A 144,179-nucleotide genomic window follows, 5' to 3' on the forward strand; every position below is an offset into this window, starting at 1 on the left:
TGTTTTATTTTGTCTAATGTGGTTCTGAACAGCACAAGGCCAAAGCTGGAGAATTTGATTTCCTGTCGTGGTGGTGGAAATGGGATCAAGTAGCCCCATTAAATGACAGACTATTAATTCTCACCTAAAACAGCCAGCTCGAGGCTCTCCTTTTCTTCCAGGTGGTCCCAATCACAGAAAACAGGGCTCTTGGCAGCCTTGCCAGCCTGAGAGGACAGGAATGATTCAAACAGCTGTATGTTTCTTTAGCTCAAAGATGCATAATTTCTTTAGTAAGAGGGAAACAAATACATCATAGATAAGGTCACACTGTGACAGTGAAATAGTTATCATAGGTTCACAACTGTGGGACACAATGGGAAAAATTAGTTTATAGCCTGACAGCTAAAGACCAGGCTCTCTAACTATTCTGAGAGTTGGCAGCAGAATTCAGCGAGATGGCGGAACAATAGTCAAGTAATAGTAACATACAATCGTTCTGAAGCTAATAGAGTCATGTATCACTTAATGAGGGGGATACTTTCTGAGAAATATATCAATAGCTGACTTCATACATAGAATTTACATAAACCTAGATGATACAACAAACCTAGCTTCTATGAATGGCCTATTGCTGCTCAGTTACAAACCTGTGCAGCATGTCCTGCACTGCATGCTACAGACAACTGTAACACAATGTTAAGTATCTGTGTATCTAAACACAGAAAGAGACTAAGTACAGTAAAGAGACTAAGTAAAAGACATTTTTCAGCTCCATTATAAGCTTATGTATGGGTTACCATCACACAAATGACCTATAACAGACCTTTGGATCTGGCTGATCACTGAATGTACAGTGCCTGTCATTCCTGAAGTCTTGGGGAATGCAGGAAAAAGGGTGGGATGAGATATGGAGGAAGAAGAGCAAACCCAGAAAGACACAGATGAGAGAAATCCTGCTGGCCAGGGGGCAGGAGCAGGGAAACAGGAAGATGGGAATAGACACCCTTGGTGATGCTGTATGGAAAGGGGGTTCTAAGTGGTAAATATCTGAGTTTAATGAATATTTTCTCAAGACAACTGTGATGATAATTCATGTACTTTCTGATATTCTGACTTTTTTGAAAAATATCTCCGTTCTGTTAGCAACAGATATCTTTTTTTTTTTTTTTATCGATACCAAGAATTGAACTCACGGCTGCCTGCTTGCAAGGCAAGCGCTTGAGGAATGGATAAAAAAGATGTGGTACTTTTATACCATGGAGTACTACTCAGCTATAAAGAATAATCACATTGAGACTTTTATAGGTAAATGGATGCAACTTGAGACCATACTCATAAGTGAAATAAATCAAACTCAATGTGTAAATACCATATTGTCTCCCTAGTGTAAGAAATGGTAACAGTATATAAGATCCAAAATCCTCAATAAATACTGTGAAAAGATAAGAATCTGCTCAAAGGGGAAAAATAATAACTCAGGGAAAAGAAGATAAAAATGAAGGTGACAGAAAAAAATACCTAATTTGTATAAACACACTTAAGGCTATTGATTTTGAGTGCTGACTTTTTATCCAGTTATGCTACAGGTTTTGATTATTAAAGAAAGAAGTCTTTTGTTGGAGTCTTTGGGATCTTCTGTGCTGTATCATGTCATCCAAAAATGGTGATAACTTCTTTCTTTCCTATCCTTATTCCTTTGATTTATTTCTCTTCTCTACTTGCTCCAGCTAATATTTACAGAACTACATTGAATAGCAGAGGTGATAGTGGACATACTTGTCTTGTACCTGATTTCAGAGTGAAAGCTTTTAGTTTTCCACCCTTTATATGATATTGGCGGTTAGTTTCTCATACATGGCTTTTATTGGATTGAGATAAAGACTTTTTATTATAAATGGGTGTTGGACTTTATCAAACACATTTTCTGCATCTCTTCAGATGATCATATAATTTTTGCCCTTGGTTCTGTTAATATGGTGCATTATTTTTATTGATTCACATATGTTGAGCCATCCTTGCATCCCTAGGGTGAAACCTGCTTGATCATGATGTATAATCTTCTTGATGATTTGCTGTGTTGTGTTAGCCAGAATCTTATTGAGGAATTTTGTGTCTATGTTTATTAGGGAGATTGGCCTATTACTCTCTTTTTTTGGTTGCATCCTTCTCTGGTTTTGGTAGCAGGGTACTACTTGCTTCTGGGAATGAATTTGGGAGTATTGTTTCCTTTTCAATTTCATTAAAGGGTTTGAGAAGTAGTGGCAGTAGATCTGTAAATTTTTTATAGAACTCAGCAGTGAATCAGCTAGGGTTTAAGTTTCCTTTGTTGGGAGGTTTTTAATTTCATCTTCAATTTAACTGACTGATACTGGTTCATTTAGAATTTTTGTATTCTTAAATCAGCTTTAGTAATTCATATGTATCTAAAAATCTGTCCATTTCTTCTGTATTTTCCATCTTATTAGAATACAAACTCACAAAGTAGTTAGGGATGATCTTCTAGACTTCTGCAGAATCTTTTGTAATTTTAACTTTTTCATTCCTAATTACACGGATTTGAGTCTTTACTTTCCTTTTTGATAAGGTTGGCTAAAGATTTGTCAGTTTTATTTAATCTTTCAAAGAGCCAAGTCTTTAATTCATTGCTTCTGTGTATTGTTCTCTTAGTCTCCATTGCATTAATTTCTATTCTGAAATTCTTTGTAATTTCCTCTCTTATTTGGTCTTAACTTGTTCTTCTTTTTCTAGAAGCTGGAGATTCAACATTAGGTTGTTTATTTGAGCCCATTCTATTTTCTGATAGGGGTATTCACTGCTATACATTTTCCTGCTATGATTGCTTTCATTGTATCCCATAAATTCTAGTATGTTACATTGGCATTGTTATTTAATTATAGAAACTGTCTAATTTCTTTAATTTCATCCATGACCCATTGGTTGTTCAGGAGCATGTTATTTAATTTTCACATGTTTATGAAGTTCTTGTGTTTTCTTTTGACATTGATTTCCAATTTCATTGCACTATCATCTGATAATATCTGATAATATACACGAGATGCTTTCAATTCTTTTGCATTGACTTAATCATGTTCTATGAGCTAGTACATGGTCTGTTTTGGGGACTGTTCCATGTGCAGCTGACAAAATTGTTTATTCTGATGTTGTGGGGTAGAACACTCTGTAGATGTCTACTAAGTCCATTTGTTTAAAAGTCTGGTTCAATTCTGATATTTCTTTGTTGACTTTTCTCCCAAGTTGTTCTATCTATGACAGAAGAGTATTGAGATCCCCCATTACAACTGTATTAGTGTTTATTTTATTTTTTAATGTCCATTATTTTTTGTTTTATTTAGTTGAGTACATCGGTATTTGGTGCATATATATTTATGATTGTTATTCTCTTGGATTGTTCCCTTTATAAGAATGTAGTAACCTTCTTTATCTCTTTTAATCAGTCTTGGCTTAAATCCAGTTTCTCTGCAAATAAAACAGGTGTCACTGCTTTTTTCTGGCTTCTTATTGCATGGGGTATTGTTTTTCATTCCTTGACATTTAGTGTATGAATTTCTTTTGTTAAGTGTATTTCTTGTATGCAGCATATTGCTGGATCTTGCTTTTTGGTCTTTTTTTTTAAAATCTTGCTTCTTGATCCATTCTGCCCATCTGTTTCTTTTGATTGGTGAAGTGAGACCATTAGCGACACTAGTGATAATGATATATATTGACTTATCCTTGTCATATTATTTTCCTATTGTTGGCTCTCTTTCCCTCCTCTCTGTTTAGTTGCTTGCTTTGTCTGGTGGATTCACTTACCATCTCTGTCCCTAACCCTAACCTTATTTCTGATTTGTTTTTTTTCTAAAGCCTCAATAATCTGCTTTGTTACTTCCTCTGTACCACTTTAGACAGTCCAGGTAGCTTTCAGATTGTTCCATCTCATTGGCCCATAGGTTTGCCTTTGGTAAGATGGAAGTCTGAGTTGCATCTTGTTTAAGTGTCTCCTCATTTTCTATTTTTTTATTTTAATTCCTGGGTTGATGCTTGTAAATTGCTTATGGCATGTAGTTTTATTGCTAGTATTTAGAACCCTTAGGAAATGCCTGTTTGGAGGCATTTTCCAGGTGTATCTGGATTTTGGGTTTTGAGTCTGTTGTAAGATTGTACCTCTTCAATGTATTGGAAATGAGAAGTTGATGCCTCCTTGACCCAGCCCTTGGTCCTTTGGCTCTAGTCCATATATTTTATAACCCTTAGGCAATCTCAGTCTTAGTATACCAGGAAAAGAACTGACTAGAACAACTATATCACCTTGGCTAAAGTGGTACAATCAAACAGCTAGAAGATGGCAAATTGTGGTAACTATTAGTTTGCTACTTTCAACCATATGAACTAAATTTCTGGTTATAAAACAAAATCTAAAACACACTAGAAAATTATATGGTGTAAATAATCCCTCAATTTGGTTTTACTATCAGAGGAGAAGATTTAAAACAGTTGGGAAAAAATAGATAAATAGAAGAAGACTTTAGAAACAAGGATGAAGGACAAAAGAAGATCATATAACTAATAGACAACTAATGTAGACAGGAGAGAAACAGAGAAGGAAGATATAAAAATAAGAACAGAACACAACAACAACACAAAAAACTGGAAACCATGTTCACACTCATATAAAAGCAATCAAGAAAAAAAAACAGAAAAAGAACAAAGCAAGAGAAAACAGAAAAGGGTGGAAAAAAAGAAAAAAGAAAAAGAATCCACTTCAAGGCATCTCTCTGTTGTCGCTGGTAAACATGGGCAGACAGAGTCCAGATCCGCGCTGATTAATCCCAGAAAGCCTACACCTTTAGTTCTACTGAAGTTCAGGCTGTTTTATGGCTGACAGGCTGGAACCAGATTTGTTCAGCCTGTAACTGTCTGTGTACCTCCTGCTAGCCTGATCTTGGCTCCTGACCTCCCACAAAGTTGAACTTGGCAGCCTGACCCTATCACAGAGAGGTACTAGATGTAAGTCACTGTTCTGAGTTCTGAGCTCAGTTGGCCCCTCTCCAAGATGGCTACTGACCAATCATCCTCTCCTAGTGGACATCTGGATCCAAATAACTTACCAGCCACTGCAGGTCACTGAATCTACTGCTCCATTCCTCTAGTACGTTTCTCTGTGAAGGCCTCTGGGGTCACCAGTAGTCATTGTGCATCTGAAAGTTCAAGATGCTGCTCCCACACAGTAAATCCAGAGTCAGAGAGAAAACACCACCCACTAGCTCCTCCTCCTCCTTCTTCATTGAAATTTCCCTCTGCTCTCCCCATGGACTTCAATTCTTACTTCAGATCCTGCCTGCATCCTAGGAACACACTTCCTTCCTTCTCTTCCTCATGTTGCTATATTCTATTTTCTGGACACCAAATCTTGGACAGGCTCTTCCTCTGCTGCTCAACCCAGCCATTTTTTCAGAAATTCAGTCAACTTTTGGGAGCAGCTGAGGCTTGAGATTGAACACACATGCAGGGCTAGGTCAGAGCTGGTCATGAAAAGGAGGGCCTGAGGCAAGCCACATGGCCAGGGTGCTCCAGTGCCCTGAGGTTGCCATGCAGACAGATTGCTAGGCAATGGTGTGTTAGGTGACATTAACTTCCTAAGTGTATAAAATAAACGTACTGCATTGGTTGAATAGTTCCTTTCCTCCCATCTGGAGAGAGGGCTGCACCTGATCTCAGCTTTCTGTGTGTTGTCTCTTATCTTTATTCTCCATCCTTTGGCCATCCTTCCTCCTGGGAACTTTGACAGCTGTGCTAGACATGGCAGATTGGTGCCTGAATAAGGACCAGGGTAAGAAAAAAATAGTGGATACAGGGACACTTCTCACCATGCATGCAAAAGGGGGGAAGTGCACTGATAGCATCAATATTAACTTACAGAGGTATACTGATATTAATATTATCAGGTATAAAACTTTGGAAAAGAGAAAAATGGGCCCATTTGGGCTAAAGAGAAAAATGGGCTCACTAGGACAAAGAGAAAAATGGGCTCACAGGAAACAAAACAGGGAGAGGTGTACTGATTTTATCAGGCATTAAAAATGGGGCAAATAGATTCTCAAGAACCACAAATGCATATGGAACTGTGTATTTTTGATTCCTATGCTTATGTTAATTTTGTGGATTTGCATTAGGGAGTACTTTAATGGTCATAAGTTTGTTGAGATCTCAACCATAAAAGATTTGGCTCCCAGCACTATTTTAAAATCAAGTCCCAAATGGGAAAAAGATGGTGGAGCAACAGTAACCCCGATAGAATTTCAGCCTCTATCTTTGCTCAGTTAGATAAGGAAGGAGCTATGGGATCAGAAAGGACTCTTCCCCACTAGAGGCATGTTTCATTCCAAATTCCATTTCCCAACACCCAATAACTTTAACTGAGCCACAAACAGCAATTTCCACCTTCCTAGCTCAGAGAAAATGTTACTGCATCACAGGTTGAAACTTGGCCTCTCAGGGGGTAGAGTCACATCCCTTGCAATTGGTATTAAAAGAAGCTAGACAGGCAGGGGATTCCATGGAGGGTTTTCAACATAACTACCCAGTTACTGAAATTCAAGTTTTCAATAATCTTGGACAAATTATGTGTATTCATGAAGCTATATCCTTTAAGACCCTAAAAGAATTCAAGCAAGCTATCACTACCTATTGCCCTGTAGTCCCTTTTACTTTGGGTTGATATAGCCTCTAGGACAACAGGTTATGGCTGGAAAGGAACAGCTAGCACATGTTTAAGTCCAGGGGATTACTTATTGTGGAAAGGAAATTTTTTTGAATTGTATGCAGATCAGGCTGCTCACAATGTGGCTCACCATGTAGCCATTATAAAAGACATGTTAATCAGGAAAGGTGCCTTTGCTGCCACAAACAACCAATTTTTGAATTTCAAGTATATAAGCAAATTAAAATAACTGCCACAAAGTGTTGGAGGGAACTTCCTTCAAAGGCTGAGGCATTCCTTGATTTGACTTCATTCATCAGCGTCCCAATGAACATTTTCAAGATTTTGCAGCATGTTTATTGCAGTTTATTGAAAAGATTAAAGTGGCATAGAGGCTAGCAAGTTTACGGTTCAACAATTGGCTTTTGAAAATGCAAGTAAATACTGTAAAGAGGCTTTAGGAGTCCATAAGGAACCATCTACACTGTCTGAGATGATTTGGATTTGTGCAGATATTGGCCCCTCATATGTACAGGGGGCTGACTTGGGAGCAGCTATCACTCAGGTTATTCATCCACAGCCTAGAGAAGAGGAGGAAGAGGTTACTTGTTTCATTTGTGGGTACAAGGAACATTTTGCCCGAAATTGCTCTGATGCAACTGTAGGGACAACACAGACACTGTCTGTCCCTCCAATGAAACCTACTATCTGTCCAAAATGTAGACAAGGGTATCATTGGGCCATTAAGTGTAGATCTAAAACTAATGCGGAAGGCTGGTCCACTTCAGGAAACTTCCATTGGGGCCACCTTCAGCCCCACCAAACAATGAGAGTACTTTCCTTAATTCCTCCCTGGCCCTACCCTCAACCACCAAGCATGTTATTTACAAAAGACAGCAGAGGTTTGGACCTCACCCCCTCCCCCAAATTAGGACGAACTCCTAAAATGGAACCCCAAATTATTCCTGCTGGATTCTAAGGACTTTTGCCTCCAGGACCAGTGGGACTCCTTGCAGGAAACAGGAGTCTCATTTTAAAAAGTCTCCAGGTTTTGCCTGGTGTCGTCAATGCTGATTATACAGGGATAAGGTTATGGTTTGATTTATTCAAAACACTGTTCAAGTCATCCTAGACTCTCATGTTACTCTATTGGTCATTTTCCCATTGACAAAAATTGGAAAATCTGTAAGGAAAGGGGATCCAAGGGTCTTGGGTCTACTGATACTTATTGGATTCAACAGATTAAACAGGATCATCCTGTGACAGGATTATTGAAGGAAAAACATTCAAAGGGATTTCAGACACAGGTACAGATGTTTTAGTTATTGCTCAATTCCATTAGCCTACGGCATGGCTTTGGGTGTAGGAACTACAAATCTACAGGTGGTGGGCAGTGTTTCCAACCCTGGTAGAGGTGCTGAATTGTTAACCTGGAGGGATGCAGAAGGCCATTCTGAACATTTCTCACCTTATGCAAATAAATCTATGGGGTCATCACATATTACAAGATTAGGGATGTTTTTGTTAGTCTTAACTCCTTGGGGACTTGTCAGGTATTACAGCAAAGTTTTCTCCCCACTCAAGGGCTTAGTAAGAACAATCAAGAAAGGACAGAACCCCTTCCAGTTATTCCTGAAAAGGACCATTTGGGTACAGGCTATTTGCCTTTACATTTTTAGGAGGGGATTTCATATCTTCTCTGATCCCACAGATGGTGTCCAAAAGAGCTTAGATGTATGGGTCTCTGTCTGGGCTGATCAATGGCCCCTCAGTCAGGAGAAGCTAATAGCAGCTCATATACTGGTTAAGGAACAGAGGACAGTGAGATACCTAGAATCCTCCAAGCTACAGGATTAGTGAGCAATGAATTTGAACCATGGAACCTATGAGAGCACTTCAACCAGGATTGCCCAGTCCTGAAGCTATCCTTTTACATTCATCCCTCACAGTGATTCATTTAAAAGACTGTTTTTTTTACAATCCTTTTCCATCCTCAAGATAAGAAACACTTTGCCTTTTATGTATCCTTATTAACCATCAGACCCCAATGTGCCAATGCTACAGGGAATGTCAAATAGGCCAACCCTATGTTTATGGCTGCAGCATTTTATCAGTCCAATAGGCTCATACATTTTCTTTTTCTATTCATTACATGGGTGAAATTCTTTTAGCATATGAATCCTGATCCACTTTGCACCAAGTATTCAGTTAGATAATGCCCTTCTTAATGTTGGTCTACTGGTGGCCTATCAGAGTTCTGGCCAGGATCCCCAACAGCCTGTAAAAGGAGTGCAGAAAAAGAATGAAATAAGACTCAGACACAAATTTAGTAATGCATAATGGGGATGTGGAAGGCCAATGCCTCAGGATGGGCAGAGACCAAGATACCCCAAACCAGCCATGATTTATTGGATGTATACAGTGTAGGAGGGCTAGCAGAAGGTTTTAAATTTATGGAAGATTCAGGGATCAATGACTCGGCAAACAACAGATAATCCTTGGATGACTCAAGAGGACAGAGATGATCTTATGCTAAAGAGGATATTACCCTGAAGTGTCCTTTTTAATCTTAGTAGTTTTAGATGAGTCTTAAAGTAGGAGATGGCCTATCCTAAAATAATTAATGAGAAGTCTCAAAAGGGTGGTACCATAATCACAAGCTTCCATTTATTCTTTAGAGGAGTGTATAAAATTAGCCATTGTGAATTTGTGGTCCTCAATAATAGCCCCTGAAAAAGTGCAAACTATGTCTTCTTTTTCATACTTGTGTCCTTTTATCCAGTACAGATGTAATGTGCCCCCAAACTGTTCAAATCTGGGTTAAACATCTTGCAATCCTAACTGATTTTCAGATTTTACGTGGTAATATTAATTGACTCTGCCAAGCTCTTAACCTAACAACTCATGATTTAGGCCCCTCTTTGACATTCTCAAGGGGGACCTGGCCTCCATGTCTCTAAGGACACTTACGTCAGAGGCTAAAAATGCCTTGGACAAAGTTAATCTGGCTCTTTCTAATGCCCAGCTCTCCAGAGGTGACCTGTCTTTGCCAATGCTTTTCATTATCTTCCCAACTCAGCATTTGCCCATTCAGGCCCTTTGGCAGTTTCAGGGCCCTTTACAATGGCCACACATGACCCATGCTCCACCTAAAACCGTCACCCACTTTTGTGATGCTGTGGCAGGACTGACTGCATGTGGACAAACGTATGCTATTCAGCTTTTTAGTCATGAGGTGCAAACTATCATTGTTCCCTTTTCTTCTGTTCAACAATAACTGTGGCAATTTTCATCCTCTTGGCAATCTTTATTGGCTAACATCTCTGGCGTTACTGATTTTCATTATCCTTCAGATAAATTAACTCAATTTGCTTTCCTCATACCCCTTGTCTTTTCTTCAAAAATAAGTTCTGTCCCCATAGCAGGGGGTGTCTCCATTTTCACAGACAGGACATCTTTGGGGCAAGAAGGTTATCTAATAGCTTCCTTTCCCCATAGACAGAATACAAGTTTCTCTTCTGCACAAAATACTGAATTACAAGCTGTTGCATGAGTCTTGAAAGATTATTCATGTACTCCAATTAACCTCTTTTCAGACAGCACTCGTATCTGTGGTGTGATGTGCCACACTGAAATTGCACTATATATACTGGTCAAAAATACCTTTTTATTTACTTCATACTCTCTAATTTGTTATTTGGTCATATCATGCTCATTCTCTATGGAGGTTTAATCTGCAAGGGTTACACACCTATCATCTCTGGCAGATGGATGTCACTCACATTCCGAGTTTGGCTCTTTACACTGGGTCCATGTTTCAATGGATAGTTCCTCGGTATTTGTTTTTGTTTCTGCCCACACTGGCAAAGTGGTAAATATGTCTTTGCTCATTGTTTGGATGCTTTTAGTACCCTTGGCTTCCCACAGGCACTTAAAACTGACAATGACCCAGCCTATACAAGTGCTGCATTCCAAATGTTTTACACAACTTTTCATAGTTTCCTTACCACTGAAATTCCTCAAGATCAAGGAATTGTTGAACATACTCGTGATACACTCAAAATTCAATTGCAAAAGCAAGAGGGGGAATCCTTTCCTTCAAAAATTTACACCTCATAATAGACTTCACTTGACAGTATATGCTCTTAACTTTTAAAATGTTATCAGGAATAGAACTACAAGCAACAGAAAGACAATTCAATCAGTTAAAGGAAAAGAAACTAGGAAAGGCCTTAGCCCACCACACACTGGGGTGGAGGTTGTGCTTGTGTTTTTCCAGAGAATGTTGACTGGCTTATCTGGGTGCCAGTGCCTGTTGTCTGGCTATATCAGGGCCCCAGACCCAGAAATGGAGTTGATTCTACCTTTCAAGAAGCTGATGCTCAGTCCTATGACAGTGATGCTCGGAGACCACACCACTGCCAATAGATAAGGATGAGGCTAGGACTGACCTGGGGACAATTAAGGAAATTGGCCCAGGATGCCCAGGAAGTAAAAACCAAAACTAGGAATCAAAGGTCTGAGTAGGTGACTGAGCATGTAGTGATAACTAAGCTGAAAACTATGTGAAAAAGGGGACATGAAAGTTTCCAGAATTCTTAAGACAAAATAAAATACAGAAATATATAGATTATAAATAAAAGATTTTATTCCTTCCAGATTCTTAAGAGATCTCTGCTAATTGACCTACAACAAAATCTGACTAGTCTATTTAATTATAAATTCTAAAATTATGCACAGGTATTATAATTCAATTTGATCAAAATTGATCTAAAATATTTTTATTTTACTGGGCTTTGATTTTGTAAGACATTTGTCTGTTTGTCCAGTTTATTAATCTGTATACTTGTTTCTTTGTTATATCCATGAACAGCTATTTTTTATCTGTGCTCAACAATTTTCCTCTTCTCCCTTTTCTTTTGCAGTTAGATCATTTGTTCAAAATTTAATTTGGTTTATAGATTTAAAAAGCATGTTTACACCTGGGCTGCCAGCTGGTCGAAATGATAATGAGATGGGTTTTCTCAGAGGTTATCAGAAATTTGCTAAGGTAATTAAGGGGACCTTTCAGGCTTGGGCAATTATTGGTCAAGATTCCCTTTGGTGAACAAAAGAGCAATTACCTCGGAAGTTATCCCAGCAGTTTTTTCATTACCAGCAAGTCCCAGAGCCTTTTTTTCATTAATAGGAAGTTAACATAGTCTTATGGAAAACACCCAATTGTTGTTAAAAATATATTATTGTGGTATGTTTACAATGCAATCATCAAAAGGATTGTTTTTCAGAAATAAGTTTTTTGATTCAAAGATGTTCTTGTATAAATGTTTTCATATAGCTGTACCAATTGACTGTTATTATTTTTGTAGTATATTAAATGTATTCATGCCTCCAGATGCACAGATCTTCCAAAATGTAGAACAGGGATTATTTATAGTGATACATTTTTCTTTCAGATCAGATCTCTCTACCTTTAACACTAAACTTAGGAAGTGTACATCCCACTAAAGCTCAACAAGTTAGGTAAAATGTTCTTATGTTTTAGATAATGATAATTGACTAAAGGGGATATTTTATGTCAAAATGAAAATTCAGATGTGTTACAAAAATGTCATCATGACTGCCATGCTACAATATTATGTATAGTTTTGATTTCTAATTTTTGGTATAAAATATATAGCTGTCAACATTCTACAGGCATTTAAATACTAGGACACCCATGTTTGTTAGAAAATAATGGTTCATTTTATGTTCTAAAGAGCTTGATATTCAGATAGGATAGTAATATTAAGCGTACTGCCTCTATTGCACTGTAACATTATCAGTCTTTTCTTCTGGATGTTCAATAACTAAGATTTGGAGACCAAATGTTAGATAAATCGATGGGCTAGCCAATATTTTGGCCCCAGTCCTCCAAAGTCAGTGAGGACCTAGGATATAAGATAACCTCTACTTCAATTCCTGAGTTAAATCCTATAACTCAGTGAGTCCCTGGTCTTCTGACCAGGAGATTGTGGGGCTTCAGAGGAAAGTGATCAATGATATGTGCCTAAGGAGAGTCACTAGGAGGGAAAAGTCTCCCCTTTTTCATAGAAAGCAACTTGGTCAAGCAATGGTTGTGAGTCATCCAGACAAAAGTCCTAAGAGGTGATGTGCATCGAAGGCAATTCCTGAGGAAACTTAACAGATCTTGATAAATAGCAAAAAATTAATTTTAATTAATACACTTCTCATTTTAACTTGGTCTTGAATATCCAGCAGAAAAGCATGATCACAAAGAAAGAGAATCATCTGCAAAATCCTTCAAACAGAACTCCAGCTTCATTTGAACACCGTTGATTACAGCTACAAAAACAGGAAAGGGGCCCAAGTTGGGAATGACTGAAGCTGGCGACGGATTTCATGTGAGGGGCTTGAGTGGGGCTGGTCTCAAGAATGAGGAGTGCCTGAGGCAAGCCCCGTGGGTAGGCTGCTCCATTCCAGAGAACACCAAGCCGTTGTGTTGCCATGAAGGAAGATTGCTAGGCAATGGGATGTCAGACGACATTAACTTATTAAATGCATAAATAAACACACCGCATTGGTTGAGCAATCCCTTTCCTCCCATCTTGAGAGAGGGCTCCACTTGACCTCAGCTTTCTGTATGGACTCTTATCTTTATTTCTCCATCCTCTCATCATCAAGGATTATTTATAGTGATACATTTTTCTTTCAGATCAGATCTCTACCTTTAACACTATGGGAACAGTATGGGAACAGTATGTTCTGTGCTGGACATGGAAGCCAGTAGGCGTATGTACTTATCGCTAAGTAATCTATAATGTCAATTTTAGTTCTTCAACAAAATAAAAATTTGGAATATGTTTTTGCTACTATGCAAGGACATAGATTTTAAATATGTTTGTATGTACGTACTTACAGTTATTGTAATTAGGGAACGTGTCTACTCTGGAGAATTTGTTGAGTTACTTGTGATCAAATAAATGGCCAGTTTTTAAAATACATTCTAAAAATGGTCAAAAACAATGAGTACTTTCTGTTGAAAATAAAGTTTCACTCATATGTGTGTTTGGTCGGTCTTAATTCTTTTTCTAACATAATACATGCCCTTATTTATTTTTAACCTACTTGACCTTTTAAATGATGTTAATTCTCCTTCTATGAATGTTAATTTGACAAGTATCTTTGTAGCTCCAGTGCATCTTCTTTTATATATTTTGAGATAATTTTTGGTTTATTATCTACATACTTTATGCTCGCAATAAAGCCTTTTCTCCTAAGGTTTCTCCTTTCATTTCACGCTAGATCTAGTTGCTTTAAGGCAGAAAGTCACCTACAGAAAGTAGGTTGAGGGGTCATCATCAAAGTTAAAAGCAGAGAGTGGCATATATCTGGGTTTTAAGGACTTAATTCAGGATGTGTAAGAGGTGTTAGGGGAGGACAATTGGCTAGTAGTTTTTACTACCTCAAACTAAATACAATATATGATCTGGCTAGGATCAAGAGACTGGGAAAGATTGATAGAGTTGGGTACTTGGCTGTCTCCTTGAGAAACTCACTACCCTCTCACCCTGTCTCTCACTATGGTTAGGAAACTGTATGGTTTAGAACTAAAATAGCCCCTAAAATCTCAATTATACAGAGGTGGAGCTTCTAGAAGGTGATTAGAAGATGGTATATTACACTCATCAGTGGGTCAGTCCATCAATGAGTTTATAGTTGATCATGCTGTTAAGAGGTAGAACCTGGCTGAAGCCAGGTCACTGGGGATGTGACCCGAAAGAGCATATCATTGTCCACATCTCCTCCCAGCTCTCTCTGCTTCCTGTTTTTCATTCCCTGAACAGCTTTCTTGCTCAGGCCCTTCCACTGTGCCAGTTCAAGTTTGAAATCAGCCAACCATGGACTGAACCCTCTGAAATTTTGAGACAAAGTAAACCTTCCTCCTCTAAATTATGAGTGTCAGATAAGTTTTCCCAGCAAGAAGAATGTAACTAACACAAGGACACACTAAAAATTCCAGGAGGGATGGAAAGATCCAATATCAGAGAGATCTCCATGTTGCTTTCTGAGTGACACTTAAGGGAGAGTGGAAAATACTCAGATTCTCCATCATGAAACATAGCATGGGAGCACTGGCACACAGATAGATGCATTGGCATATATTTCACATAGTATTGTAGATTGTTATAAAATTTCTCAAGAAAAACACAGAAATAACCAAGAAGCGATGAACCTACAGTCATTAAAGTAAATGTCAGAAGGATACTGCCCCAATGGTTTTCCTGAACCAAGAATTAGAGAGCTGTCAGAAACAACCACTCAGCCAATGCTAGAATAAACTCAAAGTGATGGCTCCTATATCACAAATTCAGCTGCAAGAGTTTGGCAGGTAACATGAATTAAATGTAAAAACTCTGAATTAAGAATAATCTGAACTGAATGAAATTATGTTTCTGTCGCTGCACAACATGAAGACTTGATAGAAAATAGGTTTACTCACAGGAAAAAATTTGAAGTTATTTAGATTTTTATGCTTGAGTTTATAAAAATGCAATACCTATTTCAAAATTAATTTGACTCCTCTATATAGTTGATGACTGTAACATCTTAATTGTTGTACCAATAGAAAATAGTTTCGTACTTAATATTTTTAACCTTGAATTCAGTTTTATCTATTGTTAATATATCTTCTTTCTCATAATAATTTATGAAGAACATTTTTACTCCTTTTATTTTTTAATTTTTATCTTCATTAGTATATGTTTATAGTACATTCATCCCTTTGATGTTAAACTTCCTTGTGGCATTTTATTCTTGGTGTGTCCTTTGAAATAGTTGAATTTCCGTTATGATTTTTTTGCCCTTTAATTTATTATGATGAATGATACTTTGTATCTATTTCAGTTGTGTTTTTTGTTTTCCACTTAGGACAGTGGTTTCTTGTTTTATATTATTTTTCAATTCTTTTGCTCTGTTACTTAAATTCTTTTGTTCACTTGATTTAAAGCCCTGTATTACTCTCACCATCTGGTTTTTAACTGATGTTCCCCTATTCTGTTTTGCTGGATAGTATCAGGTTTGAAAGTGAAGATAATGAGATTCATTATAACGCCCATTTTCGTTGACTTTTATCTACTTTTGAAGACCTACAATGTCTCCAATGTTTTGGTTTTGTCGGTTTTATTCTTTACTGTTTTGTTCAATTGTATTATAACTAACGATATAGGCAATTCTATTAGAGATAGCGGGAGGCATTATGGTAACCATTGTTGATCACCTTGTATTATGTTTTTACAGTATCTATTATGTCCACCCTTTTGACTTGACCGATTCTGTTCTATTATGTCACATTTGGTTTTACTCTCTTCCAAAAAAGTAATAAGAACCGTGGGAGCAATGAAACCCAAAATGTGTAATAGTCATGGTACAAAAGAGAGGAAAAGAAAGTGCTCTAAACTATATAACTGCATGTATATTTAAGTGTATAAGATAGAAAATGATATCACAGAGTTTTATTGGATCATTGAACAGAACTGTTTGCAGTATCATTGTTGGAATGTCCACTTTACAAGCTTTAATTTTGTGACTTGAACAATTATTTCTAAGATGACAATATGTAATCCATTAACTAGTGATTTCCTACTGTTCATTTTTTTCTGTAAATCTGTATAACTTGTACCCTTTCCCTGCTTTTTTTTCTTTTCTCCTTAAATAAAATTAAAAAAATAAAAATAAAAAAATAAAAAAAATTCTTTTGTTCATTTTATGTCTCACTAAACCTTTTAAAAGTTATCTCATAGTTATCTTTCATTGGCAGACAAAATCAGATGAAGAGATGCAATTTCCTCAACTCTCTCTCCTCCTCTCCAGTTCCTGGGAATTTCTCCACCCCAATCTCCTTCTACTTCACACTGGAAAAGGAAGAAGGATGAGAGAAAACAGAAAAGCAGAGTAGGAATTAGAGAAAAGATTTTAAAAAATCAGAAGAAGGTCCATGTCCTCTGTAGCACCCTATCATTTGCCCTACTACTCCGAGTTTGAGTGTATTTGACATAATAACCAGAGTTGAGAAAGTGAAAGAATTTTTTTACAGTAGAGTTGGAAACTGGAGGCTCTGGGAAATTGTCTGAACTTGCAGATTCTACCCCTTTTAAGAGTGGCATTTTTCTGTCTTAGGACTTTTGCCTGTTCTACTAAATGTAGGCCTTGGGTATGTGTTTCCTCTAATACTTCCATGAACTTGGTTTCTCCACTTAACACTGAGATTTTCTTCAATGAAAAAGGAAAGGAGCAGTTCCTTCAAAGTAATTTATATCAGGCCATCAGTGCTAAATCAAGAAAGATTCAGGCATAGAACTTGATTAGGACAGTAGAGCCTTGTAGAAATAAAAAAGCTTCTCAGTTCTAACAATCTTAAAGTATTGTGAGTTAGGGTGAAGAGAAAAAAACTGAATTTCCTCTACCCAAGCAATTATTTAAGCTTATGTGTCTGACTTATTTTACTTAATATTATGATTTCAAAGTGCATTCCATTTTCCCATAGATGATTCACGTTTATCTTTCTTTATGGCAGAATGATACTCAATTGTGTGTATAGATACCACATTTTCTTTATTCATGTGTTGATGACTATCCAGGCTGCTTCCAAGATTAGCTATTATAAATCATGCTGCTATAAACACATATCACTGTAATATGATGCCCTTAACTCTCTCAAGAAGATACCTAGGAGAATTGCAATTGCAAGCAGAAGCACCAAAACAACACAAGGTATATTTATTTTACATTGATGGGCACTGTTTGGATCATTCTCAAAATATCAAGCCCCAATCTCTGGTGGTCTAGGTCTTACATGAGATAATCAAGAAGGAAGTACAAAGACTGAATTGCTTGTCACTTGGAGACTGGTTTAAGCAATGTGCATCTTAGTGATCAGCTGTACATCACAATGACTAGCTGTTTTTAAGAGACAGGACCAAGTGGAACTGTGACAGGAGCTAATACCTGGGCAACTAAGAAACTGAAGTCCACTGCAGGGGTGGGCATTTACTGCTACATTTCAAGTGACTCAAATGAAATCTCTAGTTTTAGTTTTTTTGAGGGATCGCCATACTGGTTTCCATAGTGATTGTGTTACAAGCAGCTGAGTTAGTTTGAAATATTATAGGCAGTCAGACAGGGCTGAGCCCTCAAAGTAGCCAGAGCAGAAGTTCAGGTATCTTGCAGCCTTGGAAGAGAGATCACCTCCTGTTGCTGACCAGATCTCAAGACAAAAGGCAAAGCAAATACAACCACATCCTAAGGCTCCACAGTCCAAATAGTTCTCTACCACCCTGAGGAAGTCAGGAGTCAGCATCCCATCCCTTACAGGAAGAGTTACTTCTGTTAAGCATGACCCCTTAAAATGTAACTCGCTCCCCCACTGGCTTCTAACTTAATCAGCTTTACCTGAACAATTAATCTTATTGGTTGACTATAGTTCTGTCCCACCTTATGACCACCTTGCGAGTTTCCATAGTTCCCCACAGTGGACCCATGTAACCTCATGATTTTACTCTATAAATTTCCCTAGAAAAAACAGAGTCTTTGGCAGCCCACTTGGGACCCCTTCTGTCTCTCTCCCAGCTTTCTTTCTCTTATAAATATATTCTGCTTTTAACCTCTGTTGTTTCTAAAATCCATTCTTTGATTTTAGAGAACATGAACTCATACTGGACATATAGTAGGTTGGGAGTTTCATTTCCCTATATCAATTGTACTAACTTACATTCCCATCAACCATGTGAAAGGGTTCCTTTTCCCCTGCAGCCTATAGAATGAATCTATAGATCAACTTTGGAGAAGAGGGTCATCTCTATAATCCTTTAATTTGCAATCTGCAAGCATTACATTTTCTTCCATTTACACATTCCTTAATTTCTTTCATGAATGACATAGCATTGGTAAGGACATGGATGGATACACTCTTATTTACTGCTGATGGAAATATAAAATTGATATGACCACTTTGGAAAGTTCTTTGGCATCATCTTTCAAAGCTAAAAATTAACTCAGTAATTTTATTCTTTTATACTTCCCAAAGGAAATGCAAGCACGTGTACACCAACAAAAGAAACAATGTCCATAGCAGCAATTTGAATGTCCATCAATAGGAATATAAATTCAAAAATTGTGATATAGTTATACAGTGCAACAATATATGGCAATGAAAAGGAAAATCTGCTCAATATAGTTGAATCTCACTAATGCTTTGGAATAAAACAAGCCAGATGCCTTTAAAGAAATGTTTACTAAATAATTCCATTAATATAAAAATAAATTTGTGGTGTGTAAGGATAGTGGTTACCCTCTGGGTTTTACAAACTGAAAGACATTATAACCAGGATGTCTATAATGCTGTTTAAGTGGTACAGATTCTAAATGTATATTAATTTTAATAAAATTAATTAATTAAACAAAACAAGAAAATAGAATAACCTGAGGGGAGTCAGGGCTGTCAGTGAGAGGGTGAGGAACCCTTGTCGTAGACTCAGGAGGAAAAGCAGCCAATGAAAAATTCATAGTGTTTTGGAAGAGAGTATTTAATGCTCCTTGCTAAGTTGATTGCTGTGTTGCAGTTTTCTCTAATCTCTTAATGACCCCATCCTCAACCCAATTTTATTGCTCTAAAACCATTAGTAAAGTTTACAACATCATTTGAAAAGAAGCAAAGCAAGGGTAGGAAACAGGGATGGACTTTGGTGAACGTAGGGAATGTCACCAGAGGACAGGAACACGGAGGATTGCCTCTGAAGAGCTGGCACTGGATAGAGGCAGAAGTGAAGAAAAGAAGTTCATTGCTGAGTTTGTAGTTAAATGTGATGATGGAAGGTGAAACCAGGTCGGAGGAGGGGTCACTGGAGGCTTGGCCTGGAAGGGCCTGTCTGTCTCCCTCCTTTGATTTCCCCCATGTGTGCAGACTGAGAGGAAAAAAGGAAAAGACCACAAAGCAGGATGTGCTGAGTGTATGTGAATATTAGCAAAGAAATCAGCAGGTATTGTACCTAAAAAGGTTCCAGGAGTTGAGGTCAGGGAGTGGCTGGTCAGGGAATAGCTGGGCACACCTGGTGTTGGGCTATATGAGCTGTGGATTTACAGGATCTATCGTGTGAACTAGGAAGTCATTATAAATGCAGCATCTTGAGCCAAGAAATGATCTAATGCAAGAGAACAGCCAAGGCAGAGATGATGCTGGTGTGGACAGGACTGGTAGTGGTAGAGGTGAAGGAAAGAGGTTAATTCAACGGGACTTGAAGGTGGGTTTCGGGATTCATGTAGCAGAATTAAGGGCCGCATTGCTGGGTGTATCTGGGTGTGTCATAAGGTATGGCCTAGGTTTCTGACCCACTTCTGCTTAGGTGAGGCTCCCTTGTGCTGCTTCCTGGCTGCCAAAACTAAGCATTTCTGCTCCTCCACACCTTTCTGCCCTGATGTTTCTGACTTGCAGCCAGCCAACAATGGACTAAATCTTTTGAAACCATGAGCCGTACTGAACCTCTCCTACTTTAAATTGTAGTTGTTGGCTATTGTATCCTAGTGACCGGAAAGCTGAATAGTACAGATGCCACATGAAAGAACTTTCTAACCAAAAGAGCTGCCTGAAAATTGAATGCTTCTTTTTTATGCAGTTAATTCCAGCAAAAGCAGTAAGTCCTGTGGAGCTACAAGAGTATCATCTCTCTGATTTACCTGCCAAATAAGCAACTACAAGATTATGGTTTATACCTAAATATCCCCCCAAAACTTCATGTACTCATGGGGGAACTTTGGGAAGGTGATTGAATCATGGGGGCATTATATTCATCAGTGAATAAGTCCTGGAATTATTTAATTTCTTCTCTCCTCCCTTGTTCTCTCTGATTTCTGCCACCAAGCCATGAACTGTTTCTCCTCTGACATGCCCTTCTGCCATATCACCCTGCCTTGGAGCCAGCTGACTGTGGGCTGAAACCTCTACAAACTGTGATCCAAAATAAAGTCCTCCTGTAATTTGTGGATGTCACATATCATATCCCAGAGAGAAGAAATAGAGCGACTTTTGTTTTTAGTAGTCAAGGGTTGTGTATGTCTAGGAAAAACCAAGGATCTTTTTTTCCCTTTGGTTGCACATCACAATCAACATAGAAAACTGCTCTAACCCTAAAAGACCCTAAAAGATATGGGGATTTCTCTTCACCAGCAAACAAGCAGGTTTGCAGCCGCCATTAGCTGGGTGATCCCTAATTCATTCTGATACTCTCCACCTAGAGATAATTTCAGACCTCACAAGTTGAGGACTCAGTCCCCAAGAACGTCAATTGCAAGCACCATGTTGAATCTTTTAGTAACCTGTTAAAGCATACAAGTGTCACAATGGTATGGACATCACTCAAAGATTGCTGGGAGCTCTCCTTTGGGACTTGTTCTTAATGGGTGGTAATGCAATTTATCCCAAAATCTGTCTTTCCAGAGGTCAGGTCCCTGAGAAGCTCTGCTGTCATCAGATTCTTCTGGTCAACTGGAACTTTAAAGCTGCTTGGTCATAACATTAAGTTCCTATGGCATTATTTCTAAGCAGCAGGCACCAATTCTCTGCTTGAAGCCTGGAGGGACTTCCCCTTCTTTGGCAATTTCCTGGACAGCCTAGGTTGTTAGAAAGTTCCCATCCATCCCATTCATCGCCCCTTCAATACCTTAGTCTTACTGGAACATGGGGCAGTACTCCCCAAATTTCAAACAGCACTGATCCTACCAGCTGTCTTACATCTTTTTTTCTTCAATTATCTATTTCTACTACTTAGGTAAATTCACCTCAAATGGAAGCTTCATCACCTCATTAGTGAGTGACAAAGCTGTATCAACTAGAAATTAACAGTATAAGGGATAATAGGAGACGGAAGGGAATGGGAGGATATTAAATTCTACTTAGGAGCTGTTGCCTAGCAAAGACTCTGAGGCGAGGCAAGCTCACTGTTAAAACCGGAGATTAGCAGAGGTTAGAGAAGTGGAGGGACAAATACCAAAAAAATTATACTTCTTCCTTGACATAATCCATGAGAGCAAGCGAACTGAAAAGGGCATGTTTTTTTTTTCCACCTTGAAATCTGCTTTTACTGTCGCTGTCCGCCTGCCACCCAAAACCATCTCCCAAGGAAGATGTTCACACTGTGTGCCACACACTGACATCATGCCTAGGTGTGAGATGGCCACTGAAGGTTATCAGAATGCCTCACCATTTAGCCTTTGGGACTGATGAAGGTGTGCTTGGCATCAACTAAGCCCTCTAAGGTATTTTGATAATTGCTGCTATCAAGCTAAATCACTCACTGGGCACTTGTATTGTTGGGTATTTGGACCCCAGAAAGACTGGCATTTATTCTTCTTAGCCAGATTGTCCCCTGTGCCCTAGCCCGTGGCCTGAGTATGTGCTCATCTTCCTCCCCTACTTTGCATGTGAGAGGAAGGAAGCCATCTGGGCAGACCTGGGCCATGATGAGGATGCATTTGACACTGACTGTGAGCTTAGGTTCCTGTGAAGAAAGGAAATGGAAACTTTCTGCCTGAGAATTCACTGTGCATCAGGCATTTGTCTTAAATATCTCATTTAAGTCATCAAGGACTCCATAGAATGAACAGGTGTTTGTCCACAAGTTTACAGAGAAAAATCTGCATTTTCACTTGAAGTTTTTAACCACGATTACTATGCAATTTTCCACTTGTTCGAATTTTGTTTCTCATTATTATTTTGTAAATACTTTGTTATGTTCTTATTCTCTTCTCCCCTCCTTCCCCTTATAAATAAATATCTCCTCACTCTAAAAAGAATTTGAGGCACTTTTGTCTCAAAGGGTTACAGAGTACACTATTAAGTCATTCCATCATAATTTATTTAATCAATTTCCTACTTGTGACAGTTTGGCTTGGTTTGCTTTTCGTGATTTTTAATGTTAGTATTCTATGTCATATATAATCTTGCCCATACATCTGTGCCTGAGCATTATTTTGTTCTGGAAATAACTTCAAGCACGGAATCTGGAGGGGGATATTTGAGGGGTAGGCTAGCACATCTTCATGGGGACTAGCAAATATCCTACCTAAAGGAACAAACAGGCTTTGAATGAGAAAAGGCAAACACAGAGTTTCTGCCAAAGAAATTCCATTTCCCATTTCTTGAGTGAATATAAACACCCGATGGGTGGTGGGCGCTGGGCCAGGTCCCGGGATGACACTGGCCCTGGGGAGCGCGTGCGGGTAGGGTCGAGGCCGCGAGGCTGGAGGCTCCGCCGGGCCCGCGGCCAGCAAGAGACGCGCAGGCACCCGCGGCTGCGGAGCGGCAGAGGAGCTGAGCGTGAGCGGCCGTGCAAGCAACGCGCGCGGTCTCGCAGAGCACGAGCTGTGGCCCGAGGCTGCACGCCTTACACCGCGACTCTCCGGCCTCGTACTGGGGCGCAGGTGTCCCAGCCGTGGCGCGGCGGTGGGCGGTGGCCTGGTGGGCCCCCGGCGCCCTAAGCCTCGCTCCCTCTCCAGGGAGGAGGCGGGAAGCAGTGGCGCCGGCTGCGGGAAGAGGGTCTGCGGATCTGCTCACTCGATGCCCGGGAAGCCTGGAGCCGCGCCCCGGACCGACGGCAGCGCCGCACCCGACGGGGGCCCGGGGGCTGAAGCAGCGCCCAGCGCGCCCGCCCGGCCAGAGGCGCCCGCCCGGCTGCAGCGCCTCGGAAGCCGGTGAGCGAGCCGCGCCGGGGGGCGGCGGGGGCGGAGCTCGGGGCGCCGGGCGCGGGGCTGCGGCGGCCGGCCGGCTGGGGGCGGGCGCCGGGAGCGCCAGGTAGGACGCGGCGCGGCCGTCCGGAGCTCAGCCCGGGACCGCGCTCGGGGACGCCGCGGACGGAGCTGCCCCCGTGCGGGGGAGCCGGACAGGGCCAGGTAGGACCGAGGGCGCGGGCGATGGCGGGAAGCGGCCCCGCCATCGGGTGGGTGGGCCCCGGCGGGGGCCGGGCGGGGGGCTCAGTCCCGGGCGCCCGGGTGCAAGGCGAGGAGCCGGGGAAGCCGGGGCTCCCTCCGGGGGGCGGCGGGGAGCTCGCCCGCGCGTGCCAACGGAGGTGCGCGCTAGTGCGCGTCGGTGCGCTGGGTCCTGCGCCTCCGCCTTATTTTGAACCGCTTTTCTGTGTGTGGACCAGGGGATGAGCAGCTCTCTAAAAGGTAGAGCGGGATACGAAAGGGCGATCACAGCGTCAGCGCCCAGCGTCCAGGTCATAAGTCCTCCCGCAGGGCTCCTGGTCCAGGCCGCCTTTGAATCTGTGCCTCAGTGGCAACAAATCTGGGTGTTGGTCCCCGGGCCTGGTCATCAGCCTGCTTGAGGAGAGGGAAAAAGAAAAAATACAGCGCCAGGTTAACGGGTTATATTATAGTTTTCAACTGCTATGATTTAAAAAACCAATACAAGTCTTTGCCGTCTGGAGATTGCAATTTGCATCTATTTATTGCCCCCTTTCTTTCCCCATCTACACGTCCCTTCTCTGCGCCTTCCCTTCTGATTCTCTATCCACCTCCTGCATACTGAAACTACCAGAAGCAACTGATGCCACCACCACGAACCCCCTCCCTTATCTTCAGTGTGCCTCCTCGCAACACCTCTGCTGTCCCCGTGTCTTCGGGTGGGAGCCTACTAATGACATGTGTCCCATTTGCTTGTCTTCAGTCTCCCAGCGAAAGGCACTCTGGAAAAGAGTCCCTGACAGGTTCAGTGCCTAGCTGTTCTTAAACTGGACTTTCCAAGGTCTGGCATTGAGGGCAATTAATAAAGGATATTACCTGAAATGCTCCAAATGTCCTATTCTCCTAGTCTCATGGTGGGGGGGGGATGGTGCCAGCATTCATTTAATTTTATGTGAACATATCATTTGAGGCTGAAGCAAATCTGACTGGTTTTCAGTATGCAAATCCAATATAAAAACTGCCCTTGGAGTTATTTCCCAGAAAAACTTGTCTCTGATCCTAATGTAACAAAACTGATGATTAGGAAGAAGTTTAGAACAAGTTGTCTCAAGATAAACACGGCTCATAAGCTGTATCGGGGTAGTTCTAAAGCAAGCGAGAATTAAGCAGCACTTTCCCTGCCACTTACACAGATTTCTATCGCCTTTCTGGTCCCAGCCCGGGCTCCTCAGGGCCATGGCTCCGGTTTTCACTCTGCAGGGCTCTGGGCTTGAGAGAGGCTCTCTAGGGGACTGAGGGACATAACTAAGCAGACAGGTGGGAGAGGACCATGCAGAAGAGGGAATTGGAGGGAACGGTAGCATAGTGAGGAGGAGCAGGCAAAGACTCTTCACTGGAGAAAAATTCTGGAGCAGGTCCCCATCACTGAAGCACAGCCTTGGGATAATTTTGCTAAGAGACCACGTATGTGCTTGCTGCATGTAGTAATCAACACAATCTGCTCTTTCCAGGCATCTTTCCCCAGACCAAAAACTCTTAAGTAAAACAATAAAATAAAAATAAAATAATCAAGCCATCCATATTTGTATGGTACAACAGACTGGTTAGAATTATTAATATTTTTACCAAACTATCAGTCAGGGTGGTTGGTTGTTTTTTAGGAGCTGTGTAACCTATATTTTAAAAACCTCATAACATTCTTCTTTATTTTGTGCATTTTTCTATGCATTTGTGCATTTTCTACTCAACCACCTTGAGTTGAGTGCCAGACATTCTTCTTTAAAGACTTTGTGAGTGGGACAGGGAGGAGAGAATTAGAAAATAAAAATTGGTCTTTGTGATAAGCTAGGGCAGAGATGGCAAACCTTTTTTTTTTTTTTTGTCTTTTTCCTTTTTATCGGTACCGAGGATCGAACTCACGACTGCCTGCTTGCAAGGCAGGTGCTTATGCTGCTGAGCTAAATCCCCAGCCCCAAGATGGCAAATCTTTTAGACAAGTGCCCAAACTGCAGCCCAGCACACACTTATTTATGACCAAGTGCAACGCTGCAAATAAACTTGGACAGTGAGATTTTAGTTCAGGACAAACAATTTATACATTAACATCCTGTATTTTGAAAAAAATAAAAACCAATAACAGCTTTCAGTGAAACCAACAGCTTTTTATTGAGAAGTAAAAGTTTGCATTTGGTGTGCTTTTGTGTGTGCTGTTATCGATGCCCAGCTGCTGGGTGATGCTGGGGTGACTTGGCTTGCATGCTGACAGAGAGGGCTCTGGGTGGCACTTGTGCCATAGGTTCGTCATCACTGGGCTAGTGGAATAACAAAAAAGCATGGGGTGAGTATGAGTTCAAGACTGATAAAGTCATGTATAATTCTTTAAAATACGTTTTTTAACATAATACAAGCGGTTATTAAATAATATTAAAACACTTACATGAAAAACTAAAACAAAAATTCATAATAAAATAATTAGAGAACAACAGTGGTTAACATACTATCATTACCTTAAAAGAATCTTGTTTGTGACTTATACTTTGAGTTATGTATAATTCTTAAGTGAACAGGGCAATGAATAGGTAAGAGGTGAGAAAGATTATCATTCACTAAAACTATTTATAGAGTGCCTATTTATGTGCCAGTTGGTGGAAACAAAACAATGAATAAAACCAAGCAATGTCCTTTCCTCACTGGTACATACAGATGCTCTGGGGAGGCAGCTGTTAGTAAAACAGCCAAGCTTATAATGTGAAAGCAAACTAAAAACCTCTTCACGGGACAGGCACAAAGTCCCTTGCAAGTGAATGTAAACTGGACTGTAAGGCCAGAAAAGGCTTTCTCAAGTAGATACTCCTCCAGCTGAGGCTTGAGGATAGGTGGGTGTGTTGAAGATGTATTCAATGTGAGGTAAGGCTAGAGTGTATCAATCAGAAATTGTATTAGGCTGCTGATCACAAAGAAGACTGGTGTCATATAGCACTTGCCACACTTCCTATGCACACATGCAGAGCCTGGCTTCCTGGCCTTGTGGCGGTGGGGGATGCTTTGTTACCATGCATGTGTTGCCTTAAGTTGGTCGTGGTTCTCCCTGACTGTATTCTTGATTTTAAATTAAAGCTTTAGAGACACTTAATTCTTATCAATTCAACTTATTATATACAATAAAGTATACACAATTGCAGTTCAGTTGTGAATTATCCATACTCCCACCGTAAGATAAACATCATATTTCCCTCAAAGTAAACTGGGCCTTCTATTAATTTATGTTCAAAAACATACAATAGGGCTTATTTTCAGGGGATGTCTTATTTTCTCATGTACAACAATCTATATTTACTCAGAGTCATGTCATCTTCTTCTGAACATCATCATAACTCTCTTAACTCCAAATTTGGGCCTAAATTTCTTGTGACTCCAGTTCCTTTAGAACCATGGGCCCCAATCTCTTGTATCCCGCAACAGAGATTTATGTAAATAAGTACTTCTTGTCCATGTATATGTATATGTATATGTACATTGAAATTCTGGATATTGAATTCAGGGCCTCACACTTGCAAAGCATGCAGTCTATCATTGAGCTACATACACAGCCTTTGTACTGGAGGGAGAGATATCAAAAATTTTAGGTACTCTACATTTTAGGTACTCTACATGTACTTCTTTAAAGCTTTTTGCACTGATGTGGCAAATAAAATATAAATCTCACAATGTAGTGTATGGGATGTACTTCAGGTTCAAACAAATACTTTCATTTTTTCAATGATATTTGTAATAAACTTTCTATGTGTGAGTGTTATACTAAATACTACAGATAAAATGAATAGGCATGAAGTCTCAGCTTTTAAGGAGTTCACTGAAGGCTGACAGGGGAGCTGCACTTACCCAGCAAGGATGGTATTTGCTGTAATGGAAGCATTATTGAAATGCACACGTCAGGAGAGTGAGTGTTCAGCTCTACCAACCAAGGAAGGAGGTGAAGAAAAGGTTTATGGAGGAAGTAACATTGAGCTGAATCTTGACGATGAGGTGTTACTTTAAATATATAAAAGAGAGAGACTTTAGGAAAGAGATTTATGTGCAAAAATGAAAAACATCAAAATCCCAGAGGCATGAAATAGAATGGCAAGTTCTAGACCTGGAAGTGGTTCAAGGAGCTGAAGCATAAAGAGCAGAGAGGGGCTCACTGGGAGGTGAGGCTGGAGAGGGGAGCAGGCCAGCAAGGAGGTGGGAGCATGCACTGAGGGTCCTACACCCCCAGGTTGGAGTCACGGGTCTTTCGATGCCTCGCTGAAGCACATCAGTCACATGATGTAGCTTCAGCAGTATTGCTTCGAAGGTTGAGATAAGACAGGCCATACCTGACATAAAGTATGCACACAGTTGTTATTAGTTATTAATTTATTATTGTTCCTAGGCGTAGGGCAAAGGAAGTTGCTGGAGGCTCTTCCACAGAGGAGTAAACTAGTGAGCAACTTGTTTAGTGAGCAGTTACCCTGGTTACACGTGGGTAGAAAGCAGTACATTTTGGAGCATTTAAGGGTGTTACATCCAGTCAGATGATGGTGATAGTGGCCTGAATCATGGTGACAATCGCAGTGACCGTGGAGCAAAAGAGTTGCATGCTTCTTTGACTCCAATTTTGCCACAGAACTTGACCATTATGTGTGGACAAGTAAAGAGGTGACATCTGGATTCTGACCTGACATCTGTTGATTCTTCATACCAGCAATATAGGGATCAACAAAAGAAAGGTAGATAGATATTCACCAGCCCTTGGAATCAGGAGTCAGATAAGTGCTCATGTGCATGGAACTTTGTGACTGATACTAAAAAATTGTCCCTCTGATGCAGAAAACCTTTTCTGGACAAATTCTGTGCCCTAATATGACATAGGATCCTGAAGGTCTAATTGATCCATACCAAATCCACCGCCTCTAACTTTTAGTTCAGAATGAATAAACGTGGGACTTTGTTCATTTATCATTTCCAGGAGGGGGAACATAACATACAACCTTTGCCTGACAGCAACCAACCTGTTTGACCTTTTCTTTCCTTTTTTTTTTTTCTGAAGTGTCCTCAGAATCCAGTAAGCACTAACTGATGTGCTCACATGAACTTGTTAGGATTAGTGAGAATTAGAGGGCTTTGGTGATCCCTATTTCGTAATGTAGTGTACTCTTGGGAATCACATCATTCATTCAAAGGCAGAGAGTAGTCCAAATATGTGAGGGTATTTGTTTAAAGTTGGTAGGAGTTTAATGCCTATTTCCACCAAAGATAGATACTGGCAAGTGATGATTACATCTGTGTTGTTGGACTCAGTTGCTGGAAAAACTGTATCATTACTTGAAGCCACGATGAGCAGATATTTTAATCAGGCAGAGCCAAATGTAAAATGAAGAAACTAAGGCAGCATCTGCTGTGGATTATCTGCTTTGGCTGAAAGAGGACTTTCCATCTCCATCACTTTGGGTGAGACATTATCTGATCCTCAGTTGGTGCTCATGGGCATTTCCTTTGGTATCTGTTAAACTGAGGTAATGTCTCCCTCCAAAAGTGGGATTTAAATGTCCTATGTATGGAAATTGCTTAAATACAAAGTCTAATATATGATCAAAGCGCGTAACCCGGGCTCAGCCAGTCCTGAGGTCTTTCCTTAACTGAAAAAGCAGGAAGAGTAAAGATTTCTTAGGTTAAGTAAGCTGAATCAATTTGCTTTTATGTGTGTCTCATCTATGATTGATTTTAGCAGGGCGGACACCTGTTTTCCTCTATCCTCAGTGACTGCTTATCAGGGATGATGGGAGCAAAGGTAATATGATGCTTGCTGAGGGGAAACTAATTTTAGCTGTTCTCTGTCAACAAGTCTTTGTCACACACAAGCAAAATCACTACCGAAGAGAAAATTGGAGTCCTTTGAATTCTCTCCCCCATATTTTCTGCTGGTAGACTTCCTAACAAACATGTTTCCTGCTTACTTATTGTTTGTCACTAGAGGAAAAGAGAGAAACTCAGAGATTGTTGTTGTTCTTCCCAGTCCCCGTGAGCTGTTTGTTCTCAGGAAAAAAGTTTTGTCTTCCTTCTTGTAATAGAAGTTGATGGTTGGAAGGATTATGTTATGCTTTGCAGTCGTTCTAAATATTCCATAACTTGACATAAGCATTTCGTTTAGCTCATGAGTTGAGCTCTGACAGTGTGTCAGGCGTTAAGCTGGGTGGGGCCCTGCACTCAGGGTGGGCAGAAAGGGGACAAGGGTGAGCGCCAGCTGCTCCACATCAGCTGGAGAGGGTGAGTGGGACCCTCATGCTGAGACTGGACCACAGCATCTGACCTCCTCAGTCATTCAGATCCTGAGTCTTCTAAAGCCCCAGCCTTGGGAGCCCTTTTATGCTAAATGTTTGTTGAGTAAGCAATCAAAAAGAAAAGGTAGTAAGGAATCTAGGTGGCCTCTTTCCACACTCTTAAAAATAAAATATTCCCCCCAAATATTTATGATGTGTCATTTAGCCAACTTTCACTCTTATCTTTAAGTGTACGCTTATAATACGCAATACTTACGGCCTTTTGAATATGTATATATCCTTTCCCCCAGCCCAGAATTTTCCTCTGATACCCCTTCCTCTCTCGAAAAAGTCTGCCTGCCTGTTTCCTACCCTTTCCCCTTTACTTTACTCTTTATTATTTTACTAATCTGAGTTTCTCTTATCTTAAAAAAATATGATATTTAACATTTTGTGTCTGACTTCATTTAACATTGTAGTCTCAAGATTCATCTATTTTCCTGAAAATCACATTTTATTTTTGGCTGATCTATACATATATATGTATATATAGTCTTCTTTATCTACTCATCTGTTGATGAGCATCTAGGCTAGACTGTTTCCAGAATTTAGCCTGCTATAACCATGAGTATGCACATAGCACTCTAGCATGATGTCTTTAACTGGCAAAAGAAGTACAAAGAGCGAATAAGTATATGGAAAAAATGTCTTCTTTAGCCATTAGGGAATTGCAAATCAAAACAACTCTGGGGTTCCACTTTACTGCAATTGAAATGGATATCATCAAGAATACAACAAATAAATGCTGTCAAAGATGTGAGGGAAAATGATAACTTCTGCATTGTTGGTGGGAATGTGAAGTGGTACAACTGTTGTGGAAATCAGTATGGAAGTTTCTCAGAAAACTAAAAACAAAAATCTCATCTGACCTAACTTTACCTGTCACTGTTGTCTTTTGAGGGTTAGTATGGTGTAGTGGTTAAAAGCCTGGGCTCTGAACTTGGACTGCTTGGCTTGTCTCCCACTCAACAGTATACTGCTGAGTGAACTTGAACAAGGTGTTAAACCTCTCTTTGCACCACTTTCCTTGTCTGTAAACTGAGGCCATTAATATCACCTGTATCATTGCTTGTTAAAATGTTTATATGAGCTAATTTACACATTTATTCAAGCTCATCAAAGCATGCAAAGCATGTCTTATTCCATGTAGAAGCACCACAATCCAGCATGGGCCTGGTGCATTGGGGGAACTGAACAGTTCAGCCAATCAGTAAATAAATGAGCGATTGACTAATGAACAAGCAAAGCTCAGTATGTATAATGATTGGCAGACATCTTGTTATCTGTAACTTGTTTGATCCTTAGAAAGTGGCAGGAGATAGATAAGGAGATGGGCAGGAAAGTTGTTACCATTTTCATCTTCAAATCAGGACTCCAGGGCGCTGGAAGGTAGAGCAGTTCCCAAAGCCTGGCTGTAAAAGGCAGGCTTGGCTCATGTAGATGGCTTCATTTATACCTGACCTCCTGTGCTTCCTGCCTGACTGCCTCTCAGCCATACTCAAGTTCTCTGGAATCTCCAGAGACATCCATCTTCAAGAATGAATCTTTGAAGAAATTTAATTCTTACTGTAAATTTACTCGGTCAAGTTTGCAAAGTGTTTTGCAATAGAGAATCCAGATATTTTATGAGGAAGGGTACATTTTTCCAAAGTAACAGAGAATTATAAAGAAAAAAATCAATAGATTTTATTATATAATCATTTGAAATACTTGCATATAACAAGTCATAATTAAAGGACAATATACTCAAAGAAATTTCAATAAATATACCAGAAGGTTAAAATTTTCAACATATAAAGATTCCATAGAATATACACTATTAAGAAAAAGTAAGAAAGGGCCTACCAGTTTTCAAATGACGAAAAGCACATGTATGATGCAATATAAAAATGTTAACTTTGCTTGAATGAAAGAAGCAGCTTTAAAAAGGCACAACATGAATACTTATACTTCCCGTGAATATTAGAATTTCTTACCATGAGTACTAAAAACAGTGCTGGTGGAGGAGACAAAATGATTAGCCTCATAACAAATTATCTGCAAACAGTTGCCTTAAAACTATTTGTTACCTGTAACCAGAGAATCCATTTCTGAAATTCTGTCATAAAGAAATGACTTGTTCCCAACATTACTCTTCACCTTGTACATTTGAAAGTGAAAAATGGAAATAATCTGCGTGTCCAAAAAGAAGGGAATGCTTAAATGTATTTTGGTGAGTGCAAAGCAGCATAGATTGGCAGCTTAAAATTATAGATTCTGTACCGTCACCTCCTGGGTTCACCACCTTTGGCACGTGTTAGCTCTGTAATCATGAAAATTTCTGTGTATTTTATTTTCCTCATATATTGGATATGATAAGAATATATACCACGGAGGTTTATATGAGTTAAATGAATCAGTATGGATCTACAGTTGTGTGCCTGTGTGTGTAATTTTATTAGACCCAAAAGATGATTGGACCTACACCAATCTACTTACCCCACTTATTATGATTAGATTTGGCAGCTGTAATCAATCTTATAACATTTCAACAGTTTTTACTTTCTTAAAGAATTTCCAGGTTCTTTTGGAAGGCAACTTGTACATGGGAAAAGATTAATTTTTGTGGTCAGTTAACTGAAGAGTAGGTGTATATTCTGAACCGACCTTTTGGCCAGAAAACTTTTCCAAATCCTCAAACAAGGACTTTCAAACTGTAAATTGAGGTTAGACTGCTGCACTCCATCCCCAGAAATTCTGACTAAGTAGCTCTCGGTGGGGCCAGCTGTGTGCAGTTCCTGTCACCTCCAGGGGAAGCTGGTCCACGAACCCCCCTCCACCTTTGGTCACTCTGCCTCATCCACCTCTTCTCCAATTTTCATCACCCATGAGATTGTGACATTTCAACACTTTCGTGGCTGAAAAGTTTCAGGCTGTTTTTTATAGTATCATTCTCCTGCCCTCTCATTTCTATGCTGTGTCTGTATTTCTAGGAGTAGTGCTGTAATACAATTACCATTTTCTGAGCACCTACCATATGCCAGTAATCGGGTTACTTTAATATTATTTTTGTTCATCCTTTCAGCAACCCTGAAGGGTGGGTAGAGCGAGGAGGGACTGACTGAGATCCTTGGCCCCCTCGGTTTTTGTGTGGTGGAAACAAGTCTTCTTGGGCCCGAAGCCCAAGCTCTTTCCACTCGGCCGTCCTGCCGGTCTCACCTGGTGGTCCCTGGTGGTCACCAAGTCTGCAGTCTGTACGCCCTCCCATCCTGCCTTGCTTCTTCATTCCTGCCAAGTTCACAGTCTTGAAGCTCCTCTCTCCTGTCCCCTGTCCAGAGTCCAGGCCATCTACATCAGGAAGCTTTTCCAGCTACACAGCCCACACCCGCCTGTGCCAACTGCTCCTCCTCACCCATGTACCATCCGTGCACGTTTACTCATGACAAAGGAGCTGGTCTTCCTAAGTGCATTCCAGAGCTCCTTGGAGGTAGGGCTTCTTCCCTCCAAACCATGAGTGAGGACTCCTGACCTCTTTCACCACCAATGTCTACTCTCCTTCTCTGTCCCCTGCCTCTACCACTGTCTCTTCCTACCTTCCTTCAATCAAGCCACACTGACAAGAAGGCAAAATATAGGTCAGCTTTCATCCTGCGCGCCAGCCAAGTGTGGTTTGTTAGGGTTTGCCATTTTGTTCCACACTGTCACAAGACGGAACTTTTCCGTGGGACCTTGCTTGTGCCAGAGAGGTAGTGGTGATGTCTTACCATCCTTGGTTCCCACAAGTGTTTCTAGAAATGCTTTCCTCCCTTCTGTATGTACTCCGATTCCATTTTCATTATTGTACTTCTCAGTTCCACGCTCCATCCCTGTCACCATCCACACACATAGGCCGCGAATCCTCACCTGCCCATTGCAGCCTGCATACCGTAGAGTCTCTTCCCCTGCTGAGGTCTGCAGAGGCCAATATGGCGGACTCATTTGGTGTGTTCACTTTGGCTATTCTTCTCTTCCCTCCTCTTTGTCCTCTTCCTCTTCCTCCTCTCTTCTCTCACTCCTTTTCGTCTCTTCTTTCTTGCTTCTTCTTGAGCTCATTATTCCTATTATTGTTTAGGTGGTGTTTTCAGCTCACTCATGACAATCCAATTTACATACCCAAGGACTTGCAATATTCCTTTTACATATTTCCCAAGACGTGTCATTATTTCCTTGTAACAATTTATAGAGCAGCTGGGCCTCATAGGAAGGGTGAGCTTTCTTGTGGTACTTTATTTCACCAAATACTTAATGTTGTATTTATGTGACAGCTTCACTTCATACTCTGCTAATGACAGCACCACTGTTACATCATGTTAGATTCATTTTCTTGTTCAGAAGGCTTTTTCTGATGCATATTTATTTATGAACCAGCTGGTAGTGGCCTTGAAGCTTTCCTTTAGTGTATCTTGTGATGTGAATTCCTTCTCTTTGTGCCTAATTCTGTGTGCTGTCTTTCACGGTAGGATACTATGTGAAAAATATGTTGAAGAATGCCATTTACTATTTATTTAGTGTTTGTAATGTGTCAGACATTGTACTAAGCATTTAATATATGGTTCTATTTAAACCTATCAAAAAGTATGGTAGATATTAACCCACTATATTTGAGGAAACCAAGGTAACCTCAGACTTGTCTGAGGTCTCATGGCAAGTGGTATAACCTAGATTCAAGGTCAGTTTGCATAATTGCAAAGCTCATAGTCAAAATTTAGTTTCTAGAATCTTTCTTCTTTCCATCAGATATAGAATGAGTTTTCCAAAAGTTCTCTCATACTCTGCTATGAAAGTATAAATGAAAACATCCTTTCTAGGGGGCAGTTTAGCTGTGCCTGTGAAATGCTTTTAAAATCTTTCAATCTTTAATATGACAGATCCCATGTCTGACTTTATGTTAAGAAAATTATCATTAGTGGGGGATGGACATGAGCAAAATATATTATACACATTGAAAACATCACAAAAAAATACAAAATGAGGTGGAGAGGGCAAGGAAGTGATAAGGTGAGTATGATCAAAGCATGTTTGGTGCATGTATAAATCTTCCAAAAGTAAATCCATTAATGTGTTACAACCAATCAAGTAGTGGAATTTTTTTTTTTACAAAGAAATTATAGGTGGGGTGGTGGTACATGCCAGTAATCCCAGTACTCAGGAGGCTGAGGCAAGAGGATTGCCAGAAATTTGAGGCCTGTTTAGGTTACATAGCAAGTTCAAAGACAGCCTGAACTACATGGTGAGACCTTGTCTCAATACAACTTTAAAATTTATTTAATTTTAAAAAATAAAAAAGGAACTTGTAATTAATATGGACAAACATTTTACTGTAAGGGAGTTCAGGGTAACAGCATTCATAAAACTGAAAACTTTGAAACAAGTTCCATGTCCCACAGAAAGGAATTGGTTAAAGTGTGATGCATGAGGTCAGTCGTCTCAAATTAGGTGGAGGAAGAACATTTCGGTGGCACGGCAATGTGTTTGAGGTATTATAGTCAGCAGGAGGATTTCAGGTTGAATATACTTTGTGTACAAATAGATACTATAAATCAATTCCAAAGAAATACTATGAGCTAGAGACGCGAATATGTAGTATATATCAAAATGTGGGGCCAAGGATTTACCTCAGTGGCACAGCTCCTCCCTGGAAGTCTGAGGTCCTGAGTTCAATTCCCAGTATAAAAAAAACGTGAATAGTTGTGAGATTAAAGGAGTTATGATGAGACTAATTTTCTTCTTTGTATCTTTTTTGCTATAATTATGTATCAGTTATTAAATTACTCAATTGACTTTTTTTAAAGTTTGTTTTTAGTTATTACTTTTTAATAGGAAAAATATCTGCATATCATTGTCCAGCTTTATCAAGGAGTAATTGATAAAATTATATAAATTTAAGGTCTATAGTGTGACAATTTGATAAACAAACATTGTGATCAATCAGTTGAGCACCATCTAGTGAATTTTGGTGTGTGGGGGAGAACATTTAAGATCTATTCTCATAACAAAATTTTAGTGTGCAATACAGTGTTTTTCGATGTAGTCACCACGTGTACATTGGAGCCTCAGAATGTACTCATCTTCTAAGTGAGCGCTTTCAAACTCCCATTTAGATGACATCTCCCATTTAGATGGAGTCTTTGAAACATCATCTTGATCCTTTGCTTTGTTGGGGTTTTATGCCAACAGCTCCTGGTTTTTTTGTGTTTATTTTCGCTACCTACCTGCTGTGCTGGACTGAAGGCAGGAGTTAATCATCCATGCTGGAAATACCTGCTGAAGACTGAGTTCTTGGTTAGCATCGTGTGGCTCAGGAAAGAAGTTCCTATACCGCTTGGTCAGAATCCTTTTCCTGGCCTAAATTAATCCAGCTTCCTCTCCACTTCCTTCCACCCCCTGCAGCACTCCTTCGTTTCCCCTCTGAAGCAAAAGTTATTTTTGTTCTCATCCATGCTGTGAAGGAAAGTCCACACTGTTTAATCACAGATCTTTGAACACTTTTTATTTACCAGTGCTCCCGGTATACATGAATACTGTCCCGCACAATCCAACAAGCATTTTACAGACACTTGAGTTCTAGTTCCTTAGTCCGTTCAGTAACTTCGCTTTCTTTATGCAGGCTTGCATTCAGTTTTCTTCTTTGGCCCAGTGTGCTTTGGTTTCTTGACTAGGCTGCCTTCCAGTCACCTAGCGTTCTTGACTGCGCTGTTATCTCAAATTGGTGGCCTGTCCCCACCCTTTTACCTCCCTCCCTTCAAGCTTCAAAGGGGCCTGCGTTGTTTCTTTGCCTCCGTCCTCTGCTTCCATCAGTTTGATCTTGTCTCTGCAGTTTCCTTCTGTGATCCCTGTTCAGCCCTCATTTCTATGTCTAGAGTCCCCCCCACCAGCTGGGTTCTTCACTACCCACATCAGATCGGCCATCCTTTGCCTTTGATTTGTTCCTTCCCTGAAGGATCTTTCAGATTTTGTAAAAACAAGTTTCACCACTCAGACTTCTGAGTGTAGTGTGGAGTCTGCCTTTTCTTTAAAGCACTTTGATCATAGGAGGAACTGTTTACCCTCAGAAGATAAAAATACACAAAATCAGTTAGCAGTCTTTCTATTAAAAAACAAAATATTGATTTTTATTTTTAAAAGGAGGATGTTTGTTTTTGCTTTGCGGCACTGGAAATTTAACCCAAGACTTCATGTAGAGCTACATTCCCAGCTTTTTTTTTTTAAAATTAGGGTCTCTCTAAACTGTTAAGTGGCCCAAGCTGGGCTCAAATTTCTGATCTTTGTGCCTCAATCTCCCTACTGTTTATCAAGAATAAATTATCCCTTACCTGCCTCTCCACAAACAAGACTTATTAAAATATCATTTCTACCTCTTGAATCATAAGGTTAAAAAAGTATTTGAAAATAGGCTAATTGTAATTTTATTTGCAATACTTAAGCATTAAGAAGTATCTCTCTTTTTTGCGTTTATAATTTTTACTTTAAAGAAAATAAAACAGAATAAAGCCAATCAAAACAAAGCAATGTAAGTGACAGGACTTCAAAACAAGATAATAGGAAATTAACAATGATTACCAAAATGCCTTTTGTTTTCAAAATAGCTGCCCATACCTTCAGATAATAAAAATCACACCAAACAGAACAGAATAGAACTAATAAAACCAAAACAATGAACACAATAAAGGACGTCAAAACAAGATAATAGCAAATGCAAAATGGGTACCATAATATATCTAATTATCTTTGAAATAGCTGCCCATGCCATCAGATGCAACAGAATCAAACCAGACAAGACAGAATAAAACCCAACCAAACAAAACAATTAAAGTGATACAGGACTTCAAAACAAGTTAATAGAGCATTCACAGTGGGTACCGACTTCAGAAGGAGATTGCCCAGAGATGCTCCATTGTGTATTGTTAGCCTCAGAACAGTGATCAGACTACTGGCTTTAGATCTGCAAAGTCAGTGAAACACTAGACACTACAAGCATTAAGTTGTATTTTACCTCAGTAGCTATCATCACAGCGTGTGTTTCTCCGAATCAGTCAGTCACTTACAGGGCAGGGGGTGAGGGAGGAACACTGGTTGTTCTTGTCTCCCATTCTGTATGCTGGAAGGGGCTGGCATCTGGTTCTTCCCTCAGTGGCCCACATATGGCACTGACTTGCAAGGAGAGCTTGGCTTCTTGTTCTCCTCCTCCAAAGAAATATCTTAAATGCCTAACAGATGAGTAACTGTAAATTTTTACACTGTGAACTATGATTGTCATTAAATATGATTATATACTTACAATAATATATACATACTGTTGAATGAAAAGGATTGCAAACCAGAGTGTATGATCCCAGTACTATAAAGTTATATATAGTTGATATATATAGATATATAGATAATTGATATATATATTCTATATATCAAAATAAGGCTCAAGGATGAACTTTTTGGATTATTTTAAATTTTTGTTTCTTTTTATTTCTTCTGTTTGCTTTTATACAATGCTTGATATTTTTTCACTAAACAAATGTTTCAAACCAAAAGAATCCTAGTTTTGTTTCTTACTAAGTTACTTAACTTCAATCTTTGAGTCAATCTTTGATTGTCCATTTTCTATCTTCCTGACATACTGCTATGAACATACTGATTGTTTGCTTGACTTTTTATTATTAACCGTGACATTCACACTAGCGATAATATGTAACATAAGTATCAATTAAAAACAAAATGGAATCCTGTATACCCATAATACGGCTTCAAAAAACTAATTCTTTAGAGTTCTCCCTAGTGGAGACTTGCCTGTTCCTTCCTCCAAGGAGAAAGCCTCTACTGAATTTGGGTTCCACATTCCCTTTCTTTACTTTAGGACATTAATTCATTTACAGCCAGTAAACAAAGGAATTGTGTTCATATACACGGAAGTCACACTGTATATAAAAGATATTTTCCAACACATAAATGCTCTGTGCCACCAGACTGCAGCTGGCTGCAGGGGGCACTACCATGGCTAAAAGCAGCAGGCTGGCGCCTCCAGTGTATGAAACCCATCCACTGCAGGGTCAGACATGGCTCATTTGGGCTTGCATTTTGTTTGAAAGTGCTGCCTCTACCTTTTTTTCCTGAGCTCTGGGCATTGTGTCCTTAGGTAGCTTCCTCAACTCTTCCTTAAATCTTTTCATAAGAAGTTATCTTCTGGGCTGGGAATAGAGCTCTAAAGTGTTGTGTGTACTTTGCATATGCAAGGCCTTGGGTTCACTCCCTAGCATCCTAAGACATAAAATCTAAAAAGTTGTTTTTCTTTTTCTATAAGATGAATTCTTATGCTTTTAGTACTATTTATACATTAAGAAAGTAATGTGTCTTATAACTATCTTAGTGTTTTTATAATTTTTATTAGTTTTAGTAGTATTCTGGTTACAAAATTATATAGGCTATTTTGCTGTTTTTCTCCCCATAGAAAAATAGGCCATAATCTCTTCTACTTTTAATAGAATGTAAAAGTTTGTTTTCTTAATATAGATATTACATCATACCAGAGAAATCTGTATCCTTCAACAACACATTTAATGTATTGAGTATTTTATGAGTATACCAAGATTAATTGATATGTTCTCCTGTCAGTGGAGCAACTGGTATTTGAAGTTTCCTGCTGTTATAAACAGATGGTATGGACATTTCTGTGTGTGACTGCTTGGCACATGTGCAAGAGTCTCCAGGTAATTATACCTAGTAGAAAACCATGAGGCTTTGGATATGCACATCTTCATTCAAGAAAATGCAAAATGGATTTCCAAAATGACTTTATCATTCTGTAAGACAGTGCTTATCTAAGTGTATCATTGCCAACAGTTGAATTGTTGCCAACCTATTTTTTTCTGATTGTGTGTAAGTATGATTTCCTTGTCTATTCATGTGGTTCTCTTCATGAAGTGCCTGTTGATGTCCTGTGACTGTTGTTTTTCCAGTGTGAGGGTTCTAGTTGCTCTTCAGTAGGAATGCTATCAGCCCTGGAAACTAATCTTTTTCAGTTGTATTGCTCCAATTATCTTCTTCCAGTTTCTGCCTTGTCTTTTTGCCTTATAGAATCTTTCTAAGGCCAATCATTCTTAATTTAATATAGATGAACTTATCATTTTTCTTTCATAGCTTTTGCCATTATTATTATTATTATTATTATTAAGCAGATAGGGACCTCTCTGTGTAGTCTGGACTGGCCTTGAATCCATGGCAATCTTCCTGCATCAACCTCTGAAGTGCTGGAATTTCAGGTATTTTCCACCATGCCCAGAAAGTTTTTGCCTCTTTAAATAAAAAAGAAATGTTTTTATAACTGGAGCTATAAAGATATTCTATGTTTTCTTTGAAATATTTTAAAGTTGTCACATTGAAATCTTTAAGCTACTTACAGTTGGTTTTTATATGTGATAGGAACACAGATCTAAATTCACTTTTCTAGTTGTCTCAGTACTGTTATTGGGTAGCTCCTCCTTCTCAGCCCTTTACTCATCTGTAGAAATTTTTTTAAAGTGAGTATCGATATGTTTCCCAAGCTGGTGTCAAACTCGTGGGTTCAGGTGATCCTCCATCCTCAGCCTCCTAAGTGGATGAGTCCACTGGCATGTGCCACCACATCAGGTTAGTTGCAGCAGACATGCAACACACACACACACACACACACACACACACACACACACACACACACACGGCTGTTGAGATTTTTATTAGAATTGTATAATGAGTTCTACATGAGTCTGGGGAAAACTGACATCCTAACAATATCAAGTCATCTGCACATTTCATTTCTTTAGACTTTCTTCAATGTCTTTCAACAACTTTGAATTTTTCTCCATAAGGTTCTTGCACATCTTTACCTCATTCCCGAGACACTGATTTTTGCCACAATAGTTATTACAAGTAGTATCTTTTTACCAATTATACATTTGTTATTGATGATTAATAGATATGCAAATGATCTTTACATACGATACATCTAGCAACCTTACTAAATTGTCTTATTAATTGCAGTTACTTGTAGGCAGATTCTAAGATTATAATGTTGTCTATACTAAATTATCATTTTAATTTTTAAGACCATATGCCTTTGTTATGTTAATAAGATCTCTGGGAAATGTTGAATAGAAGTGATAATCGTGCATGTTTCTCTTCTTCCTTATTTTAAAGGTAAAGTTTTAAATATTCCATTATTAGGGGTGTATGTGGCATAGCTCTTTTATTGTGTTAATAATGCTCCTTTACGCTCACAGCCTGTAAGGTTTTTCCATGATGAGTGCAGAATTTCATCCAGCACATTGCTTCCCAGTGGCAAGAAGTCTACTAGAACCACTGAGTTGGCCTCTGGAGGCCTGGCATGTGTGGGAGGCATGTTTTTCCTGCTTCTCTCTCCCCAGCACTGAATTGCAATATATTCTGTAGCCTACATTCTCATCTTTGATTGGAAAGAGGGAATTTTGAGTTTATCCTGGAGAATAGAAAAGATGGCATGATTGACGTCTAGATTGTTTAGGGTAACACAGTGAAGAGAAAGGACTTGCCATCTGGTCCCCCTCACTCACTACAGCATGACATTGTGGTTTGAGGTCCAGGTACAATTCTCAGTATGTGCATTTTTCCTCTGAAACCTTAAGGTCAGGATTTGGGTGGTTCTAAGTTCCCAGTCAAAAACTACCTTTTAATTCAATCATCCTGAAAATCAGACATCAGAGTTACACATTGCTGGTTCCTGCCCAGTCTATGAGTCAGAAGGTCTGAATTTTTGTGTTTCTAAGAAGTCTGCAAGGATGCCAGTGCAGCTAGTCATGCAGTCAAGCTTGGAAACATGCTATTCTAGTGCTCTCTCCTTCCCACATCCCAACAGTAAACGACTCACAGTTAAGGAAACAAAATGGTTCAAGTGCCTGAGAGGATAGGAGAAGACTACAGACAATGATCATGGGTCCTGCTACTGGAGGTGACAGGTGGCTGTCTTCTAAGGTGGGCAAGCAGAAGAGGGAGATGCCAGAAAGAATATAAAGCCAGGATATTGGAGAAAGAAGAATGGAAGAAATACATGAGAAAGAATGCGGATAGGCCAGTGGACTAGAATAAGCAAGTATGTCAGGGGAGACACACTATTGATTTTGCATCTCAGGAGGCATATGTAGGGGAAAGGATGACAGCAAGACTAGCCAGCTTCTGGAAGTGGGAGGAGGAGTTAGGGACGACTCCTTGTGAAGATTTGTCCACAGAGCGACAGTCCTCTACAAAGTAAGATAGTAAGCATGGGCCACAGCAGAAACCCAGTGGCCATGAAGTAGGGGCTTAGCACAAGTTTCCTTTTAAACAGAAAAATGATTTATTCTCAAAGTAGGGAAGAAAAGGGAAGGCCTATAATAAGACAAAGTTTAAAATGATGTCATTCACTCCCGGAGCCACAGTGCCTGCCAGAGCCACTTTGACCTGGCCTCAGGGCCAGTGAGTTGATGAGTTTCGGACAGGGCAAAATCACGCAGGCAGAAGGAGCTGGAGCCACAGCGCTGATGAATGGAAAGCAACGTGCACCAATCCGAATTCCACACATCGGACTAGAATCATACAACTGTGAGCAACATGACAAAACGAGAGATAAAATCAGGAAGGTCTTACACTCTCCATTCCCCTGCCTCACACCTGCCAGCCTCCCCCCTGTCAAGGGCTCGGTCACTCTCTGAGCTTCAGGTCTGGCTTTGGTCGTTGGCATTCAACATAGCAGTGCCTGCTGGAGCCTCGGAGGTGATCCTCGTAGGTCCAGCAAAGTGAAAACAGCAGGCAACTTGCCGAAGGCCTACCAGACCCATGGCATTTATTTCATTCATCTTACATATTTGTCATCAGGACCACTGGGTTCCATACATTCCATTAGCACAACTAAATCTATAACTCTGTATTTACTCCGTAAAATCTTAGAAGATTGCTTTGGGTTTACATAAGTTCTTCCTTCTTAGGAAATTCAAGCAACTTTGTATGTATGACTGTTTAGAAATAAATGAGAATTTATCCCCAGCAGTTTTGATTCTTATTTGGTACAGACAAGTTTTAAGCTAGTTGTTCTGTAATGCATTGATACTTATGAAACTAGAGCCAAAAATATGCTTCAATTCTAAGAAAGAAAGATGTAATACACATTCAATATAATTCTTAGAATTAAAGATTCTTATAATGAGATGTGCAGATTTTGTTTCCACACTTCCTCAGGGCCAGATACCATTTCTCTTCCTGATAACTGACCATCCAGCCTCTTTTCTGAGCCCTTTTATACTCTATTTCACATTCCTGATTATTGTGACAGGAAATTTTTTCTCATTCTGCGCTGGAAATCTAGCTGATTCCTGTACAGATTTAATGGCCAGAAAAATTCTCCTTTACAGTGAAATCTGTTTTCCTGGAATCTCTGCCTGTCTGACCAGTCCTATCATCCATACACCCATTAAAAAAAAAAAAAAAAAAAAAAAAAAAAAAAAAAAAAAAAAGACCGAGGCCTCTTTCAGCATCCTGAAAACACCACCTGTGTCCCAACTAGAGTTTTTTCTTCCAGGCAAAGTCTCAGGCTTAGTTCTCACAACTGTTTGCTCTTCATAGCTTCATTTTCAAGCTTTCTTTGTCCTGTTTGCCCTCTCCACACCAAGGCCAGCCTGACTAAGACTAATACTAAGACTAATACTAAGACTAAAACTAATACATGGCTGGTACCCTTCCCACATGCAGTCTTAGCCAGCGCTGAACATGAATGTGAGGGTCTTGGTCCTCCTGGCATTTGTGAACAGCCCACTTCTTTAGTAGTCAGCTGACTCTGTGGCTCCTAAGTATCTATGGACAATCCAGACCCTTCTCCCCACCCCCCCAACTCTCTAGGTAGACTTGCTTAGCCAGCATCAAAAACATCTGTCTGAATTACTGAAATCAACAATCATTTTTATCTGCCACTCCAGTGACCATGGAGGAGAGAAGTCAAGTATAATTTGAGACATTTGCTTACGCTGATTCCTGCTGTGGCCATTCCAGCTGTGTTTCCTAAGAGATGCAAGCCCTCCACAGGAAGGTATCATTCTCATTTCTTCCCCATGGTTTCCTCCCGGTCAGGACCTGCCAGTTATTCTGGACCTTGGTCAGTGTGTTGTCTGTTCACATTCACCCTAGTCATGCTTTCTCCATGAAAACTTCCGAGAGACTTTCGTATGTGCCTGGGTTTCTGTTGTTGTCACTGGCTATTTCCCGATCCCTTTGTCTTTCTAATCTCTGTCATTTGCTTTTCTACATTTATTGTTTCTACTTTATGGCCTTGTTTTCTTTTTTCCATCAACAGTATCCATTGGAAAATTCTTTAAGGGTAGAGATCCATTTCTATGGTAAAGCCTTGCTTTTGTGCTGGCTTCTGACAATAGCAACAATTATGCTTTCTTCAGAATATTAACAATATGCCCCAGTAGCTCTGTGGTATCTTAAGGGAGTGAAGGGTTAGATAGGGATAAACAATTGCAGAGTTGAAAGGGAACCAGGTTTTCCTACACTCCACTCCAGTACCATTGTGCTTATTCTGTAGAATTTCTCATTTACATGGCTTGGACAAGAGTATGAAAACACATCACTGTCCTAGCTGAGCTCAGAATGTTCAAAACCCTCAGGGAGCTGGTGAATGGGTGAGGAGTGGGCATATCATTGAGATCACCTAACTCTACGTGCTGAGTCTCAACCCTGGCCAGTGTTACTACTATGCAGATGAAATTCATTGACATTTGTTTTACAATTGGACTGTATAGGACTGCTTTGTATTCCAGAATCTAGTGACTGAAATTTAGCCAAATAAAATTTCTCAAGGTTGCTAAGGAGTTCTTGGAATTAAAGTTACTAAGAAAAGACCATGTCTCCTAATTAGACATGTGGCAGTAGGGCAGGCCTGCAAATTCTTTGCTGAAAAACACTCATACTACAATATTTTTTCATTGATTGACTAAGGGTCACTTCGGAGCCCATAAATTGCTTTCTTCAGAGTCATTTATTAACCTTAGGAATGTGTAATGAATCACCAAGAGCCTAGTCCATGCCATACACTCCAAGGCCATAAACCAGAGTTTTATGAATTGGTTAAAGGGAGGATGAAAGAAAACAAGATATAGTCTCATCCTCACCTTCACTCTTATCCCAAACATGGTTGCCTGTAGCACCTTGAATTACAGATAGCGTGTTAGTCAGCTTTTTGTCATTATCACAAAATACCTGAGATAATCAGCTTATAAAAGATAAAGGTGGCTCACTGCTTTGGGTTCCAGTCCATCGTGAATTCACCGTGTCACTTTGGATCTATTAGGAGGCAGCATCTCATGGGAGAAACATAATGGACAGCAAAACTACTCACTTCACAGCCAAAAAGCAAAAGGAAGAAATGGGGCAGGGGGGCAATTCCCTCCTTTGAGAGCAGGCCTCCAGTGACCTAAAAACCTCCCTGGCCTCCACCTCCTTACCATCTGCCAATCATGCTACCCCAGGGATGAGTGTTTTATACCCAGGCCTTTGGGGGACACCCAAGATCCAAATAATAGCAGATGAATACAGAGTTGATCTACACATTTGAAAAAACTATGGTATGTTGGCAGCCCTCTGCCTCTAAGAGTGAACAAAGGGCACACCTGTACAGGGGGCTGGGCATGAGGCAGACAACAACCTGCCAACATCTGGTGGGTACGCAGACAAATTAACATGGTCTCCTCTAAGTGATGCCCCTGGAGAAACTTTTCACATATTCTGTGATGCTTCCGTTTTGCTCAAAAGATTGTTAGGGAGTGAGTAAAGAAAATTACTACTCTAAATATTTTAGGATATTTGCTTGCAGGAGTTTTCTTTAAAAAGTCTCTTTCTGTTGCTTCTTATTAAAATAAAACATTGTTTACTAGAGAGATTTCAAATAATGAAGAAAGGGATAAAAAGTAAAAGATTTTTTGAAGGACCTAAACTCTGCCATTGATACTTGTCGAACATTATTTAGAATTTCTTCTGCATATCCCCTTCACTTGCATATCATTAAGTTTGGCAAAATTTCCAGCTTTGAGAGAGGATTTGAGTTTTTAAAATAGGTCAGAGTTGCCAGGAGCCATTTAAGTCTGGTGAACAGGTAATGATTAAACTGGGTTACAAGATTTTGATGCCAAGTCAGGTATAATCGGTTTTCTTAGACAGCTTAGAAATTGTCTTGAGGGGACTCATGTCGGAAATGACCAAACACTACCCCAGAAAGACTGTGTGAAGGACACGTGCATGGAGTTTTAGAAGTGTTGGGGACCAAGACCTCTGGAACCGAGCCATGGCTGTATCTCTCCCGAAGGCAAGAGGCCTCTCTCAGGTCTTTACCCTTGCAAAGCCTCTGTTACTCATCTTTAATGGGATGTTCATAACGTCCACTTTTCATAAGCTGTTACGAGAATCAAATTAGGTCAGGGGTGTGAAAGCTCTTTTGCAAACTGTCAAGCTCTATACAAATGTTAGGTTCTATTATTTAAGTGTTTGTCAAATTAATCTTGTTTCTTGATAGGCACACCTTCTACAGACACAGTCAGACCATGGCAGCCACATTTCCCAAAACCCTCTGGGTACAGCTGCTCCCTGCCCTCTGCCCTCTTCGGACTGCAGGTTTGTCCCCCTCTCCCTTCCAGGCTATTTTGCCCTTGATGTGACCATAATTTTACTTGACTGTCTACACTGAAGTGTGGGCGAGAGATACCAGAAGAGGTTGGTGGAACACAGTTTGAATCACCATCCCCAATCATTCTAGCTGCTGGCATCCTTTTTAGTGAATGATCTTGGTCTGAGGTATCTTCTGCAGTTTTAGAAGGATCTGATCAATTTCCTAGTGATACAGAAGTTCTCTGGGAATTAGAAACTCATCAAAATATCTTTCACAGAACAGAGAACTCTGAGATCTGACTGGTATCTCAGGAGTTCCCATGATGCAAAATAAAGGGAAGAAATACTAAACACTGTAGTTATCTGTTTAAAAAAAAAGGGGGATGTAATAGCAAAACCATTCTGATAGAGTTTGGAAAGACTAAATTTCAGGCACTTAGTGAAGTCTGACATAAAAAGTGCTAAATAAATTTTGGCTACTATTTTTGGTGCTATTATTAAAAAGATTAGAATTTATAGATAATGTGAGTTAGAAATATGTCAGTATATATGTCACTGGGGACTTTGGATACATGCAAACATGCCTGATCATCAGTGAACTACTGTTAGTTATTCTCTATAGGTTACAAGTGTAATACTTCATTAAATTGCCACTATGTGCCAGGCATTGTGCCATGTACTGCACATACACAGATACAGTCCCCATCCCTGGGGAGCTTCCTGTTTAGTACAGGAGACAGGTGGTTAGCAGTAATTGCAAAAATAAATAACCAGTTAAGGCTGCTTTGGAGTGCAGTGAAGAGAACATATAACCCTATGAGGTCATGTACCCAGGAATCACCCAGTTTTGTGTGGATGAACGAGGAGGAGGCAAGAAAGATTCACAGAAAATTTTGAGTACTTAACCTGGGAGTTGAATCCCAAAGATGGAGGAACAGCAGATTCCCAGTAAGAGGACCATGGTTCTCCAGAGACTAGAAGAGATGGGACGTGGTGAGGTCTGAAATGGACGGAGGGGTACAGAGCAAAGACCCTGCTTGTGAAGTAAAAAATGAGGGCTGACCATTGTAAGAGTTGTGATCTTGATCCTGGAACAAAGGTAACTCATCGAAGTGGTTTAAACAAGATGACCAGGTTTCTGAATTCAAAGATCATAGTCCTGTAATTAGAAGAATGGGTGGGGGAGCCGAGATGAACATGAACAGTGAACGCAACAGGCCGTCCAGGCAGGACACATGAGGTTTAATGGTAATTTAACCTGGAGGGTTAGTAGTAAACCTGAAATAAACAGAAAGAACCAAGAGTTGTTTAAGAGACAAAGTCTACAGGATCTGCTGATGTCAGAGGTAAGGACTATGGCTGAAGAAAGAATTCATGCAGCAAGTATTTATTGAGTTAAATTCCAGACACTGCACTAAGTTTTGGGGATTAAAGTGTAGACAAGATAAAGCCCCTGCCTTCAAAGGGCTAAAATTTGAGTTTGGAACTGTCAAGTTGATAACAAGTAAACTGATAAATGTGTTTTAATCAGATACATGTTTGAATTACGTATTACAAAGTATGTGGTTACAGGTAGGTGCTGTGAAGAAAAAACAGGATCGTGTCAGAAATATACTCGGGGAGGTGATGCTTGGGGTAGGACCTGAAGGAGGAGAAAGAGACAGACAGGAGAGCTCATGGAAGACTACCCTAAGGAGAGGAAACAGCAAGGTCAAGGAGCGTGGTGCATTCCAGGAATAGACAGAAAACCAGGGTGGCTGAAAATAACAAGTGGGGGCTGTAAAAGTGGGACTGAAGATTATTTGTAGGTCACACTAAAGTTTTGGGATTTTCCCTCTTCTTTTTAAAGCATTTGATCTGCCTTGTGTTAAAAAAAACCTGCTGTCACATATGAAAAAGGGGAGAAATGGGTTATTTTAGAATAAGAGTAAAAGCAGGGAGACCAGTTAGAAGCCAGTCATTCAAATGAGGGAAGACAGTGGCTTGACACGGGTTAGCAGTGCACTAAGAGGTGATGCATTTGATAGATAAAGCCGACTGCCTCACTGGAGAGCCATTGTGGATGGATGAGCCCTAAACAGCAACTGGTTGCCTGCAGAGATTGACAGCATGGTATGGCCACCTACAGAAAGAAAATCTGAGATTCATTTCATGAGTGCAGACAGGGAGGGTGCTATAATTTTCCAAATTCCAGAACAGCAGGTTATGGGCATTAGGGAGATCCAGTCCAGGTCAGGAAATCAGGAACAACAAACCTTGCCTCCAGAGTAAGTGGGATCAGGGCCACAGGTCGCCAAGAGTGGATTCACAAAAGTCACATCAGAGTAGGTAGCAGCCCACAGTGATCTCCCTAGGATAAAAAGCAGGAACTGGCTCAAAACCTCAGTTGCAGTAGGGCTAACCAGCCTTACTGGTTAGAGAAACAGACGTGTGCTACTATGGCACCAGCTGGATGAGATGTTCAGTTCATGATTCAGACATTTTAGATTTATATGTAGAATCACAAGCAGTGTTACCCCACAGATCTGTAGTTTTCTATGATTTAGAGAAGAGGATGCCATGTCTGGCAGGCTTGGCTTAATATGTGGAAGGAGACCTTTGCTACCCTCACCCGAAAACTGGGCTACTTGATCTTGTGCCCTGTTTCTCTGCCATCTTGACATCATTTTGCACATGCAGTGAAACATTTGGCATTCTGCCATGTGTCAGTTCCATACACCCACATGCTCACAGATACATCCATGTGTTGTGTCCACTACCTGAGCACGTGTGGAAGCTGGGATGTGAGTTAATGACTATGTTGAGGCACATCAACCTGCAGAGCTACATGTAACTCTGCGCTGAGTTACATAGAAAGTTCAAGAATAATCAAAACTAAGGTGACAAATGAGAGTACTATTTGGGGTATCACTGAGCAGAAGGGCCATGATGGGGGCCTCTGGAGTACTGGAAATGTTCTGTTTTGCTTTGCACAGTGATTACGTGAATGTTATTCACATGTAAAAATTCTCTGAGTTGTAGTTTTGAGGATTGTGCACCTGATTAAAAGTAAGCTTCATTAAAAACGTTTTGGAGGAAGAGAAGAGACACCTGACTCCAAAATAGACAAGACCAAGAAGTATGATCTGTCCTTCCTTCAAGGAGCAGTAACCTGCATCCTCTTGGAGTTTGCTTATATCTGACCACTCCCTCCTGCTCTTCTTCCCGTCTCAGTCCCCAGCTAATGATTGGTTCTACCTATCGATATCTAGAGGAGGATGGCAACTTACGACAAAAGCCAGGAGCAAGTGAAGTGTTAGTTGTACTAATTTGTTTTCAAAATTGTGAATCCAATGTGACATAGACTGAAAGTTTATGGAGAAGTACAGAGCAACATCCCTGTTAACAGCAAGCCTATCTGATGATCACAGTGAACCACAATGAATTATGTAAATCATATGAGAACTGCCAGCACTTTGAGGAGAAAAGACAGAACAAAATTAACAGAATGATCTTATTTTTTCATCTTAACTCTATTAACTGGATCCTCTTCTTGAAGATTCTCTAATACACATTAGACTCTTAGTCCTGCCATGAAGCAAGATTATTTAACCCAGTGTCCCCATATGTATTTCACAAGGAACACTTGGAAAATGCTGCTTTAAGATTGTCATTTGTTTTTTCTCCTCATTGCCCTCCTTGAATATCCCTCAATCCTCACTCTTCCAGATGCCATGCTAGTGCCACAGTCCCTCTCATCTTGGGCCCAGCACCTCACTAACCTGGGTACGATCATCACTACCCATAGCAAGTCATCACCTAAATGGTCCACAGTGGGGCACAGTAGTGATCTATTGTAGTTCAGAGCAATCTGAATTCTTGGGAATTGAAAGCCGAACTCAATAAATCTTTAGTTATTAAAAATGTAGAGTCTCTAGTGCTCTATTGGCACTAGAAAGTAAAATAAAAGTTAACAGAAATCTCCAGCACACCAGCAATCTCTTGGGAACAAGGCAATCCAGGTTTAAGCTCTTTCTCCATCAAGTATCAGTCTAATTGCCCAAGTCTCTTTTATCTCTGAGACTCATAGACTACATCCTCTGAGTAGAGATAATATCTGCGGAGATTATTGAATTTAACAAACAACCAAGACAAATACAATGCACCTTTTACCTACTACTCACCTTCCTTATTTATCTAATTCTCATCTTCTTCCATTTTCTTTTACATCCATGAAGCTCAAATAGTCTCCACACAACACCTGAATCCACATCTATATAAACACCTAATTCCTGCAGCATGACATTGACTGAGAATTCTAACAGAGGGGAGAGTTAGCTGGCTGTTTTTTCTACCACTGAGGTAAGGCCAGCTTTTTTCTGGAATAGCCTGTAAAGTATTATTTTGGAATAGATTTTATAAAATCGTACTAGAAAGACTAGAAGAGGCTCTTTGCCTTTGGGAGTAACCAGCTGGTGGTAAAGACAATTGTCTTTAACCTTTGATTTTCCCATTCATTAAATGGACCCAGCATTTAGTAACCTGCATACAACAGGGTGCAGCACATGGTGGCTGACATCTTGCCCATACCACTTTTCCCATGGAAGACTCAAGAATGGGGTGGGGATGGCTCTGCATTATTTCTAAAAGCAAGCAATCAATCCATCAATCAACAAGCCTGTTTCTCTAAGGAAATCTAAATGACTCTGATCACAACACTATGGCTACTTTAAAACAGCGCTACCTTCCTGGGATGTGTGTGAGTTCCTACAAAAGACACCAGCAGTCTGAGGGAAGAGCAGGTTTGAACTGTCAAAAGGAAGACCATTGAACTGCAAATGCAAAAATTGGATTGAACTGAGGCTTTGAGAGCTCCTAATTGAGTAACACTGGACCAGCCTGAGTAGATCTGATGCTGTGTTTGCGTCACATGACCAACACCAGTCATCTCTTTCAGTCTTGTTTGCAAGGGTGTTAATACTCCATTTTTTTACTCTGCCTATTTGCAATTTTAAAACAAATTCATTTCATTATATATGCTGTCCTATAAGTTTGCGTTCTGGTTTATTTATTTATCTTGCATACTGTTCCCCATCTTTAGGTAGTTTGATGACTTGTTCTTGAAGACTACAGTATATTCTGTTCTGAGACTACACCATCTCTGCATTGTCAGTCTCTGTTTTGGACTAGGAGATCCATTATTTGCTTGGAAAATGTATTTATTATGAATCACAAGTATAAAAGGTAAAATAAAAATTAGAAAAAAAGTAATAGCATTGCCAGAGGCAGAGAAAATCTGGGCCCTGCCAGTGAGTTCATACCTCTTGTGCTACACGTAGAGAGGTCCATCTGTGTCTGGCTGGAATTTGGATCCTAAAAGCAGAGGGTTACTTAGAAGAGCAGAAGGAACTGAGCAGAACCGAATGTAACTGTGTTTGTTTACTGAGGATCTGCTGTGCCAGACACTGACATGAGTTAGTAGAACAACCCTGAGAGCTCAGCCTTGCCCCCTGTTACATTTGCTGCGAGGGCTAACCTAGCCCTATGAGCTGCCACTACATTAAGAGGAAAACTAACTGAGAGGGCCAGGAATCCTCTACTCCCCACCATGATATCGAACCCCCTCTTACACCTTCCCTTTCTCAACACCCCACTCCTCTCAGTTACATCCCCTCAGATGCCCCCAGTGCGCTCTGATACTTCTCAGCCACTGATGTAGTGTCTTTTGGTAGATGATTGGACACTCTGATTCTTACAGTTGTAACAGCTAACTTATGCAGCCTGGTCTGTGTGCAGCAAAATCCCTTCAAGATTGAAAGCTCTTCTCTGTTTAGGTTTAAAATAATTCCACAGTGTGGATATTCTATATTAAGTGTACATTTTATTGTAAAAAAATTTTAAAATCACATTTTTACAGTTTACTAAACACATTTTGCTAGTCTGTGCTTTTCTCAGCCACCTCCACTGAGCCTCAGTCTGCGCACAGTAGTAGTAAGCTGTCCTCCTTTCTTCTCAAGCATGCGCAGTTCATTTGCATGGCTGCTAAGGTGGGCATCTGTCTTTATTTACTAGCAGCCAGAGCAATGGGCAGGGCCCACAAGAGCCTTGTAATCTTGTCTGCTACTAAACAGTCACTAAATGAAGGAAAAAGCTAGAAATTTTCCAATGTTCTTTCAAAATTTACTGTTGTATCTTGTTTGAACATGTCTTAATGTTTCAGGGAGATAGATCTTTCCGTTTGGGTTTACTTTCTTTTGTAAAATGTTTTACTAAAAATTAGAAACATTCCTACTTTTCATTCTTACTATAGTATGAAAAGAGAGCGCACATTACCATCCTACTCTGAACACTGTTAGGCACTAGCCCTGTGATCTCAGCAAGTGGCTTCCTCTCTGGAACCTCAGTCTGTTTGTAAGTTGGGAATTTATACTGAACATATTCTGAGATGTTGCCTAGCCCTGATATTTCTGGATTCTAATTATGTCTTGATTCTGCACAAAAATATCTCTATGGTCTTAAAGTATCAGTAATTCCCTAAGGAATTTAGGACACTGGGACTGAATCTTCCAAGCCCCAGCCAAGGTGTGTCCAAGAGGAGCCACCGGCATGGATCTGTAATATAAGAGCAGAGTCCCCTCCCAGCAGCAACCAGCACTTAGGGCCAGAGAGGCCGAGTCATTCCCTTAGCATTATACATTAAGACAGCCTGTCCTCCCTGCTGACATCATTGTCGACCCGGGACTGCAAATCGATCCAAAATCTTTCTGCTTCAGCTCAAGCAGGCCATTGCAGATGCAGGCGGAACCAGAGGGCAGTGCAGAGTAGCCCGCAGGGCTGCTGATGGTGGGAAAAGAGCCAGCTCCCATCAGACCCTGTTCCTCAGCCACAGGGCAGGCTTCGAGCTCCTGGGGGGTGGGTACTGCGGTGGGCAGGAGGAAGGAGATGCTCTCACCTGAACCAAGGGCGGGGACAAGAGACTGACCACTTCTGTTTTAACTTTCTACTCTCAGTCCACCTGCAGAAGGTATTTCCCAGGACCCACCAAGCTTACGTTGCCCAACTCCCAGAGAAAAACAATAGCTGTTCCCAAGGGAGAGTGACAGAACCTGAGAGGCCCAATGTCTCCTGACCCCCTCCAGCCCTCTGGCTCCTCCAGGCTTCTTCACACAGAGGGCTTTCTTCTTCCTATTTCTTCACAGGCATGCTTCCAAGTGATTGTTATTGACCTATCAGACTGATACTTAAAAAGATCAGGGATTTGTACAGTTAAAACCTGAAATCCATCTCTACTTGTGAATTTAATGCAGACCATCCTGGCTCGTTCTTTTTACCATTAGTTCAGTCTTTCTGCAGCTTTCTATGTAACATTATGTGGCCTACAGTCACTTTAGAGACATCCAAAATTGTCCCCATTGTGACCTCATGGTAGGGTTATATCACCCAGCTAACCCCACCACTCAGGGGCAGGATGCCAGCTGCATCTTGGAGGGCACCAATTCCCTGATCCAGCTATTCTGCACTTGCCCAGTTTTCTGCCCCAGTCCTCCCTCATTGTCACACATTTGCTGTTCCAATGTAGCCATGCCATGAGTGAATAAACCAGTAGCATCCCATGCCCATTGAGGGGAGGAAGAAAGTCACCATCCTGCTCAGTTCAATTAGTAAAAGTCCTTGGGGTCAGAGGAGTGTCATTATCTTTCTCATGTTAAAAACCAATGTTTACTGAGTATTTACCAAGCGCTAGGCTCTATACTAAATGCTTACAAGTATTATTTTAATATAATCCTTACAGCAACCATTGGCACTCCAATGTTACAAATGAGAAAATGGAGCAATAAGGATTAAAAAATTTGCCCCAAGTTACCAACTACTAATTATCAATGTAGACATCCAATACCGAGTTCATACAGAGCCTATGACCAGTTGCCTCTTGCTGTAGGATCAGATGCTGTCTGAGAGGTATGGACACTTGACTTTTTCTTATTCTGTCTCTGTATGATCTCAGGCAAGGCACTTAATCTTGCTTTTTAGGCACATGAAACACCTGCTCTGAATAAAATTATTTACATAAGTATACTTCTCTTGAAAGCACAGCCAGTTTTGATCAGAACTGAAGTAATCTATTACCTTCATCCATATGTACTATGCAAAAGAAGAAGAATCTCCAGTAGCTCTTTTTAGGCTGCATGGACTAACCTACATGGCATCATAACATTTTAAACTCAAGAGGGCTTGAGCAAAGGAATTCCAGACTACTGCTACTCAGATATCCGTGTGGTTCTGGGACACAAAAGGCTTCAGGCTTCACCCTGGGCTTCCCAGCACACCCGCATGTTCAGATAGCGATCACCGGAAGAATGACACTGGAGTGGGGTAATCAAATTCATCCTCCACCTGTTTGCCACACCTCAGCATTTTTACTTTAGCCTGTTGTATTCTTTACTTGCAACCAGACTTTAGGTTTATATTGAAGCCCAAGAAAAAAATTCCTTCAGAATCCTTTTCTAAATTATACTATAGAAACAGTGCTGATACAGGCTATGCCAGGCTTGGGGTAGAGCACACATTCATTATTAAGCATCTGCTGCATGCTGAGTATATAGCAATGAACAAGGCAGACCAGGTCCCTGGCTGCACGGGAAGAGGTACTCTGCAGACAAGAGCCAGACAGAGACACAGGGGACTGTGAAGGAGGAGGAGATTCCTTGAGAAGTGGCACATGAGCCAGTCCCTGGAGGAATGAGTTAAGCAAGAGGTGCAGGTCAGAAGGCTGGAATAATATTCCAAGCAGAAGCCTCTTGTAAGAAGGGCCCTCAAAAATGAAGACTTGGGGTCAACACAAGAACTGCAAGATGGGCCATCTCAGTGCAAACAGGACAGAGAAGGCGGAAAGGAAGCCAGAAGATCAGCAGGGGTGGGGATCCAGGAGTCACCACCTGACACTAACTGACGGTGTGACCTTGAGGAAGGAGGTAACATCTCTAAACTTCCATTTCCTCAGCTGAAACTTGAGAGGCTAGGACGATAAGGTTTTGAAAGTCCTTTTTCACTCTACTGCCTGTGATCTTATAAATTCAAAGAAAGGGAAGTGGTCACTGAAAAAGAGAAAAGCAGCCTTTGACATGATGGGGGAGGGGTTTAGGCCACGGTGTTTGGTTGATCAATGACTTAACAGAATGTCAGTGTCAAGCAAGGTCCCTCTATGATATGACAAAGACAAAAGTAAGCCTATTCCGCAGTCCTGAGTGTAGACAAAAACATTAACATTTTCCTAAGCATAGAAACCACCAAACACCTCCCCACAGGGCAGCGATGGCAAACCTTTTAGAGCTTTCAGTGGTACAGTGATACATGTGCCGTAGGTTCACCATCTCTGCTACAGGGAATCAGATGAGTGCTGCTTCCTTTACACTCAGAGCTGCAACCTCATGGTAGCCTCCTTCCTTCAAGACAAAATTTAGTATGCAATTACTCCTATTTCCAACAGCTTATAGAGACTTGTTCTTGAATCCTTCTCCTGTATCGCCTGGCACAAACCCTTATCCTCTAAAGTCTTCACAGTGAGACAACCTACAGTGCTCATTCTGTGACATGGGTAACAAACCCAACTTGTCAAACAGTCACCAGCCCTGAGTATGGGATAAGACCAGGGTCCTGCCAGTGCAGAACTGGTCCAAACAAGCAGTGCCTTCCTGCACCTTGTGCCCCAGGTGCCTCTTGCATCAATCTTGTTCCAGCCTTGACCTAAAGATTCGACTAGAGCTCTTTAACATCAGCCCCCTGCTTGCTGACTGCTCTCTTCCAATCTCTCCACAAGCACCCTGCTCTGGAACTCAGCATGTTTGGCAGTGGAGCCACAAGGTGGAGGAGCAGAAGAAAATGAGGAAGAGAAACACAAGAGGGGAATTTCCTCCACCTAGTGATGAGGGAGCGGAATTAAAACCATCTCCAGAGCAAACATTCCTTCCTTGCTCTACCCACATCATGCCTGAGCTGCTTGGGGAGTAATGGCATTTCTATTTCCCACTCAAGCCACATTAAGCAGACCCTCCTGCTGAAGTCATTTCACTAGAAGACAATCAGAACCCCACAAACTGGCCCATTCTACTATTTCTAAGGGACCAGAATTGTGCTGGTGATTCATATTCACAGTTTGGACTTCCCACCCTTGCTGAGAGTTTTTAGTGGAGGGACTCCCCACCACACACCCACTGTATTCTGTCCATGTGAGCAAATGGTAAACAAACCTGGCTCCCAGTGCCTCCTTAGTCAGTTGACAACCAAGGAAAAGAAGTGATCTCTAACTCTGGCCACAAGCAGACTATTAGATGTTTATTCCTCTGATCGAGAAAGCTAGTGAAATCATCTACTCCTTGCTTGTAGCATTAAACTGAACACACAGAAAACTACCTTTTGCTATAAACTGGACATGGAGAGCTTTGGAAGTAGCAACATGCCTTGTGTGAACAATGGTTTCTATAAGTAAGGTCAAACATGCTGATTGTAGACATTCGGAAATTAACCTCTGCTAAAATCATTTCTGAACTGTGTTTTCTAGAACAATAATTTCATAAGACATTAACAACTACTACATTAAAAAAGATTTCAGAGAAACTGAAGAATAAATTGACATTGACAGGAAACTGTGGTGTATCTCCAAAATGAATTTTTGCTTTGCTGGTTACACTTGCAAGAAAAAAGTTTTAGTAGTGGAAAAAACAACATTCATTTTGAAGTTATTCTTAGGTTTATCAGAATCACAAACAGAATATGATTCTGAGATAATGCAGATAAAGGATAGTCCAGCAGTAATTCTCCAACTTGAACATACATTAGAGGGCTTTTGAAGCATGGGACGCTGGCCCTGCCCACGGATTCGGACAGTGTAAAGGAATCTGCATTTCTAACAAGCCCCTGAGTAATGCTGCTGCTCCTGGCACTTGAAGACTCAGGGCTCTTCACACAGCCCATTATTATCTGGCAAATAGGAAGCTCTCTAAAAGTAAGACTACGTTTCTGCCTAAAGGTCACCATATTGCAGGAAATCTCCTGTGTGGGCTTCCACCATTTGTGAAGACATGCTGGAGAATTCACCTTCTAAGTGCACTTATAGAAATACAGACAAGCTCTTTTGAGGAAAGCTTATTTGGGACAGTCTTCCTTTAGAAAATCAGCCATCATTAAAAATGGAGGGCCTTCTCATAGAGGCCAGTGAATGTAGCATTTCCAGGATTAGTTTCTTGAAATGGTGGTTAATGATGCTCTTGAGCAAAACTGAAGCTTATCTAATAAGTCCATAAACATCTCCTAACAGGGAGAAATGTTTCCTTCAAAAATGGCATAAAATTAAAAATGACTAGGGAAACAGTTCTTCAAAAATGAAATTCAGTAAGAGCAATTTCAGTGCAATAAATCTGGGGTTAAAAAATATCAATATGGTTTCTGAAAGGTACATCCCCAACCAATGTATTGTACAGTAAGGAGGATTTGGATGACCAGTATGTGGACATAAACCAGCAGATTATGCTGTCAAGGAGAAAAGGCAACAAACACATCCTGAGAGTTATTGCATAAATGCTGGAATAAAATGCCTCTCCATCTCAAATTAGGCTCAAAGCATGGCATCAATGTTTGCTAGCATCCTTTAAATTGTGACATGAAGAAATTTGAATAGACTTGTGGGATATTAACAGATGCCTCTAGAAAAACATAAAACAACCCTAAGTAGAAAGATTTGCAGTTAAGTTGGGAAGTTTGGAAAAAGTGAAGGTGACTCAATCCTACCCTTTTAAGAAATGACTATTCTAGGAGACCAAGAGATGATGGGGGTGGGGGTACTGGAGGGCATATTATTTGGGACCACAAGCCAGGGAGGAGTGCCTCTGTCCCTTCCCCCTCCTTAGCTCTTGCTGATTCAGGATCCTTCATTGATGCATCATTTACATCAATTCCTGGCCACTGTTCCATCTGTGTCTTGTTTCCCTGGAAGACATTATAGGGCTCCCCAAGAGTTTCAGTGAAGCCAGAGTTTCCTCCCTGGCTCACCCCAGCCTCAAAACCAATCACCCCTACCCCTTAAATTGGGGGCCTAACTTATCCTCAGATTCTCAGAGAAAAGAGAGGCAGGTTGGCTTCATAAGAGAAGCTAGAGATGCTATTTTCACAGCTGGATCTCTTCCAAGCCACACAGAAACACCTCCTACTTTTGGGAAGTGAGCTTGTCCCAGAGCCCAGGTCGCAGGCAACCTCTGTGGAAAGGGAGCTCCAAAACAGCAGCCGGAGGCACCGGGGGAAGAGACCCAAAAGATCTTCATCAATAGAGTGTAAGGGTTAGTCAAGTGGCTTAACGTGAAAAATGGGCTACGATTCATCAGACTGCCGTCACCCGGAACAACCTCACAAGAATCAATGCTGCTAGTGTAAAATGGCCACAGCATAGAGGCCACCAATGTGATCCACCCCTCACATCCCTACTTCCGCTTCTGTCAGGACTCCACTGCAGTTGCTAAACTCCCGAGACCTAGAGAGCCACCTGAACCCAGGGGAGGGTAGCCGTGAGGGTTTTCCTGCTGCCAAAGGCTGTGGCACTGTTTTTGCACCTGACCCCAAGACCAAGGCTCTGTGCTTCCTGCCCTTCCATAGCCCCAGTCCCTGGCCAATAACCCCTTTCTCTTGCTGCCCACCCAGGACTCAGGCCCCTCGCCCATCCCAGGTGGCACCAGCTGCTAAGCTCTAGAGGTGGGCTGTGGGGTCGCAGGCCCAGCTACTTGCCAGGGCTAGGGGTCTGGGACAACAAGGAGTCGCTGAGGAGAAGTAGGCAGAGAACAAGGAGAATGGTGGCACAGGTGGCACAATGGGTCCTGCCATCCCAACCACCTAGGCTGCAGCCCTTGGTTGATGCCCCCAGGCTAAGATCTTCAGGGAAGAGAGGGCCGGACATCAAGAAAGGCCTTGATGAAACCTTGCTTCTGCTGCTGTGGCCAGCAAGAGCAGAAGCCCAGAGAAAGACTCCTCTGTTGCAAATGCCAGGCCCTCTTAAAAGCCTGGCTGCTCCCCAGGGAGTCTGCCCTGGGCTGCTGGTGCTAGCCCTTTGAGGAGGTTAGTCCCTTGTTGTGACCTGGTTTCCAAAGGGCACATTAGGAACATAACATAAACACTGACAGTTCGACTTACACTTTGAGAAAAATATAGGTCCCCTTTCCCAAGGTTTGAGGTTAAACTACAAGATCTATTGTATATGTAAAACCTTTCTTAGCATCTGTCTTGATACTTTTGGTTCATACACACACACACACACACACACACACACACACACACACACACACATTCCTCTCTGCTTAACTTCTAAGACCAGAAGAGATCTGTTGAATTCAGAGTGGTTTGCCCGTAGATTGAATCTATTATTTTGGAGGACCAGAATCCCCGCTGTTATTCCGAGTTTCAGGTAAATAAGTAAAGTGACTTTTCCTTTTAATATGAACATAAAGATTATCTCAGAGACTAGCTGTATAATATTACTAAAACTCAGTTTCTCACCAAACAATTTCACTTTGCATAAAAGAAAAGATTGCATTGTGCTTCATTTAAAAATAAATGTTACACTAGTAAACTGTGAGGGAAAATTTCTTTAAAATAGAGTGACATAGCACTAGTACTATGTCATTGTTGTTGTTGTTTTTGATGTTGTTGTTTTGGAACTGGGAATCAAATTCAGGACCTCGCACTTGCCAAGCTGGCACCATGCCACTGAGATATATCCCCGGCCCCAAGTATGTCATGTTAAGCCTGAGAAATTTACAAGAAATTAGAAACAATAATCTATTTTAAAGCCTTTTAAAAGTCCTTTAAAAGTTCATAGACTTCTTTAATCATCATTTTATAATCCCAAAGCAAACGAGAGAGAGAATTGCTACACTATTGGAAAATCCTAAATGCTCATCAATGGAAAAGTAAATGAATAAATTGAGTTATATACACCCAAAGAAATACTGCACAACAGGTGAAATTATTACAGGCACACAATATAGGTAAATCTTATTAATACAGTAAATGAAAAAAGTAAATCTCCAAAGATTACATGATGTCCTTCTCTACAGTTCTTCTATAAACCAAAAAAATAGTTAAATAATTTGGGGGAATATGAGTAAATACAAGATAGCTATACAAAAAGAAGGCAAGAGTTGACTCAGTCAATGAAAAGGACCAACAATACCAAGAGCTGGCCAGACCATGATAATGAAAATTCTCATACACAGTGGTGGTAAGATAAATCAATACAACCCTTTGGAAAAAGTTTTGGCAGAGTCTATTAAAGCTACACGTGTACAAATTCCCACACCACTACTTCTAGGTATATACCTCACGTAACCCACCAAATGTTATATACAAGAATGTTTATAGAAGTTGTATTGATTGAAAACCCCAAGTTTTCATTAACAGGAAAATAGATAATATTTGATATAATCTAAAAATGCAACTGATACCGTTTTAGTCAACAATAGACCACATAAGATTATACAAGAGCTGACAAATTCCTGTCACTTAGTATCACCTAGTGACATAGCAGCCCTAACTTTGTATCACAGGACATCACTTATTTTTGTAATGATGCTGGTATAAATGAACTTTATTCTGCCCCTCATAAAAGTTTAGCGCATACCAATTATGTACAACATTTAATACTTGATAAAAAATGACTTATGTTAGTAATTTATGTATTTGCTATATCTTTTATCATCAACGTATACCCTTCCACTTACATATTTTTTAAAGTTTGTTGTAAAATAGTACCTGTTATGCCAGTAGGAACTCGTGTTTATTGCATCTCTTAGTTATATCAGCCCAGCATGAGTGAGTGAGCTGCTCCGCATTGGTTTGTGTGTCCTCTATGATACTGATGGTGAACCTTTTAGAGCATCCTGTGATACAAACAGCCCACTGTGGCATGCATGCTATAGCACTGCCACCACTGCTCTGAGATGTTCACAGTCGCCTAGTGTCATGTATCTCAAACCATCCCTTAAGTGATACTTGACTATATAGTGAGAAAAAACCAAACATTTTATACACAGCAATATAGCTGAATATTGCAAGCATAATGCTAAAAGCAAAAAGGCCAAAAGGCTAAAAGCAAATAAATATATGATAAACGATTTATAAAAGGTTTGCAAACAGGAAAACATCCTGCGATGGTGGAAGTCAACTATTGGTCCCCGTGGGGAGGGTATAAGGCTATGGGTTGGGTGAAAGCCTGTGTGGGGCTTGTGAGGTTCTGGTTCTGTTTCTTGATTTGAATATTGGTTACATGGGTATGTTCACATTGTAAACATTCACTTATGATTTGTGCATGTATCTGAGTCTGTTACACTTCAATTAAAGTATAAGAGAGACTCCAGGGATGGTGGTACATGCCTCTTAGGAGTTAGTGTTAGTGTTAGCACTTAGGAGATTGAGGCAAGAGGATTGACCCAAGTTTGAGGTCAGCCTGGCTATATAGTTAGCTCAAGGCCAACGTGAACTACATAGTGAGACTGTATTAAAGAGGGAGGATGCAAGGAGGCAAATAAGTAAGGAAAAAGCAAAAGAGAAGAAAGACATAAAGAAGCATCCATGAGTGTATCTTTCAAAATATATTTCAAAGAAAAAAGCACATGACTATATGGTAAGCTCTGCTTTGCAATGTTTTTAGGTTGCATGTTTATGTCCATTTACACAATCATTCTTTTAATAACAATTTACAATAACATCTATTGAATACAAGCTGGGGGTGTGACTCAGTGGTGGAGCACATGTTTATCATGTACAAGGCCCTGAATTTAATCCCTGATACAAAAAAAAGCATGTTTGTTTTTTTAAATTTCAAACACAACAAAACAAGGAAGAAGTCAAAAATTCTGTCACGGAGATCTAATCACTGCTGGTACTTACCTGCTTAGTCTTTTTCTTTTATGATTTCTAAAGTGTCTTTAGAACATGAATGGGAGAAAAGCAAGGAATAATGGAATGTGGTTCAGGATGATGGCTTCTTCGGTGGAAGGGGTAGCAGACAGGATGTAAAAGAGGAAACTCTGGCGGCTTAGCACTGACGTCTTTGTTTTGGACCGCAGATTCATCATTAAAAACATTTTATTTCTGAAAAAAGAAATAAAAATGGATCAACCATGGACCAAGGATGAAGATGTATCATGAAGGTTTATGATTAATCCAGTCTTGTACATCTCCAATCCAATTAAAATTAAAAGGATTCCCATTATGGATTTTATGCTATAAATGAAAGTTTAGTTCTCTAAGGACTTAAACTGGCTTTTTTAAAGACACACAGTACACTGGCAACTGAGACAGGTGACTTCCCATTTTACTAAACATGATCACGAACCTTCAGGTAGCTTTCTCGGTGAATTCCATCTCCTCATCATAAAATTAGCCATCATGATTCAAACGTTCAAGCATCAAGCAGATTCAGGGTAAACCAGTTAAGTGTCTTGGGTCCTTCTGCCTCTAACATTTCATATTTTAATCAATTATGTGATGTGCTGAGACATTATGCTTAAATCTCCTCATTCAGTTAACGAGGCAAGAGTGACTTTTGTACCCTTTCCTGCTAATGGCACAGGAATTTCACCTGGGGACACTCCTCATGGCCCACAGCAAAACTTAACTCATGTTTATAACTGTGTCACATCATAGAAAGGAAAGATTTGATGTGGTGTGGAAGTCAAAATAAAGAAAACATAATGTTGAGTAATATTAGAACACTAAAATGCTGTGTTTGGTTTCTATTTTGGCTACAGCTAGGTCACAAATTTGATTTGCAGCTTCTTAATAGTTGAGCCAAAGAGGGAAACAGGAGGAGTTTATTGTGCCAACTTTTTTCCAAAGACAATTACCATCTTTATATGCTTAGAGGTGCACCCCAGCAATGTGCTAGAATAGGTTTTACTGGCTTGTCATGAGAGCCAATTGTTAAATATCTAGGATTTTTACAAACCGGTTATTAAACCATTGGAAGCTTGAAATTGACCATGGTGGGTCAATGACCAGGCCACCCCTAATGCAGCTGGCCTGATCTGAAAGTTGACCATCGTGGGAAATATCTGGCAAGCCCTTAAGTCAGGGCCTTTGGTTTGCTATCAGACAGCCGGTTTACAGTCACTCACACAGGGGCACTGTGTGAGGCCAGCGTGTTGCAAGTGTGCAGGAGAAAGGCTTCGTTAAGCCTTCTTAGGGACAAGAAGACTGCAGGACTATATTCCTAGGCCAGGATATGACTGTGAATCATCAGTGCTCCCCAACCCCGCCTCTCCCCTTTCCAATACTATCCTCTGGGATTTCAATTTGGAAACCACAAAAAAAAAAAAAAAAAAAAAAAAAAAAAGTGAGGGGTTTGCATATCTCGCCGTTCAAAAATGCAACCAGAGAGCCTGAGAATCTTGGGTTAAGGATTTTATGCTTTGCTCTAGGGGAGGACTTCTAAGTCCAACAAGTGCCCTACAGCGGGGAAGAGTGTCCCTGCTAAAATAAGTTCTTTTTACTGCAGCACTTCCAGAGCCTGTGTCCTGTGGCAGAGTGTACACCAGCTCTCAAACACATTTCACACCAGAACAGCTCATGGTGACACACCATAGGACACCAGACTAACTCACTGGAGTAGCCAGGGCTTCTGGTGCTTTTGAAAGGCAGTGCCAGGATGTTACAGTACAGAAACATTTCTTCTGTGTAGGACTCGAGGCTTGGGTATTTTTCTTTACAAAAAAGCAAACCACGCAGCTTTCCTTATCTATGCTTTTCATGTGAATGAACCATTTCATTCACTCTGGCTATCCATGCATCCGTCAGCAGGACTGCTTTAAGGCACAAAATGACATGTCAGGATAAGGAATTTCTATCCATGCGCCTGTTTCTCCAGAAAACCAGTCCTGCCATGGAGCCCCAGGTATTGGCAGTGTCACAGCCTCCAAACCAGCATATTTTCAACTCACAAGATTTCAAGAACATAAGAGGAGCATTTCTGTCATGTTTAACCTTGAGTTTTCACCCCCTAAACTCCCATCTGTCTCTTTTGTGCTTTCCTGAGAGAGCACTGTGAATGGCTCAGACAGAGAGGACCCTCCACAGTCACGTATGCAGCCCTCACGTTCTGGGCCACAGACAGGACTCCTGTCAGGAATGAGATCAGCATGCAGCACTGATGAAGGTCAGCTTTCCTGCCTGCTGCTTGCCCTGATTGCTTCTGTCTCCCCACATTGCTCAGTACCGTGAGCTGCTGCTCCCCACTTCTGTCCATCCTTTTCCTCCCTTCCCCAATGGCTTTTTCCAATGACTAACAGGAACCCAGCTCAGCTGGTTTTTATCACGCTCCTGTCCTTGCATTTTTCCAACTCAATTAAGCCATTACCAGAACTAAATGAGGCATAGACTCTCCAAAAGTCACACCTGTTGTCAGGGAGACGGAGGTTGGAACCTGAGCAGCTGGGCAGCATGCAAGCTGGGCCGGAGGGAGGCAGCCAAGTGTGACCGGGCAGTTAGTGTCCCCCTGCCCTAATCTTGGTGCTGAAAGAGGGCCCTAATGGTAAAATAAGATGACTCCTGCTTTAACACAGAAGAAACAAAGTCTGACATATAACTGGGGATGGTCACATTGATGATTGCAGAAAAAGTGTCCTCAATTCTTAGGCAAATGTGCACCAGGTGTGTATAGAAACCTACATGATGAATACGTCCTCTATAAGAGGTAAAGCAAGCTATAACCAGAGCCATGGGCACAGGTTTTGTGATTAACACTTGAACTCTCCCCGCTGTCTTTTCCCTGTTCACCCTCATTAAGCCTACACATTTCACCTTCCTGCAATACACACTGCCATCCCTTCTGTTAGTATTCCTGACCATCAGTGTGACTAAAGAGGGCAAAGGTCACAGTAAATCAGTGTACTTGGTCTATCAAGATAAATTACCTCTGTTGGAAATCAAAATCTGTTTCCTAACCATTCTTCCTCCAGGAAACCTAGAATTTTATTTCTGCCATCTAGGAATTGAAAAATTGTAACTTTTGGGTTCACCATGCCCTTAATTTGCTGAGAGGTTTTCTGTCCAGAGGTCTGTGCCTCAGTTTTGCTTGACATGTGGTCAAAGCCTTTTTCTTCCAAAGTTAAATGATTTCCAGAAACATTGACACTAAGATGAAAGCAGGGGTAGTTTTTACTTTGGTGAAAATTGAAATGTCAGTGTTGCCTCCTAACCTTTTCTTACTACCCTCTGCTAGCTTGTCCTTGACTCGGAAACTTGAATGAGCTTTGTACCTACTTTTAGACAAAAACAAGGTCAGTGATATTTTTAGAGTAACTGTTCAATGCTCAGTTTCTCATTCAGTTGCAGCTGAGGCTACCACTGTGATCACGACGAAGTTCTTATCCACAGGAACCTGGACTCTCCTAGAACCCAGAGTCTCCTAGAATCTTTCCTTGGGCTATTGTAAAACTGCCCAACCATCCTCTGATTTATGCTCATCATACTTCATTCATTAATTCAACAGGTATTTGGGGAGCATCTGATAAACTTCAGGCATGGTGCTTGGTTAGGCTATCATAGGAGGAAGACGGACAGGACAGCCCTCACGAGGCTGCCAGTCCCCACCTTGACTGAATTTCTCTCCTGGCATCACCAAAGGACATCACTCCCCCACCCCCGTCTGTATTCCCTTAGTTTCTACCTCTTTACAGCATTTGCATTACAATAATTATAATGTATTTTCTCTTCTCCTTTTAAACCATGAACACCTTGAAGGTAAGAATTTCAACTCTTCCCCCTAGCATCTTGCATTGTCTAGTGTGCTTTACATAGAACAAATTTAATGAGTAAGTAATTATATGAATTTATAAACTCCTGGGTCTGTGGAACCCATGGACCAGTCTGCCCTCCTCTTCCATTCTGTGCCTTGCATGAGGAACTTAATGATGTATGATGTCAGTGCTGAAACACTACTCATAATGTCAAGGACTTTCTAAACAGAAAGCCACCTGGTCCACGGATCGTTTCTTCTTCTAAGATGTATCTGACCATTGAGAAAAAGAACAAATATTAAACATCAGCCTTGTGTGTAATACTTTTGGGCAGGAAGACAAATGTGATTAGATATAATTTAAATGGAGTAAACATATAGTAAAAAAATGAGTTCATTTGTGACTCAGGTACTGTTTGAGACACTTTGGTAGGAAAAAATACACAACAGTTGTTTAAACAAGCCAGAGGCACGCTTCTCTCGGATGTAAAAGTTCAGGAACAATCTAGTTCCACTCCCTGAAATCCTTAGCTTGTAGCACCTTCCTTTCCTACAGTGTAGCTCGTGGTGCACGATGAACCCCAGCTGTCACATCCATCTCCATGCAGCAGAGTGAACTGAGACTGATGAAGGGTGGACAGAAAGCACCAGATTTCCTACATAAGACTCCTGGAAACCGTCACAGAACATGTTAGCTTACATCTCATAGGCCAGAACTTGGTCCCATGACCACACATAATCATAAAGGAAACTGGGAGAAACAGTATTTATTTTAGACAGCCACCTATCCAGCTAAAAAATGATTTTACTGGGGCATAAAAGAATGCAAATACAAGAGGTCCAGTAAGGAATCTGCTAAGTACACTGACATATGCCTGTATTCTCAGCAGCCTGGGAGGTTAAGGTAGGAGAAGGGCAAGTTTGGGCCCCGTCTAGGCATCTTAGTGACTTAGTGAGACACTGTCTCAAAAAAAGGAAAAAGTAAACAGGCGAATAAATAAATAAAGGGCTGGCAATGCAACTTTGTACAAAGACACTCAGTTCAAGTCCCATTTTGGGGGGGGTGGGGGATCTCTACTATAGATATGAAAACTAAAGTGTTGTGAGTGATGATTCAGGAGCTTTTATTATTCTAACTATTGCAAGCCGAGGTTATAGAGGTGAGCTTCAATTGTTCGTTTGTTTGTTTGTTTCTTTCTTTCTTTTAAAGAGGATAAAACCAAGGAAAATAAAACAATAAAACCAACCAAAATAAACCAGGGTAAGTGATACAGGACTTCAAAACCTTAAAAAATCAACAATAGTTACCATAATGCCTTTTGTTTTCTTCAAAATACCTGCAGATACCTTCAGACCTAGTGAAAATCGAACAGAACAGAATAGAATACAAACAATAAAACCAAAACAATGAAAGGACTTCAAAACAAGCCAATAGTAAATCCAAAATGGCTACCATACTATGTCTTGCTATCTTTTAAGTAGCTGCTTATGCCATCAGATTTAACATAATCAAACAAGACAAAAGAGAATAAAACCCAATCCCAAAAAGCAATGAAAATGATATGGTTTCCAGGCAGAGATTGCTTCCTGCTAAGGCCTGGTTCTCTCACCCCACAGTCCACAAATGGCACTGACTCACAGCAAGAGGCTTAGGTCCGGCTGTCCCCACTCTGGCAGTGGCCCCCTTCTTGGCACTGGTTTCCAGGTGAGGTTCACCTCCTGGCAAGGCCTGGATCTCTCCCCTCACAGGCCACAAATCATGAGCTTCAACTGTTAAACCACTGTGCTAGGATTGCATTGGGTCCTGCCCTGGTTGTCGGTGTCTAGGGTGTGGGAGAAAGAGCTAGGAAGGAAAGAAAAAAGCTGTTGCAACAAAGCCTGGAGGAAGGCAAAAACAGGAAAGAGAAGGAAGGACAGAGGGTGCAGAACCACAGGACCAAGAGCTCAGGGACCGAAGGAAGGGGAGCTGGAGGGTCTTGAATGACTTTCAGCTTTGAAAGCAAATTGTGCTCTGGTAACTAGATGAAAAAGGGGGTGCGAAGACTTTAGACTCACAGAGGTAACTGTTCTCAATTGTCCCTCAATCTCTCCATCTCTTTCTTCTTGTCACGAATTTTCTGAACCGGTGAATGAAGTTCATAAACTTCCCAAAGTAGTTAATCTTTCACAAGGAAACTTTCACAGATCTTAGTGACTTACGCTAGCCAATTATAATGTCCCGTCTCCTACCTAATTCAGTACTAAGCACTCCTTAAAATAAATCTTAAATTCTTTAGGAATTTTTAATTAAGTTTATTGGTACAATTTAAATATGTATATATATATATATATATATATAGGTCACATTCATCACACTATATTTTGGGATCTCTTTTTTCCTCCCAATTTCCTCCCCTCCTTAATTTTTAACTCAAGTACCAGCCTTTTTTACTTGGGTAAACTAAGTTCATTATGTAGAAAGTAGACTTGGTATTACTTTCTTTGCCAAATTGTTTAGCAGTTTAAAATACATTGGTATTTAAAGGGGCTAGCACAATACCTGATCAGTAAGTGCTAGTTTCTCTTTCTGGAGTATGTTTTTATGCAACCATTCAACAAACATTTATTTGTCATTCACTATTTCAAGCACTGTACTAAGTGCCAGAGAGAAGACAGATTTGAATTTAGTCAAAAGAAACAAAGTTATTACTTCATTTTCCATTTGTGAGCATAGAATCTACAGTTGTGATCCTATATACCAGAGTTCTTGCCCGCTGGACTGAAAGCTCCTAAGAACGGGAACCCATGTTTGTTACCTGTGGAGTCCCAGGCCTCAGCACATGCACTGTTTTTAAAATGAGAGAAAAACCTATGACCAGCATCCAAGCAAAGTAAAAAGTCTAATAGTAGGACTAGAGTCTGAAAACTAGCTGATCATGGCTATTCAAACATTGCCAGGGCGATTCTATGGAAGCTGAGTGTCTGCTGTGGTATCTTGTGTGTGAGGCCCATGCCCCTGCTGGCGTCACTGGAGGCCAGCAAGAGACAAGCAGGAAAGGGGTTTGTATTTTCTATGAGTTTACTAGTTGTGCTAATGACTCTTCGTGCATTATTTTAGTAAGAGCTCGGAAATTATGACCTGCCTAAAATCTCATATACTATGAGAGTACATGAGAAGTAGCAGAATTATGATTCAAAGCTAGGTTTAATCCCAGAGTCTGTGCTCTAACTCATTTGTTCTGCCAGATGCAAAAATTTGCAAAGATAAATTGCAAAAAGCAAAATTGAAACGGGAAAAACTAGTTAGGAAATAATGTGGCAGAAACCCAGATAAGAGACTTCCAATGGCTCTGGAAATGGAGAAGAGCAGATGAGTGCCAGAGAGATTTAGGAAAAGGAATCTATAGGACTTCGTGATTGTTTTAGTCATTTTCTAATTGCTAACACACAATATGCAATTCTCACGACTTAAAGAAAAGGTTTATTTTGCACAAGTTTTTGGAAGATTCAGTCCAAAGCTGGCTGACCCCAAATCAAGAAGTATCTGACCAAAGGATCTGGCAGAGGAAAGCTGCCCACACGTGGCCTCCAAGAAGAAGAAAGAAAGCAGGAGCCACAGAGGGAGACACTGGTGTACCCTTCTCAGCAGCCTGCCTCCCCTGACCAGGCCCCACCTCCCAAGAGCACATCAGCCCTAGCATCTTCATGGGCCGGTCCTCTTCCCTACACCTATAAATGTATGAGGATTTGGGGAAACATTCTCAGTATAAACCATAACAATGGTAGACCATAAAGTGCAATGATGAGAAGAGACAGAAAGCAAAAGTAATGTCTAATTTTGTGTCCCTGTAGATGGCATAAATTTTCTGTGACAGACAACAATGAAGAAGGAACAATTTTAGGGGAGGTGTGAATTTAAGAGTTTGTTAATTGAAGCGCCCTGAGACTTTGAGGTGGAGGTGAGCAATTGAAGGTTCAGTGCTGGTCCCTAAACCTCAGGAAAGACTGCACATTTAGCTAGTATCAGTATGTCATTGGTAAACAACCCACAGGGTGGGTGAGAATCAAAGCAAAGTAAAGTGGTAGAGTTTTTACGAGGTCAGTCATGCTATAAAGAAGAGTTTTCCATATACCCAAAGGTTAAACTTTATTTTTAAAAAATCTGTGCCATAATTTATCTGACTACAAGAACTATTCTCCTAAGAGTGTCACATTATAAATTGGAGTCAGTAATCTGCACAAAGTAGGGGGCAGGATCATAAAAAATTTAAAAGTAAGTGGTCTTTTTGGACTTTTTTGTTTTGTTCCAAGTCAGAATTAAACTTAAACATGTTGCTTTGTTCTGTATTTTCTACAAGAATAAGTTGATAATAAAAGATCATTAACATTATAGTAAAAGGATCTGCTACCTCTAAACCCAATTCTGTGCATTATTCATGCAGAAGAATGAATGGAACACACCCCAAAAGTAGCATCAGTGGAGGCCCCAAAACAAGGCCTTTCATAACAGAACACAGTCCTTCCGTGATGTGGGCAACTGAAGTGTTCCGTATCGTATATGCAGTGCTATAAAACTGTGACTCTAAGTCATGACTTTATCTGCTCCCTTTAAGCCCCTCTAAGTGGAAATTCTGAGGCACCTCTGCAGCAGTCATTATAATAAGATAGGACATAGATTTCACCGAGTGAATTTTGCCTCTTTTTTCTTTTAGAAAACATCACTGACAGCCTCCACAGGATGTGGCCTCTGAACACTCAAGGACCACCCACCCTACCTGTCTGCAATGGAGAAGGCAGAAACGGAATTGCAAACACCAGGGCTTCTGTTGTGTTTGTGATCACTCTGTAGACATGCCTCCCCACCGCAAGGTATGAGCTGCGCCAAGAGAGAAAGTTCTTGGGGCCCTCAAACCACTGTCACCATTGTGTCTCTGCCCTGGAGAGAAGGCAGAATCATGGCATTTTACAGCTGCTGTTTGGTCCTCTTGGTCCTCGCCTGGCACTCCTCTGCCTATGGGCCTGACCAGCGAGCCCAGAAGAAAGGAGACATTATCCTCGGTGGGCTCTTTCCTATTCATTTTGGAGTAGCAGCCAAAGATCAAGATCTAGAATCAAGGCCAGAGTCCGTGGAATGTATCAGGTAAGGCAAGGAGCTGAATCTGAGTGTCTTTTCTGTGTATTTGGAAGCTATATCACACCCAAAATAGCTTTTTAAGCCTTGGTTCTCTTTTTTTCAAAAATACTGGTTCCTAAATCATGATAAAGCTTCTTGCCCTCCCCGTTTTTTTTCCCCTAAAGAATTTTTTTTTTTCCAAAGCTAAAATGTCAAGGGTACCCAGTAAAAAATCCACAGCCTGCTAACACCCAGCCCTTTGGTAGAGAGTTCACCACTTTTTACCCACCTGGTGGCAGCACCTGGCAACAGTGTGGCTTAATGGGAGCCGGAGTACCCAGAAAAGGTGAATAGAGCAAACTTTAGTAGTAAATTCCCTCCTAACCTTACATACCTGCGTGTTGGCTGATTCATTTTCTCCGTCTACCACCCCCACGCTGCAGCCGTGGCCTTTTGAAACTGTTCCCATTAAAAAGTTCTCATAAAAAGCTGAATCCTCACCTCCATCTCCACCCACCTGCTGGTAGCCTCACCAGCTCCCACAAACAGAATATACTTCGTATAGGTTGGGCAGCCTAGACCGCAGAGTGGCTTCTCAGTGCACTCTCCCTTCAGCCCCCTGAAGACAGCAAATGCATCCTAGTAAGTCATGTCTCTGCGAACACAAATAGTCTCATTTTTCTCATCAATCACATTCCTCCAGGATGTGACTTACAGATACCTCGCTGCTCTGGCTGTCTTCTACTTGACTCCGCCTAATGACCTTTTTACAATATGGAATACAGGTGCAGAGCACCCTTTGCAGTAAGGTGCTCCAAGTAAATGACACTGTATCACTTCTTTAATCAGGACATCAGCAGCCACGACTGCCCTCCAAAGCCTGACCCAGTTTCTCAGAGAAAACAACACTTCCTATTTGAGACTAGCACCTTCTAGAAGGGATTCAGCACTTCCCTTGATCTTCCTGATGCCCCCAAAATGAAAATAAAAGTAGGATTATGGAAAATTGGATTTCTGTTCATGCTCTAGTGGGAGCCAGTATATTAGATAACATGTGCATACTTTCTTATGCATGAAGAAAAACTAAGTGCAAAATTTATGTTGACTGTATCTTGCATGTGACCCATGTGGACAAATACTCCATGTCACTCCTTTCTGGACAGATATATATATATATATATATATATATATATATATATATATTTCCCATGTATATACAGAGCTGAGATCAAGAAACCTTCCTTGAAATAATATGATTTTTAAGTAAATTGAAAAACGATAGCAAAGTAGCTTAGAAGTGACTTTATATAGGGAAAACTTCTTAGTATCACTTAATTAGTTTTCAGGTTAAAACTAAGTACTTAAATAAATGAAGGAAATATAAGGCAACAAAGGAAGAAACAAAGAAGCATAAAGAAGGAAACACAAGCAAATAAATGAAGGTGTCTTAGTTACTTTTTACTCATCGCTGAGACAAAATACCTGAAGCCCAAAGTTGGGAAAGGAAAGGTTTATTTCTTACAGTTTTTGGAGGTTTCAGTCCACACTCAGTTGGCTCCAAGGCAGGCGGGCACGGTTGGGCCGCAGTTCATGGCGGCTGCAAACAGCAAGCAGGAACCAGCAAAGAGCAAGACACACCTTCTTCTGCCATTACATCACATCCTGGCTCCACCCCTAAGTGGGTGTAGCATTAACACCATCAATCCAAGCACTAGACAATGAACCATCATAAATGCACAATGCAAACTCATGAGGCCTGAGGGACACAGACATAAACCATGACAGAAGGAAACATAAAGAAAGAAATTATGACCAAATTCAAAATTATCAAGATTCAACACTCAAAACTCAATAGCATTCCTGTACACAAGTAACAAACTCACAGAGAAAGAAATTAGGGGAACCACATCTTTCAAAGTAGCATCCAAAAAATACTTAGGAATCAGTCTAACAAGGGAGGTAGAAGACCTTTAACGTGACAACTACAGTGCTCTGAAAAAGGAGATCAAAGAAGACATCAGAAAATGAAAAGACATCCTTGTTCTTGGGTAGGAAGAACAAATACAGCGAGAATGGCTATACTCCCCAAATTGTACATATTTAATGCAATCCTGATCAGTACCTCACAGAATTAGAGAAAATAATCCTAAAATTCATTTGGAGCCAGAAGAACCTTATCTTTGCAAAGGGGTCAAACACCTTTACTAGAATAAAGATAGCGTCTTTAATAAATGGTGCTGGAAAAACTGGCTTTCCACACACTGATAAATAAAACTAGACTCATGTCTCTCATCATATGCTAAACTAAAATCAAAATGGATCAAAGATCTAAATGTTAAAACAGAAACACTAAATCTCCTGGAAGACAGACTATGTAGAACTGTTGAAGACAGGCATGGGCAAAATCTGTATGAACAAAACCCAAATCAAATGAGAAATACTACAAAGAATCAGCATCTGAGATCTCATTATTATAAAAACTTTTGTGCAGCAAAAGAAGCTATCAATAAAGAGACAACCCACAGAGTGGACAAAAAATTTTGCCAGATGCTCCTCAGACAAAGGGACATTCTAATATCTAGAATAGATAAAGAACAAAAAACAGCCAGGGATTTAGCTCAGCAGCTCAAGGGCTTGCCTGGTAAGTGCAAGGTTGTGAATTCAGTCCCTGGTACCAAAAAAAGAAGAAAAAGGAGAAGAAGAAGAAAAAGGAAAAGGAAAACTAAAAAATGTATTTCTCTCAAATAAATATATGAAAAAATGTTCAACATCACTGGTCATTTGAGAGATGCAAATTAAAATAGCATTGAGAGTCCATCTCACTCCAGAAAGAGTGACTATTATCAAGGAATCAACCAATTGGGGTTGGGAATTTAGCTCAGCAGCAGAAGTGCCAGCCTTGCAAGCACGTGGTTGTGAGTTTGATACCCAGAATCACAAATAAATAAATAAATAAATAAATAAATAAATAATAAATAAAAGAAAGAAAGAAAGAAATCAACCAATAACAAATGCTGGTGGGGCTGTAGGGGAAAAGGGATCCTTCTTCACTGTTGGTGCAGCCACTGTGGTAATCAGTGTGGAGAGTCCTGAAAAAAACTAGAATTAGAGGTTCCATTTGACCCAGTTATTCTCCTTCTTGGTATCTTCCCAAAAGAATTTAAAAGTAACGTACCACAACAAGATATGCACACCCATGTGTGTAAAGGCACAGTTTATAATGCTAACCCTTGGAAACAGCCCAAATGCCCATTAACCAATGAACGGAAAAAAGATTTTTTTGATACACTGGAATACTACTCATCCATAAAGAAAGATAAACTTGAGACATTTCTAAGCCAATGGATTCCTTTTGAGACCATACTCAAGTGAAATAAATTGGACACATGTAAATAATGAAGTTTCTCTTGTGTGAGAAATCCCAAGTATAAGTAAGGACCAAAATGTATAATAGATATTGAGAAATAAAAAGAAAACGCTCAAGTGGGAAGGAGAAGTGGGTAGGGGAGAGGGAGAAAGGAAGGATGGGAAAAGAATAAAAAGGAGAAAACAAGGAAAATTGGAAACAAAGCTTTTGTAAATAAGGAAAGGGAGAGGGGTTGAAAGGAGGGGAGGGGAATGGGAGGAAAAGAAGAATCAAGATATATCATGTAGAGGTACAAACTCTCTGTGATGAATGTGATTCTTTTGTATATCTAAAATGTACCAATAAACTTAATTTAAAAATTCTTTAAATAGAAAAAAACAAGTAAATGAAAGAAACACAAAGAAACAAAGGGAAAATGTCATACTTAAAATTAGAAAAGAAACCTGAACAATGCAGTGGAGGATGACAGATCAGATTTCTTACTTCCTGCCTGTTCAAGTCATGAAACCCACAATGCAAAGGGAGCCCTCCGCGTGCAGAGGGGTCTCCCTGCGACCTGGGTAAGCTGAGTCAGCACATTAATTTAGTCCTCGCCTGGATCCAAGTACTGGTTGTGTGAAAACTGTGTCACTGTCTTTGTTAATTTGCTTGATTCCTCCTTAAAGTAGTATTCCTCTTTGAAAAATGCTGCATGTTCATTTTAAAATATGATGTATAAATAAGCTAAAAGCACACAGTTTTAAAGCTCATCATTCTGCCACCCAGAAACAACCACCATGTTAGACACTTTCATTTGTTTGCTTACAAAACTGAGACCTCTTGTTTCTCAAAATTTCCCCCTTGACCTCCAGGAATCTCATAATCTAAATTTATGTCTTGTCTGCAAATATCAGATTATTTTTAGGCTCCCACATATTGATGTCCTAATCTGGTTATATTTTCCCTGGTATTTTTTAAATGTGTGTGTTACCTTTATTAAAGTAGCTCAGATCAACTACTGCAAATTCTTTGGTACTGGAGCTAAAAATAAATGACTCAGTGAATTACTAGTATCAAAGAATATTACTGGTTACTAAAGATTGTAAATCACTAATAATAATCTTTGTCATTATTACTCCCTAATTCTGGGAAGAACCCTGGTGAAACATACCTAATATGTCATTATCCTCATAGTCACCTTAAAGAGGCAAGTGAGTGTAGACTGGAACAACCACTGTGGAAATCAGTTTGTAGATATTCATCAAGGATCTAGGATTGGAGGTCCCACTTGAAGTAGCTGTTCCCCTTCTAGGTATTCTCCCAAAAGAATTAAAAACATCATACCTTGGTGATACATGTTCACTCATGTTTATAGCAGCACAATTTGTAGTAGCTAACTCTTGGAAACCACCCAAATGCCCATCAATTGTGCAATGGATAAAAAAGATGTTTATACAGTGGAGTACTACTCAGCTATAAATAAGATTAAACTCAAGGCTTTCATAGGTAAATGGATACAATTTGAGATTACATTCATAAGTGAAATGGGAGAAAGGAGAAAAGAAAGACTGGGTGGGGAGAGAGAAAGAATACAAGATAACTATACTACTAATCTCTGTTAGTTCATCCGAAAGAACAGTTTGTGCTTTCATTGTTTGATCAATTTTTCATGCCTATATCTTATAATCTGAGCAACTACTTCGAAGATGACAATATGTAATATAATAACCATTGTTAATCTCCTATTGTTTTGTTTTAAAATTTATTGCTTTTATTCTTTTTTCATTTTAAAATTTAAAAAAATGAGGTAAGTGGCATCCCAAATTTAGTAGAGGACCTTGAGTCTTAGTGAGCCCCAGATGAAACCAAAGAGTGACAGAGCCATGGGTCAAACCCAGCTCTGCACAGCCCTCACCCCAAGACGGTTAACCAGCCAGCTCTCCATCTCCCTCTGCTTCTGTTTTCCAGGTATAATTTCCGTGGATTCCGCTGGTTACAAGCCATGATATTTGCCATAGAGGAGATCAACAGCAGCCCCGCTCTTCTCCCTAACATGACACTGGGGTACAGGATATTTGACACTTGCAACACCGTTTCAAAGGCCTTGGAGGCCACCCTGAGTTTTGTGGCCCAGAACAAAATTGATTCTTTGAACCTGGATGAGTTCTGCAACTGCTCCGAGCACATCCCCTCCACTATCGCTGTGGTGGGAGCAACTGGCTCCGGCGTGTCCACGGCGGTGGCTAATCTGCTGGGCCTCTTCTACATTCCCCAGGTAACACTCTTCCCACGCAGCCACGGAGGGCGGAATGAGACAGCAGACCCAACAGGGTGCGGGTTGGACCTGTGGTGTCCGGAAAGCTTGCTATTTCCCGTGTCTCTGATTTTACACTGGCACCAAGACCTTCCGTGTGTCCTGGCCCTTTCGGACTTAGCGGTGCCAATTAAACCTACCCTCCCAGAATTCTTCAACTGTACCATGGATGTGGTCTCTCTTCCCAGGTGTTCAATTGCTTACTTGCCTATTCATTCCTTTAGTACATGACTTTGTGTTTGCTTTTACTGGAAGGAACAAGACCACTCAATGTAAATCCAACTTTGAAAGGAAAAACAGTTTCTATTTCCTCAAAATCCACTTCTTTACCATCTGGTTAAAAGTTTAGCTCAGAGATAAATAGAGTATATTTTTTCACAAAACAAGAACTTAATCATTGTCTTGCATATGCAAGAACTGAAGATGTGTCTGATTCATTTGACAAATATTTATGGAGCATATATGAATAAGTGATCACCACCCTGCAAGAACGGAGCCTCCATGGAAGATAGTTTCGTCTTTAAACACTAACAATTCACAGAAACGAGTGCTTTGGTAAACATTTATTCAGTGTTGCCTTTTTATACCCTAAAAATGATAGAAAACTCCAAATGCCATTTTATTATCTGATTTTCCCCCTTGATGCTGTAAAGCAAACCTTTTTTCCATTTAATATCTATGGCTCTGTGACATCATTTTATGGTAGTAAAAATTTGGAAACAACCTAAATGTCCATAGATAGGAGAATTAGCCCAATTGTGATTCAACTTTCATATCAATTTTTAAATTATAAATTATCCTTTAAATTTTTTTTCAATGTTTCATATGAATATACTTCATATTCAACATTTGCATTTTAAGAGTATCTTTAACAAACTCAGATTTCAGTAAGGAAGACTCTTGGTGATTGTTACTATCTTTATAGATGCATGTGACAATAGAAAAAGCCTTTTCATCATTTACTGATACTTCAGAAAATTAAAGGTGTTCCCCGTGGGAAAGCCCTGGCTTTGTACCGTTTATGGCAGACTGATTTGACAAAGCCTGTATTAGTAAACGTGTTGGGCATATTTAAATTTAGCATATTAAACAAAATTATTTTAAATGCACAGCTAAAATAAGTTGGTACCCCTCGGCCAACAAGCATAACAGGTAACTGCAGTCAAGTTCAGAAAGAATCTGAAAGAGAAAGTATTCCTTCTGCAAGGTTTAAATGAAAGATAAGGTGAAGTTGAATTTGAATTATAGAAGCACTGAGCACACAGTAGTGATTACTGAACTTATGTTAGTTTGCCTACAGGGTAGGTTCTCTGCCGTGGCATACAGTTGGAGTCAGTGGGGAGTTTTTAAAATACTTATGACCTACTCTGGTTTCATTTCAGATGGTGTAAATCTTTTGCCTTATAAAATACTCATGCCCAGCTCCCACTTCTGGAGGTCATGGTTTAATTGGGCTGAGACACAGTCTGGCTCTGGAGTCTTCCAAGCTCTCTGGTGGATTCTCTTGTGTAGCAGGGTGGGAAGCCCTCTGCAGGGAGGGATCAGTTGTCCAGTGATGTATCCTATGCCAGTCACGCCACCAAGTGGATAGACAAAGCAGACCAGCTAAAACAAACCATGGTTAGACTCGTTTTCTGAATCATTTATGAAATTCTTTTCTCTTACAAGAAAAATCTTGTGTGTTTTTAAGACTTCTTTGGGAATGAAGGCAAAAAGTATTTCTCCCACTTTATAGGTTCCCGTTTGAAAACTGGTCAAATATTATAAATACATTCTTCAAGAGAATATATTCATGAGAAGCATTTGTACTTTTAATTTTTATCCCTTTAAAGCCCTTTTGGTCCAGTTTTCAAATGAAAACCAAGAAGCAAGTAATCATGGATGGACCTAAGCGTAACAGAGCTGTGATTCTGCCTACAAAATAGTAAGCCTTGTGTTTGCAAAAATCTGATTTAGAAGCTTATTATTTGAGTTTGCAAACAGAGCTTTCAAAAACTAATAACATCTAAACAAATTGCTTAATTCAACCACCCACCTGATGAACTCATGTAGTACAGCAAAAAGGGCTTACTCTGATAAAAGGGAAAATGTCAATTTCCGATTATATCTCCTGAAATCAAAGATCTTGTCAGAAAAATAAAGTTTAGCCTTTAGTAAATTTGGTTCAGTTCTTTCACAAATCAATCCTTTTTATGCTTTCAATGTCAACAGAAAAAAATTGCATTGGCAATTTTTATTTAAAAGCATTAAACATAGAAAACTAATTGTTTCACTGGGCAAGAATTATTAAAAAAAGATCCCCCCCAGCAAGTGTCTTCAACTTGTGTTCTTAAGTTTTAAAACTCTCTAGAAAACTAAAGAATAAGAGGTAGAAAACACTACTTTGTTTCCTAGAAGAAATTTCTTGAAGAGTAAAAATATTTTGTTCTTCAGAATCCATGGTCCAATAACTGGAACTCCCTAACCAGTGAGCCATGGTGAGCATAGCACTGCCTGTGCACCAACCAACACCTTCTCAAAGGTGCTGATCCTCAAGCTCTGAGATGGCCAAGTGGGATCAGCACACATCCATCAGAGATAACCAGCATCCTCCATTTATCCCATCCTCGGAGCCATGATAAGGAAAAATGTTGGGAGCCCTGCACGTGCCCGTAGGATGTGGTCACTTCTTCAGGCAATGCTGTCTTAACATCAAAAGCACAGCTTTTCCTCCTTGTTGATGCACACCCATGTGCAGAGATAGAACTTCCTGTCTCCTATGCAGTGGGAAAATATCAGTGCAGCTTCTCCAGGATTATTTTTCAGCCTCTGCAAGGTTTGGGGGAGCTGCTTATCAAGTAGACTCAGTCATCACAGATAGTTGAACAAAGAAATTTGCTCAAAATGGTGGCTGAATCACAAAGGATTCTGGGAGGAAAGATTGTTTTCTAACTATACTGAGTGATGTTCATAGTTGTGGTATTAGGGAATTGAGCCTAATGAGCCTAAGGAGACTAATGGAGAGAAATCATTTTCAGAAATGACTGTAACTGAGATTACTTTTACCTGAAGTATGGGGAAAGGGGACATCCTAAAGGATGACAAGAAGAGGGAAACTGAGCCAACCAGGAAAAGGGAAGCCTTGAAGTTTTTCTGAAGAGCCCTAAGTTCATAACCCATAGGAAACCTGATCAAAGGTGGTTCATGGACAAAGCGTTCATCACAATAAGGGTAAACTGTAATATCCAGATCAGAGCAGAGCCTGGCAGGCAGAAATTGGGCACATGGATATGTTATAACCAGTGAGGCAACACAGAGAAGGTTAGAAGACACATGAAAAGGTGCATAAAGTCTGCCCCTGAGGGGATAAGTACATCCCACTCTTCCTGGGCCAACTGTACCACCAGATCCAGTTTTGAAGCATCACCCCTTGGGAGACTAGGAGCACCTCCATAAACTTACAGGCGGTTGGCTGTTCATGCTGGGATGAAACAGATTCTGGCTTTTCTCATCCTTATATTCTGTCCACAATGAACAACATTATGAACAAAAAACAACATCTAAAAAAACTTGGAGGCTCAGCCAAGACCTCCTTCCCTCCCTCCCTGCCTCCCTCATTCATTCATTCATTCATTCATTCATTCATTCATTATGTGTTCTTGATTTTTTTCTCAGGTCAGTTACGCTTCCTCTAGCAGACTCCTCAGTAACAAGAATCAGTTCAAATCCTTCCTCCGTACCATCCCCAATGATGAACACCAAGCCACAGCCATGGCGGACATTATCGAGTATTTCCGCTGGAACTGGGTAGGCACGATTGCAGCTGATGATGACTATGGCCGGCCAGGTATCGAGAAGTTCCGAGAGGAAGCGGAGGAGCGTGACATCTGCATCGACTTCAGCGAACTCATCTCCCAGTACTCTGATGAGGAGGAGATCCAGCACGTGGTGGAAGTGATCCAGAATTCCACAGCCAAGGTCATTGTCGTCTTCTCTAGTGGCCCAGACCTAGAACCCCTCATCAAAGAGATTGTCCGGCGCAACATCACAGGCAAGATCTGGCTGGCCAGTGAAGCGTGGGCCAGCTCCTCCCTGATCGCCATGCCTGAGTATTTCCATGTTGTGGGTGGCACCATTGGGTTTGCTCTCAGGGCTGGGCAGATTCCAGGATTCCGGGAATTTCTGCAGAAAGTTCATCCCAGGAAGTCTGCCCACAATGGTTTTGCCAAGGAGTTTTGGGAAGAAACATTTAACTGCCACCTCCAAGAAGGTGCTAAAGGACCTTTACCCATGGACACCTTCCTGAAAGGTCACGAGGAAGGTGGCACCAAATTAAGCAACAGTTCCACCGCCTTCCGACCCCTCTGTACAGGGAAGGAGAACATCAGCAGTGTTGAGACTCCTTACATGGATTATACACATCTACGGATATCCTACAATGTGTACTTAGCTGTCTACTCCATTGCCCATGCCCTGCAGGACATATATACCTGCTTACCTGGGAGAGGGCTCTTCACCAACGGCTCCTGTGCAGACATCAAGAAGGTGGAAGCGTGGCAGGTAAGTCCACAAGTAGGTAGTAGTTCGCTGCATAATGAGGCAGAAGTGGTAGGTTCAGGCAAGACATAGTGGTTACTTGAGAAGAGTAGTATCTAAATGAGGCCACTAAATGTATCTGTGCACACAAGGGATTTCTTCAAATGTCTAAGCAACTGACTTCTGCCAAATTGATGGTGATTACTTTAATTAACGATTAGACTCAACTGTTTATTAATCTAGTGGTCCTAAAGTATTGCTCTTAAGCATTTTCAAGTCTGGAACAGATACAGTGCTGGGTAGAGTGTTTTTCTAATGCTTCAATTCATGATAGTGATCACTCATGAGTAACCAGTATTTGTCAAATATTTAATTCATTCAGTGGAAAACTGCTCTGTGTTCACATAGTACATCTTCCTTTGTTTCTCAAAGCTGTGCTAAGCCACTCAACCAACCAACTAAACAAAAACTAAGCACACAAGCATATCAAGATGCAGAAAACAAACATTTCTTCAGGAATTCGGTATTGAATAGTTTAAGAGGAGCACTGAAGCTGGGTGTGGTGGTGCATGCCTATAATTCCATTACTCAGGAGGCTGAGGCAAGAGGATTACCACAAGGTTATGGCCATCATAAACTACATAGTGAGTTCAAGGTTGGCCTTTGGCCTTAACTATATGACAAGAGCTTGTCTCCACAATAAAGAAAGGAAAAAAAGAAGGAAGGAAGGAAGGACTAATAGAATCAGAACTTAAGTGAAGGTCCTATGCTCATTTTATAGTGCAATTTTCAGTTATACATAGGAGGGACACCATAATGGTTTTCACTTGGTAAAACTTCTGAAGAAAATAATCTACTCTGACTTGTATCCTTGATTGCTATTCCCGTCTTGCATATATGGCCCAGTTTTGTCAATCAGACTGTGGTTTACACTCCTTGTATGTTTTTCTCAGCTCCAGATTCTTCTATCAGAAAGAATACACAATAGTAAGGTGGTGGCTCCTTGAATTTGAAAATGACCCAGCCCCTAGCTTCCTCTGCAGCACCCCATTCTGATGCATGTGATTTGGGGCCACCACTTGAAGTCAATTTCTTTCTCTTTAAAAGGACCTAATAACGCCTGGCTTACTGTCCATCCTTGGTGGAAAATAGCATGAGATGACAAATATAAAAGCAATTTGTAAACTTTCAAGCTCTAAACAGATGTGTGATTATCATAATATTTTAGTATGCTCCTAATAAATCAATCAGCTAAGCAAAAAGCAGTAACTTTGTATACAGAGCCCAACCATCACAGATCCTTAGGAACGATTTCAAAAAACAAAGACTATACACCTTGTATGGCCCATGAGTTTGGAGATTTTCATAACAGAATAAGGAGTCGTTGTCACAGATGTGCAAGCTCACAGTCTTTCTTATATAAGAAAGTCTCACCCAAATTGCCTCAAATTTCTAACTTCAGTGGGGCACTCAAATCTTACGCCTTCACACTGAATTCCTATCCCGGGAGATAGAGGAGCTCAAACAAAGGCCAAAGATTAAGGAGCCATGATGCTAAGATGTAGGATTTTAAGTAGAAGGAGTCTTTGGGTAGTAAATACTAATGTCTTTCCCCTCTTCACTTTTATATTGAAAAGCCTACAAGCGTAGTGGGTTGAAGGCAAAAGAGGCTTCTGGTGGAAAACCTGGCTCTTCAGTAACTTTTCTCCATACAAAAGTATGATTCGGATTGTCTAGCAGATGTTGGAGGGTAGGAGGAGGGTATAGTGAAGATTGGGTCTTTTAGCTGTAATAAGAAAACTCAAACCAAATTTACTTGAACAGAAGAATTAAAAAAGTGGGAATGTAGTGGTTCCTGTTGTCAAAATTTGCAGAAGTATTTTGGGTACTGTAAAATACTTTCATCTCCTTCTCTCTCTTCCTTATTGCCCAGGATTAGCTATTTTCAGCCTCTGAACCAGCTTAAAACTCATAACACTCTTGCTGCCAGGATGTCTTTCTTTCTTAGGACCTCTGGTAAAACCCCAGACATCATGTTGATTGACCAGTCTGGATCGTGAATCCAATGCTGATGCCAAGAAGTCCTTTCACAGCACCAAAAGAGAGGGTAGAGGAGTTGGTCTCAGAAAGGAAATTAGGGCACTGCTACCACAGGAGGAAAAAGTAGGAACAAAGCAACCAAAAATTAAAATGTCCACAGATACCTCCCATGACCCTTGTCCAGATAAATACATGTCCTGGCACAGCTTGTCCAGGGAAAACAGAAAAATAAGAAACTGAGATCAAGAAACTTGTTATGGTTTGTGTTCATATGACTTCCCCAAGCCTCATGCAATTATGGAGGCAGCTGAATCTAGCATTTGTGATTGGCTCATTGTCTAGCACTGAGATTAGTAGTGTGAGCACTGCACCTGCATACAATATAAGGGAGGGAAGGAGGCATGCTGCTCTCTCTTTTGCTGTTTGCAGACGCTATGAGCAGTTGCCCTGTGCCACACCAACCTGCCTGGAGCCAGCTGAGTATAGACTGAAACCTCCAAAAATTGTAAGATAAGCAAGCCTTTACATGCTCCACTTTAGGCATCAGGTATTCTGTCTCAGCAATGAGAAAAAACTAACCAAGACAGAGCTCTAGGGAGGGATAACAACTGGTTATTTTCTACAGTGTCCTATGTGCTTAGGAAATACCCTAAGGTATCCATTAAGCCTTGGGAACCCAAGTTAGATAGGTGTTTCAGACTTCAGGAGCTTGGCTGTGTCTCTGTTTATGAGGACATGGAGAAGCTAGCATTCCATGTCATTATTAAGACCTACATGGAAACCTATTTAATCTAATTCAATCTAATCCTATTCAATCTGTGTTCCTCTGCCCACCTTCTCTGTTCTCTTATAAGCCAACCTACCTGGCTTCTCCCCAAAAATTCCTTACTGGTTTTCGGCACAGTATCACTTTTCAGCTCAGCCTCTGTGCTGAGGCTGTGTCCCTGGGACCACCACTGACACCTGGGACCACCACTGACAGCTCCACTTGCCTCGTCCAGGAACCATTAAATCTTTCTTAAAATTCATTTTCTCTTGAAAATCTTTTCAAATCATACTCATAACATGTTTTTGTGATTATTCTTCATTCTTCATTTCTGCTATTTTTTGTGTAAGCTTCTGATCTTCAATTGATGGCAAGTCCTAACCAGCAACAGAAGAGATCTAGTCTCTTATCTTTGGCTAAGTTTAACTGATGCTTAAAGTGACTCCCAGTTGACACTTAGAGTGTACTAATAGGTGGTTCCCATGTATGCTTATAGTACATACACCTCAACTTTAAAATTCTCTAGAGGAAATACCCTAAAAGGCCACAAGATGGGAATATCATCATTTCGACAAAGATGTGACCTTCCAACATGTGCTTGTCATCTGTCTTTGCCCTTCTGATAGATACATACTTCTCAGTGGTTAATTTTCTTTGTGAACTTGTCAGTTTCTTTGTTTTATTTCTCTTCCCCTTCATTTATTCTTTCTTTTTCCTCACGTTACTCCTCAAATGAAATAGATCATGCAAAAACATATTGTATTGAATCTCAAGTAAAATTTTATATTTATTAATGGATCTACCCATTCCTTCTTTTATAATTCTAAAATCAGTAGGATATTCTCTCTAAAGGAAATATCTAAATTATTACTTTTATGGTCAGTGATGACAAGTTAAAGCCTACTACTAAAGTTAAAGCCTACTACTGCTTGTACAGGTGAAATGCTTCCATGTCTGTATGTTATTTGAGGCAAGATATTGTGCAGAAAAAGCGCTCAAATACGGTCCTATAAGTCAATATGACAAAAGAAATACTAAAGATGCTTAAAAGTATGTCTTAGATATAGGACACAGTAAAGAGCAATTTTTGACTAGAATATATTTCATACTCATATGATTTTAGTTATATATCTGTTATAAGGATGAAAAACTATAATTCCATTTAAGTTAGGATTTTAAGTAAGAAAAAAATTTTAAGTATCATGTGTGATGAGTCTTAAAGCATATATAGAAAAAAATATAGTATTTGTAGATACAGAACAGGAGCTATCCTTTGAAGGAAATATCAGATACAAAGGCAAATACAGACAACATAGATAATCACAAAAAACACCATACCAAGTAAAAGAATCCAGACTAATAAAATGAGTACATGTTGCCTGGTCATGTTCCTGTAATGTTCCAACTGTGGTGAGAGAAAGCAGGACAGAGGTATCCTTGATGTGTGGAGTGGGGCAGGAGTGAAAGTGGGGTGTCAGAGGACTTTTTGTGGTGATTGTAATGGTAGTTACAAAAACATACACATTTGTCAAAATGCAGAACTTGAATGTGTGTACTTTCTCCTGTATAAATCTTACCTCAGTAAACTAGATTGAAAACAAAAGACAACAAAAAGTCCCCAAGGTAGGAAAGGACAAGCCATGGATAAATATCAAGATGTATTCAGTTTGGTTCATTTTTCCAGTTGTCACGCATTTGTTGTGTCTCCACTATCCCATTTAAAGCTGTGACCATCTTCCTAGAGTAAATTATACTAACTGTTGAATTAGAGACAAACAATGCACTGTCTAATCTGATGTCCATGCGTGAGCAGATCATACTATGTAATGATAAAGAGTTGGACTCCCAGGTCAGGTGTAGTGGCTCACAGTTATAATCCCAGCACTCAGGAGACTGAGGCAGGAGAATCACTGAGAGTTCAAGGCTAACTTAAGCTATAAGGCAAAACCTTGCCTCAAAAAAGGTGGAGGGGAGTCAACTCTCTAGCCAGAATGAGCTGGTTCCACCTGCTATATACTAGCTTTATGGCCTTGAGCAGCCATTTAATGTCCCCACACCTTAATTTCCTTACCTGAAAGTGTAAATAATTAGACATAAATTTATGGTAAGGGTAATGTTAGTTAATACATATAGAGTTCTCTGGATAGTGCCTATGCATAGATGTTCGATAAAACTGAGTATTTTTTTAGTGGGAAGGAAAGAAAGACCCAGAGTGGCCAAAACGGTTTTCCCAAAGTCATACATCCAGCCAGTAAGAAGGCCCATATCTGCTTCTAACACTGTGCCCCAATGTCATCTCTAATGGAAGGCTATGGCCAGTGTGTCCCTCTGGGCGCGTGCTTTGTAGTTCATGAGAGACTGCTGATGGTTTCCTAAACAAGACATTGGTGTTGTCATGAACTTGGGGTGTTCACCAGAGGCAACTAGTTTTCCTGATACATCAGTTCATTCACAGACATAAAGAGAAAGGATAGGTATCTTAGTTACTTTTCGCGTTGCAAAGCCAAAATACTGAACACCCAAATTTAAGGAAGGAAAGGTTTATGTAGCTCACAGTTTGTAGAGGTTTCAGTCTGTAATCAGCTGGCTCCAAGGCAGAGTGGCTTGGCAGAGGAGCAACAGTTCATGGCAGCAGAAGACAGCAAAAACAACAAGAGCAAAAAGCGGAGGAGCAAGCCTCCTTCCTTCCCTTATATGGTATGTGGGACCCCTACCCTAGGGTGACTGTAGCACTCACATCATCTTCATACCCTCCTCTTGCACAGGCTATGGATTTTACAAAAACCAGAACCCTGGGCCCCTGCTGGGTGGGACTGGAAATGCACAAGAGATCCAGTTTTAACAAACTGTCTTTGAAAAAACCACCCCCCATGGCCACATGAGGCTTTGGGGGGATATCCAGACTCAAACTGTAACAGCAAGGAACTGCTAGTGGACACAATGGACTGAGTTAGAGCAGATTGACCATTTCTTTGTCTATATCAAACATTACTGTACCTCTTTGTCCCTAAAACAGTACCTGCTTGGTCCAGAGTGGTTGCTCAATAAATATTTGTTGACTAAACCCATAAATAAAGGAAGAGGATGGGACAATGGTAAATAATGGAAAAGGATAGAGCTTAAACAGATGACAGTAAGGCAGTTCATGGACACAGCACAGATGAGGGAGAAGATGCTGGACTCAGAAAAGTAGCCAGAAAATACATGCAGAAAAATCACAATGCTGACTCCATAAATTTGGGCTGTCACCTGATCTGCATTATCAGTGAAGTAAGTTCAGGAAGTAAGTTCAGGAAGAAGTTCAGGAAGAGCTTGCTAAGAGCTTTAAGAACAAAAACAAGATTATTGAAGCACAAAAATCCTTGCCTGTTAAACATTTTACATTATCCTTTTATTTCAAATTGATGAATGCTTTCTGAGAATATTTATCAGGAATCATTTTAACCTAATCTTTACTAATAAATATCCCCTTTAAAAGAAATTATTTGTTTTTTAAAATCTATGTTGTCCACTTTGCCTGTTTGTTAATAATTATAGATTTTCACTGAGTCTATGTGATTCCGCCCGACTTCACTGCCCAGATCTTTCAGTACAATACCGAGCAGACAGGGTACAAAGAAACAGCACTGTCTTGTTGATGATCTTAAAGGGGAAGCATTTAGCCTTTTGTCACCAGTTGTCTTGGTTACTTTTATCTCCTTGCTGGGGCAAAATACCTAATCCTCAGATTTAGAGAAGGAACTATTTATCTTAGTATTTTGGAGGTTTCAGTCCATAAGCTGGCTCCAAGGCAGGATGGCGTGGCTGAGGGTCAACCGTTCATGGTGGCCACCAGCAGCCATAGTGAAAAGGGCCAAAAAGGAAAAGCACACATCCTTCCTTCCCTTATATTGTATGCCAGTTAGCTGCCCCTGGTGGGTACAGCACTCGCATCACCAGTCCAGCATTAGACAATGAACCAATCACAAATGCTGGACTCAGCCACCTTCATGACTACTTGAGGCTTTGGAGGGATTCTTAAACAAGCCATAGCACTGAGCGTGGTGTTAACATTTATAGATACCCTTCACTGGGCTGAGAAAGTTCCTGTGTTGCTGAGAATTTTTATCAAGAATGGAGACTGAAAGCGGTCTTTTGAATGCTTTTTGTGTATCTACTGACAATATCATACAATTACTCTTTTGTAGTCCATTAATATGTTCAAATGTAAAGCCAGTCTTGCATTACTGGGATTAAATCCTGGTTGGTCATGATGTATTCTCCTTTTGGTACATAACTGGATTTGATTGACTAAAATTTGCTGTAGCAACTGGTGCTGGTATCAGAATAATGTTTGCCTCAGAATGAACTGGGTGGTATGGCCTCCTTTTCAATGTTCTAGAAAATTAGGATAGAATCAGCACTTATTTTCCTTAAATGTTTGTCATAATACATTAGCAAAGCTGGTGATTTTCTTTGTGGGAAAGTTTTGAACTGCAAATGTAATTTCTTGAAGAAGTACTATGCCATTTCAGTTATCTATGACTCAGCTTTGATAGCTTCTGCCTTTCATAACCTAGATTGTCAAATGCACAGGCATTAATTTGTTTATGATTTTTTAATGTTCTCAGAATATCCTTAATAATATCCTTAGAATAATCCTTAACAATATCCTTAGACTATCCAAAGAACCCATAATGATATCATCTCTCTCCTTCTTCATATTGAAATATGTATTCTTTTTATCATCAGTCTGACTAGAGATTCATCAGTTTTATTGATCTTCCCATAGAACTAGCTTTTAGTTTTAGTGATTTTTCTATTATTTTTTTCTATTTCATTGGTTTCTGTTCTAATCTTTACACTATTTTCTCCTGCTTTACTTGAATATAATTTGCCATGATTTTTCTAGTTTTTAAAATATGAAACTGAGGCATTGATTTTCTTTCTTAACAGTTAGGCAGTTTTGGCTATAAATTTCCCTACCTATTGTCTGAGAAAATTTTGATATGCAGTATTTTCATTTTAATTCAATTCAAAATACCTCTTGGCTTTCCTTTTTTCATTTCTTATTTGGCCCTTTAATTTAGAAGTGTGTTTTTGTTTTTGAGGTGTTGTTTGGGGGGTATTTGTTTATAAGTTTCTGGAAATTTTCTAAATGTCTTTGTTATTCTAATTTGGAGACAAAGAATATACTTTGATTTAAATATATTTAAGTTCATTTAAATTTGCTATATAGTTCAGAATATGGTATATCTTAGTAAATATTCTATGTGTTCTTGAAAATAATATGAATTCTACTATGCCAAGTGTTGTATAAATGTCAGTTGAGCAAAGTTGATTGGTATTATTATCCAAGTCTTTAATATTTTTTCAGATTTTTCTATCTGCTTGTTTTTTTCAACTAATGCAGACACCACACTGATCTTTTTTGCTTTGCCTTTATCCTCAGACTAATAAAAATCCTCATTATAGCCATCACTTGTCCATCAAGGAATGCTGGACACCTCTAAGTTTAACATCTCTATTACCCAAGTACTGAACAGACATAGTTTGAGTCACTAAAATTCAGGCTTTCCACATATCATGTGAGATGCAATGGACTAAAATAGTTCCTGCTTCAGAGGAACTTGGTCAAATAAACTGTGGGTGTAGAGTTTCCTTTTTTTAGTACAAGGTTAGAACCCAGGACTTTGCAGACACCAGGAAGTGGTCTACCATTAAGCTACACCCCCAACCTTGTGGGTATCAAATTTCTGTGGCTTTCAAATTCCAGGGTGCTTCTCTCTCTGGGTAAGATGTTTGCAGTGCTGCCTTGTCCCTTCTATGTGTCCTTGTCTTTGTGCCTTTTCTGAAGCTAGACCTGCCATGTCTCATTCATCAGTTATCAAGGCCAGGTATCCTGCAGATGACCGTGTGGTTAAGGTCCCTGCATACTGAAGAATGTCAGCTCCACCAGAGAAGTCATATTTGAATTTTCTAAATACCTTCCCATGTCTTATTTTTATACAATGGCTTGACTGAAATATAACTTACCTAACATACAATTCACTCATGTAAAGTGTCAGTGAATTTTAGCAGATTCATAGAGCTATGCAATCATGACCAAAATCCATGTTAGATCATTTTCACACTAAAAAGAAACCTTATACTATTTAGCTATCACTCCCTGGGCCTTCTATACTCTCATCTTTAAATTATCTACCTTCTGACCTTCATTATTTGGATATTTACTCACATTGCATGTAAATGGAGTGATGAAATGCATGGTCTTTTGTGACTGGCTCCTTCCAGTTAGCACAATATTGCATTTTCAGCGATGCTGTACCATTACTAGACTCCTTTCCTTACAATGTTCAATTAGTATTTCTTATGACTAGATCACATTTCATTTATCCAAGCGGTAGACACTTGGATTGTTTCCATTTTGGATTGTTATAAGTAATCTTACTATGAACATCCGTGTATGAGTCGTTAGGTGGCATCTATTTTCATTTCTCTTGAGTATGCACAGACGAGAAGAATTATTGGGTTGGGTGGTAATGCTATATTTAATTTTTTGAAGGGCTGCAAGACATTGTTTCAAAGGTGGCTGTATCACCTTCTGCCCCCCCACTTCAGCCTTGTGTGAAGGGCTCCTATTTCTCAGCATTCTCAACTAATGTTGTTCTTTGACCCCAGACCTGCCTGGTGTGGAATCTGAACTCCTTTTGCCTTAGCTCCTCTTCCGTCCTCTATTGTGCCTCCCTTGCTCTCTATCACATACACAATTTTTAGGAATCAGCTTTTTGGGACTGGGGATTTAGCTCAGCGGCATAAGCAGCTGCCTTGCAAGCAGCCAGTCATGAGTTCGATCCCTGGTACCGATAAAAACGAAAAAGACAAAATAAATAAATAAATAAATAAAAATTTAAAAAAAAAAAAGAATCAGCTTTTTTACTGCCCCCGTTATGTGTCATTTTTATTCTGATATTATGCTTTTTGTCTGTGTTGGTCTTACAGTTTTTAATCCCTTCCTTCCCTCTACTTTTGCTAGTCCAAATAGCTATCTCATCACAAGCCCACATTCATCTTCACCTCTTTAAGTTTCTCTGTACTTGGCCCTTTATTTTATTTTGTGGCGTTTGCTGTGTCATCAAGTATCTTTGTCTTACCTTTGATCACACTAATCCATAGGTTAAACTGCAGGAGAACTGGATGACATCTTGTATTTCTGCAGCACGGCTCAGAACACACAGTGGTTATTATGCAAATATTTCCTTTTTGATAGATTCCAACAATGTACTTTTACAGAAAAATCAAGTCACAGTGTAATATTACTGGTTTCCGTGTTCTGTGAGACCAAGGAAAGATATTAGACACATCTAGGATTGCATGGAGGGCAGTTTATTGGGAACTTACAGGCAAAATGTAGGCCTGGGTAGACTAGTGGAGTCTCACTATTTGGGTCTGAAGGAGGGGATTTATATAATTTTCAGGACAAGAGTGACTTCATTCACACTGGAATGTACCTGCTTTATCTCAGGTTAGTGTCGAGGACATTAGGCACATTCCTACCACTGACAATGCCAGAGTTCAGACTGTGAAGCTTCTCGTGGTGCTCTACATATGACACATGGTTTTGCCTACTGATGGTACACTGACAAACTATGTGGGGGAGTCATCTAGGGTTACTCAGGGAAAATTGTGGTAGTTATGGTTTGCAATCAGATCAAGCTGAATCCTTACAGTATATGAATTTAGATTTGTATATAGAATGAGGTATTTAATGGTACTATGGAAATTAAACAAAATGACTTAGCTAGGCCTGACGGTACACATCTTTTACCCAAGCTTTTCAGGAGGCTGAGGCAGAAGGATCAGAAGTTCAACAACAGCCAGGACAACTTAGTAAGACCTTAACTCACAATGAAAAGGCTGAGGACGTAGCTCAGTGGTAGAGCCCTTCCCTAGTGTGTTTGAGGCCCTGGGTTCAATCTCCAATACCAACAAAAGAAAGTACATAATTTTTTGATGGATTCCTTTCTCTTTCAAGTTAAGAATATGGTGGAAATCTCTAACCCACACTAATAGCAATGCAAAAGATTTATAGTATCATTCCACATTTCCACCTTCCCTTCTTCAATCTGCCTCTGATGCCTAGAAAGTTTCATTGCAGAAACTAGTAGATGGAGAAAAGGGGAAAAGCATGTTAAGAACCACAAAACCTGAAGAGAAGGAAAGAAATTTATAATAACTATGCTACCTTTATCTCACCTGGGAATGAACCCAGGCTTCACAGTAAGCTGTCTCCACAGCCACCCGTTTTTATTTTTGAAACAAAAACCCTGAGAACATGGAGAAGAGGCTGTTGACATAAATTCTGCAATCCAAAAGCCAGAGAGCCTAGACTGCTAATGTGCAAAATAGGAGGTGAGTATAACCCCACTCATGGAGAAGGAAAACAATTCACCCCCTTTGTGTGTTGTTCTATCTGTTCTCCAGACAACTGGATCTGCTTGCTATGATATGTACTAGATGCCTTTCCAAGTGCTCATAAATGGAGCTTTTCAAAATTAGCTGGATCCAAGGGGTGTGATATTAGGATTAAGGGTGTGCAGCACTAAATTAGTCTACTGATTGGATTTAGCATAATTCTGGATGTAGATGAATGGATTTACTGAACAAAGAAATATCATCCAGGGTGAGGGTGGCACCACCCAAAAGGTTCTTAGCCTGGATGAGATAAAACGGAGAGAGAAACTTGTCTTGCTGCTGCTGCTTGCTGCTGCTTATGGCTGCTTGCTGCATTCTGCCTGACATACCATGAACTGTTTCTCTTCTATGATGCCCTTCTGCCCTGCTATTCTGCTGTGGAGCCAGCCAGCTATGGAGTTGAAACCTCTACAAACTGTGAGCCAAAATAAACCTTGATTTCTTTCACGTGTGTGTGTTGACTTGTCAGCAGTGAGCAAATTAACTAAGACATATTTTGATAACAGAAGTAGGGTCATTGCCATGACTATGCCTGACAATGTAGTTCAAGAGCCTTTGGAACTGGCTTCTCAGAGAGTTTGCAAAGGTTTGAAGATGCTAGCTGAAGAATCAGCTGTGGAATGCTGTAAGTTAAGCTTGATAGAAGATTCTAGTTAGGGCTCAGAAGACCAGAATGCTGATAGAAATGCAGCCCGTGAAGATCAAGATCAGGGGTTTCTGCTGGGAAAAAAAGACTTCATTGACTCTTGCACTCCAGATGATATGTGTTATGCTTTGGCAGAAAATTTGTTTGCATTTTGCTCTTGTCCAGAGACTTTCCCTAAAACTAAAGGTTAAGGACAGCAGACTAATTAATCTGGTGGAAGAAATTTCAAGGCAGTCTAATGTTAAGGCACTGGCATGGTTACTGTTTGGGGCCAGATCTATGGTCTGATCTATGTTGAGAATCAGTAGCAAATAATCTAGCAGAATGATTTAAAACATTTTGAGTTTAGTCAGAAAGGAAGAGCCAGTACAGTTGTGGACTATAAAGATGGAGCTGAGGGCAACTTGGTTGCTAAGGAGTAGGACAATAGAAAGGATGGCCTGAAGACACAGCCAGCAGAACTCCATATTTTGAAGCATGAAAATTGCAAAGATGAAAGACTTTCTTATTAAAAGAAAACTCCCAGAACACCATTTTCCAGAATGGTAGCAGTCTAGGGAAGTTTTTCCTCAGGATTGGGTTCATAGTATTCAGCAATTCAGGCACTCAACCCCTACAGCCAAGAAAGAAGGAATCCTGGCTACTACTCCAGTGATGGCAAACACTTTAGATGCATGCAGAATGCAAGTGTCATAGGATCAGATTTTCACCCAAATTTCAGAAGAAGGCCTTGGAGGCCAAGCAGCCTACCCCTGAGAGGGCAATGTGTGAAGCTATATGTGTGAAGCGAAAAGTGAAGTAGAGATTCCAGGGAGGTGGAGAAGCCAGAAACATGGATCATCTGAGGAAAATTGAAAGGAGTAAGCAATATTGGCCCAAGAGACAAGCCTTGAAAACTTCAACTACAGTTCCACAGGGGCAGAGCTAGCCAAGCCCTTTGGTGTTAATATCTTTCCACAGGTTGCCCTAGAAACTGGGCATGGAACTACAGAATTTAATGTTTGCTCTCTAGATTTTGGTCTTTCCATCCCCCTACTTGTACTTTTTGGAATGGGGATTGTTTATGTTGTATCATTGTAACTTGGAAGTGTTTAACTTTCTTTTCCTTTGTACAGGGGCTGCCAGCTAAGAGTATGCCTTAAATCTCAGAGAACACTTTGAATGTGGACTTTTCATTGATGCTGAGACTGTTAGGGCTTTGGAAACTCTTAGAGATGGACTTAATGCACTTTGCATAAAGGAATGTCTTTTGGGAGGCAGAGGAGAAATGCATGGCTTGTATGTAGATGTTCCCACAAAGCCTCAAGCACTGATAGGTGGGCTTTGCAGAGTTGGATGATCTAAGGCATAGGATACTGTGATTAAGGGTGTGTGGCACCAAATTAGTCCACTGATTGAAATTAGCATAGTTCTGAGTGTGACTGGATTTTCTGAACAAAGAAGAACTACTCTGTTGTGGGTGTTACCACCCAAAAGGGTTGTGGCCTAGATAAGACAAAAGGGACAGAGAAATTTGTCTTGCTGATGCTTATTGCTGCTTGCTGCCTTCTGCCTGCCCCACGGTGATGAGCTGTTTCTCCTCTGTGATGCCCACTGCCATGCCACCTTGCCTTGGAGCCAGCCAGCTATGAACTGAAACCTTTAAAAACTGTGAACCAAAGTAAACCTGTCTTCCTTTAACTTGTGGATGTTGAGTATTTTGTCTTGCCAGCCAGAAAAGTAAGTAAGCCACTCCCCTCAGGGACCTAGTTCACTCAGGCTCACAGAATCACCTCCTCTGAAACATACCCAGAATAATACACTACCAGGTTTCTAGATAACCTCTCATCCAGCCAAACTGACACCTAAAATCATCACAGATATGCAGATATGCTTCAGATAAGACTGATTCATTTTAAAATTTTTGTGTAATGAAAAATTATTAGTGGCCTCTGACAAATCTTTGCCATGGATTTTGGAGCAATTTCCACTGAAGAAAACAGGAAGGGGTAGCAGGAAGTCCTGTGTCTAAACTGTAGCTCCAGCACTTACTAGCAGTGCAAAGTCTTTAGCTCTCTGTATCTCAGTTTTTCCATCTATAAAATTGCTCTAGTTTTAGCGTGAATATAAGTGAAGTTGTGTATATAAAGCATTATCGAAACCTGGGAAGTATGAGAGGTAGATCTTACATATCCACCCTGCTCGTCTCTTTTTGCATACAGGGAGCAAAGGCAGAGTTAGCACAGCATGTGGGAAGGACAGTGGAAATGGTGTGGTCAGGATAAAGCATTTACACAGAGAGGTAATCACAGATGTATGAGATCAAAGTATTTAGGCCTCGGGACACTACCTGGAGAAATTTGATGAGTGTTTCACCTGAGCCGTGGAAGGTCCCAGGAAGTGAGAGACGTGTGATTATTCCCTGGAGAAGGATGGATTGGCCAGGTCAGAAAGGTCCCAGAGTGGGTGGGAGGAGCCATGTACTGTGGGCTGCAGGAGAGGGACAGGATCAAAAGCAGAACCATTGAAGGGAGGAAAGGTGTGGGCACACGGGGAGGTGCTGGAGTAGGATAGGGATAGACACACGGCACAGATGCGAAGGAGGTCATCCTGAGAGTGAAGAACAGTAGGAAGGAGAAAAGAGGCCTAAGAAAGGGCGCATGTTATACCTCCTCCTTGCAGGCTGCTTTGAGGCTCCAGTAAAAATGAAAGCAAAAGTAAGATTAAAGACATAGAAGAACACAAGACCTTAGTAAGATTCAGCCTCTTTTTTCAGGATGGCTCTAGAGCTTTGGTGGCAGAGCTAGGTGTGAAGATGTAGGTCTCCCTGCACCGTAGACCCAGAACAAAGCCAGGGCCTAGGGTGTGGGGCAATGAGAACTTCACAGGAGTAAGTGGGCCACACACAGAAGGTCAGGAGAAGTGACCTCGGGGTGTGCCTGTGAGCTCATGGGGCTCTGCCAGAGACTCTACCTCCAAACAGATCTCAGCCGCCCAGAACAAATTAAAGTGACACCTTTTCTCTTACTTTCTTTACTATAAATAGATGTTTATTTTAAAATACATCAAATGTGGGGCTGGGGATTTAGCTCAGCGGCATAAGCACCTGCCTTGCAAGCAGGCGGTCATGAGTTTGATCCCTGGTACCGATTAAAAAAAAAGAAAGAAAAAAAAATACATCAAATGTGTAAGTAATTATTTAGAAGTAGAGGCATCGCTGGAGTGGTGCAGAGCATGGAAGGTGCTCCGGGCTCTGGCTGCATCTGCTGGCTTTGTTGTGGTTGGTTACAGGATCAGATCACTGTGGATTACATGGACTGCACCTCGGAAAGGCCTAGTACAACCAGCCTCAGAAGAACTTGGCCCAAACTTCCCCCAGTGTCAGGTTAGGTGTGGTTTTAAGGAACTTTAAAAATAATGATAGAAAGAGCGGTGCTTCTAACTACACACTCCTGAGGCCACCAAAAGCCTGAACGGGGAATTCAGTGCTGGAGCTGGGAGAGAGCCCGCAGCCACTGTGACACCGGCCTTGCTACACAAAGCAAGTCGGGGGGAGAGACTCTTGAGGAGCACTGCAGGCCAGTCAGACCGAACCCTGTCCTCCTGTCACAAAGCAGGTCCCCCACAAAAAACTGACATCAGGGGCACGGTAGAAAGGGGAGCCAGGAGCCTAAGAGGCAGCTACGGAGCATAGTAATTAAAAACTCACGCTCAGCAGACACACCTATAATCCTAGCATCTGGGAGGCTCAGGTGGGAACAACCAAAATTGGAGCCCAGCCTGTGCAATTTAGCAAAACCCTGTGGCAACATAAATAGGGCTGGGAATCTAGCTCAGTGCAAAGGTCCTGGCTTCACTTCTTAGCACCACAGGGAGAAAGAAAAAAAGGAAGAAGGAAGAGAGGAAGGGACAGACAGAGACACAGAGTAGGCTTGTGATTCTGAAAGTTTGTGACAAATTCTGTGCCTCAGCTTCCCCATCCTAAAAGACATACTATTTGTTGTAAAAGTTAGATTAACAGTTGAATACAAATTACGTAGAATCATGCCTCAAAAACATGTATTAGTAATTATTTTTTTGTGCAAAGGCTTTGTGACCTGTGAAGTCTTACGTAAATTCGGTATTTGCCATGACTATCACCTGTGATGGCCTCAAATCCATCCACAATTTCACCTCTTCCTTCCTTCCACCCCATTCTGTGATTTTTGGCAGCAAGACATTTCCACAGAAGGAAAAGAAGGTACAGATAAAAAGAGCACTCCATCTTCCCTCCTCCCCTTCCCCTGTTCCCATGCAAGTGGAAATCAGAAAAGGTACCACTTTCCTCAAGTCATGTTTCCCCTACTTTGTTAGAACAAGATAACTTACTGTCCTTGTGCGATACAACCTGCATAACCATATACAACAGCTCTGTGGCTTGTATTCATTCATCTGTCTTTCTCTTTAGGTCCTGAAGCACCTTCGGCATCTGAACTTTACCAACAACATGGGGGAGCAAGTAACTTTTGATGAGTGTGGTGACCTGGTGGGGAACTATTCCATCATCAATTGGCATCTGTCCCCAGAGGATGGCTCCATCATGTTTAAGGAAATTGGGAATTATAATGCCTATGCAAAGAAAGGCGAAAGACTCTTTATCAATGAGAAGAAGATCCTGTGGAGCGGCTTCTCCAGGGAGGTACATGTTGTCTATTAGAATGCTAGATGCTGCCTCCTCAGACGGGACTGTGCTGGGTATTGGGAGAGCCTGGGGCTCCATCCTGAGCTTCCAGAATGGCGAGTACTTTCCTTAACTCATTAATTAACTAGCTCACTCTGCATGTCCAGGGTTCCTCTAAGCTCCTGCAGTGTTTCATATAGGAAGGAGAGGCCTCAGAAATGGAGCCCCATGCCTTCTTATCATATTGAAACAATTTAACTTTGTAAAAATCTGAATGACTGGCTACTAATAGTTTCCCTGGCTAAAACTTTTCCTAAGCCAGAGGAAAATACTCAAGCAAACATCTCTCAAATCAACAGCTGTCAACTGGGACAAAGACATCCACCCTACCTGCCTTGGGTAGATGGACATATCTGAGCATGAGAGGCTGCTTTTTCATGTGTCACAATGTTGGGTGCAGAGATGTTAAATTTCAGCATGTGTGGGATGATCTCACAGAACAAAGATTTACCTCCCACTCCAGTTGCCAAACACAGTTACTGGGAGACCTTCCAGTCTAAAACAGAGGTGGGAAGTGCTATATCTGCTGGTGCAGGAAGGCATGCTATACCATGGTCAATTAAAAGTTGCCCTCTCCACAGTGCACACAGCTTTGTGAGTTTCTACCTCACAGAAGTGGTTTTCTATCATCCACATAGCTCAGAACAACCTATAAATCAAAGGAATCATTTATTCTCCTACAATGAAAGACCTGTAACAAAGACACAGAAACTTGTGAATATGGTCAGGGCCTCCTTCCCTGCATGTCACTGTATGCCTGCTAGATAACCAGAAGCCTCTCGCTCAGTGAAGATTCATTTAAGCAAAAGACATGCGATATCTGTATTGATGACTCTCTGATTGCTGCATCCTAGAATGTAGCTGTATGTTGAGGATCTAGTTCCTCACCAAAAATACACGCCCTGGACTGGGCATCCTGTTTAACTCTCCCAGAAAACCTGGCTGAGATCCACCACGTTTGCTTTTGCATTTGTCTTTCTGTTATTGTCTTTGAGCATCTTGAACCACCTTTTAGCCATGACCAAAGACTTGCCTTTATCTTGTTATCAAGTGCTCCTTGGGTTGATGGTGTATAATGAGATGCTATAATTTCATCATCTTCCAATAGATAGAATGGGGTTCACTTGGGAAGGTCTCCTAGGCAGTGAACCCTATCTACAAAATGCAAGTCCTCCACTCAAAGGATGGAGTTTCAGTTAACAACATGTCGTGACCTTCTCCGGATGGAGCTTTTCAGATTTTAGAATTTATACTCTGCCCACTGATTGCACCCTTGTCTAAATAATTAACTTAATTATTTAGGATCTTCCTAAATAATTATGACTATAAACATAATTTTCATGGAATCTTTACCTTAAAGCTAGCCCACAATATGCACTCAACAAATCATATGGTCTAATCCACTCTTTCTTTCCTAAACTTCTTATAACAACTACCACAAAAATATCTACATTTAACTATAAATAATGTTAATATTTTTACTACATATTTCACAAAATTATTACTGAGATCAAGTGAGAGCAATGACATAAAAAGTTACAAGCCAAATTATACTACATAAATATAAAGTGGTATTTATTTATATTATATCTTTTTTTCAGTGTTGAGGGTGGAATCCAGGGACCCATACATACTAATCACATAATTCTCCACTAAACCACACACCCAGCCTTCTAGCATTACTGTGTATCTGTACTAATCATCTTCCTGTTGCTGAAACCAAATACCTAACACCCATAACTTAAAGAAGGAGGGGTTTAGCTCACAGTTTCAGTGGGTTCAGTCCGTGGTTGTCTGGCTCCAAGACAGAAATGGCATGGCAGGACATGTCCGGCAGAGGAAAGCTGCTCACCTCCTGATGGCTGGGAGAGGGGAAGATTACACCCTTCCAGGTCACTCCTGAAGGGACCCCCCTCTAAACAACACCCATCTCCTCACAGGGAGTGAGCTATGAACTCAGCACTAGACAAATACACTGATGAGCATAGTGCTCTCATAATTTAATCACCTTCCAAATAACGTGAGACTTTTGGGGGCTATTTTAAATCGAAACTTTAACAATATTTTAATTGGTGTTCTCAATTTAGTTACAAATGCAGCAGTTTAGACCTACATAGATAGGTCTTTAAATATCCTTAAACTATCCAGTCTTTCAATCTGAAGTTTACAACACTGAGGGTTGGGGACTTCCTAGGCCTGATGAATGGACAATGTAAGGAGCGAGAGTGGACATCCAGACCCAAACTCTGGCCTCAGTGCTGCATCCTCTGGACTGCTCTGCAATAATTCTGTGTATGGTTGTAACAAATGAGAATTAAAAGAGATATAAAAGCAAATAAGAAGTAAAAGAGACATAAAAGCCTGTTATATACTGAATTATACTACATAAATGTCAAGTGGTATTTATGTACATTATATTATTTTTCAATGTTGAGGATGGAATCCAGGGCTTCATGTATACTAACCGTATAGCTTTCCACTAAGTTACACCCCCAGCCCTCTTCCATTACTGATCAAGAACCAAGGTTTTATATCCTTGTTTTTCAATCTTCATTCGGCGGTTGGAATTTAGAGGGTCTTCCTTGGCAGACCTCTTTAAGGATCACCAAGGAGCCTAAGAGATACTAAATGGCTTTCATGTAATGGATTTAGGTAGCAGCTGCCTCGGCCCACTCTCATGATGGAGGATTTCTCTTTAGCTGATAGATGGTGGAGGAGGAAGTAAGATAACTCACACGTGACTTCTCCTAAGCTTTTATTAGCTAGTATACAGTATAGACATTGACAGCTGACCTTGTGTGACCTTGTGTGACTCTCACTGTCTATTTGGATCAACGAGAGTCACAAACTCATGACCTTGAGTTCTTTAACTACTGGAAGGAAGAGAAAAAGAGCCACAGTTAAAGGGGCCGCTGAAACCCTTCTGTACTTGTAATTTCATTTTCCTTTTCTTCTTCTTCTTTTTCTTTTGTCTTTTTGAGACAGCGTCTCTCTATGCAGTTCAGGCTGGCCTTGAGCTCACTTTGTAGCCAAGGCTGATCTCGAACTTGCAAAGATCCTCCTGCCTCAGCCTCCCGAGTGCTGGGATTACAGGCGTGAGCCACCACACCTGGCTCAATTTCATTTTTCTTTAGTGATGGAGCCTGTTTTAGCTGAATCCATGACTACTCGTCATAGTAATGGCATTTCCCAGCCTGCTGTCTCGCTAAATGTGGCTCTGAACTACACCCTGAAGAATGAGAAGTGGCAGTGTTGTGTCATGGCATCTGGGAAACTCCCTCGAGAAAGTGCTTGTGCCAGGCATGGTGCGGTACACACTGTGATCCAGCACCCTTGGGGCTGGGATAGGAGGACCACAGGTTAAGGTCTCCACAGGGAGACCCAGAGCCACACAGTGAGACCCTGTCTCCAAAACAAAAAGCGCTTACAAGAATCTTTTGTTTTCTCCTTTGTCCCTTCTTCTCTCTCCCCCACTGGAAACCGTGTGCCACTATTTTACGGACTATTGTAGTTTCAAACCAGAATGTCTCCCACGAGGCTCCTGCTTAGAGGCGAGGCCTTAGAAGGTGACTGGATCATGGAGTGCTATACTCATCAGTGAATTAATCCACTGGTGCACCCTTAGCCAGCCGTGCTGTTAGTAGGTCACTCAGAGAGTCCATCTCCATCTCTAGCTCCTCTGCTTTCTGCTTCCTGGCCTTCCTCCACCCAGCTCTTTCACTAAGTCAGTCCTGCCTCAGAGCCATCCATTTATTGGATCAAATCCTCAAAAAACGGTGATTCCAAGTAAGCCTCTCCTCCTTTAAAGCTGTAGGTGTCAGGGAAATGACTCAGACAAGGACTACGAGGCAAAAACCTAACACACCAGCCAAATACAGAACTATAACCCTAGACCATGTCCCTGGACATTTATGTCAGAAGAAAGTACATTTCAATCTTATTGCAGCCATCATTATTCTGAGACTGCGGGCACTCACAGCTTAACAGAAACAAAAGGAAAAGCTCCGAAGTTCACTTTTTGAAGCCAATCAGATCTCAGTACCACAAGCCGACATCAATAGAACAAGAAAAGACAAATACAGCAATCTTGCTGAATAATATATAATTTTATTAAACAAGGTGTTCAAATCCTAAATATTAATAAACCTAGACCAACAGTGGGTAAATACATAATGCAAAATGACCTAGAAGTTGATAGGATATTTACTGAAATGTAAAGATATTACAAACTGCAGTAGAATAAATATTATAAACTTCATAAATACAGCTTAGCACATCCACAAGGAAAAGAGAAAAGTTCTAGCATAGTATCAATGCACGGTCTGATTAACATTCCACACTTGCAAATCAATAGCAAGAACTTCATAAATCTACAAAGAGAAAGGGTGTTTACTTTGCTTTCTTTAGTATGGCAGCCACTATTCTATTTTTAACAGGGAAAATTTGAGGACACTGTTAGTATAAGTTTGCAAAACATGACCCATGGCATTCATTCCATGATCAGAAGGGTACTAGAGAAGGATAAAGAAGACATCTCTGAGGGCATTTCATCACTTGAGTTAAGCACATGATGTGAATTGTCTGTCATTCTTTGCCTTCTTTCTCAAATCATAAGAATCTTATTAATCATCAGTTCCATTTTTAGTCATCTTTCATTAGAAGAGAATATGGATTGCTCTCAGTTCAAGTTCTTTAAAAAAAAACTCGTTTGTCAAACCACTTACTTATTTTCTTCTAGGAGCATTGGCAATGACCATTTTATTGATCGTTTTCTGTGACTTTAATTTTGTCAAATGACTTCAGGTAGAAAGGAGACTTATTAAAGAGATGGTTTAGAAAAAATATGAGTCTTGCAAGATATTAAGTACTATTTAAGGCTTTATAACTGGAGTTACAAAGATAAGTTATATTTGCTTCCTATCTTTAAGAAATATGCTTTTTTGCAGACAGGTTTCATTCTTTTATGTCTATTGTTCCTGAAGCATGTAGACTACTATGTAGTAAATAGTTAATTCTAGAATAGTTACCTGAGTTTTCAGTACTCCTTCAGCTGCAAGGCTACCAGGGCACAGCTGTGCTATTCATGACCTCTGGACTCAGACCTGCCCACCCTAGTCTTACACCAGTGGGGGGCCTAGACGAGGCCCCAGTCTCTTCCTGGCCTCCAGGAGGGGGATGCAAGCCAGGTGTCAGGTGTCAGGGCCTTTTCAGAATAGGTCCAGCTGGCTTAAACCAGGCCCCAACCAATCAACAGGGCCAGCAGCAGAATCTACAGGGCCAGGTAGACCCAAGGTCTGTGGGGGTGACAGTCCCATCCCACTTTCTGACAGCCAGACAGCTTTCAGAGCAGCACACTTCTCCTCACTCTTGGCCGACATGGCAGATGCCTCAAGCCAGCTTGTGCTTGTATCTCTTTGGTTCTCCAGGATTCCCCACTTTGAAAACCCCAGTCCAGGCTAGACAACCGCCCAACGACCTCTGCACCAACAGCGGGCCCCATTGTGTAGGGTACTGTCCATCCACCTGGATAGCTCTTCCTGCATAGTCCCAGGCTGTGCCAAGCAGCACTGCTGCTGTTGCTGGGGCTCCCCATCCCCATTCCAGACTGAGATCTCAGGTGGTGGGAACATCTGCGTCCTCTAGGGCTTCCCTCCCAGTGCCTGCTGGGCTCCATCCTAGAAAGACAGACACCTCCCTCCCCTCCCACTTCTTTCTGGGCGGATTTGAGTCCTTGGCCTTTAGCACTTACAGACCAAAAATAAAAATTTTCCCATCCAAAAAAAGTGGTTAACTGAAATGATCAAAGAGTGAGATAAAAGAAGAACTTCTAAAATTATGGAGCATGATAAAAGTGGACAAAATTCTCAAATATGGCTATTTAAGAATCTTCCCCTAGGATAGGACCAGCTGTGGAAGAGCCCACATTCATGAGATGCACCTATATATTTTCTTTCTTTTTCATAATGTTGTTGTCTGGTTTTAGTATCAGGATTACTATATCAGTTTCACAAAAATGAGTTAGAAAGTGGGCCCCTTTTTCCAATTCTCTGGTGTTTGAATAAGACTAGATGGAGCTCTTCCTTGAAAATGTGCCCATGATGAGCACAGGATGACTGTGATCAGCCCAGAAGTGAATGCACAGTGGAGGGAGGAGTAAAGGAAAGCACAGACCTAGATGCATGTTCTTCTCCATTTCCAGGTTTTGCTCTAAATGATAGATATTAAAAATGACTAAAATGCATTCTAACACGGAGCAGTAATGATGAAGGATTATGATTGGCTAATCAAATTCTGTGTGCCTGAAGCCCATTAAGGATATAAATAAATAAAATCCATGTTGTCTGAAATTAATGAAGCTCCTGTAGGTTTCACTTGATGAATAGTTTCCTGGTGAAGCTCTCTGGTCTATTTACTTTTGATTCTTCTACATCTACCCTGACTGCCTCACTTTGCTGTCACAAGGATCTTCGAAATCACTAAAGCCTAAAATTAAAAGTGGAATTTTAATTCACTGCCAAGTTCAGAATCCAACTTTCAAACAAATTTCTTCTCATCTCCCCTTGTGACTAAATGTCTGCAGCCCTGTGCCCTGTATCTTTAGTTTGTCTCAAGCTTTTACAGCCACAGAGAATAAACAGGCGCCTCCTTCTCAGACCTGGAGAGGAGGGGCAGTTATTTAAGCAGTATTTTGGTCACGATGTAAATTCCTAACGGTCATTTTAGAAACCCCATAGATGCCCATGTGCATGTGTGTGCATATCTGTACACACTCACCCAGAGGGCAGACAGCAGGACCAAGGACCCCTGGAACAGGTCCCATGTCTGCCACACTAGTTCTTGTGCCCAAACTCCCTCTGCCTTGAATGTGGCCAAAGGATCTATGTGAGGAACTCCAGACCCCACAGCCACAGCCACTCACTTCTGTGCACCCTGTCCTCCAGGTCCCTTTCTCCAACTGCAGCCGTGACTGCCTGGCAGGGACCAGGAAAGGGATCATTGAAGGGGAGCCCACTTGCTGCTTTGAATGTGTGGAGTGTCCCGACGGGGAGTACAGCGATGAGACAGGTAAGTGAGTGGCACCCACTGGTTGGGAGGGAGGTGCTCAGTCCACATTAACAGCTGGGGTGAGAAGCCCACGGAAGAGCTGAGATGAGCTCTTCTTCAACGGCGGCCAGTGTCCCTGACAGGGCAAGAGCAGCAGCAGCAGCCTGTGCCCCTCCAACCACAGCAGCCCCAGCAATCACAGCCACAGCCCCACTGCAAGCAGAAGGTCATCATCTGTAGTAGCACAGTTACTTTCTCCCTGAGCTTTGATGAACCACCAAAAAAGGGGACACAGAAAAGGATTGTCAGATGCCCATCACTGCCAAAGAGTTCACAAATATACCTGTTATGCAGCCTTCTCTCTCTTTGGCACTGCTCTCCAGCCCTGTTTCTCTTTCCTTAGAGTTCAATGGCCCTAAGTAGACAAAGTGCCATCTGCTCCAGCTCCAAAGCTAATAGGCTGTGACAGGTCACCCACAAGGCCTGGCACTGTGTTTGTTCTCTTATGTTTTTCCTACACTCAAGTTCTTTTTAAGTGAGGATCATAATTAAACCTGACTCACAGAGTTTTGGGAATTAAACAAATTAATATTACTAAAGCACATGGTAAATTCTATATAAATGCCTTTTAAATAAAGCTCGTATTTGCATTGTGGGCATAAATAGTAGCTACAATTATTATTATCCCATTTAACTGTCACCACAGCAATGAGTCTATCATCACTTCCATCCTATAGATGAGGAAACTGAGGCTCAGAGAGTTTCATGAGCCTAACAAAGTCACACAGCTAGTAAACAGTATGGCCAGGGTCCCATCCACATCTCCAACCTGCATCCTTTTAGGCCTCCAACACCACAGAGGCTGCCACACAGCAGAGACTTAACATTCGTGGCTGGAATGAATCTGCAGCCTCTGTCATTAGAAAGCCGTGGTCACGGAGAGAGTATGGAAAATACAAATTATACGGCAGGATATTCTCTGCCTCAACCTAAGAGAAAGCCTGCTGTCATCCACATATCCATCCACATATCCCACATAAATCAGGCCGCATGTGACATAAGCAGTTAGGCTATTTTGTTTTATGTCTGTATATATCACACAGACTTCAAATATACACAATAAAATTTATTTTAGGGGAAAAAAAAAACAAGAAATAAGTCTAGTGGCCCATGCTAGGCCTGTGCTATCCAGGGCAGTCTCTGCTATAAACCCTTAGCAGGTAACATTAAAGAAACAAGTGCCCCTGCTATAGAACGTGTAATAGAATTATGAAAGGTACATATCTTTATAGTGTAAAAATCAGGGTGATTTCCTCAATAAAGAAAATAGAAAATGATCACATCCAATACCCTGTGCCCTTAACACCGCATCACACTCGCAGATGTTGGCCTGTGCCACACAGTAACTGGTTCTTTGCTGGGTTGTTTTATAGATGCAAGTGCCTGTGACAAGTGCCCAGATGACTTCTGGTCAAATGAGAACCACACTTCCTGCATCGCCAAGGAGATCGAGTTTCTGGCATGGACAGAGCCCTTTGGGATCGCTCTCACCCTCTTCGCCGTGCTGGGCATCTTCCTGACAGCCTTTGTGCTGGGTGTCTTCATCAAGTTCCGCAACACCCCCATCGTCAAGGCCACCAACCGAGAGCTCTCCTACCTCCTCCTCTTCTCCCTGCTCTGCTGTTTCTCCAGCTCCCTGTTCTTCATCGGGGAGCCACAGGACTGGACCTGCCGCCTGCGCCAACCAGCCTTTGGCATCAGCTTCGTGCTCTGCATCTCTTGCATCCTGGTGAAGACCAACCGTGTCCTGCTGGTGTTCGAGGCCAAGATCCCCACCAGCTTCCACCGCAAGTGGTGGGGGCTCAACCTGCAGTTCCTGTTGGTTTTCCTGTGCACCTTCATGCAGATCGTCATCTGTGCCATCTGGCTCTACACCGCGCCCCCGTCCAGCTACCGCAACCATGAGCTGGAGGACGAGATCATCTTCATCACATGCCATGAGGGCTCCCTAATGGCCCTGGGCTTTCTGATCGGCTACACCTGCCTGCTGGCTGCCATCTGCTTCTTCTTTGCCTTCAAGTCCCGGAAGCTGCCAGAGAACTTCAACGAAGCCAAGTTCATCACCTTCAGCATGCTCATCTTCTTCATCGTCTGGATCTCCTTCATCCCAGCCTACGCCAGTACCTACGGCAAGTTCGTCTCAGCCGTGGAGGTGATCGCCATCCTGGCAGCCAGCTTCGGCCTGCTGGCCTGCATCTTCTTCAATAAGGTCTACATCATCCTCTTCAAGCCCTCCCGGAACACCATCGAGGAGGTGCGCTGCAGCACCGCCGCTCACGCTTTCAAAGTGGCTGCCCGAGCCACGCTGCGCCGCAGCAACGTCTCGCGTAAGCGGTCCAGCAGCCTCGGGGGCTCCACGGGATCTATCCCTTCCTCCTCTATCAGTAGCAAGAGCAACAGCGAAGATCCCTTCCCACAGCCCGAGAGGCTGAAGCAACAGTGGCCAGTGGCCCTGACCGGGCAAGAGCAGCAGCAGCAGCAGCCACAGCAGCATCCTGTGCCCCTCCAGCCACAGCAGCCCCAGCAATCACAGCCACAGCCCCGCTGCAAGCAGAAGGTCATCTTCGGTAGTGGCACGGTTACTTTCTCTCTGAGCTTTGACGAACCACAGAAAAATGCCACAGCCCACAGACACGCCACGCATCAAAACTCCCTGGAGACCCAGAAAAACAACGATGGCCTGACCAGACACCAGGCGCTACAGTGCAGGGACGCAGACTCAGACCCGAGCACCCAGGAAAAAGGCCAACCAGAGATGGAGGACCCAGAGGAAGAGATGTCCCCAGCATTCGTCATGTCCAAGTCACAGGGCTTTGTCTTCAGTGGGGGAGGCAGCACTGTCACAGAAAACATATTGCATTCCTAAAATGCAGGGCTGCATGTCCAGGAAGATGGCGAAGAGCTCTCTTAGAATCATAGGGGTGAGGCGTCTCCCCAGATTCCTCTCTTCAGGGGAAAGAAGGATAATAGACATATTAAATACCCCCAAATTTAGTTACACTGCTTTAAGTAACCATGAATTGACTAATGTTCCCTTAAAATTAAAAAAAAGAAGAAGAAAAAGAAGGAAGAGGAAAGGAAGCTCTGTGTGTTTCTGGGGTTGTCTCTTGTGCCATAGTTAGATTTGCTGTAATCCGCACCCAAAATCTTTGGCACTTGTCTGTCCCACCTTGCAGAGATGAGACCAAGGCTCTAAGAGTCCACTTGCTCCCTACTCTTTAAGAATGTGCGTCTGTACATATATATATGAAATGCCCACCCTGAAAATCATGGACAGCCATGGTCTGAATCATGGCCCAGAGACCCAAGTGTGCAGGTGGACAGGACATCAGGTTTCTGTCACCAGGCTGCCCAACATCTTCACGGTGAAAGGAATTTTAAATGTTCAAAAACATCAGCGATGTGTGTCCTATTTATGAAAACCGTAAGCTATTTGATTTCAGTCTCTGCCACTGCTATCCTGTGACATTCTCCATCCTTCCTGTAGCAATAGTGGGTCTGGTTTTGTCCAAGATGTGATAGTAATGCTATGTTCAGACTCCAGGATCACAAGAATCACCTCAAATTGTTGGAAAGGGACTGAATAAATTCAACGAGCTGTATCCATAATTAATGTTGCTCTGCATAGCTTTAACTTTAAGAAATGCTTCTATTGTAATAGTCAATGGACAATATAAATGGAAAAGTGTCACAGACTGGTTTCTATGAGGCAGTATTATTCAGCTCCATTTTCCTTCCTGTCCACATCTTCATCCTCTCCTCCATGAGCAGAGCCCTGTATGACCCCCTCTGTCAGTCCCAGAGGTCCAGAGGCTCCCTACATTACTGCATCAAGGGCTTTTTATAGCCAGACCCACACCTGACCCTATGGAGAATGTGCTCCCAGAGTTTGTTCTGCTAACCATTGTGGAGTAAGAAAGTGTAACTCCGCTGCTCCAGCAGGGGAAGACAGAGATGCTTAGAGGCCACCTTACTGCTGGGCCAGAGAGACCAGGGTCCAGTCTTTGGCTTGGGCACTTGCAAGCTGAGTGATCCTAGGCAGAAAAACTTAACCTCTCAGCCCCAGATTCTTTGTCTGTAAAATAAGGGTATAATGATCCTTTCCCTCCAAACTCTTTATCAGATTGAGACAGACAATGTATATAAAGTATATTAGCATAGTAAACACTCAATAAATATTAGTTAATATTATTACTTATATCATAATTAGTATTTTTTCCCACTTGTTTTAGACTATAATTTGGATTGTGAAGGTCTCCCCAACAGTCCTTGTGTTAAAGACTTGGTCTCCATTGTGGCATTATTGGAAAGTCATGGAGACCTTTGGCGGTTAGGATTATTAGGATGTCCTAGGTCACTGGGGTTATGGCCTTGAAGGGGAGATGGGACCCCAGCCTCTTCTTCTTCTCTGTGCTTCCTGGACGTGAGGTGGCTGTGAGGTGAGCTGTGCCACACTCTCCCCATCATTGCCGTTCGACATCCCCAGTGGAGGCCTGAAAACAGTGTGTCCACTTGACCATGAACTAGAGCACTTAAAACCACAAGCCAGAATAAAATGTATTTTCTCAGGTATTTTGTTATAGTGACAGAAACTTAACACATGCAAATCCAACTTCTATTAACCATTCAGATTTTAATGACTAACCTTACTGGCCACAATAAATTACCCCATAATAAATCTGTGCCTCTGTGGGCACAGTATGGGTGCCCCCACCATACTTCCAGCACAAAGAAAAGACTGTCCCCATTGGCAGTTTGTCAGGTCGCTCTAAAAGTTACTCTTAAGACTTACTTGTGCAGTTACATCTGTCTGTGGTCTCAAGTATTACAGTTCTCGTGTCTTCCTCCTACAATCATTTCCTTCCAAATGGCCGCCTTTCAATGATTTGTGCAGTTCTTGACATGATGGTCATTATGATTATGATGGAAAGCCAGGAGGGGGCGCCATGGGTAGTAGGACTGAGACTAAAGGTGGTTACCAGGACAACCGGCACAGGGTATCCATGCTAGAAAGAGCAGATAGTTTTCCGGCCAGCTGCTGCCCCCTGCTGGTCATGTGTCTGAGCAAAGCACAGAGCTGAGAATTTATATTTAGCATTTTATATTGGACTTAAAAAAAGGTAAGCCAGGTGTAGTGGTACATTCTTGTCAGATCAGCATTCAAGAGACCAAGACAGGAGGATCATCAGTGCTCAGGAGTTCAAGACCAACCTGGATAGCATAGCAAGACCTCTTTAAATTAAAAAGGGAAGAAAGAGAAAGAAGGAGGAGAGGAAGGAGGAAAAGAAGAAAGAGAAGAAAGAAGAAGGAAGGAGAGAGAGAGAGAGAAAGACTGAAAGAAAAAAGGAAAGGAAGGAAAGAAAAAGAAAGTTCAATGTCTTCCCTCTTTCCTTTGTTTTGTTTCCTGATATTGGGGATTGAACCTCTGACCTTTACACTGAGCTCCACTCCCACTCATTTTTAGTTTTAGTTTTAGTTTTTCTCTTACTCTTATTTTGAGACAAGGTTTTACTAAGTTGCTAACTTGCCTAGGCTGGGTTGAAACTTGCAATCTTCCTGCCTCGGTCACCCAGAGTGCCAGAATTATAGGCCTGCACCCCCATCCCAACTTCAATGTCTTTTTAAAAACATGTATCACAATAACTACATAGAGACAACTTCCGTAGAACGCCACACACCCTCTTCCAGAGTTGGATTTCCGTGCACACCTCACTGACGCACTCACCCTCCTCCTGTGAGGGCGGTGAGCCAGGGAGCTGAGCGTGCAGTGGGTCCACTGACCTTTCATTGTACCAGTTCTTGCAGGTAAAGTAACCTCTGCTGAAGTTTTCATTACTCAAGTGGGTGCAATATTGTCTTCCCAACGCATATGTAGATGGCTAACCCTTAGCACCAAATCAGAGAGATGATATGAACTTTCATTATTTTCTTGTAATAACCTAATGTTTACCTCAAATTCCTTGTCAATAAAGTGAGAGAAACTTTATCTCACTTATATTGGGATAGATTTCTGCAGTGTAGCATAGTGCAGGCAATTTTCTGTTCCTGTAACAAAATACCTGGGGCAGGCTAACTTCATAAACAGAGATTTACTTGGCTCACAGTTCTGGAAGTACACATCCAAGGTCAGGCAGGCCCATTGGTTTGGCCTCTGGTGAGGGCCTAATAGTGAACATCTCGGTGGTGGACTGTGGACAGAAGGAAGAGATCTCATCTCAAAACAGGAAGCTAGTTCAGGGGTCAGACTCGCTCTTGGAATGGCTTCCTCTGCTGAAAGCTCAGAGATCCTGTGAGAATGATCTTCATCCCCGCAAAGCAGAGCCCCATCTGGCCTGAGGACTTTCCTTTGGGGCTCATCTCTTCAAGTTTCCACTTTTCCTCTCAGCACCACCATATACAGGACCAAGGTTCCTAGAACCAACCCGCTGGGGACATGCTTGAGCCATATGCACACCTTAGAGGCATCACACTCCTCTCCAGTTTTCAGGCATGGAGTCCACAGTGGTTTTCATGAATGCATCACCGTTTTGACATGATACCTCCATGCCCTCCCTTGGGGCTGGAAGCTACTGTGAACCCTCACTGCCACACTTCACATGACTGCTACCTCCAAGACAGAATGGAGAATTCATGTAAGCTAAGGAATGTCCAAGGTGTCAGCTGAGATACAGGGTATATATCCCTGCATCCTCAACCTGAGTGAACTTTTCGGGTAGGCACAAAAATTTGACCCCAAGATGCCCAAATCCTAAATTCCAGAACCTATAACTGTGGTAACACAAGAGAGAATTAATTGCTGATTGAATTAAGTTAATTTTGAGGTAGGAGTATTGTCATGAATTATCCAGGTGGGCCCTGTGTCACCACATGGATCCTTAAACAGAAGAGGAAGCAAAAGAATGAGGGTCGGGGTGATAAAGGATGGGACAGATTCCATCTCTGTCACTACCTTTGTGAAGGAAGGCGACCAGGAGCAAAAGAATGCCGTAAAACACTAGTGAATGCTCTACAAAACTCCCAAAAGGAACGCACCCTTAGCAACACCTTGATTTCAGCCTAGTGATTTTAGCTCTTTTAGGACTTCCGACCTCCACAAATGTGAGAAAATAAATTTGTATTGTTTCAAGCCACTAAATTTCTGGTCATTTGTTTCAGCAATGAGAAACAAATAGTACCTCTCTGTTGTCCTCTGTTTTCCTGAAATTTGCCTGCTCTGGGAAGCGGGCTGGGTCTTTGCCAGAACCCATTTCTGTTCTTAGCATAGTGCTGTCTGTTTCCACTAGATCACTCCTTCTCCTCCCTAAGGAGGGATCCTGACCAGGTCTATACGGGGAAGAACAAACCTTATGTTCTGAGTCTTTTAGCACTTAGGCTACAGACAAGTAGCAGCCCTATTGTCCAAGTATTATCTATTAGTAATAACAGCCTGAAAAATAAGAGTTTCAACAAACTAGTGTGTATTTTTCTCCGTCATAAAACATTTCAAGAGATAAATATATGACCGCCTTTTAGTCATTATTTTTGAAAGATTCCTTGGAGTCTGTTAGCAGTCTGAAATGGCTTGTCTTTCTTTTAAAAACAAAAATGTGTTATATAATTATGAAAGATTTTTCTGTCAAATAAAAATCTCCTACATCTTAAGAATTTAGCTTGCAACTTTACAGGTCATAATCAGCACATCACATTACCACCTTGAAAGTCCCTGTAACTCACTGCAAGTATCTAATTGGATTACTCTTGATTTGGGGAAAGTTGGGGCAATCCTTCCTGTGTCTCCAAAAGTCACAGTGTGGGGTAGGTAGTGCTGACTGTTCTTTTGTCCTGGCTAACATCACATAGCTATGATTCAGCTCTGACCTGATCTCCCTTTGTTCATCATCTGCCTTTGAAACTGTCAGTGCTGCAGAATAACAGGGCATGCGGAGGGGGTTTAATTACAGGAGAGGGTGCCCTGGATTGGTCTGAGCCTGGGTGATCATTTCAGGAGTTCATTGAAGGAAAATTGGGTGAATCTGGGGTAAGTGGAAGGCTGTTATTGTAGTGAAATCCATGGTCTCTGGGAGACTTTGGATTTCTCTACCCATGAGAAAATCCTAGGGGCTGGTGAGAACTAACTTTCTTTCTTTCTTTCTTTTTAAGAACAGAATATATTTATTAAGAGAAAGAAAGCTTCTGTCTGAGAGACAGACAGAAGGGGTCCTGAGCAGGTTGCCGGAGAACTTTCAATGAATTTTGTTACTACGCAGAGAGTAAGGTAGGGTCCAGGACCAAGTACACGGTAGGACCGACCAGTCACAAGGATAAAGATGCAGTCTCAGGACAGGTATAAGAGAGGTAGCCTTGGGAGGAACCACTCTGTAAGTGGGGTGACACATGGCAAATGATTAGATGTGGCCCTTAGGGGCAGGAAGTTGCACAGGACCAGCATGGAGGCACATTTGGGAAGCAGAGGGACCACAGGAACTCAAGCACTAACTAAGGAAGGAAGATGTCTGCATTGCTGGGGGAGCCACTGTGTCCCTTCCCTCCCCTGATCCCAGCCCACAGGGGAGAGAGCATGCGTGGAGATAAACAGGGCTGCCGCTCACAGTAAGCTGTCCATCTGCTGTGACCTTGGCTCTGTTACTCCTAAAGGAGCAATGCAAATGCCTTGAATAAGGCTATGATTTTCCTCCCTTCTTCCCTCTTTCCCTCCTTTCCTCCTTCCATTTTTTTTGTTCAATGAAGTTTACGACTACAAATGAAAGCAGCAAATGAATGAGTTCTCATTTCCTCCCTCATTTTCTTCCTCCTCCTCATAATCCTCTTCTTCATTTTCAGTGACATTTCCTTCATGTTTTTCTGGGTGGACACTGTCCTGTCCTCCCCTCACATGCTGTTTTTTGATCACATATTTCCACGCAGTCCACACATTTGCATATCTCGTGTCCCCGGGTACCATTTTCTTGGCCATCAGCTGGATGTTGGGTCTAGACTGGCTCCAGTTTTCTGTGCCACTGTGACCAGCTCCTGGTGAGACTTTCCTGCTCCATCATGCCATGGTGGAAGGGGGAGGAGCAAGAGAGCACGATTACAGGGAATTAAAAGAAACCATCTATGTACTCAAGCTAAATTCAGCAGGATTCTGGATTGGACAGACCAGTGGTGGCAACTCTGTGGCACACATGCTGCAGGAGGATGATTGTATCATTGAAAGGTCTAAAAGGTTCCCCATCGCCGGGACAGGCTATGGAGAGTGCTAATCCATTCCACCACACTACACTCAATACTAAGTACCTGTGACAAGATAGAAGACATTTAAAGAGTAATTTTTAAATCATTTGTTAGGCAGATGTGGTAAGTAAACTTTAAACCAAATGTCAGACAAACGCTGCTCCATCTCTCCCCCTTCCAGTGCCGTTCCTGTCCTCCCTCTTCCACCATTAGTCAAGGCACCAGCTATCCCTAACCTGGTTTTCGCTGATGGAAGGTGTATACTGGGGTGTTTTCTGCAAGGGGATGTTGGAGCACCCCAGCTCTCATACCCCATTAAATGAGCCATCTGTTCCCCTAAATGCTCATGGTCTGCCCAGAAGCAATGAAGCAAAACATCATGGGTGAAACTCCCACAACTGTAAGCCAAAATAAATCTTTTCTCCTTTAAACTGACTTTCTTGGGTATTTTATCAGGAAACTAACATAGTCAATAACTTGAAACATTTCACTTCCACTTAATAAAATCTCATTGTGTTCATGTCCCAGCAAACTGGATTTCCTAGACTGTTTAATAACACTATGTACAACAGTGTTTACTTGCCACTTCAGAGAAACCCTGCTGAACAAATTTTACTGCTTCTAATGAGTCACCAAAGAGCACAATCTGGGTGTGGGTGTGTGTGTGCATGTGTGTGGTATTGGGAATCGACCCCAGGGCCTTTGCACCAACCTATCCTCAGTCTTTTATTTTTTATTTTGAGACAGGGTCTCACTAAATTGCCCAGATTGAGCAGAAACTTGCAGCCTTCCTTCCTCAGTCTCCCAGGGTGCTGGGATTACACACCTGCACCACCACCACTGGGTAGAAAAACATAACAGTTTTCATAGTGCCAGGTGTGGTTGTCTCAGGCCTGTAATCCCAGCAGATATGGGGGGGTAAGGCAGGAGGGTCCTGAGTTGGGGCCAGCCTGAGATACATAGAGATATTTTGTCTCAGGAAACAAAAACAATTACAATGATAGATCTGGGGGAGGGGTATGGCTCAGTAATGGACCATTGCTGAGCATGTGCAAGGCTCTGGGGTTCATGCCCAGCACGGCATAGGGGTCCACGGGTGATGATTGTTCCTGACAGCTCAGTAGAGACTTGCCTTTTAATAAGGCTTGGACATCAGTGGTATGATCACTTCAGACCTGATCTGCACAAGCAATCCACAGCAGGTATAGGCGACTTTTACATTTTTAGATTTTTTTTTTAAGCATTCTTGAAGTGATAGAAAACACCTGAAACTTGAGAGGTCTGGTCAACTGAATTATAGGAGTAAAGTCACTTAGATTCTTTGATTATAGCCAAATAAGCCTGCAATTTCCTTAACAACACCTTTGAAACAAAACTAACCAGTAAAACAACCTAAATTCAGTTCTATCATATGTATAGATTAGCACTACCCTTCAGAACCAAACAGCAACTTCGCCTGGCTATTTTCTTTGATTACTTTTCTCTCATACCTGAGGCAAAATACCTGACTCACAAAATTAAAGAAGGAAAGGTTTATTAATTACAGTTCTTGGAGGTTTCAGTCCATACTCAGCGGCTACAAGGCAACGTGACATGACTGGAGAGCAATCGTTCACAGCTGCAGCAAACAGCAAGGCGCCAATGGGCAAGAGAGAGACACACAGCTTCTTCCTGCCCTCACATTGTGTGCTGGCTCCACCCCTGGGCAGGTATAGCACCCGTACCATCAATCTGAGTGCTAGACAATGAACCAATCACAAATGCTAGATTTGGTCACGTCCATGTTTCCATGAGGCTTGGGGGGTTCACTGACATAAACCATGACAATATTCAAGTATAACTCTATCACTGTGTTTTCAAAGCCTCCCTTATTAAACTCAATTGAATGGGATTTAATTGATAGAACTTTTTACTGAATTCCAGTGAAATCAAACATCTAAGATTGCAGCACATTGAAGAATTTGTCTGAGAAGTATGTTAGGCAGAATAATGCCCCCCAATATATCTACACCCTGCCCTGCTGAAGCTATAAATACATTATGCTATGTGGCAAGGGAAAATTTGACCACATTATGCTATGTTATGCTATGCTATAAATACATTATGCTATGTGGCAAGGGGAAAATTGACCTTAATATAGAATTAAGATTGCCAATCAGCTGGCTTTGAGGTAGGAAGTGTTCTGCATTACTCAGGGGAACCCAACCCCAACACCATCACAAGTGAAAGAGGAAGGGCAGAAGTCAAGGTCAGAGTGACAGAGCTGTGAAGAGGCTGCTGTTTGCTTTGAAAACAAAGAAGGTGACTGTAATGTAAGACATGCTGGTCTCTGGAATATAGAAAAGGCAAGAACAGACTTTCCTTCAGTCTCCAGAAAAGAACCTAGCTCTCCAACATCTTGATTTAGGGCTGGGGTGGGTCCTGGGGACTGAACCCAGGGCCTTTATACTGAGTTACCTTCCCCCTTTTCTAGTTTTTGAGACAGAATCTTACTAAGTTGCTCAAGCAGGGCTTGAAATTACTATCCTCCAGCCTCAGCCTCCCACATCCAACAGGGATGTGCCATCACACCCACTAACATCTTGATCTTCATCTAATGAGACTCATTGTGGACTTATGACCTTGAGAACTATAAAATAACGCATTGGTGGTGTTTGAAGCCACTAAGTTTGTGGTGATTTATTATGGCAACAACAGGAAACCACTACACTCACCCTTTCTGAATCTGTTTTCTAGTGTGTGCGTGTAGGCTTCCCTGCTCTAAACTTCTGTGGTCACAAGTCTTTCTGAGCCATGAGAAAGTCACTCAGGCCACAAGATTCTGAGATGTAGTTATCAAACCACTGCTACATCTGGAAAACCTTTATGTGATAAACAGAACTGGTTGCCATAAAATGAACCTAGTAGTATGCTGTTAGGATTAAGTGACACTACAAAGAACAATTGAACAAATCCAAAATTCTGGCATTTTATAGGGAAAAAATTAAAAAGTCACAATTATCATACCAAATATTTTGAATGCTTTCATAGACTAGAAGAGTCTAACATGACACAAAAACCAAATGCAAAGTATGGGACTTACATTTGGAGAAACTAGGAGATGTAATATGAACTTGATTTTAAAATGAAATTTAGTAAGTACTGTTCATTTTCCAAGGATGATAACTTGGCTATGTATGAGAAGGGCTTTATTTTTATAAAATGCATGCTAAACAGTATGGGGGAGGCTGGGGTTGTAGCTTATTGGTACAATGATTGCCTAGCATGCACAAGGCCCTGAGTTCAATCTCCTGTAACACCAAAAATAAAAATAATACAGGAGTAGTGGTCACAGTACCAGAAATTTACTTTTGAGTGTTGTACCAAAAAATAGTTTCACAAAAAAACACAAATATAGTCATATTCTGAACTATGTAGGAGGAATATGAAAAATCATCTAATGTGGGTGGTGGTATAGGGTTTTTTCTAAATACATAGAACTTTTGTAATAAAAACTTAAGAGAATTGTTTTTTGATTTTTTATTTTGCATATTTTTATTTTAAAGAGAATAAAACAAAACAGAACAGCAGATCAGAATGAAACAATGCAAGCAACACAGGATTCAAAACAAGCCAACAGGAAATCAACAATAGCTGCCATGATGTTTCTTGTTTTCTTTGAAATAGTTGTCTATATCTTCACACACAATAAATGCAAATGAAACAAAATAGTATAAAACCCATCAAAACAAAAGAATGAAAGCATTACAGGCCTTCAAAACCAGGCAATAGCAAAATCAACAATGGCTGCCATCATGTCTCATTTTCTTCTAAGTAGCTGTTGATACAATCACAAGGAACAAAATCAATTATTAGTTTTAGCCTAAAACTAAATATGTGTATATATCTTTTCTGTATTAGAGGAAAAAAACAAAATCATGCAAAATACAAGAAAAACAAAAGAGACAAATAAATAATGTTAATGAAGAGCCCAAAACAATAACAATTATAGGCTTTCAAAACCAAGTGCTAGGAACATAACTAAGATTATTATTTTTCATAGTTATCTTCAAAAATGTTGCTCAGATTACCAGAGATAAACAGGCAAAATTGATCTAGTCCTATGAATGTTAGCCGTTTTGTTCCAAGAACTAATAGAATTAGTAGTACAGTCATCTTAGCTATCTTAAGTGTATATATACAAATTTATTCCTTTTTTCTTTTCTCTATCTGAGTTGTTTTTCTCCCTTTGAGTAGTTTCTTAACCTTTCACAATATTTATTGAAGATTTTTTATCTTATTTACTCTTTCAGTATCTTACACTAGAGACACAATATGGTGTTCACACATGTGAGTTTGATATATTTCACTTATGAGTATGCTCTCAAGTCACATCCATTTACCTATAAAAGCCTCAATGTGACTCTTCTTTATAGCTGAGTAGTATTCCATTGTATAAAAAGACCACATCATTTTTATCTATTCCTTGATTGATGGGCATTTGGGTTGTTTCCAAACTGTGCTGCTACAAACATGGGTGCACATATATCACTGTAATATGATGTCTTCATTTCTTCTGGGAATATGCCCAGAAGTGAAATAACCTGGGTCAAATAGGACTTCCCATCCTAGCTTTTTAAGGTTCAGACTGACCTCCACAGTGGTCGCACCAGTCTACACTCCAACCAACGGTGCAGAAGAGTTCCTTTTTCCCCTCAGTCTCTCCAGAATTCATTATTGGTGATTTGCTTGATCCTGGCTATTTCTTCTGGTGTAAGATGGAATCTCAGTGTTGTTTTAATTTGTATTTCTCTAATGCTCTATGATGCTGAACATTTTTTTTCATGCATTCATTTGCCATTTGTATTTCTTTAGCTGAGAAGTGTGTATTCATCTCAGATGCCCATTTTTTGATTGGGTCTTTGAATTTTGGGGGTCTGCTTTTTTAAAAAATTCTTTATATATTCTATATAGAAGTCCTTTGTCTGAGGGATAGTTGGCTAAGATATTTCCCAATTCATGGGTTTTCTTTTCACTCTGTTGGAGATTTCTTTTGATATACAAAACTTGTTAATGAAATGAGATCCCACTTGTTGAATCTGGGAAATATTTACCTTGCAGTTCTACCTACCCCTAGGTCTTTAAGATTTGTATCTACTTTGTCCTCCAGAAGATTTAGTGTTTCTGTTTTAATATTTACATCTTTGATCCATTTTTGTCTTTAGTTTAGTGCCTGGTGATAAGCATGGTTCTAACTTTAGTTTGTGGCATATGGGAAGCCAGTTTTTCCAGCACCACTTGTTAAAGAGGCTGTCTTTCTTCCAGTGAACATGTTTGGCCTCTTTGTCAAAGATAAGGTGGTGTGGTCTTGTCTTCTAATCTATTCCATTGATCTTCAGGTCTGTTTTTATTCTAGTATCGTGCTGAATCTATCACAGTATGAAGTCAGGGATTGTGATGCCTCCTGCCTTGCCTTTATTACCCAGAATTGTCTTTGTTTTTCTAGGTTCTTGGAGAGCATTGAAGCTGAACACACATACAGGCTGTAGTGTGGCTCAGGCATGATTGAACTGAGAATGAGGAGACACCTCAGTAGGCAAGATAGGTCACAGCTGAGGCCATCTACAGGTTTTTCTGGATAGTTTTCCTTAATTAGCATCATCTGTTGCTATGAAGGGTCTTTGAACCCCTCCCAAGATCCTGTTCAGGTTTCCTCCATTGTTTACTCAACCCCTTGCCTTTTCTGATTAAATATGGGCTGCCTGGTGTCAGTCAGGGTGGCCAACTAGCAGAGTTACAAGCTCTGCCCAAGGATTTCACTCCTCCTATAATCCTAAAGACCATGCCACTTGTCTCATTCCTTTGAGCCTCTGCTGTGCTCACTTAGGGGACTGAGGATCTAGGTACAGAGCGCAACAGCATGGCACCCAGCATGGCCTCTGCTGTGCTCACTTAGGGGACTAAAGATCTAGGTACAGAGTGCAACAGCATGGCACCCAAATAGGGACTCTATAGTGGAGACATCTGTTGTGGAGGGTGACATACCTTCGCTGTATTCCTTGGGTGGAACAGAGCCCCGACGTGCATCTATTTTGCCTTACCTCACTTTCTTAGGAAAATCCCTTCATTTTCATCAGAAAGTCCCTTCATTTTCTTTGGAAAATCCCTTCATCAGGTAAGTCATGGGGGAATTCTCTGTCTGAAATGCATCAGAACCACAAAGCAGAACTGCTTTTCCTTCTCAGGAAGGCGGGCCATGTTACCTCCAAGGATAATGTGCTGCAACTCTTGTTGGAAACTCCTGATTGGTGCCTTGGCATCCTGAGGGGGTACGCTCATTGCGGAGGATTAGGAAAAGATAGGCAAATGCTGCATGAGGAGCCTCCAGCTCCTTTCTCTGTCTTGTGCACCTGGTATTGAGATGGGTTTGTGAACAACAATATAGAAATCCAAGCAGTCAGACTGATAAATTTGGGAATTTAATTAACTGAGCTCAGGACCACTTGTATACAGACCCCCCTGGTTCAGGGTCCAAACAAGTGGCCCTGAACTGGAAAGTTACAGTTTTTAAAAGAGGATTGATGTCCAATTGTTTTGTTGTGAAGTGCTGTATTGCTTGCATTTTCCTGTTCTGATTTGCTTTATTTCATTGTTTTCTTTTGTTCTCTTTAAAAGTAATAAAAAAAAGATAAAAGAGAGAATCACAAAAGACATCCTTGGAAATAATTTAGCTCAAATCTTTCATTTCCGTTGACACGTGTATGCTGCTTCTTTTGTTGAGCAGGTTAATTTTTTCCTATAGGTACAGCTTGTTCTGCTTTTCTCATGGGACTTATACTCTGAGTAATTTTCTATTTTTCTGAGTCAAATACAGGGCACTAGTTAAATGCAAGGCTCAAAATTGCATCAGTTATGCAAAGCCACAACAGTATCTTTGCCAGGATGCGGTGACATTTGGCAGGCAGGCAGATGGGATACTGCACTGTCAGCTTTCTAGTTTTCCTGGGGATACCACTTCTGCTGCTTCTACACCTGCCCCATATGCTCTGCCCCCTCGCCACTACCTCACAAGACATAAGCCTTGTAAAACCTTTGGGCAACTTCCCATCAGTTCTAACTCCCATACAAAATCTCCTTCAATTAATTGCTTCTCCTGTTTTTCGTTGACAAGGACAAAAGCTCCCCTTTGAAAGTTTGCAGTACTCTGTGTTTAAGGAGTTTTAAAAGGCTGTCAAGGAATACGGCCTTAAAAGTATTTTGTAATTGGTATTATTGAGAGTATTGTCATAGTTATGAAATGATCGCTTTCAACTGGAAAATCTTAGTGTGTACACTTGTTACTCCAACCCAATATCAGGTGTGGCTCCAAGAATATAATGATGCTGTGGACACACAAGCTATAGATAATTTAGGTCGCAATATTCCCATAGGAGCTACTGCACTATGAGGTGAGGGAGCCTTTCAGATATTCACCAACAAGTTCACTGCCACCCCCAAGCTTACCCTCACATGGCTCAAATTGTTTTAAAAGCTTGAAAGAAAATCTCTGAAGCAGCAGATGTTCAAGGTTCCTTTAGTACTATTAAACAGGAGACCACTGAATTTTCCTTACCTTTATACATAGATTAAATAAAGGTATTTATTTGCCAGATGGATAATAGAGCAGTAGCCTCCATCTTGTTAAAGCAATTAGCATCTCAAAAGCAAACCAAGATTGTAAAAATGCTTTAAAAGATATTTATATGAAACCTGCTACTGCCTGGAAATGCCTGGTATGGTTTATAAGGTTCCTACTACTTTTTATGATCCTTTACCTCTTGGGACAGCTGGCCCAGTTCTTCCTTGATCCCATGCATCAAAAAGAGGCACTTTTGTGACTCTGTGTTGTTAATGCTGACTATACTGGTATATTGTTGCTTCAAGTGCAGGTTCTCTTACCTATTCAGCTAAATGTGTTTGAATCTGTGGCTCAACTAATTGTCTTATGTCTCCTCTAAAGCTCATGATGTTACTCACGGAAATCAAGGATTTGGCTCTACTGTGGTGGCTGCAGCTTTCCTGGGAAATGAATGCCCAAGCCTCTCTTTAATGATCGACAACATTTCATTTTCAGGTTTTCTGGACACTGGAGCTGGTGTTTCTGTTTTTCCTCACTCACACTGACCTTCTCATTTATCTTTTTCACCAGTTCATTCCTTGTGGGGCATCGGGGGCCCTTCTCACAGTGTTCCGTAGAGATGCCCCTGTTGTTTGTACAATGGACAAAAGGAGGCCTCCATTCACCCTTATATTATGGACATTCCTTTGTGATATTCTTTCTCAACTTCATGCTTATGTGGAAAGAAAATTTATGCTAAAAGCCTCCACCATCCCTCATGCTCTGCCTCTCAAATGGGAAACTGATAGTCCAATTTGGGACAAACAGTGGCCCTTACCTAAACATGAACTATCGGCAGTGGAGACCTTAGTTTAGAAACAACTGGCTGCAGGTCATATTAAGCCACTAATCATCCCTGGAATATACCTATCTTCAATATAGAAATCAGGCAAATGGAAGTTATTACAGAACCTCCAGGAAATTAATGTGTATAGTCCCTATGGGCCCCTTACAACGTGGTCTTCCTAATCCCAACCTTATTCCTTGAGAATTTCCAACTCTTTATTGTTGATTTAAAGGACTCTTTCTTCACTATTCCTTTACATCCACAAAATCACCCTCGTTGTGCATTTACTGTTTCCGTTTATAACAAACATAAGGCTACACTCAGGTACCACTGGTGTGTGTTACCTCAAGGTATGCTGAACAGTCCGGCCTCTGTAAATACTTTGTTAATACTGCTCTGCTTACCTTTAGACATTGCTTTCCTAACTGACAAGTTTACCATTATATGGATGACATCGTTGTGATTGGTCTTTCTCCAAATCCCTCCATTCTCCATGATCTCTCCTCCTCTTTAGTGAAATTTGGGCTTCATGTCACCCCAGAAAAGGTTCAGTGCTCAGAACCATTTCTTATTTAGGTTATCTACTTCTTTGTTGACTTCAGTGCCTGCCTTACCTACCATGTGCTTCCACTTTCCAGCTGTACTTTCTAAACTACAACAATTTCTAGGCCACCTTAATGGGGCAAGGTCTTATTTTCCTTTGACCACTCAACAATTGGTTCCCCTGTTCGATGCTTTATGGTGTCACACAAATCCTGCCGATGCGATCTCTGAGTCTCCTCTACAGTAGGCCCTGCAGAGCACTGCTCACACACTCACCAGAGTTGTGGTGGATAGAGTCCTGAAGGACTGCCCTCTCTCCTCACTCATTTTTCATTCAACCCCTTTTCCCACAGGAGAGCTCATTGCCATCAAGAGCAGCAAGGTATTTATTGTTGAATGGTTACATTTACCTCACTAGTCTGGCAATGTTTTGTTTCCCATTGTCAGTGCTATTTCCTTCCTTAAAACTGGCAATGGTCCAGCCTATGCTTCACAGGCTTTTATTTCCTTTTGTTCCACATGGCAAATTTGTTATGTAACTGGTGTCCCCTACAATCTGGTCAGGCTGTTGTTGAACAAGCTTATCATGCACTTAGATCTCTTTGAACAGTTGGAGGAGAAGGGTGCACCCCCTGCACAGGTTTCTTTTATCCGATCCATGGTGCTATTTACCTTAAATCATTTGTCTTTCCCAACAAGGCTTTCTTCTGCAGTTCAAATACATTTTCACTGAGACAAACCTCTGCTAAAGCCTTTTACATTGTACAAAATGCCCCCATACCCAGGCGGGCAGAGGCCAGCACCCCTGCTGACCTGGGGAAGAGGGGATGCCTCTGTGTTATCCCCAACAGCTCCTTTGTGGATTCCTGCTCATTGTGTTTGCCCTGCACAGAATGAATTGTCACTGCAGGCTGCACAACCTAATTTCAGTTTGCCTCTCCCCGAATCAAGCCTCGGCACCTCAGATCCTTTTATATGATATCTTTGCTAATTGGCCTATAACAAATCCAACTGGTCAAATTATAGTTGTAAATTCTAAATTTGCAAGAAGTTATTGTAATTTGGTTTGATTAATGATATGCTTGAGTACACTCTGATTTTGTAAGATGTTTGTCAGTCTGTCCGTGTATCTATTGTTTGTTTGCCCAATCTGTTTGTGAGCAGTTTCTGGGAGTTGCTGACCTAGTGATTGTTCACATGTGTAGAGCAGAAAGAAAACTGCCCATACAAGAGTGCCTAAGTGGCACAAAACACCTGGAAAATGCCCAGAAAGCACAGGGTGTAGAGGTGAACTAGGTTAGCAAAGGGGTGTGGTATAAATACATAAACAGCCCCTGGGAAACTTGGAGAGTTCTCACAGACCTGGACAAGCTGTCTGTTTGTTTCTGTGTTTGTTTAAATCTGTACAAATCGTTTGTCCATCTTCATCCATTTACCTGTTCTATGAACAGCTATTCTTTTTATTTTGAACTCAACAATTTTTCTTTTTCCATTTTTGGATCATTTGATCAAAAAGTTATTTGGGCTATAGATTTACAAAGCATGCGTTCACCTTTGTTGCCAGCTGGACCAAATTCCACAAAGATTGGATATATTTAAGTATAGTATGTTATTTATCATGGACTTAAAAGTCTCATTATTTAGAAAAGAAAGTAACATTAGGATGAATAAACAAAACCCCTTGAGTTTAGGACTGGACAGGACTCTAACTGATAAATAGGAAAGCAGCTGCCTGGTAACATTTTTAACCAGTCCTTATTTATTGATTAGAGACCTCAATAATCTCCATGGCCTTGTAAGAGACACTCCAACTAAAAGTTGTAAAATATATTATTGTTATATATTCCCACTGGTCTTTATCCAAAAGAAATAATACAATAAGTTTTTGGTTTGAAAATTCCTATGCAAAGATTTCTTATGGCTATGACAGTTGATTGCTATCAACTTTGTGATGCATTGGATATATTCATGATTCTGGATGCATAGGTCTCCCAGGTTGCAAAACAGGGATTACTTATAGTAATAGACTTCTGTTTCCTGTTCTGACCTCTGCTGGTGCCAAAGACTTGTGATATTCACATTCTACTACAGGCCAACAAGTTGAACAGAAACTTCTTGTGTATTAGATAAGGGTGATTGACTAAAAGGGATATTTTATGTCAAAACAGAAATTCTGATTATTGTAAGAATGTCGTGATTGTCATGATACAATATGTGCAGTTCTGATTCCTGATTTACTGTGTAACTGTTAACACTATGTAGGTATTCAAAAATATCCACAGGTAGTAGAAAATAGGTTTTGTTCTAAGGTGCTTCATGTTTGGATAAGATAGTAACGTTAAGCTTACTGTCTCTAATATTCCATATTGTTATCAGTCTTTTCTTCTGGGTGTTCAACAGCTGAGGTTTAGAGACCAAAACAATAGAGATACGGATGCTCTAAAAGAACAGCCAATATTTTGGCTCTGGCTCTTCAAGGTGGGGTTCCAGGACATAAAAGAACCTCTGCTTGTGTCACCCCAAGATACTGAGTGAGTCCCTGGTCTTTGGATCAAGAAGATTATGAGATCACAGAAGAAAGTGATCTTTGATGTATGGTGTGCCTAAGAGAGTTACCTGTAGAAACAATCTCCCTAGCTTTCACAGAAAGCAACTTGTTCAAGCAATGGCTGTGACTCATCCAGATAGCTGACCCTGACAGAAGAGCCAAGAGATGTTGTGCATGGTTCTAAGGTAATTCCTGAGGAAACCTAATGGAGCCTGATAGTAAGAAACTGATTGTATTGAATGTAGGTCTCGCCGCAGCTTGGTCTTGAACCTCGTGCAGAAAGGTATGGCCTCTAGAGTATAATGCTATGTAAAATGTTGGCTGTAGGGGAAGCTCAGGTCACTAACATCCTTGACAATTGCTGGCTAGGCTGGTGACTGACTACTGTTAGGAACTGTTGGACTATGCAGAGTCTAAATTGTGGGAGTTCCCCTAACACAGCTTCTCCAACCTTAGCTGGCCAGCCATCCTGCATATCAACGAAACAAAAAAGAGAGATATGTTGGAAAGCGATGAAGCTGAACACACATGCAGGGCTGTGGCATGGCCAAGGTGTGACTGAACTGAGAATGAGCAGATACCTCAGGGGGCAAGATAGGCCAGCTGAGGCCACCTACGGACTTTCTGGATAGTTTTAAGTAGCACCACCTGTTGCTCTGAACCCCTCCCAAGATCCTGTTCAGGTTTCCTCCATTGTTCACTCAACTCTTTGTTCTGGTTAAATATGGGCTGCCTAGTGTCAGTCGGGTGGCCAGCCAGCAGAGTTATGAGCTCTGCTGAGATTTCACTCCTCTGGCAGCCCTGAAGACCATGCAACTTGCCTCATTCCTTCGAGCCTTCACCATGCACCCATTTGGGGGATTGAAGATCTAGGCACAGACCCCAACACTAGGTCTCTTCTGGCTCCAGGTGAGTTTTAGGAATGATTTCTCTAGATCTGTTAGGTATGTTAATGGTATTTGGATTGGAATTGTATTAAATCTGTATAGCAATTTTGGGAGAATGGCCATTTTCATGTTTGTTCTTCCTACCCATGAACAAGGAATGTCTTTCCATTTTCTGAGGCCCTCTTCAATTTCTTTTTTCAGAGTGTTGTAATTTTCACTGAACAGATCTTTTACTTCTTTTGTTAGATTGATTCCTAAGTATTTCATTTTATTGGATGCTATTGTGAAAGGTGTGGCTTCTCTTATTTCTCTCTCAGTGAGTTTGTTGTTTGTGTAGAAGAATGCTATTGATTTTTGAGTGCTGACTTTGTATCCAGCTACATTACTGAATTTGGTCATTATATCCAGAAGTCTTCCAATGGAGTTTTGAGTGTCTTCTATGTAGAGTATCATGTCATCTGCAAATAATGATAATTTAACTTTTTCTTTTCCTTCCTTATTCCTTTTATTTCTCTCTCTTGTCCAATTTCTCTGGCTAATATTACCAGCACTATATTGAATAGGAGTGGTGATAATGGATGTCCTTGTCTTGTTTCTGATTTTAAAGTGAAAGCTTTCAGTTTTTGACCATTTAATATGATGCTGGCTGTTGGTTTGTCATCGATGGCTTTATCAGATTGAGATAAAACCCATATATTCCAATTTTCTGTAGAGTTCTTATCATAAATGAGTGTTGGACTTTATCAATAGCTTTTTCTGCATCTATTGAAAAGAACATTTGATTCTTTTCTTTGGCTCTATTGATATATTATGTTTATTGATTTGCATATGTTGAACCATCCCTGCATTTCTGGGGTGAATTCCACTTGGTCATGTTGTTTAATCTTCTTGATGACTTACTACATTCTGTTGGCCAGAATTTAACTGAGGATTTTTGCATCTATATTCATTAGGGAGATTAGCCAATAGTTCTTTTTTTGGTTGAGTCTTTCTCTGGTTTTAGTATTAGGGTAATACTTGCTCCCGGGAATGAGTTACTTCCCTTTCAATTCATTGAATTGAATTCAATTGAATCAAAGAATTACTTCCCTTTCAATTTCATTGAATAGTTTAAGGAGTGTTGCCATTAAGTTTTTCTTGAATTTCTTGTAGACTTCTGCAATGGATCTATCAGGACCTGGGCTTTTCTTTGTTGATAAGGTTGTAATTACATTTTCAATTTCTTAACTGAAATTGGGTTATTCAGCAGTTTTACATCTTCTTGATCCAGCTTTGGCAATTCATATGTTTCTAGGAATCTATCCATTTCTTCTATGTTATTGAAGCTATTAAAGATATCTGAAGTAAATATTGATGATCTTCTGTATTTCCACAGCGTCTGTAGTGATTTCACACTTTTCATTCCTTTACATGAATTTGGGTTTTTTCTTTCTTATTTTTAATAAGTTGGGTTAGGGTTTATCAATTTCATTTGTTCTTTTCTAGAACCAACTCTTTGATTCATTATTTCTTTGTATTTTTTTTTAGTCTCTATTGCATTAATTTCTGCTCTGATCTTTATAATTTCTTTCCTTCTTTGGGCTTTGGGCTTGCTCTTCTTTTTCTAGGTGTCTGAGGTGTAGCATCAGGTTGCTTATTTGTGTTTGTTCTGTTTTCCTTACATGGAAGTTCACCTCAATGAATTTCTCTCTCAGGACTGCTTTAATTGCATCCCACAGTTTCTGGTAAGTTGTATTTGTATTTTTGTTTGCTTGTAGATTTTTTAAAATTTCTTCTTCAATTTACCCTGTGACCCATTGACTGTTTAGAAGTGTGTTATTTAATTTCCATGTGTTTATGGAGTTCTTACGGTTTCTTTTGTTGTTAATTTCTAATTTCACGGCACTATGTTCAGACAATATGCATGGGATAATTTTGGCTCTTTTGCATTTATTTAAGGATGTTCTGTGGGCTAGTATATGGTACACTTAAAGAATATCCCATGTGAAGCTGAGAAAATGTATATTCTGATGTTGTTGAGTGGAACACTTTGTGCATATCTACTAAATTCATTTGTTTACAATTTTGATGCAATTCTGTTATTTCTTTGCTGATTTTCTGCCTAGTTGATCTGTCTGTTTGTGCCAGTGGGGTGTTAAGGTCTCCTGTTATAATTGTGTTATTATTTGATTTTTCACTTCTATTATTTTTTTTGTATAGCTGGTGCTTGCATATTTGGTGCATCTATATTTAGGATTGTTGTCTCTTCCTCTTGAAGTTTTCCCTTAACCAGTATGTAGCGACCTTCTTTATCTCTTTGGGTCATTCTTGGTTTGAAGCTCACATTGTCTGCAAACAGAATAGCTACCCCTGCTATAGGGGCAGGAGGTTCCTGTTGCATGAAGTATTGTTTTCTATCTTTGACTTTCAGTGTATGAATTTCCTTTTGGGTTAGTTTGGTTTCTTGTATACAGCATGTGGTTGTATATTTTCTTGATCCATTCAGCCAGTTTGTTTCTTTTAATTGGTGAATTCAGGCCATTTACATTAATGATAATAGCTGACATATATTGGTTCATTTTTGTCATATTATCTTTCTGCCATTGGTTTTTTTTTAACCTTTATAAATTTAATTGTTTGCCTTGCTTAGTGGTTTTTTCTGTTGGAGTCATAGTTATTTTTATGTCTATGTAGAATGTCTTTCAATTCTTTGCAGGGTTGGTTTGGCAGTCATGAAGTTCTTTAGCTGTTCTTTGTCATGAAAGTATCTTATTTCTCCATCAATTTTGAAGGACAGTTTTGCAGGGTACATCATTCTGGGTTGGAAGTCATTTTTCTTTAGGATTTGAAATACTTTACTCCATGCTCTTCTTGACTTCATTGTTTATGTTGAGAAGTCTGCTGTGATTCTGATGGGCTTTCCTTTTTAGGTAATCTGTCTGTTTTCTCTAACAGTCTTTAATACTCTATTCTCATTTTGAACTTCTGGAATGTTGATTATTACATGTCTGGGTGTAGATTTATTTTGGTTATGGCTAATTGGAGTTCTATATGCTTCACTTATATGTATGTCCATTTCCTTTCCTATGTTTGTGAAATTTTCAGCTATTACTTCTGTACATAGTCTTTTTATGTCATTTGTGTTGTCACTTTCTTTTCTATTTACACTTATCAATCTTACATTGTTTTTCTTTGCATCATCTTGCAATTGTTGACTTGTTATTTCCTGGTATCTTATTTTTAAAAGATCTTTCTTTTCCTGTTCACTAGCTGCAATCTTGTCTTTGAAGTTTGAAAGTCTATTTTCACATTCATTCAGGTGGTTTTGCCAGCTTTCAATGGAATTTTTCATTTCCTAGATATCTCCTTCAATGTTTCATGCATTCTATCACTTTCTTATATTTTTCATTCCAGGTTTCCATCTTTTTGCTGTGCTCCTCAGTTTTTTAACTATGTGTTCTTTATACATGTTTGGCATTTCTTTTATTATATTTATCATTTAGTCTTTTACCTAGGAGATTATTTCTGATCTGAGTTCCTTTACAGCTTCCTGGAGTTGTTTCTTTATTTCAGTTGCTATTGTTTCAGAAGTTTCAGGTGTATGACTTACACTTTCTTTAATGACCATGTCTCTTATGCTTGTTTGTGATGGGATGGAGATTTGACATTGCATTTTGTTCTTTTGTTTTGTCAGTTTCCTGCATTCCCCTGGGGAAGCTGAATGCAAGGCCTCAGTTGCATGCGGGGTTGGGGATGTCTGTTTGTACTGCAGGGAGTTTCCTCAGTTGAGTGGGGGTCTTTAGGCAGCCCTTGTCAGGTCCCTAGTGGCACTTCAAGACTCCTCAAATGGGGGGAGAACACTGGGTAGACTTTCAGCCCACTCCAACATGGCAGTCTGAAGCTCCCTGGCTTCTTGAGGTTGCTGAGCAGGATTCTATCAGGTTCTGAATGGTGTGCCAAGGCTGAACAGCTAGATGGAGTATGCTATATAGGTATTCAGCTCATGCCACATGGTGCACCAAAGCTCCCCAGCTGTTTGGGGATGCTGGGTGGGGTACTATCAGGTCCCAAGTGAGGTGTTGAGCTTGCATGGCTAGGTGGAGTTCACCATGTAGGCCTTCAGCTCTCGCCATTCAGTGCAGGCAGTTCCCTTGCCACTTGGGGTTGCTGGGTTGCAGCCCAGCTAGGACCCATGCAACCTACCACAGGCCCTCTGCTGTTTGGAGATGCCAGGTAGGGCCCTATTAGGTTCTGAGCGAGCTGTTGAGCTTGTACAGCTAGGTGGAGTTCACTATACAGGCCTTCAGCTTGTGCCACCAAGTGGTTCCACTGCTCTCTTTGTTGATTTTTTGAAATAAAGTCTTACCATGTATGTGGGAAGCCGCCTATGAATGGCGCCCATTTCCTGCTTCCGGGTTCTTCCCGGCCTGAACAAGCCCGCCAAATTGTCATATCTGCCCAGTTACCCGTGACGCTAGCCTATCAGCTTGTTAGGCGCGCTTCTCTGTGATTGGATACTGCTTCCCCTTATAAGAGGTTGTTCCTGCCCCCAACGGCGGAAGAGGAACCAACGTTGAGGGTGGCGGACCTTGTTAGGTCCGGTTCGCTGTACGCAATAAAGTTTGAGAGCTGATCCTGCTCGAGTCTGGCCTCCTGTCTTCCGCGGCTCCGGTCATCTGGTGGCCCCCGTACGGGGAAAAAGGTAAAAGACTCAGCGACGTGCCTCTTCGGCCGGGAGGTGCGATTGCTGTCGCCTGTGGTAAGATGGAGGACCTGGCCCAATAACAACGGAAGGCCGCGAGCGCCTCTTCTCTTCACCCTGATCAGCTACGTGAGATACAGCGGTTCCCGGGACAGGTGAGTACTGGGTCACCTGGGTTGGGTGGACGCACCTAACAGATTTTGAGTGCCACATGAGTGGACGCTGGGTTTTTTTTTCTTTTCTTTTCCCTTTGCATCTGTTTTGCTTTCGCTTCGCTAATACAGCCCGACAGGCTTTTGATAGAGCTCGATCGGAATGCTCAGAGGAGCCCGGAGCCACTGCCGATTGTGGGTCTCTGGAGGACCCTCAGGGCTCTAATTCTGATTCTGATTCGGAAGGTTCAGAAGAGGAGGTTGTCTTCGCTAAACAGGACCCTCCTGCACAGCTTAAAGAGGAATTCAGGGCTCGGGAAGATAAAAAGGGGAACCAAACACCACCCTGCCCGAGCTACTCCGCCTTACGGGAGGAGCTTAAGCCCTTCCGCCCTTTGGCAAGTTCGCGACCCACGATCACCCCCTTCAGGGCGCCAGGCCCCACTAAGCCCTTCCGCCCTTTGGCAAGTTCGCGAATTCAGGGCTCGGGAAGATAGCACTGCTGTGGCCGGAAGAGGAGTTGCTCCCTGGGCTGCCACCACAACCTATGGCACCGCCCTGGTTAGAGGGAGAGCTACTTCCTGGGTTGCCTTCTGCGCCCCCATCTGGGGAGGGAGGAGGACGTTCCTTCCACCAGAGGGTATGGTCGCGGCTTCCCTTTGAGTGTTCCGGTCTCCATGCATTCCCGGTACAAGAAGGAGGCAGGGGAGGAGGAGGATATTATGAGCCCTTAGAAATTAAACAACTTAAAACTATCAAGGACGCAGTTTCAGCTTATGGGCCCAATGCGCCATTTACCATGGCGCTTTTAGAGGCATTGGCAGGTCTGCTTTTAACTCCTGGAGATTGGACCCAGCTGGCACGCGCCTGCCTCTCCCCCGGACAATATTTAGATTGGAAGTCCTGGAATGAGGAATTCTGTGTAGAGCAGGCGGCAGCCAACAGGGAAAATAACCAGAGAGAGTGGAACAGGGATATGCTATTAGGGCGAGGAGCCTTTGAGGAAGATCAAACTCAATACCCTCGCCAGGTTTATGAACAAATTAGCCGCTGTGGCCTCCAGGCCTGGAGACGGCTGGCTGGAAAGGGAGAACATACGGGTCACCTTACAAAAATTATACAAGGGCAGGGAGAGCCATTTTCAGACTTTGTGGCCCGCATGCTTGAGGCCGCTAACAGGATTTTTCCAGATGCTGAGGTGGCTCACCCTCTCATAAAACAATTGATTTTTGAACAGTGCACTAAGGAGTGCCGTGATGTCCTAAGAACTAACAAAAATAGGTCCTTAGAAGAGTGGACACGCCTGTGCCGTGAATTGGGTGGCCACGGCCTAACGCCCAAAGGAAGAATATCATTGGCACTCTTTACCATAAATTTTTTAAACCTTAATCATAATAATCATTCCCCTGCCATGGAGCACAATAACCCGTCCCCGGCCGACAAAGGGCTGGTGAGATGGAAAGATGTCCTTACAGGACAATGGATGGGCCCGGATCCAGTGATTAGCTGGACCCGAGGTGCGGTTTGTGTCTTCCCACAGGAACCAGGCTGCGAACCGCTGTGGGTCCCGGAAAGATTGACGCGAGCAGTAAACTCCCCACCAGTTCCTGATAAAGCACAGGAGGATAAGCCCGCGGACACAAGTCAACTCGACCCTTCTGGGACTGACGCTCAGCGCCCGAGACCATCTACAAACTAAAATGTCTGGTTTGGAGCCTTTTCTATTCTGTAGGTTCCTATTAATCACCCCTGTTCGCACAAATTTGACCAACACTGTTAAAAATATGACAGCTTGGCTGCAAGACACCTACCTACCTAAGTTTCACAATTTGTCCCTCATATCTTCTGGCCCAACCTGACTACTTGGATCCTAATTGCCATGGCTATCCTAGTAGGGCTTGTGGTTATCAAATGCTTGTTAGATCGCCTCATACAAACTCAGCAGCAGGTTAAGATCACGGCTATGACAGCCATGCAAATGGCAGCAGGTGGCCCATCAGGCCAGCAGGCCGCCGCATATCTCCTTCACATTGCAGAACATCAGCTATAAGAGCTGAGTGGGCAAGCCAATGACGGGTAAGACGGGAAAAGCCCTCCCGGTCAACCTAAGACAGGCTCCACTCAGATATACATGGCCTATAAGGCCAGGGGTCCCTCCCGGAGCCAAATTATTGGCATTGAGATGCGAGACCAAGGGTACTGCAGTGCCATCCGCCCCAAAGGTTGGGGGGAAGGCAGGAATGAATGTCTATATGCATCCAGGTTCGGTTCGCATATGCCTGGCCCTGCGAAAAAATGAACCACTCACCTTGAGCATGGTCCTGGCGCAAGGATATGCATAAAACAGGGTGATGCACAGCAGGGTATAGACCTCTACATTCTCTCATGCCTCGGCCTACAAGGTAGGCCCACTCCTAGGTGTCTAATAGCAACAAGGTCATAGACACCTTGGAGGGACCCACAGACCATCCTATTTTAATAAATAAAAAAGGGGGAGATGTGGGAAGCCGCCTATGAATGGCGCCCATTTCCTGCTTCCGGGTTCTTCCCGGCCTGAACAAGCCCGCCAAATTGTCATATCTGCCCAGTTACCCGTGACGCTAGCCTATCAGCTTGTTAGGCGCGCTTCTCTGTGATTGGATACTGCTTCCCCTTATAAGAGGTTGTTCCTGCCCCCAACGGCGGAAGAGGAACCAACGTTGAGGGTGGCGGACCTTGTTAGGTCCGGTTCGCTGTACGCAATAAAGTTTGAGAGCTGATCCTGCTCGAGTCTGGCCTCCTGTCTTCCGCGGCTCCGGTCACATGTAGTACAAGCTGGCCTTGAACTCTAGGTAATCATTCTGCTTCAGCAAATGCTGGAACTACAAGCATGTGCCACCATACTTAGCTTAGGGGAATTTGTTTTTAAAACTGTTTATAAATGTTTATTGAACTCATGCTCAGAAACTTTACATTTTGGCTTTCAGATGCTCTCTATGAGTAGAACTTTCTAAAATTAACTGCATCCCCAGTGCTGAAAAAAACTTGTAGTAACTCATATTTGTGACAAGGTAAGCACCATCACATGTAAAAATAGTTTAAATAAGTTTCCAGTTAGAAAGCTATGGGAAAAAGATGATGTCATTTTCTGAATCAGTGGGAAATTATTGCCCTCTGATTAAAGCCGAGCTTGGTAGAAGGGAAATTTTTGTTGTTAGCAAGTCAGAGATTTTCATTTCTTGATTTTGCCAATAGAAAGGATAAAAGTGAAACTCTCAAAATAATAAATGGTAACTTATAGGAAGTTTAGAAGAAAAGCAGAAAAAATTAGTCCTTAAACCTTGACATTCTATATCCAATAGGTGAAGGAAACTGCAGAAATGTATTATCCAATTTGACTGAAGTCCAAAAACTGTGCAATCATTTCCTATTGATTTACTACCAGAAGAGAACATAAAAGAGAACTGAGAGATAGTATTCTAGTTAGTCCAAAAATAGGATTTACTATAGACAGAATGAAAGATAATTTATACTTTGTTTTCTAAACTTAATTAAGTGCTGGGGATTTAGTGCACTGGCACAGTGCCACACCTGCCTGGCAAGCATAAGGTCATGAGTTTGATCCCTGGTACTAAAAAGAAATAATAAATAAAATAAATGAATAACATTGATTTTTGTTTGTAGTAAAACAATATTCATGGCCCAGTGTGGCACTGCATGCATATAATCCCATACTCTGGAGGCTGGGGCAGGAAAATGGTGGGTTCAGATCCAGCCTAGTCTACATAAAAATATCTTATCTCAAAGAAAAATAAAGTTTTTGTTAAAATACTCAAGCAGTGCTTTAAAATTTTATTTAGGGGTTTACTCAGCAGCATAAGTGCCTGCGTGGCAAACACGAGGTTGTGTGTTTGATCCCCAGCACAAAAAATTTTTTTATTTGAATGACACACAGTTATAATCTGTCATATAAAGATTTATAAATAAAATTGGTAATTTGATCATGTGGTGCAAGGCCTTTCCAAAATACATGCTACCACCTACTGGAATATTTCTGAATTGCAGAAAAAGCTTGAAGAGAGCAAGAAATGCCATCACCACAACCAGCTAAAAGACAACTTTTAAGTTTTCCTTTCAGAATCTCTATTTCTTTTATGGGTGCATAAAGTGTTAATTTCTTATACTATAGTTACCAAATGTATCCAATTAACCAGACATTCTGAATATGACAGCCTGTAAACCCAAAGAATTTTCTATTTTGACTGGGTTTGGTTAATTACTCTTTCCCATTTCTTAACAACATTTTAAGCAGGATCTATGACTTTTCAGTCACTTTTATTTACTAAAAAGTCTGGCCTACTTTTAAACTTGAATCTCAAACCAGTTTAATGTTCACATCCCCTTCCTTCTGTATTACCAGGTAAACTTCACCAGGCTGAAGGGATGGGGCGTGGGAAATGACCACAGCCTCTTTCTTCGCTCACACTTCTCACTTTCTTTTGTGTCTGGACAGTGCGATAGATCTCTAATCTATCAGACCCCTCTTACTGTCTCTTCTTGGCTGCATTCCTGTCTCTAGTGCAGACAAGTCGTTGTTGCTTCCAAATGACTGGGGGATGTATGCCAGCTGCCCACAGGGCAGATCATCATCACCTTCACCTCTGTGCAGACAAGGAATCAGAAACATAAGAAAACCTGGTATTTTATTCCCGTTTGCATCACCTCTACAAACTGAGTTCCAGTCTCCTGATTTGTTGGCCTAGGCTCTTTCCTTTGTAGTTTCTATGGTTATCATAAGTAGGTCAGAGGAGGAAAGAGGAGGTAAAATGCAATGCCTTTTAAAATAATTACAAATTACCACGTAGCTCTGTTATAAAAAGAGACAAATCTAACAACTATCGACTTACACAACTGATATAGAAAATATGAACCCAATAATGCATATCATTAGTACATATCATCAGTAACTTAACCGATCTGGACTTTTAGGAATATTTTTATTCAAATGACTAAGACAGACTTCAGTTTTATATGCCATTCTCCACTAAAAAATTAGAATTCCTTAGAAAAACAGCAGGTTACAGAATTTTGGTTAGATATTTACAAAATAAATCTATGTCATCTTGTACCAAAGACACTATCAAAGACTACTATGATTATATTAAAAATGAGTAAGAGTAGACTAATGTTGTAGCTCAGTGGTAGAGCCCTTGCCTAGTATGTGTGAGAGCCCAGGTTCAATCTCCAGAACTACAAGAAAAGGGCAATTTGAATAGGCTGTCATAAGTCTGAGATGAGACAATATGAACATCAAAAGAAGAGTAAGAGTGTAACTGATTGAATTGATTGAAACAATTCAAATGTATTTTTTAAATATATTTCAAAATATAGCTCAAAAGAAAAATTTTTTAAAAACCTTGTCACTATGGAAAGCTTCAAAGCATCAATTTATTGTCTCTTAAATTAGGGAACGAATCAAGCCTTTAGCCTGTCTTTACATAAACTGTATTTCAGGGTAATCAAATAGATGATGGAAAAATTCTTTATAGAAGAACTATTATCCATAGATAACAGTTCATAGCATGTTATGTAACATATAAGCATATAGATATGTCAGAACAAATTAACCTGTATAACTTTAAGTATGTATATTTTAGCCAGGGATACGGGTATACGCCTATAATCCCATGACAGTCTAGGAACAGAGGCTGCAGCGTCGTAACTTTCAGCCCAGCCTGAGCTAGTTAGCAACTTAAGGAAACCTTGCCTCGAAACAAAGAATTTTGTTAAAAAGCACTCAGAATATAGCAAAAGCAAAGATCCTAGGTTCAATCTCTAGTACTAAGAAAAAAAAAAAGAGAGAGCAATTTAAAATAATCACAGTACCACAAAAATAGGCCATTCATTGCAAAACCAAAAATAAAATATCAATTCTATTTTGTAAGCAAGAAACTCATTAAGTTTTGAAATTTTGAAACAAAAGTTCCTTTTGTGGAAGTGAAATCGTAACTTATTTTTCTTTAGATTATTGAATTTGCAAATATAATAAAACTGAAATATTATCTATATATTAGAATTTACATAATCCCTTTAAAAGTGACTTGACAAAAATCAGTCTTAAATATAGCAATAAAAAATAATAAATACAAGAAAATTAAATTCATAACTGAAAAGCAGAGCAATAAAAATAAAATAATTAAAGGAAAAGAACTAGTGAATCTAAGCACTCAGGAGGCTGAGGCAAGAGGATTGCCACAAATTCAAAGCCAGCCTGCACTACATAGCTAGTTCAAGGCCAGCGTGAATTATAGAGTGAGACCTGTCACAAAAAAACTAAAAAAAAAAAAAAAATTAAAATTAAAAAAATTAAAGTTTATTTGAAAAAAATAGTTTTAAAAAAGAGTTACAAAGAGAGAGTAGCACTACCAGATATTACAACTTCTTTACTGAAAGTTTGGTATTAACACATGAGTAGATAGACAGTTCTGTGTAACAGAATACAAAGTCCAGAAATAAGCCTAACTGTATACAAAGCTTTATATTCTAATACAAAAATTATCTAGAAAAATCACTCAGATAAATGTGGTTGTTTAATATACAATGAGGAAAACCTGACCGCCATTTTGAAAAAGGATAAAATTGGATCCATAGCCCAACTATACACAAGAATAAACTCTCAATGAATCAGAAACCTCATGTAAAAAAACAAAATGCAATGATATAAATATTCTCAGTGGTGAATTCCTTTATAACCTAAAAGTGACAAAAGGCTTTCTAACTAGGACTCCAAACCCAGACTCAAAAAAAAAAAAAAAAAAAAAGAGAGAGATTTTTTATTTTCTAGTAAATCTGATTACATAAACATTTAAAAATTTTTGTCTCTCATCTCTCCCTCCCCACACACACACCCCAAAGGGAAAGTCCAGCGACAATCCACTGAGAGAAAAATACTTGCAGTACATATCACAGAAAATGGAAATATTCCTAATAGACAAATTATTTTTAAAAATCAAAGGAAACATGCAAATGCCCCTAAAACGAAACAAAAGACATGAATGCATGATTCACCATTGTGAAGTCGGAGAAGATTCCTGCATGGGCAGGTCATAAGCAGAGTAATCACTGCCTCTATGTAAATAAAAAGATAAGCACAACAAGCTGGGAGCACTTTTGATGTTACCCTCTCCTAGAACGTCTTTGTGGAGTGCTTGGCTGAAACCAAGGGAGTGAGTTAGAAACTGTGACACAGTCTGTCGTGGTTTAGATCTAGAGTGTCCACCAAAAGCCTGGTGCATGCTGTGGCAGTGTCTGGGGAAGGTGATAATGGGACTGTGGCAGGGCTGTACCTGACTTGACATAAAGAGGTGGGTCTGAGGGAATGGGTGCATTTTGCTCCCTACCTCCGCTGCCCCTCTAATCTCTGCTTCCTGGCTGTCAACCAACCTCTGCATTGGAGTGAGCAAGCCAGGACTGAAACCGTGAGCTGAAATAAACCTCTCCTCTTTTAACACTGTGGGTTTCAGGTATTATGCCAAGAAAGTGACTGAGACACAGTGTTATAACAGGGTTGGCTTTGTTAATGATTAATAACACTTGAAGCCTGGGGAGCAGACTCCAATTGCATTTGTGAGTTTGCATTTCTTTATACGTGGCTTTATTAATGATGAAGTAAACATAGCCTTCTCTTTAAAAAAGCAACTCTTTTATTTCTGATGCTTGACCCTACAGCATTATGATCCCTTCCACCAATGATTAAGTGGTTGAAATTTAATGCCCCTTCTACCAGGGAATCCTGTGACACCCTCATAATTCTATGACCACCCAGTTGGGCCATTGGCCATTTGGTAGCAATCCTGTACATCTTGTGTGTAAGAGTGTTAAGTGGTGGTGAACAATCTGGGAAATAGATTTGAAACTACAAGGACATTACAGGCAGATCAAGATACTGCAGTTGGAAAGTTCAACGAAGGGCTAAATAGCCATTAAAATGTCAGGTAAGCAAAATACAATCCAGTCTGTCAAAAAAAAAATAGCTGTGGATACACTCTAGAAAATTTTCTGAGGAGGAACTTTGAAGCTAGAACAGATTCAGAGGGAGGAAAAGATCACTGAAATAGTACTAATAACTAAAAATACATAGACTGAAAGAGGTTTCCTTACTAACAGTAAGAACCTGCATCTGAGACAGTCATCCAAGCCTGAAAGACCCAGTAACAATTTTAGGGATATAGTTTCTTTGCCTGAACCCTGAGCTACCTCAGGGGCCAGCTGTTGTTGTAAAATGCCAGGTAATCAATATTTTAAGTTTTGCAGACTACACATTGTCTGCTGCAGCTATTCAGCTCAACTATTGTAACAGAGGCAGCAAATGACATAGCATGATAGAACAACTGTGCTCCAACAAAATTTTACGTATGGATACTGAGATATGAATTTTACATAGTTTACACATGGCATAAAATACCATTTTAGTGTGCCCTCTTAGCACAGCTGGAAGCATGTCAGTCTTATATAATACCATTTTAAAATGTTCAAAAAGTATTTTTTAAAAAACGGGTAGCAAGGTTGGATTTGGCTCATTGAGCTGAAGTTTGACCAAGTCCTGGGCTACATAATCTCTGAAGTTCCTCTAGTTACATGTCTTTGTGATTAAATTACCGAGAATTTCCTTTTGTAGCTAACACAAGGATTATGCATCTTTTATATAATTTTGAACCTTGTGCAGCCTAAAACAATTTCTTGAGTTTTACTTATTTACATCTCCATTATATAAGTATCAAAATGAGTTTGCCTCTTTCATGTCACTCATATTGTTTTTAAAGGAGTTATCTTCATTCCTCCCTGAGTTTTCAAATTCTGCAGATCTTTTCCCCACTAGTACAGATAAATTCCCAGAGCTGTCCTCACACATCTGAGAATCACTGCCTTGCAGTTATTAGACTTGAAAAATTCCCATTGGGAAAGCCCCCACCCCAAAAGCATTTTCTCCTTTCTGCTCTTCGAACTCTGCTAAAAGCAAGGACGACTAACCTACACGGACTTCACGGAACAGCAAGTTCCAGATAAGACCTCTATCTGACTTCCCCTCATCCTCTCCTTTCACACGATCAGAACCAAAGTGTAAGAGGGAACAAGAATCCACGCGCTTGCCTTCTTCCCTGTTTGCCTAGGACTGTGAGACACCTTTCAGCTAAGATCTGGACAGCTCCTCGGCCACATTCCTGGTTAGAATAGCTACATGGATAAGGCCTTTTGAATGGACACTTACGGTCAATCTGTATGAATTGTCTTTCGATTTTTGAGAAGGAAGCTAGCAGTGACCAGAGGTCTTAAAACTCCTCCTGGAAGAGGCAGGTTGTAAACTGTCCTGTCTCCCTAACAAAGTCTATCACTTTTTAAGGAGCAAGGCATAGGCACATGACCCCGAGTGTCCACGACCAGTCGGCGGCTTGGCAGTGTTTGGACACGTTGTCTCTCATGTTGTCCCAGACCTGTCCAGGATGTGAAAACTGGGAAGACTCTCCCATCACCGGCCTGGGTGAGGAAAGCCTAGACACAGATGGACGCACTTCCCCTTTGGGTTTTGTACCACCCTACTTCGCTAGAAGCCTCAAAATTTCTGTGCATGCATCATTTCTATTCCCCGGAGGTAGGACAATATTTTCAGATCTCGCTTTGAATTCAGGCAGGTACTCTGTTTACTCTCTTCCCATTCTAGGATTTAACCTCTTGAGAGAGAAGTCAGAAAGTCTTGCAGGCTTCTGCTCTCTAACATGTAACATCCCTCTCGTCAGACAATGAGGAAACACTGACCACAGACTCAAATGGGGGAAATGCCAGTAAGAAGTAAAATAGGATAGAAAAAAAGACAAGTAAATACCTGAAAGACAGGCTAGCCCCACATTTATTTTCATTACTTATATAGGTTCTAAATGATTTGCTTCTACAGTTTTATATCCATTACACCCCATCTACTATATAAATTGAAAATTTTTCTATTTTCTAACTCCATTTTCATCAGTTGAGAAGTTCTCTCATTTGTGACCCTCTGTGTTCATATGAGAGTAAGGCCACATGATAAAATCCTATGAAGCTGCTAAATGTCAAATTGTAGAATAACATATGATAATTTTTAAGAAAACAACAAAAATAATATTGGCAATAAAATAACACAGGCAGTATGAACTATGCTGTATAATCACAATGAACTGTTCTTATAATATTCATACACTGGCCTCTTGGTTTCAATGGGAGACTGTTTCCAGGACCCTCAAAGATACCGAAATCCTCAAATGCTCAAGTCTCTTATATATGAGATACAAGTTGGCATAACATTTGCCTATAACGTATGCATGTCTCCTGCTGTACATTTTACATCATCTTTAGGTTACTTATAATACTAAATACAAAGTAAATGCTATATAAGTAGATGTTACATGATATTGTTTACAGAATAATAAGGAAAAGATCTATACCTGTTCAATAAAACCCAAATTTTTTCAAAATAGTTTTGAACTAAGGTGTGTTGAACCAAAGATGCAGAGGCAGAAGCCAGTACTGGAAAGTATCCTATAGCAAGACTGACATGATCCTCCTAGAATTTTAGAAGAGATATCCATATGACAAGATTATGCGTGAGGCTATTAATAATAATAAATATTTTGTCATTTCTATCCTTTTTTCTGTTTTGCTTTTTAAAATAAAAAAATATTCCTGTATTTTCAAGTATTTCTGAAATGCACATTTTTAACTGCACAATTCATGAAAGAGAATCAGATTATTTAAAAAGCCAAATGCACCTATTGAGGCTACAATTTATATACTATGTATCTACCAATAAAATAAATTTTTGCTAGGCATGCCTAACTCAGCATTTGGAAAGCTGAGGCAGGATTGCTGTGACCTCCAGGCCACCCCAGGCTGCAAAATGAGTTCAAAGCCAGCCTGAACTGCATAGTGAAATCCTGTCTTAAAATGACAAAAAAAAAAAAAAAAAAAAAAAAAATTAAAAGAAATTTTTGCCAACAAAAATGATTAAGAAAAGAGATGGGAGATGATCCCAGACTGTGGCTGGGCTTTCTTGCTCACAAAGGAATCACATACTAAATTTCTTGGCTGTTCTATGGAAAACATGTCTAATAAAAGTCTTTTGCAAATCACACGTACATTCACTGCTGATCAAAAGAGGACCCTGTACTGCCAAAAAAACTGCCTCACGTCTAACAACTACAGTCCAGAAAGTAACAGACAGAACAGATGAATTTGTCATAGATTCTCGGGTCTCTGGCTCATGGGTTAAGTGAGTCATCAATACCCTGCTGGGTGAAAATCTGGTTTGACTACTTGTCCCAACTTTATTCTGCCTAACTCCACCCTGGTCTCTAGCCATCTCTCTCTTGCTCCCTCCTCCCACCCCTCTCTCCCGACTGACTCATAGTTTTTATGAAAAATTAGACAGCTCCACCTTCTTGCACAGGCTTGCCCATCAGATGAAGTAGTCATGGTGGTTAGTAGTCTTCTAACTCCAGGGGAATCATGAATATAAAATGGAAGAACTCTTCTATCATTGCTGAACCTGGGTTTGATTTCCTGATGACTGTTTTCATTATCTTCGTGTGGCAGGATCAGTTTCCTTTAGTGCCACTTGTAGTTACAAAGAAAGATGTTTGCATCCATCTGCGGTGCTATCCTCTGTTTGGCTGGGGTGGGGATCTGCTGTAATCAGAATGCAGAGAGGGGATGTCTTTCACCTGTGCTGAGAACTGTGACCTGGGTGAGGCTCTTTTAAAATTGACCTCTAACACGGAATGTTCAGTAAAGCCTCAAAATTATACCCTCGGAATGTTGGTCTGCTGACTTTGGTTAATTTTACTTTAACCTCCAGGATTTTACCCACTTTCTTCTGTTCATTCATTCAGCTATTTACTGAACACCAAGGATATGTTAGATGCTGTGATACTCACTGGCAATGCATGTATAACGTCTGTCTGTGAATACTGTTAGACCTATCTGCAGTTAGACCAAAGAAAAAATAAACAATCAAACAGACAGCAAAAAGGCACCCTCCATGTGTCTGTAATCCAAGGTACTCAGGAGGCTGAGGCAGGAGTATAGCAAGTTCAAGGTCAGCCTAGGTAACTTAGTGAGACACTACCTCAGTAACAGAAAAAAAGAAAGGATCAGGCTGGGGGTTTAGCTCAGCGGCATAAGCACCTGCCTTGAAAGCAGGCAGTCATGAGTTCGATCCCCGGTACCTATAAAGAGGAAAAAAGAAAAGAAAAAAAAAATGAATGCAAGCAATTCTAAAGAGCTGCAGGAGTGTATCTCAGAGGCACAGGGACACTGCGGGAGAGGGAATGCACCCTCAGAAACAGCTCAGGACTTGTGTTCTATTGGTACCC

The 144,179-nt window shown here is 40.9% G+C and overlaps 1 protein-coding gene across 2 annotated transcripts; it reads left to right on the forward strand.

Annotated features, from left to right (window-relative positions):
* The first annotated feature begins 22,966 nt into the window (after nt 1-22,966).
* On the forward strand, nt 22,967-109,043 carry Casr (calcium sensing receptor). Of its 2 annotated transcripts, none has more exons than XM_063225077.1 (7): nt 22,967-23,422; nt 71,068-71,495; nt 76,783-77,089; nt 80,783-81,667; nt 97,976-98,206; nt 105,190-105,313; nt 106,726-109,043. In XM_063225077.1, the coding sequence occupies exons 2-7, from the start codon at nt 71,227-71,229 to the stop codon at nt 108,216-108,218; spliced, it is 3,309 nt and encodes a 1,102-aa protein (XP_063081147.1). In that variant the 5' UTR covers nt 22,967-23,422; nt 71,068-71,226; the 3' UTR covers nt 108,219-109,043. The 2 variants fall into 2 exon arrangements, with proteins under 2 accessions (XP_063081147.1, XP_063081148.1); XM_063225078.1 differs by lacking the exon at nt 22,967-23,422 and adding an exon at nt 23,484-23,620.
* The last annotated feature ends 35,136 nt before the right edge of the window (nt 109,044-144,179 follow it).

Source organism: Cavia porcellus, unplaced genomic scaffold, assembly GCF_034190915.1.
Source record: "Cavia porcellus strain 051 isolate PalLab524CR breed Dunkin Hartley unplaced genomic scaffold, mCavPor4.1 scaffold_15, whole genome shotgun sequence".
Lineage (NCBI taxonomy): Eukaryota > Metazoa > Chordata > Mammalia > Rodentia > Caviidae > Cavia > Cavia porcellus.

Bases quoted from the DNA above. Each gene is read 5' to 3' on its own strand.
- Casr (XM_063225077.1), top strand. From the start codon at position 71,227: ATGAGCTGCGCCAAGAGAGAAAGTTCTTGGGGCCCTCAAACCACTGTC. The intron at 71,496-76,782 runs GTAAGGCAAGGA...TCTGTTTTCCAG, and splicing joins GAGTCCGTGGAATGTATCAG to GTATAATTTCCGTGGATTCC. The intron at 105,314-106,725 runs GTAAGTGAGTGG...GTTGTTTTATAG, and splicing joins GGAGTACAGCGATGAGACAG to ATGCAAGTGCCTGTGACAAG.